Source organism: Falco biarmicus, chromosome 11 (assembly GCF_023638135.1).
Source record: "Falco biarmicus isolate bFalBia1 chromosome 11, bFalBia1.pri, whole genome shotgun sequence".
In the NCBI taxonomy this organism is placed as follows: Eukaryota; Metazoa; Chordata; class Aves; order Falconiformes; family Falconidae; genus Falco; species Falco biarmicus.
In genome coordinates, this window is record NC_079298.1 from 34,250,106 (window position 1) to 34,393,525 (window position 143,420).

Here is a 143,420-nt window from a genome sequence, read left to right on the forward strand (position 1 = left end):
AGAAATGAGAAAGAAATGCTAGCATAAAAATACTGAAGCTGCACAATCATTGGGCCAAGTAAGGAAAACATTCAAGCACACATCTAAATGCACTCCTTTTCAGAGGCGTCTACATTATTTTCCTTAAGAGACTCAAGCTCATTTTACATGCTTTCTGCACTTGGGATCACTGAGTATTTTACTGGTTTTATTTTATTGTTTTGGGATAACAGAATTACGTTGGGATTCAAGTAATATCGTAAGATGTAAGTATCAAAGCTCCCTTTCTTTCAGGATAGTTTCTGAATAAAAAGTCCCTCCCAAAGCCTGAGAGTCAGGACCATTAAAAGTTTCAATGGAAACTTCCTTTAGCTCTGAGAGAGAGTTACAAATAACTATTCCCAGGATTCTGAGTCTGGAATCAATAAACACAAAACCCACTGAAACCATTTAGGTCTCTCTCATTCATTGTTGATGCTTCACATATAATGCATTTTAAAAATTTGAGATTCAACTAAATTCTTTGATTTCTAGCCAATACCTTGGCAAAATTTTCATTCAGTTCAGGGAAAAAGTACTGTATATTCAGTGCAGAACCGGCGAATTACTTACGACTGTATAAATTAGATCTCAAAAGTTTTTGCAGAAGATACACCATCAGTAGCAGATTAATACTGCATAACTTTAAGTGGCTGTCACCTAAGCTACACTTGACAGGAAAGAAAATATACTCAGCATTTGCCTATAATGATTTTGTATTGCTGTGCAATAGTAGCTAATGCCTTCCAGATGCATTCAGGACAATTTGTTCATTTCACTCAGTAATCAAAATGTGTTTTGACTAGTAAGTCCCTATTTAGTTTTTTCTGTAATCATTTTTCTTAATGGGAGTATTTTCCAGATGTTGCGCTAGTCTAGTCATCTGGGACCTCTTCCAACTCATGTGGAAAGTTTGCTGTCATAAGCTGTCATTGGCAGTGTTGTTTAACAAGCTGTCTAATTAGTTAACCCCAGCACAGTTACAAAGCAATATATAAAGCATGTGAAACATCACTGAGAGCAGACATATTCTTTGTTAGGTAAGTGTCACACCTATCTCTACTCAAAGCATTTTGATCGAAGTCCTCTTCTTCAGAAGGAAAATGATGAACGAGACAAGTTTTCCTTTTGAAAGAAGATTTACTTTTATCTAAATTTCCATTTGACATATTTAAACATTAATATTTCAATGACAGATTATGGCTTATAAAATTATGCTGCTTAATAACTAACATTCTGACAGTTTTGTTTTTACTTTATGCTTATATTTATCAGTATTATAACCTTAGAAACTGTTGTACTTAAGTGTATCCATTTTAAAAGGAGAAGACTGTGACGATAGTTTTCATGTAATAGAATTCTACAAAAAATTACTTCCACTGTTTGTTAATAATGAATTTTCCTAGTCTTACTAAAAAATTTAAACACCCAATTGACTAATAACCAAGAGAGAATTTATGGACTAATTCTAAATTAGCAATTTGTCCTTGAATAATTTTAGTATTGATTTTATGTTTTTACTAAACCAGTATTATGTATAAAGATATGCACTGCAATTTTTAAGCCTATGAATGATTAACTGAATTGCATATAGTGATGTCAGATTACTTCTTTTTAGGGACGATGTCGTACCTGAAAGTAATGATCATATGGAACATACTTTGCATATCCCTGGTTATCCTTTCACTGTCCTTGATTCAAGAAGTATCTTCCCAAGGTACTGTAACATACAAAGTTAAAGGGAGGGTGTCTAGGATATCTGATAAATACTAGGAATGCATCTTTATAAAAAAAATAAGTTCTAGAATTTTATATTTATTCAGACGGGCATTGCAATTCAGTTTTATAATCACTGAATATTTTCATAATTATATTTTGGTATAGCATAGTCCTTTTTTTTGAGGAATAACATATAAATATGAATATAATGTGAAATGAGTATGAACGTACCTCTTTTTCTGTAGACTTATTACAGAGATCCTGTTGCCCTCAAACTGACATATTTAGCCTAAGTGATTTGCAGTATGATTCAAGGATGAATCTAAAATGACAATATCCACATAATTTGGTTAGAAATATTTAAATACAATAGGCTCAGGGAAAGGAATGTCTATACCATGCTAAGTGCTTTTCCATTAAATACACTGTTATTACTACCACAGAGGCAAACTCTCACAATTATTTGTCTAATAGTACATATTTTTATTTACTCTCAGATCTTTGTAATTTGTAAGTAAAGTAGCACTGTAATGAAAAAACAGAAGAACTTGCAGCCTGGCAAGTCCTGTGGTGTCATAGTTCTTAAGCAGCTATCAAGTTACAGTGCTAACATTGTTTAATACTTGCTGGTAGAAAATTATTTATTACTACCTGATAGTAGAAGATGTAACATTTGTCTATCCGAGCAGCTCATCAGGTCACAGAGGGTGTCAGATTCGACCTGCAGGACAGAGCAGCCTGATACTGTACCCTCTACCATTGATGGGAGCCTTCCCACTATTTTCAGCAAAAATTAAGACCCTTGGCAACAGCAACTAGAACCATCTAGGCATTTTCCTCACAAGTAACTTCATAGCTTACAAATAAATGAATGAAAGGGTGTTACTTTTTGGATTTATTTTCTCCCCATAAGGGAAGAAGGGTGCAATATTGGGCACATATTCATAAAGGAAGATGTCTAACTTATTTTTTCAATTCCTATATTAAGAGACCATTAACTTCTCTGTTTATTCCCTAGTCCTGCTTCATTATTTAATTGTAATGAAGTGGTAACAAACATTATACGTAACTGCTGAAAATCACAATCTATGTAATTATTTGTTGTCCCATGTCTTCCTTCATACATACACACACTCCGTGTGTGCTGTTAGAAATTGTCTTCGGTGTTGTGTTGTGTTACATGTTACTTCTTGTTATTTTCTTGTTGTTCCTCAATGTTTCAGCTGATTACCTTAACTCTGTTTTAGCTTGCTGATTGTTCAGCTTCTTTGTTTGTATTTAGGGGCGCTTCACTTGTGGTCCTGTATGTATCATTTCCAGAAGAAGCTGTTAGCATGCTACATTAGTAGAGATTTCACATAGAAAGGGAAGTTGTTGCAGGGTGAACTGGCAGTACAAGGTAAAAAAACCTTGGTGAGCTTGAATGGTTAAAGTTTGAAAGCAGATCTCCTGATGTCTCGCTTACCAGCTGTAATCTGCACCATGTATTATTATCTAGCATTTTCCAACACTACAGCAGACTAGCAGTAAAGCCATTGTGGGATGAGCTTTTATGTTACTCTGCTAATAAATAATCTCCCAATTAACAAGGAAAAAGTATAGAAATTTGCAGGACTAGATCCCAAGGGTTCCTAACCTCACAGTTGATAACAAAATCCTCTCTGTCCTCAGGGAAAAAAATTAATGTAGAGGGCACACATTTTGAAAACTTCCAATAAAAACGCCTCTGGGGACCTGTATTTATTATGCCAGTGCTCATCAGTTTCCAAGCTAAACTGATTATATTTGGCTATTATGAGGAATGTTACCAAAAGTAAAAACCAAAAAACTTAATTAATGGGCCTGTCAGGTACAGTTGTGCAGATGCACGTCTATAACCATATGCAGGGTTAATCAAGATGGAGAACTAGTCTGCACAGCAACACAGCACTGGCTGATACACTGCCCAAGATAAATCTGCACAGGCTAGTCTGGATGCCAGAACTTCTGCAGTCATACTACTAAACCAGTTCTCAGGGATTCATTAATCTCCAGGAAGAACAGGATAAGTTAGTCTCAGCAGAACACCCCTCTAACCTGAACATGCGCTGCTGTTGGTCCTCAAGCTGGCTCAGAGCCAATCTCTGATCCACAGGCCTTCAGGAGGGGTTGAACCAAGCCCACAGTTTCTGCAACACTGACTGAAGAAATGGCATTCTGTAGAAAAAAAGATAAATGTTACTGCTTTGCCATTCAGCATTTCCTTACATATCATTCTGGTTTGGCAACGTTTACACCAGTGTTGTGTGATTTTAGATTTATCCAGCTGTACAGGGAGATGTGGGGAAGGGTATTCTAGAGATCATGACTGCCAGTGTGATTTTAGCTGTCAACACTACATGGAATGCTGCCCTGACTTCAAGAAAGTCTGCACGGTTGGTAAGTTCCCAAACATAGCCAGTTTCTATTGGCAAGGCTTCCCCTCCTGTTTGCTCCAACCTCCCACCACACCAGTGTCTCTTCTCTGAATGCCTAAATGTCTCTTTTAGTTCACTGTGTCCTTGTTCTCCTCTTATGTGTGTTTTTTCTCTCCTCCTCAAAAACTCAGTGATAACCTCTTGCAACCCATTCAAAGAAAATTGTGCATCCACAGGTTATTGCAGAGAAAAGGGTTATGCTTTTCAGAAGAGCAGAGCTAGGCAAGAGAGGGGAAACAGTTTACCTGCTGCTTGTTTTCTTCTCCTTAGTGCATTTGTACTACATCTGTTTGTCTCTTATACAAAAAATTGGTATACACCAAGTCAGGATGTTCCAGGAAGAAATGATGGGATATTTGAACTCAAATTTAAGAAGCGTGGGGGCTGTAGAGTCTAATCCAAAGTCAGAGGGTGTCCTTCCATGGACAGGAGTTGACTCTGGATCAGAACCATGTTGAGTCTCGTGGAAAAGACTGTCAGATGAGTATTTATTTTATATGCAAAACTGTATAGTGTAAATAAATACAGGTGTTTCAAACTGTTTTACTGAGAGTTAAAAAATATTTTCTTATGAATCGGAAATGTCAAAAATATCAGCAATTTAAATAACAGCAGTTTGTTACACTACACTGTAGTCCTAGTAATATTAAAGGTATAAGACCTAGACTGAGCAACACAGGCTGCGTGTTGTTAAAAATGCAGATGCAGCACACCCTAAAACGTGAATTCTGCTGCTCTGACACACACACTGGAAACACTCGCACTGCGGCCTTCCCCATCCTAAGTTTGATTTGTGAGAGGACATGAGCATTTTTCATAACTTAAAGTACATACTGAGATATTTTAATTATATAGGCTATTTATTTATTTATTGTGGGCTAGATACTGACGTTACTCTGGCATGAACGTAATATTTAGTAAAACGTTTAAAGATGTCTTCCCTGTTCTGCCCTAAATCACTGAATTCAGGCAAGGATGGTAGGCACCATCCTTAAAGGATGCAGTCTAAGGGCTGTTGCTCAGTTAGTGTGTGATTGATACTGACTAAATTAGAGAAATGCCAGACATCATTTATGAATAAAAACTGCCCTAACATCATATAATAAAAACAATTCTCACCTGTGCATGTGGGATGAATCCACTGGCATCAACAGACTCACTCCACATCTATACTGGTCAAAAGATGTTCAGAATCTGCCTACAAAGTAATCCTAATTTTGCTAGTTAGTGATTTAATTGTAAAATACGACTTTATGCCCTGCATGCCACAAAGACCATGACTTCAGTAGAGACTTATGTACAGAAAAGATACAGGACAAGAATAACAGATCATATGGTAAAATCTGGAAATACCAAGTGATAGCTAATTGTTGGCTCAGTTCTGTGAGATGTTAAGTATCCTCAAAAATATCCACTTCAGGTCTAACATAATCACCTCAATTTAGCAGTTAACTAAGTACCTATTAAAGGTACTACTGATTGTTAATAAATACTACATTGTAATGTGATGTAATTTTTTAGGGTCAAATTTTGTCCTTTAAAAATACAGCAAGTATGCTTTTCTGCAGTCTGTAATAGCTGTGCACACACTTTCCAAAACAATTTGGTCATTATTTGATATGAAACAGCAGTACTGCAGTGACTGACGTTACCAGGAATTAGCTAATAATGAACTATTAAAAGCATGTGGTTATTAATCACATCAAACGTGGCAAATACTCCTTTAGTACTAATAATTTTAGAACTGTATTAATAGACTAGGATAATATTTTAAAAATGGTCACTCTGTGTAACTTCATTAACTCATTCGCACTATTAAGTTGCAGTATTTGCCCAGAGACACCATGTACACTTGGTCATGACCTACTTAGGCAAATTAGTTTTCAGAAATGCTTTGCTAGACACATAATTCTTGATGCAAAGTGGTACCCTGATGAAAAACTTTTTGAAAACCCAACCCAGATTTTAAATACCATTCTTGATGTAACTGCTATTTGATTAGGGAAATCGAAACCTTCTATGATGAGACCTAGCTAAAGTGAATGCTGAGGTCATATTTTATTCCACTATAAATCCTAAATGGTCTCAATATACTGCAATGGCAAAGTGCAGTTCTGGTTGTACGGCCTGATCCAAAACCCACAATTACACAAACAAGTTCTGGATCAGACCAGAATATCCACCTGATTTTACGAAGCTGTTCTTTATATCAGCTTAAGCAAATTACTTCACTGTAGAAAGGTCCCAGCATTAAATCTGAGCTAGCCAAAAATACTAACTCTCTTGTTCTGCCTTATGCAAGCAGTCTCCTGCAAAGGACGTTGCTTTGAAGCCTTTGAAAGAGGAAGAGAGTGTGACTGTGATGCAGACTGTGAAAGATATGGCAAATGTTGCCCAGACTACGTGAAACACTGTAAAGAGGGTAAGAAATTTCTTTGTTACTATACTTTTCCCGGATATATTTAAACAAAGATGGTTTGCATTATCATAGAACATTAACTGTGCAGGCTTCTTAGGACACAAGAAGTTAGCTAGCAGACAAAAACCAAAACAAAAATAACAAAATCTAGTTTCAAAAATAAATTCACCATTTTCTGAAGCATGAACATTCTGTTGATGCATAAAGGTAGATATACTGGAAGGCATCACCAAGCTACAAATTCTGAGGGTAAAGTGGTTTTTTGCATTAGCCTCTTTTGGCACTAGCCACATTCTAATTTACTATCAGAACTGTCACTCAGAATAATACATGTAAGGCCAGGTTTTGCCATGTGCACTTCCACTCATGGTACTTAACGAACATCAATTCAAGATGACAGCTGGGGGGAATGAATAACACGTTGTAATAAAAGCCTAATTCCTCTTACAAAAAAATGTAGTAATGAAGGAAGGTCCAACTCCCTTCAATTTCCCACCCATCCAAAAGTTAAGAATACCTGCTCGACTGCATTGGAATAATACTACTTGAACCTCCAGGCAACTTGCTTTGGGTCACTGCAGTCACTGGCAGCATATAGAGATACATCCTATGTCCTCCTCAACTTGAATCCAAAATGGAAAGTGCAGCCCAACACTCTGGTCATTCTCTGGGGCAAGAGAGAAGAACTGCAGGATCTGCCTGGTCAGAAGCGGCTGCACATTCACACTGCAGCAAGAGGAATGTAAGAAAATACACATTTAACCTTTAGGTTGCAAATTCAGTTCAGGGAAGTACACTGACCACAGTCACTTTTCTTTATTCTGTCCCTCACTGCAGAACCTGATGGGGTTTTGTTAGTTGAGCACAAAGGCCCAGATCTGGAGGTGCAGTTCCAAGTTCATGTAGCCTTAATGACACTAGCAATTGAATTTAGTATAGAAAACACCAGCAGAATATGTTTAATTTCATCACGTCCTTAACATTTCTGCTACTTATAGACCTAAATTCATTTCTGTGAACACACTTGGCAAACATGGCTTGGCACCAGGTTGCTGCATTCACAGACCAGGCAACCTCCAAGGCAGCCAGTTTCCAAAGCGTGCAGTTTAACAAACAAGCAGTGTTACAGATTATCATTTGGTTCACTTCTCCAGCCACCCCCAGTCCCCAGGTGCTGGTTTAACAGCCTGGGTTTGCCACTCAGTTGCACAGTAATTTATACTGAAGTAGACTCTGTATTCAGCATTTTTTGACGGGCTGTCAAGAGGACAACAAAGGTCTTAGAAGTGTCTTGAGGTGAATTTGCTGCCTTTGAGGTCACTTGACACCCTCTTTCTGCTGAGTTTAACAGGCAAGAACATTCACAAAAGACAGTTAGCTGTTTCACTTGTTCTTCAGTTCAAATATATGAAAAGTTAACCAACTGCTCCTAATCTTAGAGGGTTTCTTCTAGTATTTTAGTTACTTAACTTTGCCATTAATTTTTGGCAAAAACCCAACCAAAACCCAGCAACAACAAAAAAAACCAAAACAAAACAAAGCAAACCCAGCCTACCACTGTACTCAGAAGTTTAGTATTTTTGCTATGCGTAACTGAGAAACCTGTTACACCTCTTGGAATAATTTCGCAGTTTCTGCATCTTCTGAACACTTCATTCTGTACAGTGAGGCTAAGTTTACAATGTATATCTAGAGAACATTTTCATCTTGCCTATCCTCCAGAAGCCCTCTATCCCCTTAATACAAAGTCACATGAAGTTAAGGACTAATCAAACCATTTTTCTCTGACTACTGACTCCTCTGAAAGTGAATTCAGCTCCCAAAGTTATTTTATTCAACAATTACAATTTCTCCCTTTCTCAGTAAAACCTTCAGGTCATAGTCCAACACCCAACCTTACTTGCTTTGAGTACTATCTTGCTATGAAAGTAAGTCTTTTGATACCCCAGTCGTCATCTTGTGAGACAAAAATACTGCTCCTTTTGTAAAAAGCTGATTATACGTATCTATGGCAGTTACCAGCTCCTTTAATTGTATCAAAAAAAGCTCTGCAGGTTCCCTGAGCTCCATCACATTTTTTTCACAACTAACAAGATCCTTCTACAAGGCTACACTAGGGGGAAGAGAGGGTCTTGCTTCCAATTTTACAGTTTGACTCAACAATGATTTAAAAAATTATTTAAAAAATATCATCTGGCTCTTACTGTATACAAGTGAAATCCCACGCAATCTTTAGAGCTGGAAAATCTGAACACGACCCTCCAGTTTCTTCTAAAACTCAGGCTATTACAAGTTAGCTTAATACTTAAACTTTGCATTGTTTTTTTGGTCCATGGCTGCTTTGTAGCTCCTGTCTCCTCCAAGGAAATTATTGCCTTTAAGATGTCTCTCCAAAATGATCACTTATGTAGAATTATCATGTTAAAGGAGCTACAACATAACTATATCTTCAGGAGATTATCAAAGTAAATGCTTGGCTAATACAATAGCTCTCAGAGATCCACTATAGTGAGTTAGTCCCAAGTCATCAACATAGAACTCCACTCAGAATTCACCTTTTTCCCCATCTCAAAGTTGCTGTTAGCAAAGAATGCCTCACCTCAGACTTCTGGGAAAAACATTTCACTTGTCTGTGATGAAACACTTAGGGATCCCAAAAGGTATTTTTGTTCTTTTTCCCCTGCATAATACTATAAGAATTCCTATAGATAGGAAGAAACTTACCTTTATATGGAAGACAGTCACTGAAATTTTGTAATCACTTTCTTACAGATGACAGCAAGCACCTAAAAAGAAAAATGCTCCCATTAATAGATTTTTTTTCTTTCAGCACACACACAAAAGCCATCACCGAAGACTCCACCACCAAACAAACCGACATCTAAAAGGTCATCCAAAAATGAGGAAAAGAAGCCAGAGGAAGTAACGCAGCCCCATGAAGTTACGGAAGGTAGGAAAGTATACGAGTGAAACAGGATGGGTGTTACCTGAAGGAAAATTAAAGACCATTTTCCTGCTCTGGAAATAGAAATCCAATGTGAGACATTACCAGACAGTTACCAAGCTTGGAACCACTCAGTTTATAAACTAATTACCTCACCTAGACCTCAGGATAGCGACTTTGGAGAGTTCACTTAGCACAGATGTTGGAGTGTGGTGATGTCTCCTGTGTCTCTATTGGATTTTCACACACATCTTACAAAAATATGTCACACACCATTGTCAGTTTTGGACAAAGTCCATGGCTGGAACAGGAAGGGTGTTGTATTTTGGAACAGTGATGAATTGGCAGGACGAAGAGAGGAAAATCTCCTAGCAGGTTTCTCTATCTTTAATCAAGCCAGGCCTCACACAGCTTCAGAAAACACATAATTTATTTTTTCTCAATGGAAAACATGTTGCTTTCCTGTGTTCTTTGATAGTCTGTTACAGCATTTAAAATGATAACTCAGGAGATCAGTTTGAACTTGAAACCTGAAGTAACAAGAATGAAATGAAACTAGAAATCAATCGTGGCCAGTATTTTAACCTTTTTTTTAAATTTCCTAATTTTAAATTTGAGTACTTACCTTTCTGCTACGGCAACTTCTTGTTACAAAAAACCCCCGTCAGTATAGTGGGTTAAACGTAACAAAATTAAGGAAATTCAAATAATCATTAACAAGACCTCACTTGGCTTATAGTATTTCAGACATACTGGGTGGGAGGAAAACCTGTTCAGTAATGCTCTGCTCATACTACACTGTTTCTACAACACATTTACATACGGATTATTTCTCACACTGGAGTGTGAGTGCATCAGTGCTGCTGCTAACAGTCACCAGGCCATGACCATCAGCAACAGCTCAATTTTTTTTATATTTTTAGATTTGTTCAAAAGTTGAACAACTTGGCCGCAAACCACAAGATGCTGCACTTGTTTTTTTTATATATTCAGGAAACAAATGCCAAATTCAGTTGCAATGGTAGACAGCACCACAGCAGGAATCATAGAAAAAGAAAAAAAGAATCAAACACAGCACAAAACCCATGCAAAGAACAGAACTAAACAGCAAAACTTCAGATAATGCTTAGGGAAAGATTAAAATGCAGAAGCATTTACTGGGGTGTTTTTGCTGAATATAGCTATATTAACAATTTAACTCAACGTAGCTATATATACAAGTAAGGAGAGTCTTAAAGCTGTAAGTCACAGAGATGAAAACCATACAAGATATAAAGATACAGCAGGAGATGCAGTCAGGTGTCTGCACTCAGAAAGTTTATTTTCCTCCCTCTCTCCTCCAAGTCCAAGTCATAGGTGGATGAGTTATATTTAAATATATTATATTATTTATATCTATATAAAAATATATTATAAACATTATAAATATGTATATTTAACATCACAGGAATGTTATACATAATATATATTATATAATAAGCATATTATAAATATGTTATATTTAACATCAGAGGAATAAATCAAAAGAACAGACTGAGAAGGGAAATGTCTAATTAGAAAAATGTATTTTATAGCATGCTTCCTCTTTCATGAAAAAGGATGGAAATACCCAGTGGTCTCACCTACAAACACCGAACTAAACTCTGTCACGCTGCACTTGGAGTTGTGACAGGTTAGCCAAAAGGATTGTTTAAAACTTACCTGCTGCAAAGTCCCACGCAGACAAAAGGAATTCATATTTAACCCAGGCCACCTTAGTTTTGCACTTCTAAATTATTTATCTTCTGACAGTTACCTAAGCCCATAAACTGCCATTTATCCACTTAACTTAAGCTTCCACATATCCTTTTCCTTTTTCCATTTTCATTAAATGTTTACACCACTTTAAAGCTAATTGAATGCAATTTTACACAGAAAGCTTAAAGAGCAAAGACCAGAAAAACAACTACAGCTATTCAATATATAAGCAACTATTCCTGATCAGTATAATAAATTAATATACAATAGGTGCATGAACTGCAATTCCAGTGTCTTAATATATTTGTGTTCTCATAGATACTGACAGTGGACTGGGAAACAAAGTGACGAGTCCTGCTCCAACTACAAAACACCCTGAAACAGCCACAACAATCAAATCAACTACATCTGCTCCAAAAACCAGCTTACCATCTACTACAAGTACTACCACAAAAGCAACAACTACAAAAGAGACTACAACAGCTCAGAAAGACACCCCTGAAACAACAGTGGCACCAACAACCAAGGCTGACACTCCCACAACACCCAAACCTGAAGACACCACCTCAGAGGCACCAACAACCAAGGCAGAATCTCCCACCACACCTAAAGCTGAAGACACAACCTCTGAGGCCACAGAGGCACCAACAACCAAGGCTGACTCTCCCACAACACCCAAACCTGAAGACACAACTCCAGAGGCCACAGAAGCACCAACAACCAAGGCTGACTCTCCCACAACACCCAAACCTGAAGAAACAACCCCAGAGGCCACAGAGGCACCAACAACCAAGGCTGACTCTCCCACAACACCCAAACCTGAAGACACAACCCCAGAGGCCACAGAGGCACCAACAACAAAGGCTGACTCTCCCACCACCGCTAAGGTTGAAGACATGACTCCTGACGACACAGAGGAACCAATGACTGAAGTGGACTCTCCCACCCCTCCCAGTGCAGAAGAGACAACCCCAGAGGCCACAGAGGCACCAACAACCGAGGCTGATTCTCCCACAACACCCAAACCTGAAGACACGGCCACAGAGGCACCGACGACCAAGGCTGACTCTCCCACAACACCCAAACCTGAAGACACAACCCCAGAGGCACCAACAACCAAGGCAGAATCTCCCACCACCCCCAAACCTGAAGACACAACTCCAGAGGCCACAGAGGCACCAACAACCAAGGCTGACTCTCCCACAACACCCAACCCTGAAGAAACAACCCCAGAGGCCACAGAGGCACCAACAACCAAGGCTGACTCTCCCACAACACCCAAACCTGAAGAAACAACCCCAGAGGCCACAGAGGCACCAACAACCGAGGCTGACTCTCCCACAACACCCAAACCTGAAGACACAACCCCAGAGGCCACAGAGGCACCAACAACCGAGGCTGACTCTCCCACCACCCCCAAACCTGAAGACACAACCCCAGAGGCCACAGAGGCACCAACAACCAAGGCTGACTCTCCCACCACCCCCAAACCTGAAGACACAACCCCAGAGGCCACAGAGGCACCAACAACCAAGGCTGACTCTCCCACAACACCCAAACCTGAAGACGCAACCCCAGAGGCTACAGAGGCACCAACAACCGAGGCTGAATCTCCCACCACCCCTAAAACCGAAGACACAACCCCAGAGGCCACAGAGGCACCGACGACCAAGGCTGAATCTCCCACCACCCCCAAACCTGAAGACATAACCCCAGAGGCCACAGAGGCACCGACGACCAAGGCTGACTCTCCCACAACACCCAAACCTGAAGACACAACCCCAGAGGCCACAGAGGCACCGACGACCAAGGCTGACTCTCCCACCACCCCCAAACCTGAAGACACAACCCCAGAGGCCACAGAGGCACCGACGACCAAGGCTGACTCTCCCACCACCCCCAAACCTGAAGACACAACCCCAGAGGCCACAGAGGCACCGACGACCAAGGCTGACTCTCCCACCACCCCCAAACCTGAAGACACAACCCCAGAGGCCACAGAGGCACCGACGACCAAGGCAGAATCTCCCACCACCCCCAAACCTGAAGACACAACCCCAGAGGCCACAGAGGCACCGACGACCAAGGCAGAATCTCCCACAACACCCAAACCTGAAGACACAACTCCAGAGGCCACAGAGGCACCGACGACCAAGGCTGACTCTCCCACCACCCCCAAACCTGAAGAAACAACCCCAGAGGCCACAGAGGCACCAACAACCAAGGCTGACTCTCCCACAACACCCAAACCTGAAGACACAACCCCAGAGGCCACAGAGGCACCGACGACCAAGGCTGACTCTTCCACAACACCCAAACCTAAAGACACAACCCCAGAGGCCACAGAGGCACCGACGACCAAGGCAGAATCTCCCACAACACCCAAACCTGAAGACACAACTCCAGAGGCCACAGAGGCGCCGACGACCAAGGCAGAATCTCCCACAACACCCAAACCTGAAGACACAACCCCAGAGGCCACAGAGGCACCAACAACCAAGGCAGAATCTCCCACCACCCCCAAACCTGAAGACACAACTCCAGAGGCCACAGAGGCACCGACAACCAAGGCTGACTCTCCCACAACACCCAAACCTGAAGAAACCACTCCAGAGGCACCGACAACCAAGGCTGACTCTCCCACCACCCCCAAACCTGAAGAAACCACTCCAGAGGCACCAACATCCAAGGCAGCCTCTCCCACCACCCCCAAACCTAAAGAGACAGCCCCAGAGGCACCGACGACCAAGGCAGCCTCTCCCACCACCCCCAAACCTAAAGAGACAGCCCCAGAGGCACCGACAACCAAGGCAGCCTCTCCCACCACCCCCAAACCTGAAGACACAACCCCAGAGGCACCGACGACCAAGGCAGCCTCTCCCACCACCCCCAAACCTAAAGAGACAACCCCAGAGGCACCGACAACCAAGGCAGCCTCTCCCACCACCCCCAAACCTAAAGAGACAGCCCCAGAGGCACCGACGACCAAGGCAGCCTCTCCCACCACCCCCAAACCTAAAGAGACAACCCCAGAGGCACTGATGACCAAGGCAGCCTCTCCCACCACCCCCAAACCTAAAGAGACAACCCCAGAGGCACCGACGACCAAGGCAGCCTCTCCCACCACCCCCAAACCTAAAGAGACAGCCCCAGAGGCACCGACAACCAAGGCAGCCTCTCCCACCACCCCTAAGGTCAAGGGGACTACCCCTGCAGCCACTGAGCCTGACACCACTGCCATACCCAAAACTGTCCCCAGATTAGCAATATCTGCTAAAAAAGACACAACCTCTCAAAGCAGCGAGACAGTCATGACAACTAGGAAAGCAACACCCATAACTGAAGTAGACCCAGTGGTTTCAGAAACAACAACACAGAAGAAAACTACAGGTCCTGCACCCACACTAGCAACCAGCACAACTGCAAAAGTCACAACCACAGCCCTACAAAGGGTAGTGGTGACTCCAGCTAAGACTACTGAGTTTGTAGTGATAACTGACAAAAAAGAGAAAACAACAGCTAAACCTGTTACGACTCCTATAACCAAAGAGACAACAACTAAAATAGAAACCACCACTGCAAACAAAGAGATAACAACACTCAAGAATGACAAAACTACTCTGCTTAAAGACATCTTAACAAGTACCAAAGACACAACTACTGTGACTACGGTGATAACGGCTAAGCCGGATGACTCTCCTAAAGGTAAGGATGATATTCCAAATACAACTCCTACAGCTAAGCAAGCTGTCACTACAGCAGCTGAATCGGAAGCAACTACTGTGGACAAAAAGACTGCAACAACAGCTGCAGAAAAAGAAGCAACCCCAGCTCCCACACAAAAAGAGACTTTAACAGCTAAACAAGAAGAAAACCCCGTGGGAACAGCGACTGTAACAGCAGCTACGACGCCCTTGACCAAGCCCACTCTGTTGACAACAGCTGCCAAAACAGATTCAACCCCTAAACCCAGGGAGACTGCAACAACAAATAAAAGAGATACAACTATGGAAACTAAGCCGACTGTAACAGCAGCAGCTAAAGAGAGCACAAATAGTATTTGTGTTGTTGTAGAGACAACAACAGCTGGTAGAAAAGAGGTAACAACTGTCAAAGAAACTAGCGTCACACCTGACAAAGAAATGGCAGATGCCACTGAAAAGGACCCTGGTATTGACAAAGTTACCAGAGAGACCCCTACAAGAGATAAAAAAGACACAATAGAAGAAATGTTTATTGTTTCTAAAGGGACATCCAAGCCAACTATACATTTCCAGGAGGTTACCGACACAAGAGATGAGCCTCATCCAGCCGACCCTGAAACTCTGCCAGTAAAAGAAGAACCCGAGATAAACAAGCCTTTGATCCAGACTGCGGACTTGCCAGTTTTACCTGGAGAAACACAAGGTAACTGCATTCCAGTAGGTACAAAGGCACCAGTTACTCCACCAGAGCGCACAACAGAACACGTGAGTAAAGGACATGCAAGATCATTCTATCCAGTGCCACAAGAACATGGCACTCATGTTCCAGTGGTCAACCATAATCACAGTGCTACTGCTACCAGCATCCTGCATATGGGTACCTCAGTTTTCAATTGTATTATTTATTACATTCTCCATATAGTTTACCGCATGATCATGTTTCAGTAATTGTTTTCAGTAACTGGTCCTGCTGAAAAATGTTTGCTGTAAGAACTGCAGAAGATGCAAACAGAACAAAAAAAAAAAAGAAAGTAAAGGAGAAAGAAGGTAAATTTCTAAGTCCCATGAAAACATTGCTAGGGAGTCAGGGTGAATATCTACTGTTACTCAAGGTACCAACCCTGGCATTTTGCAGTCAGATGCAAAAAATGTCACATAGGACAGACACGGAGTCTCTTCTTTGTATTCTCTTTCCTCTGTGCTTTTTGCCACAACATTTTTCATGTCCTCACTATTTATTTTAATCGGATATAGCCTGCATGTTCTTGGGCATTTTTTTCAATCATATTGACAGGTATTTCAGAGAGGAAAAAAAAGTATTTTAGATAAAAAATACTTGAATTTTTGTCCAGAACAGGTTCATCCTTCCTTTATATTTAACTGAAAGTAAACGTAAATGCTTTTTAAATAAGCAAGTAGGGGGAAGGGAACCAACTAGAGCAGCTTGGAGAAACATCAAGCCAACGTCCTGGAGCACAAAGAAATTAAACGGGGGACATAGCATCTGATGCATTTATAGGTCTTTTTCTGAATTATAGGTACTTAGGTAAGCCTAAGCAAAGATATGCATACCTAGTCATGTAAACAGCTGGTCTTGCACTCCTGGGACCAAAAGAGGAGAGCCAAGCTTTCCAGGAACCTATCTCAAACGAATAATTAAGACCTTTGCATGACAAGTGCCAGTCAGATGCCTGGACCAGAGAGCCTGAACATAGCCGACACCAGCCACCACTTCCAGCCTCCGCAGGGCTGCTGGGGTGGGCTGGGGAGGGAATGCCATTTTTGTTAAATGTTTTACAAACCCCAGCCACTGTGTTTCACAGCGATGAAGGACGAGAAGGACCTGTGCAGCGGGAAGCCGGCAGACGGCATGGTGGCCCTGCCGAACGGCACCCTGGCTGTCTTCCGAGGTAGGTCGGCCGGCCCCGGCCCCCGCCGCCCACACCTGCCCCCGCCCAGCCCCAACCCCGGGAGCCGTTTCAGAGCTCCCAGGCCCTCACAGAGCGACGCGCCAGGCCGGCACCCCCCGCGCCTCAGGGGTGCAGCCGGGGCAGCGGTCGCCTCGCCCCCCGCAGCCGCGTACCTGAGGGCGGGAAAGGGGCGGGAAAGGGGCGCCTCCCGCCCGCGGCCCCTCTGCGCCTCAGCACCTTCCTCCCGCCCGCGCGCCGCGCCTCACCCTGCGCCTCAGCGCCTTCATCCCGCCCGCAGGCCGCTACTACTGGCTGCTGAACGGCAGGAGCCCACCAACTACCAGCCCCCGCCTCATCAGGGACGGCTGGGGCATCCCGGGCCCCATCGACGCCGTCTTCTCCAGGTGCAACTGCGATGGCAAGACCTTCTTCATCAAGGTGAAGGGAGCAGGGAGCAGGTGGGGCCCATCAGCTTCAAAACAGCTAGGGGTGTTGAAAAACAGCTGTGAAGAGGAGCCTTGTGTTCCCTCATTTTCTAGAATAAACGGTGTATTCAGCCAGCATGGTGGGTTTGAAACTGGGTGAAGGTAAGGGTCTCATCCCCAGCCCCACCTTGTCTGCCGTGAGATGGCGCTTGTCAGGAAAAAAACCTCATTCAGTGCTTTTCCCCCCTGTACTTAGCTAGGACAGAAAGCATTGACAGAGGAACTGAGAGACAGGTTGTATTTCTATACAAGACACACTTCAGAAAAAAACAACTCTTTTAAAACATAGGTATCTGACCATATCTTTCCCTTGCCCAAACAGCCTGCATTTGTTCCTAATATGTTTCTCTTCCCGCAACAAGATGATCATGAAATGCACACACCTCATTAAAGACATGGTACAGTTATAACCCAATTAATCATTCAGTCTGGTATTCAGGCAGCTTTTCCTGTCTGTGAAGATTTAGATTTAGAAAGCAAACCGCTTTGTTCAGTAACCACTCATTAGCAGTTCATTTCGAAGATAACTCTATCCCTACTCAAAGGTGGTGTTAGAAAACTGCAGCAGGAATTTTAGGAAGTTCTGGTGGTTTTTTCCCTGTTTTTAATGGATGTAGGAGTGGTTCCAGTCAGTTTTACAATGTAGTTAACACTAGCATTGTGGTAAGATTATTTTTTCTGTCAGTGTTGAAGCTCAATTCCAGATAAAGGATTTTCTCTAAAGGTCATTTTTTCCTTATATCATTAGGGGCCCCTGTACTGGCGTTTCACTAATGGTGTTATGGATAAAGGCTATCCCAAACCTCTTGCAAATGGATTTGCAGGGCTAAGTGGGAAAATAATAGCAACCCTCCCTGTGGCAAGATACAACAACAGACCAGAATCAGTTTATTTTATCAAAAAAGGTATGTCTTGTACTTCGGTTGTTCACAGATGATCAAAAGGTGCTTGAATTGCCTTAATCAGGAATAAAAAGCTATTTCTCTTGACTGAAAGACATATTTCTTCTAAAAACAGAAATGTAAGTGATGTCAGAGTGTGCTAAGTGGTCAAAAAACAGCCTGAAGCTTTAAAAAATTGTGTTAGTACTTACAGATCTTTAAATGCATTTTAAAATAGGACTGAGGGACAGAATCCAGCACTGTAGTGGGTAGACATTAAAATAAGTTTTATCTGGTGGTAAAACTATTTTACTCCAGCAGTTAGAGAAGGGAAGGCTTTAATCATACTAGTTCATAACTATGTACAGAAATCTCCCTCCCCATTTCTCATTTCATATTTTAAACTAGTGTATTTCCTTATCTTAGGTGAATGATGTACTGCCAACATGAGAACTCTTACCTGAATTTAAAAAGCAGAGGTTAATGAAATGCAAATCCTTTTCTGGACTCCAGCCCTCCTCCTCTCAGGTGGCCTAAAATGATGGTCTTACCTTCTCCTTTATCTACAGGAATGATGGCAGGAAAACCAGTTCCCCTGGAGTTGTACTTACTACAATAACCATAATGAGCATAGGCAGGAGGTATCACAACATCTACAAGAAAGAATGTGTTTGATTTAGAGACAAAGGCTTTTTTTTTTTAATCTCAAAATGTAGGAACGAATATACAAAGCTGAAGGCTGCCACAGTTGTAGATGTAGTAGAATTATGGTATTGATTTCCTGCTTGTAGTATGAGTATCAATGACCTCTTCCTGTCTGATCTAGCTGGTGGTTTGGTGTTTTTGCTGGTTTTGATTTTTTTAACTAATTTTGTTAAATGTCTATTTTAGATGGCAACATGCAACAGTATGTGTACAGACAAGAACCAGCCAAGAAGTGTCAAAGAAGAACCCAGGTTACCATAAGATACCCAGTTTATGTCCCACGACTTGTAATAAGGAGACGCTTTCAACGTGCAGTAAGAATGCCAACTGTTATTCAGACTGTCAGAATCAACCCACATCCAACTGGTAACTTGTTTATTAAGTTTCTTTTATACAACTGTTTTAATCTTGGTAGTTTCTGAAATACAACATTCTGTTCCATTGGTTTTTTAAATGTAGTACCTTTAAAGTTTTTTAATCCAATAGATCTTGCTTGCTGTAGATTATACAAACAAATGATACCTTACAGCAGCCACACTGTGACACCTAAATTTTCTTTTGCTTGCAGGAATTTTGCATAAGGAAGTCAAAATGACCACCTACTGGAGAGGGCTCCCGAAAGTTATTCATTCAACTATATCAGTACCCAACTACAATAAGCCAGACGGCTATGATTATTATGCCTTCTCTTACAGTAAGTTAAAGCTAACACAAGTTACTATATACCTCAAAAGACTAGGGGATGGGGAAAAAAAAAAGCCCATGTATTTCAGCTTTCTAAAGCGTGAGGTTACTGCTTGTGGTTCTGCAAGATTAATTTTAAGAATTACTAAAAAGTCCCAAGAATTAAGATGTTGCCTGTAATGAAGAGATGTTTCTATCAAAAAAACTAAACGAACAATGGTTACAGGACAACTAGCAGCAACGAGGTACAATGACCTGAACTAGCCAGTTGGAATACATTGCTCTAAAGAGTTCAGGCTTATAAATGACAAAAAACCTGACACTTAAATGCAGAATTATATTGATGATACACTGAAATCCTTGGACCACAATAGTTTTTTCAGTGGCTTCCATGGAACTACGTTTCTGACAAAACAAAAAGGGGAGGAACATGAACCATTTTGCTTCTCAGGAAAAAATTCTTTATGATTCCACATTAGGTAGATCCTTTCCCTCTAGCCAGGCTCATGTAAAACTGTTCCTCAGAATTTTCTGGATTCTTCAGAAAAAAAAAGCTCTAAGAACTAGCCATATCCAAAGACAGGATACTAAAGTAAGTCTCTGCCAGTATGATTTAATTCTGAACCTTAACACAGGCCAATTCATACTTGGAGACCAGTGTTTCCGCTTTTGTAGTCAGTGCAGGATCGTTTTGTTTGATTTCCAAATTCTTAAGGCTATTTCTGTGTTCTAGCAGTGTAAGAGTATTCCTCCCTACTCCTTGGTTCTGGGACATATTTAATTACTAGCAGTGCTGTAAAACTTAGCTAGAAGGACACGGAAAAAATAAGGACACAAACTGTTACAGCCTCTCAATTCCATAAATGTATGTGGAATGAAAAATCCGTTATTCATGCCTAAGTGAAATTAAAAGGAAGGCTTTAACTTCAAGATTCTTTCCACGCACTAAATGTAGTTTCTGGAATCTAATTCTAACATATCTTTATTTCAGATCGGTATTACAGTTTGGATGTTGGCAAAAGAATAGCAAGACCTGTCACTGCTCTCACGGGAAAGACTGTATCCAAAGACTGGTACAACTGTCCTAGCAAGTGATGCACAGCAGAGGATTTTAAGAAAAAAGATGCCATTTGAATGTTGACATTTTTTCTAATTTTATTAATAAAGACATTGAAATGTGTGCACACAAGTCTAAGTATAAAATGCTGCTTTAAGCTCTGGCTTCATTACACTAAAGCAAGCACAGGCAAACTGGCACTTTTGTATACACAGCTGTAATTACTTTACAGATCATTTAACTAATATTTCCTCTGTTCAGGCCGCCTCTGCCTCCCATTGCATGAGTTACACCTGTGTTGGGAAAGAAAACAAATGCATTAACAGAAATCCTTTTCTCCCTTTTAATCAACCATTTGTACATGTGATTCATCATCGTCCTGTAAGGAATTGCTACCGCAGGGGAACACTTCCTTTCTGAAAATTCCAGCTCCCCCTGCCTCCCCTGGAGCCTGGTGATATAGATGTGTCATTCAAATAGGTGGTGTTTACTTGTGATCCTATCTCGGGCTCTGGGCCAAAGAACAGGTATAGCCTTCTTCCCATATTTGAACTCAGTCCCTCACTTCTGTTACTAAAGAAATGGTGAGAGACTAGAAAGAAAAAAACTATCCTATCCTAGGTCCACCTCCTCACCTTTTTTTTCCTTTAAAATACCAGATACCTGTATTTCAGTGCTAGTGTCAAGTCTTCTACAGTGCTGAAATGATGCCAAACTGAACACAAATGCATCTAAGGATTTTTCTTAATAGAGAAGTTGCAAACAATTTGTTGTCATGGTTTAACTCCATATTGCATTACAAAAATCTGTAATACTTCCATAAACAACTTTGTTCATTTATTTTTTTTTTAATCAGTGTAATAATAACTAGAAACCTTAAATGTACCAAATGGGAAACTGATATGTACTTTTAAAAGACTTCTAAACTTATCTCCTAACATTATTTTTAAAAATCTTTTAAAACTTTGCGAGTTTAAGATCTACTGCCATTTACTTTCTCTCCACTGCTCAGAACCAAGTGCCACACATAAGAAGTTTGCCTATCTTAAAAAATACTCAGACTAACACACTGAAATGAAACTACAGAGCTCTTAGGGCAACACTGAAAGCTAGGGCCGGGATGCTGTGTTAGTCAAGGACTTAGAGCAAACACAGGCATGTAGTAGTGTTTCATAGATGGTCTCCACAGTAAGAAAGTACTAAAAACTTGTTTGAAAAAGCCTGAATTTGAGCAACCACAAACACCTACCTCTCTGTCTGTTGAACTGACGACCACGAACACCAGTTCTTAATGTTGGTGGCTGAAGTCTGACACGTCGAAATGGCTTAGGCTGATTACTGCTTGTGTCTGTAAAGAAATAGAAATGGAGGAAAAGAACGTCTGTGTTTAGTACAGTTTCTCACTACTAATGTTTACATGATTTGATACGCATTATGCTCTCAAATTTACTTCAAAATTATGAAAGTGCATCCTTATTGCATTGACATCTCTGATATGAATAAAAGCCTCAAAAGTAGTACATTTGGGACTTCTTTCATTACCTACGCTAGGTGGTAAATTGGTAGCAACAGTGATTTACTTACTGTTCTTTGGCAATTTAACTGAATGAAAAAAATTTAAATCTGACATCAAAACCCCCAGTGGATAGAATCACCAAAGTATCAGTAACTTTTGCTCCCTGAAGCATTATTCTTACTATGGCCTACTCTAGCTACTGCAGTCCAAGTAAAAATTGCTTGCCATTAAGATCATACACATCAAAACACGTTCTTGCTCTAAGAATTCTATCTCGTTTTGCGTACCCTGGCTAGCAGCAGTGCATGATACTGGTCTAAAAAGTTCCCACACTTAACGAAATGGTACGAAACAACTGTTTCCAGCAATCAACCTGTACCTGCAGATGAACTAGAAGGAGGATCTTGACTAGTTGAAGGAAGATCTGACTCATCAGATGCTTGAACAGATTCTTCTTCTTGCTGGCTATCAATCTCTAGGCCTGCCTCTGAAGTAATTCTGGAAGAGGAGGAGTGGGAGGAAAAACATTTAAGTGTATTCTCCGTTTCAAAAAGCTCAAGAAAAAAAAAAAGCATTATCTTGGAGCACAAAGATTCCTATGCAAGTGTCTTACCCCAGAAATTTTTACAGGTTTTATCCTGTTTTGTCCTGTCCCTGCAGCCCCAGTCATGAGAGATTTATCTGGCTTTTAGAAAAACGACACAAGTAATTTCCTTGACATTCCGCCCAACTCCAGAGGCATATCCAACATATCAGAGAAAGACACAGAAGCTATTTAATGGCAGTAACTAAAAAACCTTATGTGATGGCACTGTGGATGTTTAGGCAGGGGAAGAATGAAGTCAAGGGACCGCCACTGACTGGTTAACCCTAAAGATCACTCATTGGTACAGTAACTAAGTATTTCGGACTCTGTCTTCAAAAGACATAATGAAACAGCATTATAGAGCTGGAAAAAATGTAAATATTCAATTTAGTTTAAATGCAGCTCACTTTTTGGTATATATTTTATTTACCTTGATTAGTAAATAAAAGCTATTAGAATACGGTAAAACTCATAAATTGTGGGAACTATCTGTTGTCTACACTAGCAACAGACTGACATGCTCTCCTGGCAAGCTCAAGGCCCATTCCAAACTATGGATAGCTCTGTGAACCATTTAGTTCCTCTGTGGACATACTTCCAATTCTCCAAAGATTAGATGGTTTTGTAAGAAACAAATTTGAGACCTTAACATTAGAATACCCATTCTATGCTCCATCTACTTGGAGACAGATTATTGCAGTCCAAGCTGGTGCTGCATCAAGAAAACTGTGTGGCACATTTAACTTGCAGCAGTAACATTTTCTTATGACCAAACCTCCTACCTCCTGCAGTCAGTAGATAAAAGTTTCGGTAAATTTTGAATGACACATCTTTTATTATTATGCAACCAACAAAAATAAAATGTAACATAAAATTATAACTCATACCCTTTTAGATTTGTAATGTATTTGATTATAATACAAAATGCAGCAATTATTGTAAAAACTGCACTTGCAAAGTGTAAGACAACATCATTTTTCTATCAGATTCTTAAAAACTACTTACTCCTCCCCTCCCTCATGCTACATCTTTTGTACTCCACTGCCTTAACTGAATCACTTCGTGATACATGCTTGCTTTGTAACAAGGAGTGATTTTCTCTATTAGCAAACAGGAATACTTTAGCCTTTATTCTACAAACCCCAGTCCTTCAAACTGGGGCGTCTACTATCAGTATTTGACTACTGCACAGCCCTCTGCATTCTTAAAAAAATAAGGAATTTTTTTTTTCCTGTGACTTTTGTATTAGCTATGTTAAATCAGAAGGAGAAAATCAGGAAGAAAACCTTCGGTTTTAGACGAGAAGGTCAGAATGTACTACTTCACAAAATTATTACATCCTGTTTGAGCTGTCCTTCCTACCAGAACAGGTTAAATTGAAAATGAATCACAGACACACTTGGATGAAAACAAATCATTAAAACTAACATGACATCAAGTCTTAGTGAACCAAACAAGTCATAGTTTACCCTTCAGATTCTGCCTCTGCAAAAACTTCATCTCCATCATCACCCGCTCCAGCCTCTGTAGTGGTGGACAGACTGCCAGTAGATGTCGTAACCATTGGAACGGACTGAGAAGCATGCTCTGAAGCATCTGCTGAGGCACTTTCAGTAAAAACTGTCACTGTACAGGAAAGGTAGTTTAATAAATATCAAGTTCGTTTTTATTTCCTACAGAAAAATCTATGGAAATCTTAGGCAGGTGGGGGAAAGGGCTACTGGAACGCTCCTGACATAGTAATAAGCACTACAATAACAGTAATCCAATTCTTTTCTTGATAGTCAGGGTTTGCAGCCTAAGAATTTCCTGCCACTTACCTGGTGCTGCTACTTGTAATGGTGTTGTGGGAACACTACGACCACCTGATTCTTCCTCATGAGCGAGGAACAGTGGGGTTTCATACATTCCTAAACCTGCGACACAGAAAGTTTTAGTGACAATTAATATAGCCAGCTAAAAAACAGATTAACTGCCATATTCCCTCTGCACACTTGATGAAATCCATCAATTTGTGCTGAAATATGCAGATCTGTTACTTGAAGTCATTTTGACTTACTGTCAGGGCTAATTATGATTTATTGACATGCAAAAAACCTTGATGAAAACATTACTACTTGTTTCACTTTCACCCTTTTCTTATGCCATTATTTTGCAGCGAGTTTCTTCCTAGAACAGCATACCATTCCATGCTGACAGGGATGCAGGGGAAAGGGACTGATTCAGGACGACAAAAACAATATGAATTGACTGGCCATCTCTTTGCAGGTAAGGATATATCCCAAAGATTTCTTTGCATTTGCTGTGTTCCCCTACTGTTCTACTACAGGAAAGCTACAAACAGGAAAACTCAAGTTAAAAAAAACATTCCTTCAGTACTTCATCTCTCCTTATATAGTTTCTGGTGTGCAGCAGGCAACTCATCCTACATAAAATTTCAGCTTCTCTTGTTCACAAGCCTGCTGCTCCTACCCACAGCAGTTTTCTACTTTTTAAACCATTATGACAAGTAGAAAAGTAGCAGCTTAAAGGTGTCCTGGTTTTGGCTGCGATAAAGTTAATTTTCTTCCTAGTAGCTAGTGCAGTGCTGTGTTTTGGCTTTGGTGTGAGAAAAATGTTGATAACACACTGATGCTTTTAGTTGCTTCTAGGTAACGTTTATATTAAGTCAAGGACTTCAGTTTTTCAGGCCCTGTCATCAAGAAGGCTGGAGGAGCACAAGAAAACTGGGAGGGGACACAGCCAGGTCAGTGACCTGAACTGGACAAAGAGGTATTCCATACCATGGGACGTCATGCTTGGCATACAAAGTGGGGGGACTGGCCAGGGACTGCTGATCGTTGCTCTGGGTCTGGCTGGGCATCAGTCAGCAGGTGGTGAGTAACTGTATGGTGCATCACTTGTTTTCTTTCCCCTCTTCCCTTTGGATTTCATTCCTCTCCCTCCTTTTCATTATAACTGTTATTACTATTATTGTTCTTTCATTTTTATTTTATTTCAACTATTAAATTGCTCCTATCTCAATGCTTGAGTTTTACACATTCCTTTCCAATCCTCCTCCCCACTCCTCTGGGTGAGGGGGGAGCGAGCGAGTGGCTTCGGGGCACTTAATTACCTGCCCGGGTTAAACCACGACAGAAGGAGACACCTTTTCACTTTCTGTTAGTCTCTCTCTGCTGACAATTATTTAAGAGTTGCAGGTTTCCACACACGAACGAGTACCTGAAGTAGAATTGCCATTTTATTGACTGCATTATTTGTTTTTCACTCTAATAACCATGGAAAAAAAAAGTAAAGAAATGGTTTACCTCCTTGTGATGCAAGCTGACCAAGATCAGAGTGACTTGAGCTAGTTTGTGGCATATCTTCAGGGGGTCCAAATCTGAATCTAGGAACTCCAGCTACCTGGGGGGAACTATCAAAATAAAGATTTAAGGAATCCTGTGATTCTTCCAATGAGTGGGGCAAGGGGAGACTACCTTCTGACCAAAACAAGAGAACAAATTATGCATGAGACAAAATGAATTAATATTGACCAGAAAAAACAGCTACACTACTGCTAATTCAATAGCAATTACTCCTCAAACTTATTTGGAATGCATCCAAAAATCAGTAAAACAGTTCTGAATAGAATATTCTTCACTCATTCATCCTATGAGTTCTGAGAATTTTAAGTGGATTGTTGAACGTGTTCAGAACCACCCAAAATCCAAAACCAGAGGTAACTTTTCCTACTTTTATTGGTAATATTAGCGGGGAGGGTGGGGGTGAGGTGGAACAGAGAAGAACAACCTATATTTTTGTTTAATGTCTTCTTAAGTCAATAAGTTATAATACATTGGAGATTATCTCTCTCCTAATTTGCTAAGTTTTATGATACACAATTAAAAAAAATATTACTTATTTGTAGATGCAGTCATCTACTGTACTACTTAGCATGTTTTAGCACATTACTCCAATCACAAGTTCATTTCACTTAAACTTATTTTTATTCCACTGAAAAATAGAAACAGAAGCCTTTTTTCTTCTTTACATCTACTTACTGAATGGCTTCTGCAAACCCATCTGTACGATGCGGAACTACAAGGGTCGGTGTGCTTGGAACTGTTCGGTCCTCATCATCAAAGAAGTGTTGCTGCTGGAAAAAGAGAGACTGATATGAGAGCCTACAATGTATTTCCAGTTGCTACCAAATCAAGTTAAAGGCTGGTTTGCTTTTTCCACACAGTTCAGCAAAACAAACACAGATTTAACTCTAACAAAATTCTTCTCTAATTTCAGACATCTAAATCTGAGCTAGTTATACAGATTAAAAAAACAAAACAATGCAAACCAAAATAAACCTCATACACTTGCAGGACACCCATCTTTCAAAGAGTTTTTAGACATCCATTCCACGAGATCATCCTACCGTCAAAGTGCTATATCTCCCCGTTAACTACAAGGGAATCTTCGCGTGAGTCACTCATAAATAGACAGGAATCATCTGTCTTAATACGGACTGCTGTAAGGTACCCATATAACAGGATTTTTCACAATGTGAATCAAGTCATGTATTCCCTATAGACCTGTGTCCTTTGTTCTTGCATTGACTAAAACCCAGAAACCTCAGCCCCCTCTTCCCTCACCTTCTGTAAGACATTCTCTTCACCTCCCTGGCTTCCTCCCGTATCTTTCAAACCCTTCACTCCAAAGTACCCATAAGGACCTTCCCATGTGCTGTCACTGTCCAGGCAAAAGCAGTAGGTACTGAGGCCAATTCCAAGCAAAAACTGAATGACAGGTACATGTAAGCCAAGCAGAATCAAAAAATCTGAGCTGATGCCTTTGATCTCAGAAAAGATACTGTTTTAGTCAGTCAGTCTCTCTCTCTCCTACCTCACTAATTTGCATGTGTTCTGTTAAATACAGTTGAAGTTGAATAAAGTGTTCAAAATTAGAGGAAGGAGACAGACAGAAAGCATAAATTAGCCTTATTCCTTCAGGATGAGGCTGGAAACATTTTTTTTCCCCCAGTAACATATCCTCTTTAAAAGACTGATTCTAAAAACAAGTAATTACAACCACCTTAGAAAAAAACAATTCAACCTCTTTGGAAGACCTTTGGCTTCCTGGCAGCTTTCTAGTATTTGCCTTCCATTAATAAAAAATTTAAAGAGAGGAATTTATTTACTGCAAGACTACAAAAATTATCCCACCTCTGAAGTCAGTAGCTAGGCTTCTTTAAAAAAACAAACTAAACCCCAAGAGTTACGAATGGTTCCTCAATGCAGAGGCTGGAACTAGATGACCTTTAAAGGTCCCTTCCAACCCAAACCATTCTATGATTTTATGATTCATATACTTACCATCCCACCTATACCAGGAGTTAGCTGAAGTCCACGCCCCACCGACTGTCTTCGAGTCATCTGGATTCTCTTTATAATAAAGAAAAAAGAAGTAGTGTGAATGCTTTCCTGGAATTCTAGCAACATACTAGTGTTCAATCAGAGCCATGGATAACGGCTAAATGAGTAACTGTAACAATTACCCATTAGTGTACAACACTGCTCAGTACAGAATCACACCTTCCTAAAGAACAGACCATGGCAGCAGCTACTCCACATCTCATGTCTGCTGCCTGGTCTAACAATGAAAGAGAATCATGTAGGTTTAAATTCTGGGTAAGCGACATCACTATTTTACTTAACTTTCTATTGAGGACAGAAAACTTGATCCCAGAACACAATTAATGGTAAAGGATAATTTCAGTGTATTTTTGCAAAATTCATGTTGTGACATTTTCATTTACAAAAGCTATAGGTCTACATCAAAGCATAATCATGGGTCAGGCATTGACTGTGAAGGGTTTAACTTAGAAAGTGAATGGCAACATTCTTTTGCGCAATCTGCGTTGGGGCAGAGACCAACAGAAACCAATCCGTCTCAGTTACACCCTGTTCAAGAACAGCTTTTGTAGTGGAAATATCAACAATCACTGACTGAAATGGCACTGGTATAGTAATTTCAAGATACAAATCCATCATAAATGCCATACTGCTTTTAATGTTCCCTGCTCAGCCATATCTGCAGGATGAGACATGTTAAGTCAGTGTGCTCAAGTACCATTTTTAGGATGCTAAATGATGTAATCTATTTTTACAATAGACAGAATACTCAGGTTTTATTTAAAAGAAATCATACAGTGATTTTTTTTTTAAAGTGTTCTGAACTGCTGGAGAGAGTTTATACCTGTACTGGGGGACCCAGTTCCTGAGGAGGAGCATGAATAGTTAGTCGTGGGGGCAGTGGATGTGGCGGTCTGCGTGGCGACTGTGGGGGCCGAGGGGCCTGTCTCTCTGAGGCAGACGATGGCTGCTGTTCTCTTGAACTTTCATGAGGAAAAGTGGACTCTGCAGCACTTGTACTCCCTTCTCCTAAAACGTAAAGAAGTATAGAGGGGTAAACCCATGACCTCCAAACTGAGCTGAAAAGATGAAGGCAAATCTTCAAATTCTGCTACCACATTAACACAGAAGTTTTTTACCCTTGCAAAAGGGGGGACAGGTCAGTACTGTTATTCAAAAGTCACTTAAAAAAGGACTGGTGCCAGCTACATCAACACGAGCACCAGAACAGACTATTGACTATTCAAGTACTGATTTAGAGAGAGATTAATTTAGTGAGCGATCAAAAGCAATTTCAACAGCAACCAGAGCTTGCAGGTTTTCAAAGGTACGTAGAATAAATCCAGAAAAGAACATTTCAAAAGAATCTACAACTCCGGTTAAAACAGTCTTTAGTATTCCACCTTATATTCTTAAGTGCATATTTTAACACATGCAAAACAGCTTTTACATTTTCCCCTCTTACAGACACAGGCTTTGAAAAACCATGGAATAACCATACCACTGTTTTGAGAATCTGCTGCCCTCTGGTTGCTTTCACCTCCTCCCATGCTTTCCTCTGTTTCTGTTCCTGGATCTGTACCATCAGCACCCTCAAAAAAGCACAAAACCATAATATGACTTAGCATGAAACAACTTACAGGTTGTAAAGAGAATATAAAAGCAGTAAAAAGGTATTCAGAAAGTAAAAAAAGTGAAATATATGAAAATCTTAAAATATTCCTGTTAATATCTACAAAATCAGGTAAATGTATGCAACTTCATGAAATTTCAGAAGTTTTGCGTATCTGTACATACAAAAACATGAACAACTTAGCCATCACCACTTAATAATAATAGACAACGCGATATCCAGCTTTTGCAGAAACTGCTTTACTAGCTTTGCAACTACAGTATTTGCTGGCTCCTGTACTTTGCATTTTCATTCAGTCCTCTTAAAACATTCAAAGTTGATTTTTCTTGTGAAAACACTAGTTATAACAGAAATTACTATTACCTACTGGCAGCCTCAATTTTCTGGGATGAATTCACACTAAGATCTTCTCTTTCAAGCATTCACATCTGTGCAGATGCATTACACCACCAATTTATTCCAGGAAAACTAACAGGCTATAAATAAAATGTACAAATCTCACCTCAGCATCATCTGCTTCATATCCATCGTTACCATCAGCACTACCAGTTCCTTCATTACTGTCATCACCTTCATCTCCCATACCTGTGTCTTCATCATCATCCTCGTCTTCCTCTTCTTCATCCTCATAGTCCTATGAAAAGACCATAAAAAAGCCTTAAGGAAGTGTGGAAAGGGTAGTGGAACAATTTCAATTCTTGCAGTGGTACACTTTGTGGTACACAGACCACCTCTGTCTGTGGATCTCTTTCTGAAGGTGTACACCATTTATTATCTACAGAGTACAGGTATGTATTTTTCAATTGCTGTGGTAGGTTGACCTTGGCTGGCTGCCAGACACCCACCCAGCCACTCCCCAACTCCCTCTTCAACAGAACAAAGGTAGAAACTAAGATGGAAAAGCTTGAGGGTCAAGATAAAGGCAGGTAGATCATTTACTAATTACCATTACAGGCAAAACAGACTCAACCTGGGGAAAATTAATTTAGTTTGTTGTCTATTTTAAATTGAATTGGATGGTGAGCAACAAAGACAAAAACTGGAAGACCTTCCCCCCGCCAACAACTTCTTCCCAGGGTCAACTTCACTGCCTCATTCGCAACTCCACTTCTTCCCCCATCCCACTCCAAGCAGGGCAGGGGGGACAAAGAACAGGGGGTTGTGGTCAATCCGTAACAGTTCCTCTCAGCTATAATCCTTCCTCCTCACACTTTTTCCCCTGCTCCACCATGGGTCCTCTCCACAGACTGCAGTCCTTCAAGAACTATTCCCAGCAGTAAATCCTTCCCACTGAAGGGCTACCGTCCATCAGGATAAACCTGCTCCTGCACTGGCTCCTCTCCATGGGCCATGGTTCCTGGGAGCACAGCCTATTCCTCCATGGGCTGCAGTTTCCCTCAGGGAATCCTCCTCTCAACAGTCTGCAAGAAAATACCTGCTCCGTCATGGTCTCCTCCATGGACTATGAGGAATATCTGCTCCGATACCTGAAGCACCTCCTTCCCCTCATTCTTTTTTAAGCTTGGTGTTTGCAGGATTGTTTCTCACTTATTTCTCCCCCACTCCACACACTCACTCTGCCATGCAGTGTTTTGTCTTTTCTTATACATGTTTTCACCAGCTGATGGGCTCAGCTGTGTCCTGAAGTGGAGTCACTGCAAAGCCAGCTGGAACTGCCTGTGTCCAGCACGGGGCAGCCCCCACCCCTCCTCACAGAAGACACCCTTCTACGTTAAATAGTCATTGATAATCTAGAGGCACTGGGGAATTTTATGACTTTAAAAAAAATTTAACATCAAGCTGAATTAGTAAGTATCTTTAGAATGCTAGAAGTTCAGGCTACATAAATACAGACTGTTTATACAGTCAAAAAAGTATTTTTTCATTAAATTAGTCCTTCCAGGTAAGCTTTATGTCTGACCAAAGACAAAATCATAAATAAAGTAGTTCATAAAGAAACTAACTCCATGATATACATACTTCCTGCTCGCCTTCATTTTCTTCATCATCATCATCTTCATCATCACTATCAATTACAATGACATCATCTCTCTTGGACTGACCATCTTGAGATGAAGAAGTGTTTTGTTGATCTGACTGAAGAGGTCCAAGATCTATGGGGATAGACTGGGAAGTTTCTTCACTATCCTCCATAGGAGTGTATTCCCCTTGTGTAACACCCTGTAAAAGACAAATTACCAGAAGAAAAAAAAAAAATGAAATGCAGCACATACAATCCTTAAAATGTTCTTCAGAAAAGTGTTCATTGTATTTCTAAGTTTCCTGTTTCCGCTCCTAGCTCTCAACTTTGAGACCTCAAATGGAGGTCTTTACAACAAGTATTTTGTCTTTCACTTTCCAAATCCAATTTGCGATGGGTGCCATCATGCGGGATGCTGTATCACATATGATACATTTGCATGCATATCCATAAAATGCTGCTGTCTAAGTGTTTACCCATCTATTTCAAATAACCAAGGAGCTACCCAGCAACACCCACACAATAAACAAATACAGATACACAGAATATTGTTGACGGCTAAGGAAGCACTCTGCCCTTAGAAGAAGAGAAACGGACTGTGATACTTACAAGAGAAACACTACTTATTGCTGTTTCTTAATAACTAAGATAGGAGAGAACAAAAGAGAATGCTACAGATGACTGTCACCAAGCCACTACAGACAACTAAAAGCCTCCCCAGGATCAAGGAACAACTCTATTTCTTCTAAGCATGAGCTCTGAACTGCTGTTTTAAGAGTTCTTTTGGTCTGGAGGAACAGTAATGCAATTCACATAATAGCCAGACACAGAGCTACAGCAAACAGTTCTCTTTCCATTCAGCACACACGTATAGTCAAAATATTTGAACCAAACCTGTCAAGTATGACTGGAAGTGTTTAAAAAAACCCTCAAAAAACAAATGCATCATGGAAAGTCCCCAACAACCTTTTTAAAAAAATTATTCAGGACTCTACCGTAGACATTTTGTAGCATTCAAGACTTTTGGTTTACATACCATAACTAGGTTGTTATTTTCTGTACATGTCACTTTAATGTTGGAAATGGTTGTGTAGTAGCAGAATTCAAATAATCACATTGAGTACCAGAAGCGTTAATTAAAGAATGTTTAAAGATACTTGTGGAAAAGAAAGCACGCAGCTGGGATTCGATGGGGAGATAAATGTTTGCCATACCTTTTCAACATGTAAAGGAAAAAAATGCCTGACTAAAGACTCAGTAGCCACCGTTGCTTGAAGAAAATAGATTCCATAGGTTTTGCCTAGTTAGGGAATTACCTAACACCTATGCTCATTTCTGAGGTAAAAGGAGATTACATTCATGGTTTTCTCTTATATTTGACTCTCATAACACAGCTACAATGGGCATTTTACAGAACAAAATCAACTTTTTTTTTCCTTTGTTTAATCACATTGTGTCTCATCTAACACCAAGCTTGCTCAAGGATTTGTCAAATCTTTCTGTAAAAGAAAAGCCAGAAAGCAAAGAGAAGTATTCTAAAGGAATAAGCGAGGAACTGAAAACTCCAGTTCCGTTTTAAGACTGTGACTCCTTTAACCTCTGTATCTCAGTTTCACCACATAAAACTGGGCTTAAAGATACTAGGATTTCTAAAACAACGTATCAAACTACAATTCAAAACTGCAAAGCTTCATTAACATTCTGAACGTTACTTATATAGGTACATGAAGAAGTGCAATAAAAATTGAGTATTTATCCTTAAACATTGGAAGTCTAAACTTTAAAAGGTTATAAGTAGTTTCCACCGATTTGAGATTTCACTTCTAAAAATATTGAGAATTTGAAAAAAAAAACACCTAAAAAAATAGCTATTTCTGCTGAAATAGCAGGTGGGGGTTTTTTTTGAATATGCTTACTTCTCCAATTGAGTCTTGTGAGTCTTGATTGTATGTTTGAGCTTCTACCTCACCATCAGTGCTCTCTTCTGCTGTCACTTCCTCCTGAAAGAATATACATTTTTCTTGTTTAAAACACATCATCAGCCCTGAAGTTTGGTTCTTTAATATGTTTGAGATTTATTTTTTTTAATATCTTTTCCACAAAGATTATGGGCAACATTTTGTTCCCCTTCTACTATTATTCCTCAGCTCTGCTTTTATCTAGCACCCCACCTCTCTGCCCCAGAGAAATAAAATTTCCCTGGTGCAGTCCACTGGACCCTAGTGTCTTTAAATCTTTTCAGGACCAAAACCAAACACTCAAGGTTTCCCATTCCACCTCCATTTTCTCAGGTAATTAAGTGATAATGTTCTCACACAATCTTGCTCCTTTCTGTTATGCAACATCCCTTTCATACAGAATTAATAAAATGCCTTTGACTTCCTTAACACTATTCATGAGTTGCCTGCTGTGAGGTTCTGTGAAGTTGATTTATTTTTTGCAGGACATCCCAATTCCCTCACACCAGTTTTTCACATCCACCTCCTCCAAGCTTTTCCGTCAAACTCATCTTTGCTTCCCTGGCATCTCAAGTACACTATATTTTATTACAGAATAACTGTAGATAATGACCTTCCAGGCCACACATGAAAAATTATTTACCTTCCTCCTCCTCAGTGCTAGGATATAGCCCTCTCTCTTCCACCTTAGTTCACCGAGATTCGCATAATTCATTGCAACTGGTAGAACCTCTACCTTTTACAATACTCAAACATAATTGCTTCCTCCCCAGTAGATTATAAAGTCACATTAAAAATTAAGTGACTTGCTTTTGAAGTAATATACTTGTTCTTCCCATTAAAATCTTCCAAAGGGACAGACTAAGTGGTAGCATTTTATGTTCTTGCAAACCTCGGGTCCGACTCTCTGTATGCTTCTCATCTTCTTTGGAAGAGGTACATCCACTGTTTCCTCCGAAATTTGGTCTGAGTTTTCCACAGTGTTATCCTCCTCTTCCTCTCGTGGACGTTTAGACAGTGAAGAACTTGGGGTAGCTGAAACTTAAAGACAGCCTCTCAGTTATTTTCAGAACAATGTACAAAACAGAAAAATCAAAAGGTTTGGTGCTTTTCTCTGGAAGATGGACTCTTTTTCTGCATTGAATGACAACAAACAGAATCGGATAGAATCACCTTGTGCCATTTCCTAGGACACGAAAATATTAGCCCCTTTTGTTACAAGCCTTATGCTCTTGAACCTGTACTCACAACCTAACTGACTTCAAATGTAAGCTTCAGGGTGCAACTAAAATACTTTTTCCAACATCTTTGCTTTTGATAAGTACACCTAAAAGTTTAAGAGTATCAGCCGGGAAACAAACAAACAAAAAAGTAGTTTACAAAAGCATAATTTGGGGAAAAAATGCCCTACACCAAAATCTACATTATGTAGGGAAAAACAGATGTAGAACAGTGTATCACACTGAGTAGCTTTAGAGTTCTTCTCTACATTATATATTGCAGCTTAAGAGCTTACTCATGACTCCTAAAACTAACCTCACTCCAACAGTACCATGGAAAGAGGCAGCAAGGTTTAATGTGTTAAACCCCAATGCTACTTTGAATAGATAAACAAACACGTATTTATTTTCTGCTTTAAGGAATGCAGTGAGAACAGCATTTCAGAGGTACCATTTCTGAAGGTTCAAGAAAAGAGGCAAACCTCAGAAGTTTGTAAAACGTGCAATAAACTAAGGGAGGGAGGGGGGAAGAGCAAATTCTTTCACTGAAGTTAGGCCTGGTTTGACAAGGGTCCAAATGGAGCTACTTAAAAGGAACTATTCAAAAAGGCAGGCCTATAAAATAAAACCAACCTGTGCCAAACACTGCTGTAGAAGTGGAAGGCCTCTCTATTTGAGAGCTCTGTACAACTTCTACAATGGTAGGGGATGGCTCCTGATTAGCAGGCTCAATCTGAGGATGACTTTGCTGAGTGGGCTGCACAAAAGCAGTCGCTTGCGTCTGCTGCTGAACAGTCAAGATGGGCTGAGAGAGAGATGTCTGAACATTAGGACTGGTGGAACGCACAGACCCACTAGTGCTTCCAAAGACTGGAACATGCTCCACAGGTCCTTCTGATTGCATAGCTGAAAGGCAAACAGTAGCACATTCAACTGTCTTCGTATTATCTAGCACAGTTCACATACTCCATTTCAGAGTGCCCTACACAAACAGCTTCAATGTTTTGCACATTGAGTTAACATCACTTATACCCATCTTCAGTTGAGGAATGATGAACTTTGTTGCCACAGAAGTGGTCGTAAAAGTGCCATATTGAAAGAGATGCAGGGACAATAAAACTATCTGAGATGCTTTCAAACTAGTGATCACCAAGGTTTCAAGACAAAAGTAGCACTTATGATTACTGTAGATCCTCACGCTATTCTAAAATGCTTACCTTCCTGAGTCTCCACTTGTGTTGTAGGCATAACTGTGGCTGTTGGAGTAGTGGTAGGATTAGTGACTGTAGCAGGAGTAACCATTGGACGGATACTGGCTCTTGGGGTAGACTTATTCCCAGCTATTGCAGCAGCAGTCACTTTACTTGGAGTTGACACAACAGGAGTTGGTTTAATATTTGCTGTTGGTGGATCTGAAGTGCTAGCACTGAAAAACAGGGTATTGGTTTCACGATGGTAGTGCAGAAAGCAGATTTTAAAAATACCAAATGTAAATATTATCATAGCCAGAAATACTAATTTTTAAAGGTTTAAAATTTAAAAGCTTGACAAGGGCATAATGAATTGTCTTCCAAAATTTGTTTATAGTTAAAAAAGAAAACAGACAGACACACTATGCCATCAGTAGCATTTTGTCCAGCTTACAGGTTTGACAGGTTTCTTCAAAGGTAATCAACTAGAAATCTGTAAGCAGATCAACAGACACAGTGCTTAGCCATGATGGGTCTTTATTGCAGTGATACATCTTGCATTAAAGCTAACTGATTCACTCAATACAGAGAAAGCAACACCATTTCCTGGTTGAGACAAAGATCAGCCAAATTTTAGGAGGCATTTCTGAAAGCCTTGCTTTCAAAAGGATGCTGTCATAAAAACTGAGGGGAATTTCTCACCTGGACTTAGTAATATCTTAATATTTCCCATTTCAGAGCTTAGCCATTTGACTATTTTATCATTATTATGTTAGTTACCACCTATTTAGTCTGTTTCTCATGTTTGAGATTCTTGCCCCCCCATCCAAAAAAGGTTAAAAGTAACAAAAACCTGCACAACTTCAAGAATCTTGAAAGATTTTAAAATGTCTTTTATGTTTCCCAGATACCATGTTCCTGGTGGTTAATATGACAATTTAACAGCTTAAAAGCTTTATTGATTAAATGTAGCTGGGAAAACAGGAGGAACATTATGTCAATCAGTATCTTTAAAGTTGCTTAAGAAAAATTGAGAAAAGTCAGTGGCTTACTAAAAAGCAGCAACTAGATAAAGACAGGAGAAAAAAACACCAACCACAGAAACTGCAGAACTCCCAAACCCTTCAACTCACATTCCTCTTTCACCTGAAGCTGGAGCAGACTTGAGTGAGATTTGCCTCTGCTGTTCTGGGACCTGTTAAGTAAGAAACAGAACCATCATGCCATGGACATACCAAACAACCAGCAGTTTGATGAAACACTTAAGCCAGACAGATATGTTTGCAAAGAAGTCTGTTAGGAAACGACTGTTAGTGTACCTAGTCAGACTCCATGATTATTGCAAATTCTCCAAATCAAATCATACCAGTCATACCAATTATGTAAAGCAATTCAGTAATTTCTCATGTATTTTCTGAAGCTGTTGAGACAATAGCAGCTAGGACCCATTATACTGAATGCATAGATAAAAAGACAATAGAGTGCAAATTGTTCATTGACTGATTCGCAATGAATGATATAACTGCATGCTTCTTAGCACCAGTAATTCTGACTATGGCAGGAAGTAACTTTTAGATTAAGTTCTGAATCCTTACTAAAGCTAACTTGTGTATTTCCAAAATGAGGGGACAGTGGAATTTGAATAGTGCACCGTTTATTGGGCTCACTAGTATTATTTTGGTTTGTTTGTTTTTAAGCGTAGGAGTCCTATGATAAGAATTTTCTTATAGCGTATTAATATGCTATAGGATGTTTAGAGATAACACCTTCAGGTAAAGTAGTTCTGACTATTAACTACTGTATACACAAAACCAAACCAACCAGCCAATGGTGCTTGTACTGACAGCGGTTGTCCTCATTCAGTTACAAGAGTTGCGAGCTGCTTGTTTCCTCTCACACAGCTAGCTAAAAGGATTTTGTACCTTGTTTGTAGACTCTGGTGGCTCATCTCGCTGTTCATGGTGTCGCTCTTGCTGCTCTCTAAGTTCTCTTTCCAGACGGCAGATTCGACCTTCATACTGTGATTTGAGTGCACTCATCCGCACCTCCAGTTCAGTCTTCTGCTCTTCTAATGAACTGCTCTTTTGCTTCCACTCTTCATTTTCTTTTGTTAGCTGTTCTTTTGTACCTAATTGAGTAGGAAAGAGTTCAGTTTTGCCACTGTAAAGCTGCCTAACAAGTTCCTGCATGCTGAATACCTGGCTGTTTTAACAGGTTACTGAAGTACCTTGAATTCTTAAAAATGTTAAGTTATCAAAGGAGCCCTTAGAGGCAATTTTAACTCTCACATGCCATTTTTCTATTTAATTGCAACGAAATAAATAAAAAATAGAAAAATACATAGTACATAAATAAAAAATTAAACAAAGAAGTAATCACAAGAGAACAAGATGTTTTCAGCATGCTCTCACAACCATCATTCCTCTAAACATCAGTTAAAAATAAAGGAGGCATTATGTTTTGCACTTGTGTATTTAGGGAAGGGGAGAATTACCTAAGCTGCTAGTAGTGTCAATCTGCTCTAATCAAGACAAGGATTAAAAAAAAGGGTGTTTATCTTGTTGGCTGGTCAAAACTAAGCAAAACTTTTTTTTACCTCCAGTGTACAGCGAAGTTATATACTTGTATCATCTTTTGAAGAAGTTAAAACTTAATTTATAGAACAATTCCTGTAGCATCTAATCCAGGAAAAACTCTGACGTAAAATATGAAGTAGGCCATATTTACTCAAGCATCCTGTCTAAATGCTTTTCATAGGAATAATCAAAAACTCAAACAGAAGGCAACAAGGAATAATCGAAAACTCAAACAGAAGGCAACACCTTAAGGATAGAGAAAAACATAATATTGTAATACCAGCTAACTGTGCAATTTTCTGCTTGGCTGCAAGCAAGGTCTTCCTAGTTTTCTCTTCCTTCTCGGTGATCTGTTGCCTGAGTTGTTCTTCCTGTGTAGTCTTCTCTTGCAGATCTTGATGAAAACGAGCAAGTTCTGATTGTAGCTGTGTTATCTGCTCCTGAAGATTTCTGACTTCAGTTTCCTTTTCTGCTATAGTCTACGGAGAAAGAGACTTGCAACTATTGGCCACAACCAGCTACTTTGGCAAATACACAGCCTAACAAGCTCACAGAACCTAGTATCGGCTGGCCACTGTACTAAGGTTAAAAGGCGCCTAATAAACAATAGGGGAGTCCAACGCTCTCTGAATGCAACAGCTGAAAGATTAGCATTCTCTTTCCTAATTACGTATTCCAAGAAACAATGTGAGACACACTAGACACAGGGTTTAAAACAGCTTTGATGTCCCTCTTTCCCAAGAAGAGTGAGGCACAAATAGGTCACTTCACATATTCATGTGTGCACACACACACACAGAAAACCACCCTCACATTCTACACGGTTACACCTTTAAGACTGCAGTAGAGTTTAGTTGTCTCAAACTGTTCACTGTTCTTACCTTTTGTAAACTTTCAACCTGAGCCTCCAAAGCCTTTGTCTTCCCTTCAGCTTGACTGAGAGTGTCTTTCAGCTCTTGTACTTCCTGGACAGAAACCTGTTCTTCTTGTTGTTCTACAAAAGACTGAGTTGATGCTTCAGCAACCATCTGAAATATGTTAAGCGGTATCAGGCTGAAGGGTACTACTCGATTAGGATGTAATTTCTTTCACAAGTTGCTTTTGCATGCAAACTGATAGTTTAAAAAAGATCTGGGCAAAACACAGAACTTCTAATGAACACTATAACTCCATTAAGAATACTGCAAAATATTAAGTGATGTGTAGACCATGATTTGTGGCAGTTTGAGCTAACAGCAGAATAAATGATGTAATTTTCTACTTTTCACAGGTAAGTATTCATACAGTACTGTACTAAGGGAATGTGAAGATCATTAGCTAGATTACGCATGACTCTAGATGAAAACACACTCTTTTTTAATAAGCTTGTTTGTTTGTTTGCAAAGAAATTATATCTACCTTATCATGCTGTGCTTTCAGCTCTTCATACTGGGTCTTGTACCGGCGCCCAATTTTCTTGACCTGGGTTATAGTTTTCACTTTTTCTTGTATGTCAGCGACTTTTGCATCTAGTTCTTTCTGCAAAGTATCCTTTTCCGTTCTTATTTTACTTACTTCATCCTTCAGGCTCTGAACAAGATTCTGGCTTGTAGTCAAGGATGCATTAGTTCTAAATCACAACAGATTAGAGGATGATGCAAATGAAATGTTTTGAAATAATCCATACATTTCAAAATTGCTCATTTATGTAATATCACAGGCATTATCTGTAGTGAATTCCATTTTCTAGGATTTTGCAATACAAATAAGTATTTGTAGAACACAAACTTTTCTACAGTACCTTAGTTTAGACTGAGTTTAGCTAAAAAGGTAACTTCCAAAACAATCCTCACTTCACTTTACCTGCATTTTATCAAGCCACTGTAAGAATACCAAAGGTTTCAGTTACATGGAGACAGTTAAGAAATTAAACTTCCAGATACAGCTTTGTTTAAAATACTTTGCTTTGCACAAAGCTTTTTACCAACTGACTTATACCACACCTGGCTATTTCTGCTTTAAGCCTGCCTGTTTCTTCACTCATCTGTTGTATACGCTTGGTGTTTGCCTCCTTCTCTGAAAGCAGCTTCCGATACTCTTCAAGATCAGTGTCCTTCTGTTGACTCAATAAATGCTGAAAGGTTGAGAAAATAGTTTGCATTTTTTTAAGATGATTATGCAGTTATATCCAGAAGATCTCTTTGAATTAGAGCTACTCCTTTTGCATTTTGATTTGGAATGCCTATGAATTAGAATAGCTTATTTTGAAGCTGCATAAACAATGCTTCATAATTCAAATACATTTCTTAGTTTGCTGTGTTTAAGAAAATTTAAACTTTTTTTAGTTTGGTTTTTCCCCTCCCCCAAACCATCTTTGAAAACACGCATTCCCCACCTGAGTCCGGGCTTTCCAACGTTTAACATCTTCTTCCAACAGCTTTTTCTCCGCCTGTAACATTCCGCTTTTCTCACTGAGTTCAGCATTAGACTCTTGTAGAGGTAGAATGTCCGCCTCAAGCTTGCGTACCTGAAAAAACCCACAACTGGGGATTAAACTTTCTGTATCTTATGAGACTGAAAGAAATGGGAGTATGGTAGATCTTGAACAATGATAGTAAAAGGGACAGAGAGAGAAAAATCAACACCCTCAAGAAGTCATGATGTAAATTCTTTTCCAGCTCTCTGCCTTCCAGTGGCCAGCTAGGGGCAGAGAAAAGGATGAGGAGCAAGAGCAGGGGATGATCCTACAGAAAGGAAAAAAAAAAATATGTACAACTTCACAATCTTAGATTCTCATTCTTTGTACGGGAAACAGATTATTAATTACATGTTAGAAGCCAAGCAATGCTGCACTGGATTCCATTAAAATAACTGATGCGTAGAAATGCGAGGAGGCTGTATCTCCCATTTAAACTCTTAATAAAGCTGTGGTCTGCTTTATATGTAATCCTGTTTCATTTTTCATTTATCCGCTGATAATATCCTTGTTCCTAATATACCTCCAGCCAAGGATAAATGCTAGATAAAATGATTTTTAGTTTAATTTAAATGAAAATGAACTTTCAACTTCTCAATGTTCTAGGTGGACTAATGTCTTCTAAAATTCTAAATGGAAAGCCTCCTCATCCGTGTATGACGTAAAGGAATAATCACAATCTAAATCATGTATTTATTGTAATTAGCAATGCTATACCCAAACACTAAGTCATCAGCTTCAATATCTGAAAAATTTACATCAGCCTCAGTACTAACCTTTGCTTGAATTTGTTGTTGCTCTTGTTCTAGCCTCTCCTTCTCTTCTCTTAGCATCTTATTGGTTTCTATCAGTACATTCATGGTCTCAGTTTTTTTCATTAACTCTTCATGCTGTGCAATGGTTTTTGCTGTTACCTTTTGAAAAAGATTTAACTCAGTCATTTCTTTTGCTTGCATATGCATACACATTTACCTGGATCTGGCATTACACCAACCTGGAAATCTATCATAGCATAATTATCATTATCTCACATGTACATTCAAAATAAATACCGCTTAAGAAATAGGAGATGGGGAAAGAATTGAGAAATTATCTGTATTTTCCCTATTTATGTGACTTTGCAATTGCCACACTGCTTCACAGGACTCTGAACAAGATCCCCCATTTGGCTATACAGCAACCCCAGTTTAAAAGCACCTGATTCCTCCAAAACTTCACTTTTGGGCACAGGGAGTAGAACATAGAGAACAGCCTTCTTCACTTACTGAAATCATAAGCAATAATATCGAACCTTACCTGCACCTTCTCTCTCTCAGCATTGAGACTGTCCTGCAGTTCCTGCAGTTCCCTTTCCAGGTGCTCCACTCTCTGACGGTAACGCAAACTCTCCACTTGAGCCACCTCAAATCTAGTTTCTGCAATCTCCTTTTCTCGACGTATAAATCTGCAGTAAGAAAATGAACAACACATCATTGATGCATTAATGAAAATGCAAGGCAAAGCATTTTAAGTCAAAGCATCTTATGTCTAAAGGTCAACTGAGTACAGAAATTGGTTCAGAAAGACCCAAAAAGAAAACGGTAGATAAAAATTCTTGAAAAACTATACAGACCCCCTAAAAACCACGATGAGGAAAAAAAAAAAAAAAATCCATGAAACTTTCTTGCCAATGACAATTGCTAAAATCTCATTTAGCTTCCTGTCATAACCAACTCACATTTTTTTCCTAGGAGTAGAAAGAAATCTCCTATATTAGTTACTGATGTAGTACAACCACCTCCTACCTAGGAAAAAAGCGCTTAAATTTTATAAATTATCCTTCAAATATAAAGTAGTACAGAACTATTTAATTTGGCAACTGATTTATAATCACCAAGAGAAGGAGCGCAGAGCTAAATTTACCTAAGAATTTCTAAGATTTGTTCCTGGGATTTGCCTTCCTCATTGAGAGAAACGTTCACTGCAGCTGGCATGGCTTCTTTCATCGAAGTCACCATCTTATCACTCAGACTTTCCAGCTGTTCATGTAATAATCGATTTTGTTTTTCCAAATCTTCACAGCGGGATGCAAGCTTTGAAGCTTCGTCCTACAACAAAATCATTCAATGGCTGTAAATTCTGTGGCTGAATTTCTGTTAACTGAAAAAAATCCACTGAAACCATAAAAACAATCATACCTTGATCATCCTTTCTCTCTCTTCCCAGGAGGCTTTGCATTCTAACAATTCAGACTCAGCTTTCTGAGCAGCTTCCTCTAGCTGCTGCCTTACTGCTGCATTCTTGGCAACTTGGTCTTTAATAGCCTGTAATGCTTCAACATCAGCAGCATGAAGCATTAATTCCCGTTCATATTTATTTTGTGCTTCGGAAGCCATCTTTGCCTGCAGAAAAATGTTAAAAGTAGACTGTTACCTTTAATGTTATATGTTTGATATGTACAAAGAGATTGTCAAGTTCTAGACAAAATCAGTAACCAGTAATCAATAAGAAAAGCACTGGCCAAAACCTCTGTCATTCTCAAATACAACAACAACAACAAAAGCAGGATAAGCTTAGAATAGTTCCCTTAAAAGAAATTATTATTTTTAAGCAAAACTAAAATTTGGAATAATTTTCCTGGAATGGCTAGCAGGAGGACACACTCTATAGTTACTCTACAATCAAACCTCTTGCTGTAGATGCTGCACAGATTAACAGGCAGGTATTAATCTAAGAACCTCCACTATTTACTTCTGCATGTGAATGGGCAAAGATATTTTACTGCATGACATTAAAAAGCTAAGGAAAGGCTATGGGCATAGTGTTAGCTGGAAAAAATGGAAATGCCCGTCTACTAAATTTTGGGTTGTATTAAACAACAGCCAGTTTTTTTACATCCTCTACACTGGTCAGTGTTGCTGAAATTCTTACCTGCAGAGAAGTAGATTTCCATTAAAAAACAGCTGGTAACAAAACAATCTTACCAGGTGCTGCCAAGTATCATATTGCCCCATAGTTTTAAAAGACAACAATTACATTTGGGTTAGAAAGATATTTTCTCCATTGTCTTATGAGAGTTCAGTTTTCTTTTTTGACACTGCGCACCACCCCCCTCCAGGAGGTAGCAATTAATTAAAAACAGTTAATTACATTCCCCCATCAATTTCTTTACATAATGAAACAGAACTTAGAAACAGTAACACACTGCATCTTCTATTTCTTAACTGTGACACAAACTGTGCTTGCAGCATGACTGTTATATTCAAAGTCAGTTTAGTTGATATTACCACTATGGTTGGTCAGGTAGAAAAATGAAGCATTAAATAAGCAGATGTTCACAAAATAGAGAATGTGCTCTTGCAGCACTTTTCTTGCCTCCACAAGTCTCTGATTAGCAGTACTACCTTCAAAAAACATTTTGAGTTTAACTGAAAAAAAATGAAAAACTAGCATAATATTTGCTACCTCTGGCTAAAGTAGAGAATGCTATCAACATACTTGTTCCTGGCAGTCACGTCTGGCTTGCTGTTCGTTACTTAGAGCTGTGCTGGCTCTCTGAAGGGCTTCCTGAACTTCTGATTGCACGGTTGACAGACTCTTCTTTAGTTCTGATAGCTACAGTGATGGGGGAGGGAGGAAACAACAAGACAAAAGAAGAACAAACCCAAGACTAAATGGCAAAGTATTTTATGGAGTATTGAACACTGCAAGGCTTTGAATGTAGACAGTCATGAATAATGTAGAACCAAAGCATGATTATTTTATTATTTTTAGATTAAAATTAGCATTAAAAAAGATAAATGCTTTCAAGATTTTGACTTACTAACATACAGAGTTCTTTCCTGGTAAAAACATATTACTGTTCTTTCAGAGTTGGGCCTGCAGTAGTTCTAGTTGCAGTCATCTTGTTTCTTGCAACCACAATAAGAGCCCAAATATAAATCAGACAAATAAGGGCACAGACCACTCTGGCTTTAAGAGATGTGCACGCTACAAATCTGATTTTGGCTCATGCTCCAAAAAGGGTTTTCAGAAACTTTTCTCAAAGGCTTTTACTCGTGTTTTTCTGCAAATTGTGCTCAAAGTTCAGGAAGATAGTGACAGCTTTAAATACACAACCCCCCTAACAAAGTGATAAGGTTAATGCACTACTCGTGTTTGGAAACCTCTCACAAATTTAGTCTTTTGTACATCCTAAAAGATTTAGTTTTGGACGCTACTATACTGTGAAAGCAAACTGAAGGTTAGGGAATTATGTAAAAGCACATTCCCGGGGACTCTCTACAAAGGAGTCTCTACAAGGGAGTGGGCATTCAGTGCGTACCTGTTGTTCCATATTCTCCACAGCTTTACGCTTCTCCTCTTGAAGTTCTTGCTTTTCTTTTTCTGACTCCATCAGCTTCTTTTCTAGCTGTGCTTGATACTCAGCAGACTCCTTCAGACGAGCTTCAACTGTCGCACGAACTTCCTCTGTCACCTTCATTAAAATTCATCAGAAGACATTAATTTTGTTTCCTTTAAATACAGTATTCTGATGTGAAACCACTATTTTATTAACAACTTAAAGCCAGAATAGGTATTTTGAGCATCTCATTTAGAACACCACCACTAAAAATGTGGAGAATCACAAATAGCATTGAAATTATGTTTTTTCCTTCAAAGCTGCAATACCTTATATGGTACATCTAAAAGTTTTAGGTGACTGCACTCAAATGTGCAGTAGCCGGCGTATTTTTTTATTACTCACTAGAATCTACAATATTATTAAAGCGTATCGAGCCCCTACAAAGTTTTTATAGCAACAGAAGACAGGCAGAGAACTTGGATACTAAATAAGCAGTGCTCCATTGTACACCGATGCTGTAACTTCAGTTAGAAAATGGGAATTCTGTTTCTCCAATCTATCTTATGTTGATACGCTGAACAGCTTGGAAGAACAAGCTTCATTCACTATTAACACAGTGGAGCGTACATCAGGTCGCTCTTAAGCTTTTCCCACAAACACCACATACAGAGTTTTCTTTGGCATCACTGAAGACCTTACTGAAGCAGGTGTGAAAACTGCTTTTGATTGAGCTAATTAGTATTTTTAATCACTGATCACAGGGTTATAAGGAAGAGTTTTTAAAAGTCAATTCCCCTCTTTCAAAGGAAGACACTGGCAGAATACAGCTTTGAGTCAAACTTATAATACATTTTTAAAATATGCTGCAAAAAGCTTTAATGTTTCCATGGCTAAAAGTGTTTTCAATAAAATTGTCTAAAATAAGGTCTTACTAAATTATATTCTAATACCTTCTGATCTAACTTTAGGTTTTTTGTAATTCCTCCCATAATCCTACAGACTGTACCGTAGAAAAAAAACAACAAATCAAAACCAAAAAAATTAATTTTGTTTCTGTTTTTGCTCTAATAAACAATGGTAACTACTTACTTGTTTTTCCTTATTAAGGGATTCCTCTAGACTAAGAACCATGGCTCTGTATTGTTCCACATTACTAGAACTAGTCTTGAGTCTTTCTCTCAGGTCATTAACTTGTTCATCAGCTTGTCTTAGTCGACTTACAAGATCATCCACATCTTCATTTGTACTAGGCTGACCTATAATATTAGAACAAATTAATTAACCAGTGAAATTTAATTAATTTTTTTTAACCACTGTTCTGTTGAAAACTGAAGTCTTTTTCGGACAATAACATGGAAAAAGCAATTACTGTTACAAAATTTCCCTAAATAGAACTGTCAGCCCTAACCAAAATAGCAGCTTACAATAAACACTGTTGAGTCAGACAAAAAAAAAAAAAAAGGGTATTTAAAAGTAACCTAATAGACTTAAAGCAAAACTTATTAAAGGAGCCCTTTTATTTTTTTTGAAAGAACTTATTTTTCCCCTTTGTAAAAGACTGCTTGGACATTAATTTTACTTTAACAAACCATACGGGTTATCATTCATTTGAATACATGATTGTAATAATGAAGAGGTTTATTATTTAGCTGACTGATCTCCTAATTCTAAACTACTATCAATTATGAATTTTACCATTCTGCAGACAGCAACGTTTAACAGAAGTTCAATGCAGAAAAATGTCTTACCTTTCCCCGGAGCCCTCTGTGATGATTGTGATGTTAGCTGAGCCTCCGTATTGTTAAGCTGCTGTTTCAACATCGCAGTTTCTTTCTGGGCATTCTTTAGAAGTTCCTTTGTGTTAATGTGACGGTTTGTCTCAGTCTCCAGTTGCCTCTTAAGATCCAGGATGTGAACCTGAAAACACAAGGTTCTTAAATTTGTAATTATTCACAAATGGCACAAAGACCAAATATGTTTAGAAATTACTCATACGAAAAAATAGTGCATCGTAAGCTGGCAGAAGCCGTGCAACTGTTACTTTATTTTCACTAAGCAAGTTTAGCATATTCATACTTACCTCTTGATTTTTGGTAAGGGAATGTCTTTGTTCCACCTCACTTTCTAATTTCTTCTTCAGCTGAGATATCTCACGCTCCAGCTTTTCTATCTGATTATTGAGTCTTTGTTTTGTTTCTGTCTCAGACCTCTCCAGTATTCCCTGATAAAAAGAGCATAATGCACTATGCTTACAACACACTTTAATAATTTTCTTTTAAATTACTGCAGCATTTCAAGTTGTCAAAACACTTCTCCCATCCACAAAATAATTACTGCAGGGAGCAAGCAATAATAGTAGATACAGAAAGTTATGAAAATTAGCACTTACAATGTATGACTTTTTGTTAAAAAAAAAAAAAATCTCAAAACTATTGACACAGTAAGTATTATTGGAAGAAAATCTATTATCCATGCAATCTAACCGAAAAGATCTACTACAGAAATAGAATTCAGTCACAAGATAAAATGTGCAACCATAAGTATTTATATGCTAAGAGTCAATATAACTTACAATAGAAGATACAGAACTGTAACAGTAAATATACCTTAAAAGAATAAGAAAATACACTACCAAGGCAGGCACTGGTAAATTTTGCTATCATAAAAATTAACGTAGTGATTTTTTCCTTTCACTTTCTTTAATGTGTTTTGGTTCCATTTTATTGTGAAAACCCTTCCTTGTCAACTCAAAATTCTCAGGACTTTGCCCAGGTAAATAACAGAGTATCATAAATTAGGATAGGAATAACAAACTTGCTTAAACAAGCTGCTCAGGTTGCTTAAATGTTTTATGTTCAGTGTTAATTTCTAACAAAAAATAAAAATAAAAAAATCCACATTAAGACCCAATCCCATAATTGGGATTTTGGTTTTGATGGGCATTTATTGAAAATTCTTAAAGACAGACCAAACTTGGACATAGGAATACCACATACCTGAATAGTTCGCAAATTAGTAAGTAGCAAGTTCTGTCCTCTTTGTTCAACTAATAAAGACTCACGTTGCTGGGTCAAACGCACATCTGACATCTTCAAGATATCCTTCTCTTTTTTTAAGTTTTCTGCTCTCACCTTTAAGACACCAAACAATAACATGAACTTTGTTATCAATCCCAAGTCTGTCCGTTCATTTTAGTATTATTTTTATGAACATTACTATTTAAATACTAAATACTAAATACTATTTAAATAATAAATAAATACTATTTATAAAAAGAGCTTTTAAGATTGTAAGTTAAAATTCATGCAAATTAAGCCAAGAACAGTAAGAACAAAACTGTTTGTCTAACCACATTCTGTTTTCTCTGTGAACTGAAACATGTTCAGAAAGTTCTTACATCTTCACTCAGTACTTGAGGTATTTTTTGGAATGTTACAAGTGTATGTACCAAATATACACGCACGCAACCTTTTACAAATCTAACAGCAGATGCACTCAAAAAGCCACACATTCAAGTTCTGACAGCTTTCATGACAATAATAAGAAAAACTCTTGTGCTAACTTGGAATATCTATATATATATAATAAAAACACTGTATTACTAACCTCTGCCACTGCCAGTTTTTCATTAGCTCCCCTCAGGTCTTGAGTCATAGTGTTAATTATCTGCTCTTGCTTCTGAGTCGTTGCTGTGAGTTTCTGGGTTCTTTCATGCAGAGATGTTATTTCTCGACGATAGCCTTCAACGTTATCCTGCAGCATTTCATAACTTCACAGGGAACAACAAAGTAAAGTATATGTTTGCCACATTAAATTGTTTAATTGCAAGAGGTGTATGTACACAGCTGTATGTTTCATGTTCTTGTGCATCAGTTTTCACGAAGTGGCTCACTCGATTATAAGGTATATTCCTGACCCCACCTTCACTACTTCCTTTGTGCTCTTTAACAGAAAAGACAATACTAATGTTTAACTGGCAACTCTTCCTGAACAAATGATACAAGCAGGCAACGTGATTCTATTGATAAAGAACACATACATACGACAATGGAATTAAATACTTGATTTACCGTTTGGAGGCAAACTCCAGCTGTGTGGAAATCTTTGCATTTTGTGACCTCAAGTCTGTGACCTGCTCCTGAAGCTTTTCATTTTGCTCATTCAGCAACTTATCATTCTCTGCCTTTTCTTTTTTATAGTTCTCAAAAACTTCCTGCAACTGCATCAAAAAACAGACATTAAAGTGCTTACAAGAGTAAAAGGAAATAGTGATAGCTTTCTACAGTATTTATTGAAAAATATACCTGCTTAAGTGCAGCCTTAGCCTCCACAGTCTCCACTGACTCAGCCACTGATACTGGAGCAGGAGTTGACATGGCTTGAGGCAAATTTGGGCGCTTTGGAGTAGATGTAAGAGAAATCTCATCTGGTAACATACCTGAAGCTGAAAAGAAATAAATTAATGAATCCTTGCCAAAGCAGAAGATCATATATCTGCACTGAAATACAGCTAAAACTATTGCTAGGAAAGTCTTGGGCTCTCCTAAGCAACTCATTCTTTGTATCTGCAATATGCTCCCAGAGCACACATAGTCACCACTACACATCAGTCATTACTATAAAATTATGTGCCTAAATCCAAATTCATGGGTTTTCCAGTGAGTAAAGGTAAAAGCTGAATACCAGATTAACAGAAGTGACTAAACTCATAGCAAATGACAATTCCATTTTTTTCCAATGGTGCAGAAACATGAAGCTTACCTTGCAAAGGAATGATAGCTCCTGTGGTCTGTGCCAACAATATGCGGAACATATCACGCTGACGAACTATAGACTCAACAAGCTGCAGCTGATGGTGACGCGATTCACGCAATTTTTCTAGCTCATTGAGAGCCTCCTCAAGCTGGCTTTGAAGCTCAGAAATTCTGAAACCAACAAGTTGTTTTCAGTAACATACACAGTGAGGCATACCAAGATGACACAACCTCTTGTCACAATTTCTTCAGTGTACATTTATTGCCCCTTTGAAAGTTAAGCACTGAGACTTTTGAGGAAACTTAAAGGAAGACTGGCATTTGGCTTGCTATTTTGTAGATGACAAAGAAAGTAGGCCTCTTCCATGAAAAGCAGAATAGAGGCAATTTATTCATGTGAATAACTTCAAAAAACAGTCAGCAGCATGAGCAGAGAATCAAGCTAAGAACCCTTAATACAAAATTACATTATCTGTGGGCTTAACAGCTAGTGAATTAGGTATGCACATATCAAACTTATCTCTTCTAAAAACCAGATCTGTTGTGTGAAAACACATTCACTGAAAGACCAATAAAAAATTATTTTTACTTTGGATTTTGATGAAATATTACAAGATACATAGCTATAAAGCCATTTTAATCTAAAGTCGAAGATAATGTTGTTTAATAACAACTTGCCTTTATGAATTATAGCTGCGCATGAGCATATATGCACTTGCATATGCACACAATTAGTAACAATCAAAAGCAAAAAACCAAAAAGTATTTGAATAAATCCCTGTTACTACTTAGTATAAACATTTACTAGAAGGAATGGAAAACTGACTTAGATGATGTTGTTTCTTGCTCCTCTTTTTCTCTAGCCTCTCCCAGCTCCCGAAGAGCCACCAAGAGACGCTGATTCTGCTGCTGAAGTTCTTCAATATTTCTATAAGAGACTAGATGTTGAGATATCACTTCAGAAGAGCTACTGATGTCAGCAGAGCTCACTTCTTCATCACGAATCACATGATTGCCTCTAGCTTCTTCAAGTTCCATTAAAAGTACACGAATCTGAAAAAGAACGTTATAGTGTAAGACTTGCACACAGACTCAAACATTCACTCTGAAAAACAATATACTGAAGCACTTGGAAATTCAGTATTTTTGTCCTACAATATGCAAACTATTACAATCATTAAATCCTAGTAAGAATTACATTATAGAAAAACAATTTGACAAAAGGAACCCACATCAACATCAGAAGTGGATAGTCTGTGTTCAGTTCTGCGAACAGATCACAGGATATTCCAGTCAATCAAAGTAGCTTGGGGTTTTTTTCCATGTCAGATGTTTAACAATACTATCCTAAAGCAGCATCACTTCTGTCCAGCTAAACTTACTCCCGTTTTGTAAGCAAAAATGTAAATACCATGTTGTCCTAAGGAGAAGCTTTTAACATCACTAAGGCTCTTATGACAACAAAGCCTACATGACTGTGGCTGAACACAACTTCCAAGTAAACTTCACAAATACAGCACCGTATTAACAAATAAACTGTAAATAGTACATTTAACCACAGTGACATTTGTCCTACCTGCTGTGAAAGATCTTTTACTTGTATTTCCAGTCTCTGGTTTTCTCTTTCAAGCAGAGAGGCATGCTTATTGGCTTTATCAGCATCCTCCTGCAATCGCTGGATTTCCTGCAAGCATACAAACATTAAGAAACAGATAGCAATCCAACACAGAAACATTCCTTTCCAAAGGGGTAACGTCATGTAGAGACATGCCTTGTGAATCAAACTGCACTTTACTACTTTAAAGTTACACTCCAAAGGTTAAACTCTAAATATTTAGAAATCAAAAGCCACAGTCTTTCATGCTGTATTAGTGTAGGTATTAAAATTAATGGGAAGTGAGCACTGAAGTCCAATTCTATTTCTTTGGACAGAAAAATACTAATCTTTGTTTATAAAGAATTCTGCTCTCAGAAAATCAGATTGCAAAACAGCACATTTAAGCTTTCATTATATTAAAAATATTTTTAATATATATTTTATTTAAGCTTTAATTAATTATTTTAATTTAAAAATATAAGCTTTTTATTTATTTAAGTAACACATTTAAGCTTTCATTATAAAATATATGAAAATGTTGGTTCTGTAAAATACTTTGTACAGTCCAATAAACTGCAAGCTAGAAAGTTCAACAGATCTTTTCCCACAATAAAGGTTGACTCAAAGATCCATTTTATACGTTTACTAAAAGCTATTAGCAGTAAGGAATTAAAAATCCATTTTTTCCATAATTTTACATGCTCTTTTACTTTATACTGACCTTCATAGCTTGTTCAAGCTTTGCAGACAGACTAGCAACAGCTTTTTGGGAACGTTCAAATTCTTCACGCTGACGTTTTAAGATCGGTGCTTTGGCTTCTACTTCCTGCACTATTTCATCCAAATACTTATTGATTCTCTTATTCTCCAGCTTTTCCAAAAGCAACTGATCCTGAGTTTCTACATATGCATTGTAGAGCTGCAACAAAAGATTGTTTTGCCTTTTTTTGTTTGGTTGGTTTTGATACACCTGCACAGACCTCTTAAAGAAGAAGTAATTCTACAATTCATACCTTAAGGTAGTATAATTTTATACAATTCTAAACTAGTTAATTCAGAGAAACAAGTTAAGAATTTTACAACAATGTGTTTTTAGGATTCATACCATGGCAAAGAGTTATCCCTATGAATTTGAAAACCGCAAACTTTTGTAGTGCAACTATATGCAATAAAAGAGTTCTATGTAAAAGGGACAAAACATGCAAGTTTAAGATAATAGAAATATCAAAGCTAGTGTTACAGAAGAAAGCAGCAAGCACAGAACACAGTAATTTAATGGCTGGCCAGAATGAACAATAAAAAACAAAATGAAAATGCAAATTGCATGAATAGAAGTGTAAAGAAAACCTAGAATATGTATGACCTATCGTTAATTTTTTTCTGCAAGTATAAGCCAAATGAGCAGCAGTACAAATTAAAAGATTATGTAAATAAGCAAAAAAAACCCCTCATGGCAAGAATGCATACAGAAAATAAGTTTATGTGCACAAAATAATTTCTTTCAGAAAAAGAACTTAACCCCATAAATGTTTTGATCCACTAAAGAAAAACTGTAAGGTATGTTAAAAAAAATCCCAATAGCTTAGCTCAAATACATGAAAAGATTTCATCGACTTCAATCACATATTACACCAAATCCAGAACAGCGAATGAAGCCTGCACCTTTATATCATTAGCGTATCTCTGTTAGCATTTCAAGGGCCTTGAAATTGAAGTTTCTGCTCACTTACCTCAGTTAATTTCATTCCAGGCTTGACTACTTTAGCTACTGCTGCAGCAGTGGGAGACATAGCTGCCAGTTCCTCCTCAGACAATATGGCTCCTGAAGACATAATCCCACCAATCACCATTAAAAAGCTGCAATAATTCTCATCATATTCTTCATTAATATAAAGAACGTCTTTGTACACCTCTGTGCTTTATGACTACTGTATTTTAAATGACTATTTTAAACTCTTAAAGTTACTGGTTGAAGAGCTTTCTGTAATCTATATTATAAATATACATGTGCAAGTGACTGGTATGATACACAATTTTCCATGCCATATATTAAACGAGTCAGAGACATTGATAATTTGAAACAATGAAAAGCTTTTGCTATTAAGACTTAAAATGTAGATGAATTCTGAATGTAAGCAATTGAAACAACTGCAGCAAAGCTTAACATCAGATTTCTTAGCAAACTGCTGGAGGTTTAGTGGCAGAGCACTGGTTTACTTTCATTAACTTAACACAGAGGCACACCAAATATACTTCGTGCCTCTCTGTTCCTTCCCGCTGTGCTCTCTTTCCTTTAGAAATTACTTAAATGTAGCAAACAGAAACAGAACAGTGAAAATTGAGAATGAAAAAAACCCCATGGAACTAGAACAGTGAATATTGAGAAAGATTTAATGTTAAACAGAAATTGAAGGACAGAGGTTTGTTTTCCGGTGCCTTTTTTTTTTTTTTTAAGAGGAAAAAAAGAATAGTTGGTCATCCCCACTCCCCTCTCCATTAAAAGCATGATGATTCAGCCTTACAGAAATGCATTTTGATAGAAATGTATTTTTTAGTGGGCAAATCAAAGGTATGTATTTTCATACCTATATATACACACACACAAGCTTCTAAAATTCATGATTAGAAATGACCTAGGATGAATTAATGCACTTACTTCCTACAGAAATTCAGCATAGTATTTCCACGCAAGACAACAGAAATGCCAAGGCTTTATGTATTTTAGTTCCAGTGTTATCCCTACCTTTGCGCTTTGTAGCGGAAAGTAAATCATTAGCATTCTCCAGCTCCTTTTCCAGTTTACTGATCTTCTCTCTCAGTTCTTTCTCCATTACAGCTTTTGACTCTTCCACTTCAACCAAATGCTCCTGGGTTGCTTTATTAGCTAAAATTAAATCAGACAAGTAATTTGCTGTGTTGTAGTTTTTACTTTTTTTCTTTTTAAAAGTTCAAAATCTGCATGTGTACCTTAAATTTTACTTTAATTTTACATGATCTGCAGAAGCTCATGCTGATAAGTAAACTCAGTAGCATGACAGAACCATGAACTGCTGCCTATCACCCTTGCATAGAAGAGGGCTAAAACACGAACTGTCCTTTTATCAGTGAACAGAAATCTAAACCAAGACACTAAACTGAAAACATATGTTGCATAAGTAGACACTGTCATCAAAATCCAAAGTAAATTCCTGGTATATTTGAAAATAGTTCCTCCCGCCCCACTCAGGTGAAGTCAACTAGCCACATGAGATTTTAGTTACCAGCTGACTGACGTTTCCACCAGCCCAAAAGCTGATGAAGTTACATTTGTAAACACTCAATACCTATTTTTCAATGAATCAAGGTAGTTACAAAGCAGTACAACTGTTCTGCTTCATTTGCCAGCTCTCACTCACAGCCTACCTTCACCTGCTTCCTTCAGGAGCTTGTGCAGCTCTTCCACTGCTCCTGTAAGTTCATTGCTCTTTGCCTCCGAGTCATCAGCAGCACTCTACAAAAAAGCATTTTTTAAACCTTTGAGTATATAGCAAATATATTTTTAATAAGAAAGCTCAAACTGACCAAAAATTATGAACATGCACTTTGAGTAAAATGCTAAAGGATTCACCTAAACTGTACAACTCTTCTTCCACCTGGATTAAGTCTCACTTTGATCAAACTGCCCAGCTGAGAGTAAGAAGTGTCCGACATTAATGTGATATGACAAATCCAAATACAGTGCACACCCTTTAGCTCATTATAGCTGGTGCTGTTCCTTTGCTTCACTACAGAAAATCTGGAGAAAAATAGAGTGCTCGATTTTGATCATTCTGTAAAATTTGGTATTTTTAGGGAATCCTATATAAACAGTTTATGTTTCTTTGCTTCCAGTTAGAGATCTCACAACTGCAAGACTGTACAATACTTTAGCAATTCTGAAAGCCCATTAGTGATAACTGAACTAAAGATGACTCAACTTTCGCTAATCAGCGAAGTCTCAGAATAGGCTCCCATGGGAGGGCACTCAATCTCAATGTTTTTAATGCACTCAGTCTCAATGCTTTTAATATCAGGTCAGACAAATATGTCAGCAGTCACAAGTACATAGCAAACTATGTTAAGCAGAAGACAAAACTTTAAGCCCCATCAAATCAATGATTCTTAATAAAAGCATGAATTAATAGGATTAAAAAACCCCAAACAACCAAAACAAAACCATATTAAAAGGTAAATGGTAAAGCATTATGGTCTGGAAAAGTCAGCTACTGACTTGCTGTTCAATGAAGGGGTATCAGTTTACATATGATCAGACAAAGTATTGACACAGAAGTCAGAATTAAGCATGGTAGGACGTTTACGTAGGTATCTAAGCAAGTTAACTCAGGAAACAGAACTCATTAACCCATGAATCCAATATGTGTGAACTGAAGAGCAATCAATTCTCCGCTAGTTGACTTTGTCTTAGTCAATAGGCTACAGGAAATTTTTCATTCTTTGAGCTGACAAAAATAAGCATCATCTCAAGAAGTAATTTTTATTTGACACAATACATTACATCCAGCTGTGTCTTAATCAGATCATTAACACTTGCAGTGTTATTCAAAATGAACTTCTACTAACCAAACTCAGAAAAATCTCGTGTAGTCCTATTTTACATACAAATCATTGCCTCCCAATACGTCATATTATTACAACCCCATGTGGTTGTAAGACATAACAACATTCATACAACATGAAGCCTCAATACAGTGAGCATAAAATTACTATTTTAACCACAGTTTTGCTTAATCTACAAAATGATCCAAACAATGTAAGATTTCAAATGCTGCCTAAGACAGCAGCAAAGGAAAAAATTATTTGGATGTTTGACAGCTTGCTTTGTGGTTAAGATTTTATGATCAACATCATCTAGAGATGAGCTGTGAGCAACATGAAATTTTCCAAACAGGGTGTTTCGCTTATTTGTAATTTTTTTCAGCCTCTTCCTTGGCCACTAGCAGCTGCTTCTCCGCATTCTGTTTCTTGATGTTGTAGTACTGGACCTCCACTTCCATTTGCAACGGAAATTAGCCTTCCCCAAATCCATATTTTTTGGGCTGGGGGTGGGAACCCAAAGTGGCCTGCATTACATTTAATACTAAGATTCAGCCCCAAGTAATACTAATATACGCTTATAACAGAATCAATAAACTCACCTTATACAAATTGGATAATTTTATGTGGGCATTCAGTTCATTGTGGAATCTTTCCTCCATACTAGCTTGCTGTTCTTTTGCCTAGTAAATTAAAGAAGAGACAGGGTAGGACAGCATTCCCACTATTCCTATTTTCCATATTTTGTTTAACTTGTCAAAGCAACTGTAATGCACTTTCACATATACTTCAAGTCATCTTACCTCCTTCAGTTTATTCAAAAGGTCTTCCACATGCTTCTGAAGATTTTCATTTGACTGTTTTAAGCCGTTTACCTGTTCCTCCATTCTGGAAACCTGTTCAAAGAATAAATGAGAACACCACGTATACATTTGTCTTTCCAGTCCAGTTTATTCTGGAAAATACCCAGCTCATTGTCTTTTACTTTTAAAAAAATGAAAGTTCCAGAAAGAGCACAAATGGTTGTATTTTCTAACAATCTTTGCTCCCATGCATTCAGCTAAATTAAAAAGTGAGAGTCCCCAGACTGCTTCAGTTACACATAGCCAAATAAACCCACAAGCCTCAGTGGAGCAATGTGCCACAGAAAACCTGACCAGTTGTCACAGTTTTTAGAGAAACTGCTAAGGTACGCAAACAGAAGTTCACTGGACCCAAGCACTTTTAAAATATGGCTACTGACTGCCACCTATTTTGTTGCAGAAAAACAAAAATATAATCACCCCGCCCTGCACAGAATGTTAAGTCAGATCTTTCTTCCCCTTCCCCTTATTAATAACTGTATTCTGATACATTTTAATAGCATTATACCATTGCATAGCTTTGTTATCAGTGACTCCCAAATTTCTAGCTTATCATTAAAATCTTTGACTATTCTAGGTAATAGTAACTATATGTATTCCTTAAAAGTCACAAGTTAAAAGAACAAACAACTCCTTATTAATTGCAAAACTTTTTTTTACTCAAATACAGTTATTAAAGTACTTCCTTTTGTTTAATAGTTAACCAGGAGGTGTAATTTACAAGACACGTCAAAAGCACTCAGTAATTGCACTACCTCCTCCTTCTTGTTCTCCAGATTACATTTAAGCTCCAAGATTTCATTGCCTTTTTCCCTGGCAGTATGTAGAAGTTCATCAGTTTTGGTTTTCAACTCAGCATTCAGCCACGTGTTCTGATTCTGCAGTAGTTCTTTTTCTTGCTCCAACCTTTTCTCACGGTACTAAAAAGAAAATTGCACAGTGTAATTGTACTGGTTCCACAGAAAACAGAGCAGCTAATCAAAGTACTATCAACAGAGTAGGAGTAGCAAAAATGTACTGTAATCTGGTAAATAGCACCAAATGACAGGCAGTGTTCCTTATTACATTGGTAATACTGTTAGCAGTCTCGAACTAAAAGAACTTCTTGAAACTTGAGTTAGTTTCCTCCAAGCTTCCATTACATAGGAACATTAACTACATTAATATGTAGCTTAAGGAAATAAATTAAGGAAAAAAAAAAAAAGGAAATAAATAAAATAATAAAGGAAATAAATCAAAAGTTTTCTTCCTCATCTCGTTTCCTCCTCTCTTTCAGCTCTTTATGGAGTTTATTCTGCCCTCAGAGAAATGGTGCATGTTCACAAGAAATTATTTTTCTCCTTTCTACCTGCCCTTGTGGACCTGTAGTCCTTCTTCCTAGTGGGTAGGAGCAGCCACCATTGCCACAAACAGAAGCTTGGACACACTTGCCCAACTTGATGTCCCCTTGCCTTCTATAAATGTCTCACTTTCAGTCACAGCCACCAATTTTACAATGAAATAATTTTTGATAAATAACACGAACATATGCGACCTACTTTCAAAGTCAGTAATAACAAAATGATGATTACATCACATGCGAACAACTACTTATTAGAACATTAACACATACTATGCACATAAAGTACTACTCACCTTCATGGAAACATCTGATGTCTGAAGTTCATCCAACTTTAACTGAAGTTTCACCTTTTCTGTGTTTGCTTCTGTAAGTTTTTCATTTAAGCGTTTAACATCCTCTGGAGGAGGGATATCAGTATTAACAAATGCTAATTATTTAGGTTTTAATTATTCAGCTTAACATAATTTTTACAAATGAGAACAGGCAAGACATAACGTATGCAACTGTATATTGTGCAATAAGATACTGTATGTTTTTACATGTGCAAAACTAAGCATCAAAGTGCTGTGTTCTTCCGCAATTAGCATGTAATTTCCTGCCTTCTTTCCTTTTCTCTAAATACTGTTTCCTGCTAATCCGTTACTTGGTACTGCCTATACAAACTGGATATTCCATACCAATTCAATTGTTCAAGCACGCCTTTTATTTAGCAAAATCTTGTGAAGCATTTTTTTATAGTATTCTTGGCTATACCATTTAAATGTTCAACTTCCTGAGATTGTCTTTCACTTGTTCGAACCAAATCTCTCTTTTCAGCTTCCAGTTCTTCTTTTTCTCTACTTAAATGGCTCTGAAAAAAATTGCAAAAGAGCAGTAAAGAAATGTGATCAGCCTTCCGTACCAGTTTATAGTCACTATTTATACTTATCATCACAGAGGCATGCCAAACCACAGTAAGTTACCCTAGCCAACTGAAAACTGGGATAAGAGGCTTTCATGGTGGGCAGCTGAATCAGTCTAAACTAATGGCTACTTTCATTTTTTCTACCATGCTGGGGTATGTAATTTAAACAAATACAGATTAATGTACCTCTTTCTTCTAGTGCCTAATAGCCAACACATTTCAATTAATATTTCTTTCCCCATAAATCACTCTGACACCAACGTCCAGCTGGCCCTTTGTGCTTAAGGGTGAAATGCCACTATCACATAAGATTAGACAGCAACGATGAGAGCAGTATCACACAGCTGTCAGACCAGCACACTGAACAGGTAGTTTTCATGCCTTTGCTTTTCAATTTGCAGAGAGGTCCAGATTGCCAAAAGACTCCCTCTGGTACTAAGCTGTATTTGAATGAAGATCAGAACAAAAATTGTTGAACTTAAGAGCAGATGAAAAACTGAAGGCCTAACAGAAATCTAAAACAAGCAACAGGAACTGTTCAAAACTGCATCTAATTTTAGTATTCACTGAAAGACACCTTTGACTTCACTGCAACAGTTTTGTCTGGTTAAATAAAAGAGCTAACAGAGTAACCAAGTAATGAACACATTCAAAAAATCAGTATCAAAATCAAATCGAAGTCAATAAACTTGGATCATTTATAGGCTATAGTATACTACCTCTGCATTCTAAGGTGTCAATATAAAGCACTTAAGTTAGGCCCAGGTAAGGCCTTCTGGGGAAACAACCAGATTTGTCTTCCCATTGTGGACATGGGAATGTGGACATAATACTAATGTTTTTACTTCCGGCTCCAGGATTAGTGTTCTGTTGGGGCTGTCAACTGAAGTGACTCATTCTGCAACCCCCTAACTTTTGAGCGTAATGCAAGAAAACTGCCAGAGCATGGGAAAGGATGGAGGAAAACCCCGAACTCTTCTTTACACCTTTGTCCAATTTTTGAGGTTCAGCTTAATGTCACTTCACAACAGGTTTCAGCTAGAATGAAACAATCTATCCAAACTGAAATAAAAGCATCTGTTCCAACGTATGGTCACCTGTAATTCAGTTTGCAAAACACCAGCATTTACTTTAAAAACCCACACAACTTTCCTGTACACACAGCCATATGGACATGTAAATACATACAACAGTACATATTTGTACTGATACTGATACAGTCCAGTTTGGAAATTGACTGCACTTTTTGCTGCAATGAGGCAGGTGAACCAAAAAGTCTTTCAACTTATTGTCAAGTTCTTCCAGTACCTGAATGGCTGCATTACGATCCTGAGCAGCTTCAAGTTCTTTATTTTTCTCATTCAGTGATTTCAACTGTTCATCTGTTGGAGAAGAAGAAATAGTGGTGAGGGATTTCCACTGAAACATAATGACAGAATTCACTTACCAAATGCAATTAAGCCAAAATTTCCTTTAACACCATAAATAACCCCATAAATTAAAAAAAAAAAAAAAAAAAAGACACAGAGAGGAATTCAAGGCTTCGCTATTGATGGACTAGGTAGTACTACAACAAACTAATGCACTCAGAGCAAAGGCATTTATTGTGAAGATCAATACATGACCCACTGTAGTACCATCACTGCAAAAATCAGAAAGCAAGGTGTTTTCTTTCATTACAGCAAAAATTTCATTTTAAAAAACAGCTGATGAACACATAAACAAAACCTCTTTCTACATGCAGAAATAACAAATGTAGCTCGTGGATGTATTTTTGACTCCTATGTAAAACTTAAAGTATAACTTCCGTATAACACTGGACTAAAGAATGAACATCCTGTCCAGTCTTAAGAATGTGCAGTTATACTTACAGAGTTTTTTAAGCTCCTCACGGAGAGTTTGACATTCTTGTGTCTCATTTACAAGTCTCTCCTGACTTTGAGCCAGACGCTTTTCTACTTCAAAGTATTGTTGTTCTGCAAAATAACAATGTTATCTCAATTTCACTTTTTTCTTTCTCACTTTTATCAAGGATCCTTAGTTACTAATGGACATCTTTATTAAAGAACAGTATTTATAAAGAAAATATCTAAAAATAATTACAGTAGATTTAAGAAAAAAGAATTTTTGAAAGCAAAACAGTGCATTTCCCTACTGAATTAACACTGTTTAAAATATTTTGTTAGCATGAAAAACGATGTCTTTCCAGAAATGATCCATAAATACAGCCTAATTAATTATAACTGTTCTTTAACATTTTTGATGTAGATAGAGAACACTGTTATCAGCACAATTATGCAGTGTGGTCTTGTCATCTTAAAACTTCTTTTACCTGTAGCGTATTTCTAGACACACACAATAAAATCCACATAACTCTATGCATCAAGGGATTTGATTTAGAAAAATTTTAATTAAGACTTCATAAAATGAACTCTTGTTCTTTACGCTGCATAGCCCACACTGCTGAAAAAAATAATTAGATCTAAATTTTGGTTATCTGAAACATTAACTTTGTCATAGAGAATAACTATAAAATGTTTCATAAAAGCAGAACTAATCTCACTCCCGGGCATAGTGGACTTCTAAGGAAGTACTGAACATTTTTTATTTATCTTATGCTTCTTATCATATTTCATAATTTCAAATACTACTGCCACTCCAGACACGTATAAGAAGAATGCACCTGAAAGAGACTAACCAGCTAAAATCCATGGGTTACTGTAATTTACACCACACTTTATTATTAGTAAAACTTTTATCATTATAGAGGTGGAAAGGTTGAAGGAAAACTAGAAGTTCACACCAGAAGTTGTCATCTCATTACCCAGGAACTAACTCATACTCACAACCTTGCCCAGCCCTTACACTCATCTACACTCTTCTCTCATTTCTGCTCCAGTTCTCTACTGGTATTATTCTGTGATCAAATAACCTGCAAATCAATATAAAAATGTTGATTCTGTCAGAAGTGTTTTACAGAAAGGTTATGGTCTTCAATGTGGAATTTAACAGAAAAAGTATAAACCTAAGAATATTTGAGAGCTTGGTAAATCACTGTTCCTCTTCCACAACGAGGATAGAAGCAAACTGATGTATGTCAGTGTTTATTAAAAATCTGATGAGATGCCATTCTGTAAGACCATTTTGAATACAGTTTTAACCCTAAAAAGTCTTTTGCAAAGGATTTAAAAAAAAAATAATAATCTTGCCAAGTGGAAGTCGGAGACAAAACCCTACCTGGTTTCAGCTGAAGGGCTCCTTCCCAGCCCAGGGACATGCCGTGGGTTTCGATGACAAGGACCTGTCAGGCCCAGCGCTACCCCCCTCACTCCTCTCCTCAGAACGAACCACGACATTGCCACTGGCCAAAAGCGCGTCAAAGGAGCGAGCACACGGCCCGGCCCCAGCCAGGCTGTGGCCCGCCACCTCTGCCCGGGCACCGGGACGAGCGGATAGCGTTCAGGCCTTGGGCAGCACAGCTCCCTCCGCACGGCGCAGCCCAGGGCCTGCTCCGTTCCCGCTGCCCCCTCACCTCCGCTCCCGTTCTCCCAGTCTCCCCCGCCCCGGACTCACCGCTGTCCACCTTGAAGCGCTCATGCCTGGCTCGGAGCCCGTCAATCTCGCTCTGCTGATCAGCCAAGAAGCGTTCCAGCTTCCCCTGCACCGGCTTGGGCAGCTTGGAGAGCTCGGCCCGCTCCAGCAGCTGCTGCAGCACGGCCGCCATCTTGGAAGCCGCCGCTGCGCTTTCCGGCCTAACCCGCCACCCGCCGCCGCGCGCCCAAGGGCGCAGGCGCGGCGATAGCGCCGGCGCAGTGGGCGGGCGGTGCCCCGCGGGACCATGGGAAGGGGAGTTTTCCAGGCCGAAAGCCGCGCGCCCAAAGCACTTCCGGTTCCGGTAGCGTAGCCCTTTCCGCCTCGTTGAATGAGGCTGGCGCTGCTTGTTGGCGTGCGGAAGCCGCTAAAACCGGGGTAGGAGGCCCGAAGGCTTCGTCTCGAAGCTCGATACGAGGCCGCTCCTCCTTCGAAGGCGCGGGAGCCGGCGCCGCCGCCGCTTCCCTCAGGTGCAGCATGGTGGCGCTGCTGCCCAGCTCTCCCCTGCGCGCCCTTTTCCCGCGCTCGGGGCCGGGGCGCGTCATCGCCCTGTGCCGGGGCGCGAGCGGCGCGTGCCGGTGACGCGGAGGTGGCCGCCTCGGGGCTCGGCTGAGGCGGCGGCGGTGCTGAGGTAGCGGTGGCCGAGCTTGGGGAGCCGGCGGCGGCCGCGCCCGGCAGGCTAGTGCGGGGAGCGGTGGGGGCGGCCCGAGCCGCTGGGGCACCTGTGTGGGAGCGAGTGCTGAGCCGCGGCCGGGCCGCAGGGCAGGTGCGCGCGAGTGCAGAGGTGGTTTTGGGCCAGCTCTGGGCTGGTGCGGGGCGTAACAGCCTTCCCCCTCGCCCGGCTCTAGAGCTTCAGCTTTGCCGTCTCTGTGCACTGTCTGCAGCAGACACCTTTGCAAAGGCTCAGGATGCCCTTTGCTTCCTCACCATGTGCTTTGGTTTTTTCATAGTTAATGTTTGTGAAAGACCTGAACGCACGAAGCAATTTTCAAAACAGATCTGCATGGTAGGGAGGAGTGTGTGTGGCTACTGATGGGAGCTGTAAAGATGGCTTTTGGATAGTCCTCAGATGCTGTACTTTTAATGCCTAAGGAAGTGGAATGAAAGTTGTGCATGGTATGTTTAAGTACAAGTGTGAAATTTAGCAAGTCCCTCAAAGAGGAATGTGAATGGAAGAATGCACACTTTACATTTTAGTATCTGATGAAACATGACACAGAAAGAAATTGTTGCTTGGAGACATTCCACACCTTGAATACTGTGTTCAGTTTTTGGGCTCCTCACTACAAGACAGACATTGAGGTGCTGGAGTGTGCCCAGAGAAGGACAATGAAGCTGGTGAAGGGTCTAACAAACAAGCCTTATGAGGGGCGGCTGAGGGAACTGGGGTTGTTTAGCCTGGAGAAAAGGAGGCTGAGGGGAGACCTTACTGCTCTTTACAACTGCCTGAAAGGAGGTTGTAGTGGGATGGGGGTTGGTCTCTTTTTCCCAAGTAACAGGTGATATGATGAGAGGAAATGGTCTCAAGTTGTGCCAGGGGAGGTTTAGGTTGGATATTAGGAAAAAATTCTTCACTGAAAGGGTTGTCAAGCATTCAACCAGGCTGCCTACGGAAGTGGTTGAGTCACCACCCCTGGAGGTATTAAAAAACATGCAGATAATGTGCTTAGGGACGTGGTTTAGTGATAGACTTGGCAGTGCTAGATTAATGGTTGGACTTGATGATCTCAGAGGTCTTTTCCAAGCTAAATGATTTGGTGGTTTTGTTTTGCCTAGCATGTACTTGTGTGACTTGGTATGTCATTTAAGTGGCAGGTATCTAAAATAGTTTTCTTTCACATAAGTCACATACTTCCTCTAGTTTAGCGAGTTATGTTTTTTCAGTTAAAAAGCAAACTTGGAGATCATATAGCTACTTAACTAGCCTTTGTTGACAAAGTATTGATGTATTCAGGATCTTTGTGTGAGACATATTTTTCATGTAACAAGTATATATATTTGCGTTGACTTTATACATTTGTTTCATAGGTTGAAACTACAATACTTAGTCTTAAACCTGGAGCTATGGGTAGAACTTACTTTGTTGAGGAAGCTATCGGGCAATATCTTTCAGACCTTAGCACAAAATTAAAGCCTTATGTCACTGGCCTGTTAATAGGGCAGGTAAGTGTGTAATAATCTGAAGTCTGTTCCATTCATTCATATTAATAGGGGGAAAAATCCCTTGGCCCTAATTACCTGGGATAAGTCTGTTAACATCACTTTGAGCTTGTATAATGCAGAAGGGTGGTAATAACAACAGAAGGGGTTTCTGTAAATGATCTGCAGTGTCAACCAACTGCTTGAGTCTTTTAAAATAGTTTTGTGAAAGATGAGACAGATAAAAAAGAAAATCATAAAAATAACACTTACCACTAAACAAGGCTTTAAGGCAAAGGCAAAAAAAAAATTAATGAAGGAATTATTTTTGTAGTAGGTTGCTATAGAGTTTAACAATACCTAGTATAAAGCAGCCCTTATAGTTAATATGTTATGCAGTATATTCTCAGACTTGATAGCAACATCTATTTGCTTATACTGATGTTTTTGAAAGTGTTCCCTACAAAGAGACTACGTAATTCGGGCTGTTCGAACGCCTCCAAAGGAAGAGCAGAAGGAAGACAACATTGATCTTTCAAAACTGGCATCCATTGATGAAGAATGGATAACTGCACATGCCAGTCAGGTAGAACAATACGAGTTAATGAAGAGGGTGGGAGGAACAGAAGGGAAATAAGATTGACAGAAACTGTCTTCTCACCTGTGTAATCTCAAGCCTTTTTCTCAAAGTGAAAGAACCTTCCTAGGCTAGGCAAGATATTTTAAGCCAAAATACTTGTATTGTTTTCAAAGGTCACAATAGAACAGAGATTTGATAGGACTGATAGCAAGAAAATTTGCAAGATGTGTTCCTATATTTCAGAGGAACCTATAAGTGAAAAACAGGCCTGCGAATTTCATTTCTGCTTTTCATGCATACTGGTCTCATTAGAAGTTCTTGATAAATTACATGGTTGCTAGGTCTTTGATTCCTATTAATATATGTTAAATTTTTATTTTTAAGGTTTCTAGAATGCTTCCTGGAGGCTTATTAGTTCTTGGTGTATTTATTATTGCAACTCCAGAACTATCAAAAGATTGTCAAAATGTTTTGCGCAAGGTAAGTATACTTCCCGGTGGAAAGACAAGAATATCTTTACAGGTGTAGCTGAGTAATTTTCTATCATTGACTTGAGTATATATGGTTGTACTGTTGCTTTATTTCTAAAAGCACAATATTTTGGTTTTATGTGTGGTTTTGAGACTGAAACCTCAGAAATAGCTGTCCTATGGAGCTGTACTACACCTTGTATTTGCTAACTTTGTTTTTTGTGATTTTTTGTTACTGCAGTAGGAAATCTTACTGAATTTTCTGAAAGTGAACATTCTGGCCTAAGGGAAACATCTTCAAGGTTTATATTAAGCTAAATCCTTGTGGCACAAGTGTTAGTAGTGGCAGTACGTTATCTTTTTTTGTCTGAAGTAATTGTTATGATTAGGGATGTTTACAACATTCAAAGACGTATAGCTCAGATTCCTTTAAAAAAAAGAGTATCTTGTATAGAAATAGTGGTATTTAGGTATGTATGGTTATGTTTAAAAACTACTTAGAATGTGCTACTGTCTGACAGACATTAAAATGCATTTTTGTTACAGTATTTGGACCACATTAGTTTGTTCTGTAGAGGTAGGTTCATTTTATTGTTTTCGTAAGGTAAGCATAATAAGTGATTTAAACATGAGTAGGTTTTGAAGTCTAAGGTCCAAAATTCAATTTTGGCAGTGCAGTGCAATTGCATCTCAATTGTGATTACTGAAATGAGTAGCCAAGGAAAAAAAAAAAGTGAACTGTGTCCAGGTGATCAGTGTTGGCTGAATTAAAATTCGGGGTTTTTTAATTAGTAGCTATTTTGCAGAGCTGTCTTTCCTGATCCTTAACTGATAGGCATAAAGCTGTAATATTTTTGTAAGGAGAAAATCATACAAGTTGAATATGTGAATGTGTGTGACTTGGTTCAGTTTATAAGGAAGCTGAATTAAGATTTCACAAGTAACTTTCACTGGCACAGTTGCCTATGAATCTTTGAATGGTCTATTGACGGGACGTTTTGGTGACATGTAAGCTGTGTTTCCCATTTATAAATAGTTATGGTATCACACGGATTTAGAACTTTAGTACAAGACTGTTTTCCAGACATTGTGATTCATTGTTTTTGTGGAAAAATCCATAATACTTTTTTCATCTTTAGCTAATCTTCTCAGTGGAAAAATCGTTGACTAAAAGAAGGCTCTGGAAACCTGCGGAGGAGGAGGTCTCAGACAGAGCAGCTCTTCAAATCTGTTCTGCTACAAAAAAGTATCCTTTATGAACAAGCTTTATTGATTGAGACTCCTACCCCCGACCTCTTTTCTGTAATGATTTCTGAATAAAGGATGTATTGGGAAGAGGAAGTTCTTTGAGTTCAGATAGTTTGAAAGCATGAAGTTTTCTAGTCACCAATGAGTAGACTATTGATCCTCTTACCCTTGCAAAATTTCCGTCATTTCTTACTGTTATGTTTGTCTTTGTGGTTGCATCAAATTAGGCCTTCCCTAGTCGATTTTGATTTGCATAACTGAACAAAACATTTGAAATACTGCATATCATCTTGAGCTTGCTTTTACCAATGATTCTTAAATGGAAGTGGGGAAACAGCAGGCATGTGGGATCCATACTGGTGCTGCAGAAGAATGCTGGGTCTGTTGAGGTAATACAAGGAGAGAAAGCAAGGGTTTTCCTTGGAGATGAGAGAAACAAGGAAAAATTGGAAATTGGTAGATCTCCCTATGAATACATATTGATCTTAGTATATTTGTAAGAGATGGGACAGCCTCACTATGGTAGTTGGAGTTTACAGTCAAATTTTTACACTAAGGAAATGTGAGAACTTTCTTCAGAGCATAAATTAGCTCAATGAAGAAGTGAAGGACAAGGTTAATTGCAAATTGTTTTTACTTGTCTTTTTGCTTTTCACTGGATCTTTTTCTTTAAGTAGCAAAGAGTAGTTTGCCGAACCTATGATGTACAAGATCCAAAGGTAAGCTCATCATCTTGTGAGTCATATACAGCTTTTAATGCGTGACAAGTAAAAATATCTAGTTGACTAATACAGTGTTTTGTATAGATGTTTTATTGCTTTCTTTTTCTGCTCTCAGAGTTCAGCTAAACCAGCAGATTGGAAGTATCAGAGTGCTCTATCTGCTTCCTGGTTAGCTTTGTACTGCACTGTAAATGTTAATATTCACATTCCACTTCTTGCTACTTCACCGAACCATGACTTGGAGAAGAATACAAAGGTAACTAACCAGCTGCACCAATTTTGTAATTGGTCTCTACACTACTCTTTCTGTTGAAATAAGGGAAAGATTTGAGGAGTGTGAGCAGAGGAGTAGGACTAATCAGCAGAGAATGTTTGGCAGATAGCTCTCTCTTAAATGTAATTTGAAGTTACAGTGAAGCATTCACAGTACAAAAAATGTGGATAGCTTTTCTTCTGCTGTGTTTAGTCTTGGCAGTTTCCTTTGCTCAGAATTATTTAGCAATTGTTATGAGTATTCCAACTAAAGTCTATCTGCTTCACATAGTGAAAGGTTACATCCAATTATAACTGGTGTGGGGTGCTTTTAATATGAATTGACTTTAAATAGGCTGCATCCACTCTCTACAAAAATCGAATCCCTGGGGTAGCACTTCAGTAATTCAAAATGTTTGTTTGTTAACGGATATATTCTGAACGCATAGGGTTTAAGATTTAACTTTGGAAAAACATTTAGGCAGTTTTTTTAGAGCCTAAAACTCTCTCGGAGTAACTGTTGAGCATGTATTTCTAGAATTTTCAGCATGATACTGTCCAGCTCTTTTAGTGAAATTCTCTTTCTTCCTCCTTATGGGATTTTTGTCTTTTCACCTTTTTTTAAAGAATGGGTTAAATCGATGGTCAAAACAGATAGAAGACAGTGTTTTTCTGATCAATGGACAAGTCAAAGATGATGATGCAGAATTACTAGAAGGGCAGGTAAGTACCGAACAACAAGGAATTGAACTCTAATAGATGTGTAGTTAGGATGTGCTCCAGCGTGAGCACTGACTGAGATGTCTTCTATACGGTATTTACTGATCTAATTGGCCTAATTTGGGGAGCTAATACACTAGTGTTTCCGTCTTCATTGCTGCAGATTGCCTCTTCTTCCTCTGGCAACGTGAACACAATAATGACATTTGAAGTCTGACTAAATATTTTTCTATACGCTATCTCCTCATTAAAGAAATTGAGTAAGGTGTGAATGTAGGTGGTGATATCTCTGTATGTCTAAATGTTTAACGAAGAGCAGAAACACCTTGTTAAGCTGATGCATTCATCTGTCCCTTTAGTTTTGTAATTATATTCTCATGGCTGTTTTCTATGTGCCATTTTTCTGTTAAAAGCTGTAAACTAGGGCACGTTTTATACCACAGTGAGGAAGCTTTGATTAAGGGAGTTTTATTTTTTCTGTTTCATGACACAATGGGTTTTTTCCCCCTCAGAAAAAGTTAAGGGGAAGTACTCAGTCCAGCTCCCAGTCTTCTGATGTCAAGGTTCTGACACAGCTGGTAAGTATTTAGTGGTTTGTGAAGTATAACCTGGCTGTTATCTTATAAGATAGAACAAAAAGTAAAATAACATTATGAATTATTGTCTAGAAATTCATCTTACTTAATCCTAAGACTTTTTTTTTTCCCCAATAGATATTGAATGTGAAACTAATTGTGGACAGATCTGCATATTTTGTGTCTTTAGAAATTCTTGTGGTGTAATTGTCTAAGAGTTGCACAGTAAAGCTGCAAGGAAAATCTGAACAACTGGTTATAGAAATGAAGTCCTGCAGACTAATTCATTTGACAGCAGGATAGCTGTATGTACATTGATTTCAAAGTGACTTTGCATCATTTTGAATTTCAGAATCTCCCCTGCACTTCAACTTGCCATGGCTAGCTATGGACATTTACTTGAACACTTTTGTCGGATGCTCAGTCACTAGTTTTTAAGTTACGGTACAGATCCTGTGAGTTGAGTCATAGTCTGGAGCTGTCGGGTCTGTGTCAGGAATTTCCCCTCTACCAGAAGTTATGCTGGCCTGAACGCTGAATTAGGTGCCCTAGTCTAGGTTCTAAAGTCCAAATGTGTCCAGGCATTGTTTTGTAGGCTTCTTGCACAGCACAAACCATCCTGTTTTGTCAGGTAGTTTCTGGATTCTCTAAAGTTGTTTAGCAAGACTTTTAGAAATGTATAAAATGGCATTTTAAAACTTGGTGAATGTCTCAGCTTCTTTAGTTGTTACATTGTTCCAATGGGAAATTGCTTCAGAAAAAGGAAAGCTTTTTATTTTGGTGCAAAGTAGTTTATGCAGTTCATGTGGAAGTTACACATACCCATGTTGCCATATCTTTTGGTAGTTAGGGCAAATATATATATATGTTTGATACAGTTCTAAATGTGACCACTTTTATAATTTAGTACTGAGGGAATGAGTCTCAGGATGCCCTAGGTTATGCTGACTATATAGTAAACATAACAAACTTCATTGTTCAAAAAAGATTTCTAGATTGCAATACTAATATTAGCCACAAGCCACTTGCCTGGGAAGTGTTTGAAGTCTTATGGACACAAATATTTAAATTGCAAGAATGGAATGTCTGGAAAAGTAAACACTTTCCATAATGGAAAAGGAGAGAGATTGTTAGTCTTAACTAACAAAACTTAAAAAATAAAATCAGTTAGGAACTATGAGGGGAAACGCGTCATATGTAAACACTTAAGGTATGCTATTAATTTCCTAGTTCTGTTTTTTGTTACTCATGCTGTAGGTGCCTTGGTAACAAGATAAAACTGAAACATGTTTATTTTTCAGTCCCAGGGTTCAAGTCATAGATCGACAGCTACAGTCCAGGTCTGCAGTGGTTCCATAAATCTCAAAGGGGCTGTGAAATGCAGAGCCTACATACATAACAACAAGCCAAAAGTTAAAGAAGCTATTCAGGTAGCAAAAAGGTTGTTAGTTCATCAGAAACAGTTTTCTGAAATACATGAAACTTGTCATACTGGTTTTCCTTTGCCAAAATGACGTGGTCTAAACTGGTGTCAAAATGTTCATCCCCTTGAAACATTTGGATTGTTTTAGAAACCATCTCTGTGTGTGGTGGATTCAGTCCCTTTTTCACTACTAACAGGTCCCCTTGCTGAGGCTGTTCTCTGGTGAATTTTTGCATAACTTGTCAAAGTGATTAGGGTTTGAAGAATTTTCTTAATTTTTAAGAGAAGGTTACAGGCTATATTTTTTTCATGTGTAGAGGGAAAATACACATTTATTCAGTGATGTATTTTTTTCCCTTGTATTGAGTCAATGCCTTGTGATTATTTTTATTTGTTTTTAATGGTGATGTCTAGAAGTTGTCAGTTCTTATCCTGAGAATACTAAAATTTTCCACAGCTTTTCATTTTTCTTTTGTTGCTTTATTTCTTGGTTTTAGTTTGTTTGATGTTAGCTTCTCTTTATTGGACTTTTAAAAATTCTCTTTAGAGTTTTTATTTTCTGGGAAAAACTGTTCTTTCGACATAGGTTAAACCCATGAGGGACTTCTTTTGTTCTTAGTCAAAATCTTTGCAAATACTGATTATATTACTGATGTTTTCACTTTGTCCTTGCAGGCTTTGAAAAGAGACATAATAAATACCTTGAGTGATCGGTGTGAAATACTATTTGAAGATCTAATTATAAATGAAGGACATCACAAAAAAAGTAGGAATTAAAAACATAAAACCACTCACATTTGCATTGAATTTTGGTGTTTGTAGAATATTCTGCTGGTGTTATGAAGTTTCAGTATGGTTAGAGCAGGATGCAAAGCAAATGGCACAATTTCTGTTTGGCAGCCTTGACTTTGTCTTAAATCTGGATAATTTTTGTCAGGTTCAGATACATTTTTTTAAATTTTTTTTTTTTTTTGGTATCGCAGCTTTCACACCAAGTTTGTATTCAGTTCTCATGACCACAAAATGCAATTTTAGCTGCTTTCTCATTGATCAGAAATTTTGCAATTTTTAAAAATTGTGTAGTGGAAAGTCTTGTCACTGAAGTTCTAATGTAACTTGCACTTTCCTTCAGGATAATGCGGCCAACTTCATCCAACCGTGATTTAAACTTGTTTTCAGTTTCGTCTTTAGGTGGCACCCGTACTTTGTGGCTTTAAGTATGGCATAAAGCAGCCAAGTGTTTGCAGTCCTTGATGGTGTTGAAACCATATGCTGCTCTGCGTATGCTCTTATCTGCAGTCTTTTGCTAGTAATTCTAAACATGAAAAAAGGTCTGTTTAACATTTTATGGTCTGTTTTGGAGGTGTCTCAGATATTTCTGGAGAGACTAATCTAGGAACATTAATCAATCTAATAGCAGCCAAAACTCATAAAACAGTATCAGCAAGTCATGCCTGAAAACAGCTTTTTTACATGGCAACCTTGAGCAGTTCTTTTGCAATAGCTTTATCTTATGGTTGGAGATAAATGACGAATCTTATCATAATTAGCAAGGCCTTTATTTGGATGGTATTTTTTCCCTTTTTTCTTTTAGATTTTGAGAGGGAATATCATGTCTTACCTCAAAGACTGTTCGTCCCTGTTGCTGGATCCACTGTGATGCTCAGTGATTATAAGTTTGGTGATGAGGCCACTGGAGAAATTCAGGAACGTTTTGTTGAGATGTTGGATCAGTCTGTGCAAGCTGAAAATATCCATATAGCAGAGGAAATGAGCACAGGTAAATAGAGTATCTGAGAACCAGGATAGAGTGCATCATGGATTACAAAAATGTTGACCAATGGCTTAAGCCAGTTTTATCTAGATACAGATACACATAAAGTTGGCTTACTTCATATCAACCTCTAAGGGTTTGTATCAGTCTAATTACAGTTTAAATATACTTGTGAAAAATGGTAAGGATTTTTGCAGTTTGTGGAGTTCTGTGTCAGTTTCTTTGATTTCAGTGTAGGAGTCAAATATGTAGTTGAAATGCATCTAATAATACTTCCTGTGACCTTATGGAAGAGATTTCTCCCCTTTCCCCCCACCCCCACCTATCAACATGAATGCAAGTTAGTTTTATAATTAATTTTCTTTTTAAATAACACCAAATCTCAGATAAGAACTGTGAACACTTTTTCATGTTTGTAATTTGGGACAAAAACTGGGAAATGCAGCCATGAGCTTGCTGTGTATGTAGGTTGAACTGTGATTACTGATATTCTGCTTGACCTACTTACTTCCTTGGAGAGTTTCTTAATTTCAGAGCTAGCCATAAATTCTTATGTCTTTCTAAATTAGTCAGCTTCCCCCAGGCTTTAACTAAACCTGTTAGCTCTGAATCTGACTCAATAATCTTGAGAAGTTAAAGATGTACATAGCTCAAGAACTTTCAGAAAAACAGGAAAGCCAATAAAAATCTCTCTTGCATTATAAAAGCCACTTTAATAATCTCAAAGCTAATTATTACTGAGCTTTAAGGAATTACTGTAACTTAGGGAAGCAAATTAATATTGTAGTAGCAGGTGAGATAGGCGTGGGAGGGAGAGAGATGATTCAATTTGGCTTTATTGGTTATGTAAAGATACATGATCTGGAGGTAGGAAGAATGCACAATTAGACTAACAGCAATGTATCACGAAGATTGATGCCAATAATAAATGTAAAATGATGTCCAAGTAGCTCACAAAATGAGTTTGTGTCGTCTCATAGCTTGCTGGTTACAGAGTTGGTTGTATGGGATTTATTTTCTTTTTTTTTAAAAAAAAGGCAAATTAGAGTGAGTGCATAGCAGAGGAGAGGGGAAAACGTACAAAGAGACTTTCAGAAAAAAATGAGACTAGTCTTGTCCCAGTGAATACCATAAAGTTTGCCGGTAGAATGGGTTCTGTTAATATAGTGATAGTAGTAGTAATGCTATCAGCACAATGCTGTTCAATTCTGACAGGTATTGTTACGACATTGTTAACCTGTAGCTTATTAAAATCATAAGTTAGTTAATGCTTTTATGAATGCCAGGAAGGCTGTTTTGGAAATTAGACCTGTTAACTGTGTAAGAGAAGTGTTCTGTGTTGTAAAGAAAAGCATTAATTTTGGAACTTGATTTTTATTGGTACTTTGGTATGAAATGTCTTAAGTATTGCTGCAAATGTGTTTTTGTGGCATAATGAGAATTTGGGGTTTCCCTTGTGTAAAGGCATTTTCAATACGTCATTCCAGTTTGGGTAGCATTGGTTGTTTCTGAAAGCTTAGTACTATATTGATAATAGTCAATATTGAGTAATGGTGTAAAAATTAGTTTGTAGTGAATTTTGACATCAGCCTTCCTGTGTGTATCGTGATTCCTCTGGTCTTAAGCACCAACCTTGAATTAACTGGAAACGCTATCCATAATGAAGTTGTGGGGAAAGTCTGCCAATAAAAAGAATTGTTTAAAATTCAAGAACACGACCAGGCTTTTGAAATAATTTCTTTTTTTGTTGCTCTTTGAAATATGCACTGAAGAAGAAGAGGACCTAATCAGTATAGCTAAAAAAATTATTTTTTTAGTCAGGCTTTAGTCAAAATATTTGAAGTAAAGGTATTTTGGGAAGGTCAGTTCTATGTGCTTGCTTAGTATGGTCTCTGCTGCTGTCTCCTTGTTTTATTCTCACGATTCCTTGTACGACTCTCCAGTGGGGTCACTACTGGATCATGCTTTAAAATTGTTGCATGAAAAGTAGAAAGTAAAAACTGACCTGTTTATAATTGAAAGATATAAATAGATCTAACATTGTAGGTTCAAGGTATTTGGTGCTTTAATACAAGCAATTGAAAGCTCTGCATTCATGATTGGCTTTACTAAATCCCTGTTCCTCCCTGATGCAGTGAGTGGGGGTGATGTGTTAAATACCCTGAGTGGATAAACATAAACAAGACGTCAGTAGTGGTAATCACTTCTTCATCTTTGTTAGCAAATTGAAGAATTAATGAAGTATTAAGGATTCATATAATTGGTACTAGAAAGCATCTGCTTTTCTGTGGTGTTTATACTACAGCTGCTTCTCGTACAAGTCTTCCATAACTTAATGGCATAAATGCCTTTGGTAACTAAATAGCTTGAGGGTGTTTCTTTTCTTTTTTCCTCTTTCTTCTGGCCTCCCTCAGCCCCCAAGTGAACATTTCTGCCTTGATGTGCAGCTTCAAAAGTTGCATTCAGAAAAGAGCAACAGTTTTTATGAAAGTGCAAGGAAACTTAAGTCACAAACTGTCCTCCTTGCTCATCAGAACTGAAGAGAAAGACACCTGCTGAATCTAGACTTTAAAGGTGACCCAGGAAATGTGGTCAGCCTCTCTAAACGTGGGATGATATTTTAGGGAATTGAGAACTGTTGTAGTTTGGAGAGAATGCAGTGCACTTACTGTGCTAGTTAAGGTACTTATTAATTTTTGAAAAATAGCTTTTTAATTCCTTGACTCTAGTTGAAGATTTCTGCTCATATTTTAGCCAGATGAGGGTGTGTTTTCCCTTGCACAGAAAAAATAACGATGAAACTACAACCTCATTGCAGACGATTGGGCTTAAGACATACTTGATAATTTCTCTTCAAAAAAGCACCCCTTGCATTGAAATGTTGTGTCCTTATTTTTATTACAGGTATGTGCAGCTTGCAGAGAGATCTCAAAACAATATTTATGCTTAATGTATGCATCTGTATGTGTGTGTATATCTATATATCTTGCTATCCTATTAAGTTTCCTATCAGACAGTCGTTAATTGCTCTGCTGTTAGTACATCCTATGCAAAGTCAGTGGGTTCAGGGATAAAAATTGCTAAAGACACCTAAAATTGCTAGGTCCTAAATATCTAGTTTGAGTGCTTTTGTGTAACAACAGATCTTATGCAAGTTTGACTTAGGAAGATTTTGAAGACAATCATGTACAACTCAGCTGACAGAAGCAACCTTTTGATCACATATCTAGATTATATGTTTCCAGCATAGCTAATGATATAAGAAAGTACTTTTCCATGAGTCATTGTCATGCGAATCGTACAAGGGGTGTGCCTTATTACTCAATTATAGAATTTGTAATTTTTAGGCGATTGACAACCTCACTCTGGAGATGGGAGATCTGTTTTAATTTAGATCCATATTCCATGGACTGCTAAATCTTGGTATCTGGTACTGCAGTGGGCTCTCCTTCATCTTCTGAAGGAGAACAATTTGTTAGCCTTTTCATATCTCAGCTTGGCCATTCTGTTCTTTCTGAAGACAGACAGGTCTCACTGCAATAGCACAAACACTTCCTGTTACTGTTTATTTGTCCAGAAGATGTCTGCAATAGTAGCTACTGGATTGTAATCGGAACTTTTGACAAGTGATGCCTTAGCAAACTATCCTGGAAACAGGAATGCAAATGGATGGCCTTTGGCCCACCACCATCAAGTAGCCTTATCAATGAACTGCGCAGTCCAAAGCATGCTTGCTCTGTGTGGAACAAATGAATAAGTTCAACTGGAGGACTTGAGATTAATCCTGTTCTTTGTCCTCCCCCTCCCTAACAAGCTGGATATAGCCAAGTGATTAGGGAAATCTTTGGAAAGGAAATAGATACGAGTCTGAATCCCATCAGTCTGGAAATAGTCAAGCTCTCTCAGATCCTGGATGAGCAGTCTAAGGATTTAGTAATAGTTCCAAAGGGGAGTGTGTCCTCTATGCCTTCTCTGAAAGTGTACTTCAGGGGATCTTCAAAAAGGAATTTCTGTGCTTTGAAAAAAAACATTTATGGCTGTTGGATAGGGAAGTGATGCTGGGCGCACTCTTTCAATGACTGTGCATTTTGCTTGTAGCCTGAACTCTGGACAGAAGGATTTGAAGGGAAAACTTTGATCTTGGAAAGTTCATTTTGGTGGTTCCCTGAGTAGTCAGATTCTCCCCTGTTTTTGTAAAGGGGGTTGGGTATGTTATTCAGGAAGCAAGGTGTGGAAAACGAGTTTTGGAAGAGGAACTCCTTCCAAAATGTGTTTTTTATCTTTATTTTTACCCTTCCAGCCACATAGAATAATTTAGTACTATGCTGTTGATACTGTACCATTTCTACTGCAATAAACAGGTGTTGATATGAAGTTCTTGAGCTTTTGCATTAATTCAGCTATAAACACAACTTAACTTTTCACCTGATGTTTACTTCCTCATTTGATTTCCATGCAGTTGATATTTGTCCCATCACAGACCGCACGGATGACACGCAACAGAAACAACTGACAAAAGCAACATTGCTGTTGAAACTTCAACAAAATATGGGTATGTTGCTTTTCTGATCTTTGCTGTGGCAATCCAGAAACTATAATGGACCCTTTTCAGTACTGTTAATACAGTGTTTTTCCAAAATGAGTCCCTATTTCATTATTGTAGGTACAGAGTGTTTCTGGGGGAGAAAGAACTATAGCCTGCTGTTGGAACAAAACCAGTGTTTGCATTCATTCAGCCTACAAGTCAATACGAAAGGCTCATGTAACTTTATTTCTTTTTTGGAGAGCCACTGCTTCTATAATTCCACGCTTGAAAAAAAAACTCCACAGTTGAATGGCTTTGTCAAGTAGGCATCCATAATTTAGCTAGTGACTCACTAATCTTCTTCTGAACCTGACAAATACATATGGGCTTGGGTGCAAATTGTCAGCTTCAGTAATTCAGGGAACACAAGCCACAGAACTCTCTTAAATACAGCTTCTCATGATACTCCTTTGTCTAGCTCTCCTGTATCTGTCTGCGCTTAGTACAGTTTTCTTTGCTGTGAGTTTTACTCTGTCTTTTTGTATTAAAATACAGTTACATTTCAGTCAACAAAACAGTAACTTGTTTTCTATTAATTCTTAGAAGTGGAATATAGCAACTGGAAGATTAAAGAGTACTAGCAACAAATGCGTGTTTGCTTTGGATGTGAAAATGTTTTCCCTTGAATCATCACTCAGGTGTTTTGGGGTTTTTGTGTGTTGTCTTCTCAACTGCATCAGTAACAAGTGTGTTAATAGGAAAATTACTGTTGTGCTACACAGACTGACAGGGCAGACGTAGTGCCACACAGAAAAGAAAAACAATAGCTTTCGTTTCTTCGTGCTTACAGTTTGTTATTTTTCCTACTCTGATTCCTAGAATTAAACAGTAGTGCAGAATCAGTGCATTATTTTATGGGCCAGGACACGGCCAAGGATTGTAGCTTTAGATTTAAGCTTAGCAGTGGCAAATAGTTATTGGGGTGGCTCTTACTGTTTCTCCTCCTGTGTGTTGTTCACCTTGACCCTGCCTTCCACACCCTAGCTGCTGGTGACTGTGCTGCCCTTGCCACTCACTGAATGTATTTCCTTTGTTATTTTAGGTGTGGTAATAGCAGCTGCTGTTGCAGTCTTTGCATCAATCTTCTCTTTCAATTACTTCAGTGATTAAACTCAAGCAACTGGACTTTCATGGAAGTATTGGCCAGTTACAAGGTGGAAAGAAACATCTGAGTTCAGTATATTCGTAATTGGGAATTGTTGCCTATATATCACCAGTTAATGTGCAATATAAATTGTAATGGTAGGTTCAGTTACCTTGTTCCAGCATGCACTTACTATATCAAGTAGAGTCATGTGATTAGAGTATCAAGTAGAAGGGGAGTCAGGTTTACAAGAAACTAATCCTGTTGCTCTGTATAAATGAATGATAGGAGTATTTTCTAGAAAGATCTCTTAAGCAAATGTAGAACCTTCATTTTCTTCCTACTTCTTCTTCCAATGCAAAATATTGGTTAATTGGCATAATAGCTGTACAAATAGTTTCTAGTATTTCAAGACGAGACCAATTCAGCTTGTGAATACCTTCGTTCAAGACCTGGAGAACTCAACCAATAAAATGCATAGAACTTCTGAGATGTGTGTATGCCACCTTTTACTTGGTGACTCTTGATGAGGATTTCTCTGTCCAGCTCCAGTTGATCATACGCAGGGAATATTAACTGTTACAGCAACAGCTACATCTAGGCAGCCCTTGTGGATTATCTTGCAGTTACGTGCAAGTTGTCAAAATTGTTTGCTGGTCAGGATTTTTAGGCTATAGCTTTCCATTATGAGAGACACTCTTGGGTATGTTAGGAGATGATATCATTGTTTACTTGCCATGGGGAGAGCAGGAGGAGGGAGGAATTCTAGTAAGGCTGATGAAGATAAGTCATGTCAAATGTGATGTTTACTTGGATCTGAACTACAATAGAAAAGAATTCCAGAATTCAGGGCATTTTAATACTGCAAATTTCTTTTTTGTATAAAGCCATTGGAACACTAAGAACAAATATAAGAATATGGTTCTAAAGCATAATCAAGGATGTACTGTGATACTTTTAATAAAAGGTAACTATGAGAGATATGTCTTAAATACTGTTGCCTTCTCTGTATATCCTGTTTTTACATGTTTGGAAAAACAGCTGCTTTTAGCATTGTAACTATATTTTGGACAGTGTTATCTTTTGTGCTCAGTATTGCTCAAGTAGGGCCTCTCAGAGGAAAATGAATGTTGTAATGGGGGCAGTGTTTTCAGCTGCTGCACGTTTTATTGCTGCATGTTATTCTGTGCCAGTGGGTGGAATCAATAGATAAGGTGGCATTATGCAGAAGCAGTTGATTCCAGGGGACTCAGAGTGCTATCCAGAAAATGGCATGAATTTTGTACCATGTAAACCAGATGTGTTTCATTTAAGAATTGCCCTGCTAAAGTCTTTTAGAAGGAGCAGCAGAGGAGTAATGAGAAGAAAGAAGTTTGTCTCTTTTTTTTTTTTCTTTTTTTTTTCCTGTGGGGGTGTGGGTATGCTTTTAGGGGTGCCTGTTACTCAAAATTCAGCCATAGAAGTGAAGTACAACATTTGAGATGCTAAATATCTTACACCAGAGAAGAAAATTGTCATGAAACACACTTCTAATAGTTCTTGTTTAGCATCTATGGTGTAAGAAGTGAGCTTGTTTGGAGGTATTATTCCATGGATTCCCTAACAAAGAATTCTGTTTTTCTTCCCTGCCTCTGCAAACTTATTCAGTGTTTAGTAAATTATACTTTTCTTTATGGTGTTATTACAGACTGTCAAAATAATCCTTCAGTTTATAACTAACTAGGTATCGAGGATCTGTGGAAGTCTTAATTTTCCCGTCTGAGGTTGGAAGAACACAAAGAAGTTGCTTTGGATGAGATTTCTGCTTTAATACATTGAACTACCATCTGTGCAATAAGAAAATAATTTAGCCCTGTAAAAAAAAATAAAAAATAAAATGAGTAATGTGACTTGTATCTACAGATTGAGCCTTCCAGTCATCCTGCTGTGAGGAAATAATGGATGTAGAAGCAAGCAGGTTCTTGTTTGTTTAAAAAAAGAATTAACAGAACTAACCAAGAGGGGATTTCATTGTTGTTTTGCTTCCCATCCTTTTTGCACTGTTAGCCAGTGATAACGTAAGAAGATGAGTTCTTCAAGACAAACAAAAGGTGTGTGTAAGGAAAAGGGAAATCAACCTTTTAAAAGTAATGTCTTGACTACAGCTTAGTTTTTGCTCAGGTTTCATACAGATTTATCCTTTTCCTGTTACCTGTATGATCTGAATCTTTCAGTTTGTGAAAAGTCCATCATGACAGAAACTGAGCTTGGTTAATTTGTATCCAGAACTGCAGATGTATTTTTATTTTCATATGTAAGAGTCTAGAGGAATGGTTGGGACTACCACATTTGAAAATCTGAGTGTTTAAGTGTAGTTCTAATACTGATGTTATGAAATAACTTTACAGAAACCTTATTGTCAGTGCTGTGTAGTTTTAGAAAGCCTCGGTGGTCTTGTGAGGAATTACAAGCCTCATTGTACATCTGAGGGGTAGCATTTGGCATGCTGTTAACAGCCATGCATCTGCCAGAGTTTCTGGTTTTAGTTTGAGCAGTGACACCACTGATAATTGGTTTCTACCTCCTCCATTTCTGTCTGCATCAGGATATCTAAGGATGCTTGGTCCCTGTGACTGAGTCAAAAAGAAGAGTTAACTATAGCAGAGGGTAGCAGGGAGGCTGCTCCCGTGTGCTTATTGAAGCATTTACTACTTGTTATTCGAGAATCTTTGTATAGTAGTACAATGTTTGAGCCAAGTCTTGCTTTTTGTTTTTAAGGTGTTTTTTTTAATTCTGCAGAAATACGGTTGTGATCAGAGCTTTATTTGCCGCTTCATTAGTCATGAGCTTCTGTTGAGGCTTGGCATCAACTGTGTGCTTTCATTTTCTTGTTTTTCTTTAAATTACAGGTTGAAGGAAATCCTGCTTAAGCATGCTTAATCTGACTTAAATTGGAGTGTCATCTTACTTCTTACAACTAGCTATAAATGTAGTTTCTGTGGTGGTTATTGTTTGTTAGGGTATTTTTGCTTTCAGCCTGGTTCCTCAAAGAAATGAAGCATATGTGATCAGGCTACTGACGTGCAGCTTAGTAACTTTTGCACCAAGTTTAATAAAGAGGGAAGGTTCTTAAGAATGTTAGCTTCCCAGCAGTTACGTGGAGATTTTCTGGTGTGTAGAGGACAGAAATCTGTCATGCCTCTTCTTTAAAACATGTCATCAAAAAATACAAGACAAATACTGTCCTGGTATTAGTAAATGGTTAATTTTGTGATAGAAGATAATGCATTATTTTCTACATAACCTGTTATAAGATCATCAGATTGTCATAATGTTAGGTATATCTGCAAGCGGTAGCTTTCTGGGGATTTGACCTGCTGATCCAAATGAAATGTTAAGGTGAGGGTGAATTTAGCTGAGGGGTAAACAATCATGCTTGAGTAAGGGGAAAAAGGACTGCTCTAAAGGAAAAGCTTTATTCCACCTGGAGTTCCATCAGAAAAATGACAATCTTGCATTCAGAAATTTGCATCATAGAAATTATAAAATTTTGGGAAGATGCTGTTTGATATTTTGGTGGAATGAAATCAGGAATTGTCTTACAGGTTAAAGAAGATTGTACATTGTTAAGAGGCAATAAAGAACTTCTTTGGTATTGCTTAGTGTACGTGAGGTGAGGTTTCTAGTGCTCTGTTAAAACATTAATCCATGGCAAAACAATATTAAAAGTAGAAATTCAGTAGCATTTTGATAGTCCCTAAAATTGGACAGTCAAAAAAGATACTTTTTTAACATTATTTAAAACAAGGCATAAATTGTGTTTAACTTGAAAGTGTATCTCATTAATTTTTCAGTAATGTTTTGCAGGGTTATATTTGCCAAATATTTTTGAGTAGAATTACTTTGTTGTGCAAATCTGTTGAAAAATATTGTCACTTTCAGCTGCTCTGGTGAATTTTTCCATGTGAATGAAAAGTGGAGAAAAAAATGTGTTTAAGAGTGGTAAGAGCCTGCTTTTAACGTGTGGGTTATATCACTGCAGCAATGTCTCCTTGTTCCTGGCCACTCAATTTGGAATTCTTACTGATACATGTGCAGAATTTTGCAGGTGGCATCCTGACCTGAAGCAAAACTGAAAGTTCCCACTCCAAACTGAGCAAAACATGAAACTATCAAATCAAATAAAAACTGGTGAGTCGTATGAGTACTAAAAATCATCTTTAACATTTTGATAATCTCAAATGTTATCAGCAAAATGGTCTGCAGTTGATATTGGTGTTTCTGTCCTCAGAGTAAGAGAGAGAGATTTCTAACCTCACAGTAAAATTCAGCCTTCAGCTTTGCTAGTACATAAAAGAAGTAATTGAAATGTTTCTAATGTTTTATTGTCTTGTATCAGAATTTGAGGAGGTAGGTTGTTTTTTTTTTGAACTACAGAAAGAGGAAGGTTTATAGTGAGTTTAACCTGTGTCTGCCTCTCAAATGGATAGCTAAATTGTAGTTTTCAACAGCATCCCTTTAGTAAATCTTAAAACTTTGAGTTTGGGGAATGTCTAATGAATGCTTACAAATATTTCATATTTTTAAGTTTAAGGTTATGTGCTACCAATATATTTCACACTTCCAATGGCAGGTTTTGAGAGCTGTTAAGCTTTATTCAGTTATACAGAACTACAGTATACTTTTTCAGTAACTTGCAGATATTTTAAATGTTATGTTCAAAATATGGAGCAACAATGAACTGAAATTAGCTGATGATGTTAGCTGTTTGAATGGCAAACTTAGAGAAGTCCTGGTCTAACTTCTGTAGTCTCACGAATGTTGACAGATAAATGCAGAAGCGTAATATAATGTGCTAGATACCTAAGCCATTTAGGGATGCAAGGGCTTTGGGCTATTTGTTTGTCCTTAAAACTGCTGTGTGAGATCTCATTCCTACTGAAATTGGTAACAGTGAATCTGAGGAGTCAGGACACAATAAATCCAGAGCCCAAGAGACAGCTTTTTGTGTGTGTAGAGGGATGGTTCAGTTCTGTTACTGTTGAAATGAAATTATTCTTGTGCTTCATGGAGGCAGGCATTGGGCCTCAGTTTTTAATTATTTTTTTCCCCTTAATTTCCTAGAGATCACAAGTATCATCTCCAGTTCTTCCTATTACTTGTGGCTGGCACAGGAATAATTATGTATAGGACTGCCAGTCGTATGTGTTATAAGTAAAATTCACATGCTAACAGTTAAACAATTTTTGTATGTGTGTATCTTACAAATAAGTTAGCACAGACAGTCTTCTCTAAATGAGATGGGTGTTACTGAGATTGATTTATAACATACTGAAAAGGAAAGGGAGAGAGTGGGGACTAATTATTCAACATCTTGCTCATCTGTGTTGCCATTTCCCAGTGCTGGAAGCTCCCTTTCAGGTAGCAGCCCATACTCATTTAGGAAAGACTCCACATCCACAGCAAAAAACTCCTCATTGAATTGTTCAGAAATGCTGATGAAATTGCTCAGAAGCTCCCCACCCTTATAGACCAGTAGAGTGGGAAGCACGTCGCTTGAGAAGCGATCTCCGGCCCCCGTGTCGGAGGCCTTGATCTTGCAGAACTTCACGGTGGCATACTCAGCTGCCAGGCAGGTCAAGCTGTTGTTGAGAGCATCGCAGCCCTTGGTGCCATCTTCATAAATGTGGACAATGACAGTGGTGTTTTTATGCTCTTTCTCAATGGCTTCCAGGAACTGTTCCCCATTCTGCAGCTCACACACGTAACCATATTTTGGCCCAAAACTCAGCCTCTGGTGCATATCCTGCATGCAGCGTTTGCGGTATTTTTGTAGGCAACTTTCATCTTCTTGCTCATCGTGAATTAACTCATACTCCTGCATGCTCATCTGTGAATATTGAGAGAATGTTGTATTAGTAAGTGGTAATCTGTTGGTGCAGAAACAGGACGGGGCTAAGCTGTTCTCTGAAGAACGCTGTATTGAAAGCTTGGCCAGAGGAGAAGTTGCTTCCTACAATGATTGTGGACGGTCTTGTCAAGAGACAGGTGAACATCCTGTCTCAACACTTGCATGTCAGCTCAATGGTACTGAAGACAGTTTGGCAAAAACTTCTGGATCTTCCAGAGTTGGTGGGAATTTTGCCAGTGACTGTATAGTGGGGTCAAAGTATAATTCCTGTGGTTTGGGGGGGGTTGGGTCCTCCCCGTTTCAGAACTGGTAATGAGCGACATTCAGGCTCAGAGCTCTATCCTGTCTAGTAGGTTTTTAAACATGTTAAAAGTTTTCCATTGCCTGAACCAAGGTTATGGAGCATTGAGGCAAGGAAGGGAGGAAAAAAAGGTTGAACTCTGTGATCTGTTGTTGTGAGATACACTGCTTATTTTACTGGTTAGCCTTCATTTGAGGATGAGGTAGATGGTTGCAGGTGTGTTTGTCCTGTCTGTATTGTGTGAGCTCTGCTAAGCTGCAAAGGAACAGAGTCTGGCAAATTCAAGATTTTCCAGCTTATGACTGGTATGTTTTATATAGAATGAAAATTAATTTATTTTGCTTTTCTCTTACCTTACGGCAGAATCTCTCTCTGGTCTGTTTATCATCTTTACTGAAAGATCTGTGTGGTGAAGACATTTGTCTAAGAATTTCTTTCTTGCTCAAGGATAAGGAGTCTCTGTCTTCACTTTCTAATTTAAACTTCCTCCAGTCATTGATCACGCCTTTGGGCCCTAAGAGAGATGAAGTTAGAAAAGAAACTGGCTGCAGCAAGAAGCTGTTTTAAGGAGTTACTGCTCTTTGCTGGTTTGAAAGTGTAACCTCTAAGGAGAATGCTGTGGTAGTTCTGATTGTAATGCAGGTCATGGTCTTTGGAGCTGGTTAATTAGAGCAGTTAAATTGAAATGGGGGGTGTGCGGGAAATAATTTCAAAATTCCCATGGTGCTTTTCAAAACGAAACATTTTAATATGCACCTTAGATTATAAAGCATAACAAAGGAATATTTTGGTGTTTTCAGAGGTGACGTTTATTTCTGTGGAAACTTTAGAAGGGGCTAGGCAAGCAGCTTTTCCTTTTGTGATAGAGATGTGGTTGCCGGGACTTTGGTTTGGATTAAATTTCAGTGTCTTGAGGTGGTGGCTAAAGGTACTACACCCCATGGTGGAAAGGGGAGGTGACCTGTTCTTTTGCAAACAAGATTTCAAAGCAGGAATTAGCCTGAACCTCTTGGCATAGCAATAACAGTACAGTAGCCCAATTTCCAAAACTACCTTGAAGCTTAGGTGTGGATGTAGTGAGTCCCTAAATATATATATATATAAATCTTAGCCAACAGCAGCAAGGTTGGGAAAGAACCCCAGAAAGAGTTATTACAAGATTTACATTTATTATAGCATACAGAAAAAGAAGCCCTCAGAGCACAGGGAGGGAATGATTGCCATATAGTTACCTGTTGGTGGGGTGGGATAGTGGTACCTGCCTGTAGAGCTGAATACAATGTCTGTACTCATAAAAATCATGGTGATTGAGTGCTGGATTAAAAAGAATTGTGATTCCAAGCAACGATGCTTTTAAATGCTATGCTGTGTTGGCCAAAAGGATTTATAGGTTCACTTTTAGCACTGAATGTTCCTTCTAGAAGAAGGAAAAAGTAATTCAGCCTTTCTATTGAAACCTTATAAGCTAAATCTAACGTGTGTGTGGGTTTTGTTGCTGTTTTTTCTTCTTTATTTTCCCAGAGGAAGAAAGGCCATTGCTTATGACTGAAGCAATAAACCAACAAGAGCTGCACTGTGGCTTCTTCATGTGTCTTCTGTGTTTGCCATTTGCTTCAGGTATGAGGAGGATTGGCACAAAGATCAGTTTGGTGTCACCTGCCCTTCTCTGAGGGGTGTCACTCTGCTCCAAACTACATTCTTATTGACTTTGGAGCCTATGTTGCTGTGCAAGGGATTTGGCAAACCAATTGGATTTACCCGAATTCTGGGCATCCCGGCTGAACAGGGTCACTTTAGCTTATTTTTAGAAAAAAGGAATACAGTTAGTTTCCTTGCCTGTGTGTGTCGCCTGTCCTTCAAAATCTTCTTCAAAGCTGGTGTTGGCATTTTCTTCCATCTTGGTGGCTGGAGTAGGAGATGCTGCAAATTAAAAAAGGAGAGCAGTTAAGAACAGGATAGAAAATGGATAAGCTTACAGTGGGTACAGCGTGGTGTGTAATTTCCTGCAGCTGCTAGGTGTCAGTGAAGATCAAAATACACATGATAATTGTAGTCCTTCTCATAAGTCTCATAAAAAGCAATTAGGACGTATGTCAATCTCTTTAAAAAGATGTCTGGCCTGATTCTTACTGGAAGTGCTGAGGTGAGGTTTTCTTCATTATACTGTTCCTTCTCAGTCATCAGAGAATATTGGGGAACATGGGTGAAATAGTAGTTGTAAAACTTTCTGCAATGGGAAAGTGTAGTGAGGATTTTCTTTTTCTTTCTTTTTTTTTTAATACACCTGGGAATCAGGAACCTATTAATTTTCCAAGTGCTGTAAGTATTTATTTTTAGGAGTTGTCTGAACTGTTAATACCTTATACAGAAGATGGAGCCAAGTATTTGAACCTGTTGGGCAAGAGACCTCTGAACACCCTGCGGCTAGATTGCTTGTACTGGTTGGGCCATGTTTATTACAAAACAGAAAAATTGATGTGTGTTATAAATGAAAATCGCTTTCTTGTTCCACCCATTCTATAAGGCAACCCAAGCAGTCAGGTGGCAATTACAGGGCACTGCGATACAGCGGTACTCACGCAACACCCTTTTTAACTTTTACAGTGGCATTTTTGAGGGGTGAAGTTGTTCTTTGAGGAAGGAGTAGAGTTTCTCTTGGTGTGCTCCCACCAGCAAGATGAGCACAGCTGGGTGGCATCAGAGCATTATAGAGCAGCAGGGTTTGGCCAAAGCGTCAAGTTCTCAAGGTCAGGCTGATGTTCTGCTGGTTCCTGAAAGTCACAGTAAATGTTCTTGGGCTCCTGCAGCTGTCTTGAGATCAATTACTTGTTTCAGGAGCATATACTAGGGGAGAAAATACTGATTCTTCACATGCATTTTTACTGCATTGCTGATAGACGTTACATAGCCAACTGCATGAGCTCTGCTCTGAGTCTTTTCTCATGTTGCACATCAGTCACGGGTTTTCTTTTTAGTCAAAAACTGTGATTCTAATGTGGTAAAGTGTCGCTGTCCGTGTGAGTCTTAAGGCAGATGATTTGAGTGCTCCCATTTAGTCTAGGCCAGTTATAGCTGTTTGGATGTTTAAGGTAAACTTTATTTGACTTCACAGTAAGTGCTGTCTTGAAGCAAACACTGAGGTGTTACCACGCCATGAATGCCATATTTAAAAGCTGCTGGTGTATTAGACTACAGTGATGTTAGTGTTGTAGCATGTATGAACAGGAGGAAATGCACCTTCATTTTTACATGCCAGCATCAAGGGATGAAGTGAAATAGCAGCTGAGCAAGAAACAAGGAATCCAATTCTTACGTGTATTGGCACTAAAGCTGATTAGTAAATGTGCAGATTTTGCATTCGTGTACTCATGGCAATTAATCAAAACTTGTGGGAAGCACTGCAAAACTGCATTATAATTTAATATATACTAATAAAGTGTATACAATTCTTTCTGTAGATAGGTCTGTAGATAGATTGTTGTCAGTGCACAGATCCAAATTACTGGATAAATTGCTATTCAGTCAATTCTGAAATAGAAGTATAAAAGTAATCCCTTCTCACGTAGGCAAAACTGACATTCCTGGTCACTCCTGTGACTTACATGGACATCTTCAAAAAGCTTTTCTATCTGCTGATGCTGAGGATTTTCTTTGTTCCATGAGGAAAGAGGGTTTGAGTCTCTGTATGCTTTCTTGTTTCATAGCCATTTCAGTGCCTCTTAGGGCTAAACACAGGCTATGAAACAGGCATTCTGCAGGCTCAGACCAGAAAACTGACCATGCTTTTGGTGAAGCATTAGAGATGAGAAACAACTGCTTAACAAATGAAAGCTTTCCATAAAGTTTTTGTTACTGATCTGTTGTACCTAATAAATCTGAAAAGCTTAGGTGAATCATAACAGCATGGAAAGCTGTGTTTCACCATTCTTTTGCAGTGTGGCGTGAGGCAAGAGCCCTGACAATGCACAGGCTGGTAAGCTGACCACGGAACTGGGGGCGGGGAACTCCTAAAACTTAATCCTGGCTCTGTGACTGAGTCAGCCTGTGCGCCTGGAGCAAGTAGTTCAAACTGTTCTCCTTTCCGCTTAGTGGAATTACAAATATTTATAGTTCTTATCTTGGTGCTAGGAGAATTAGGATCTCCAAGCCAGGTGTTTCCCAATTAGGCACCTGAGGACAATGGCATATGGACGTGTAGCTGCAAGGTGATCCATGGGAAGTTCAGTTATAGGATGAGCTGGCTCTTCTGTGATACATACTCTTCCTTTCAAAAAAGTGCAATGGAAAAAGTTGTAAGCTATTGCATTTAGTGCGTGAGCAAAAATGGGTAATGACTAGGGTAGGAAATCCACCCACATCCTTGTGAAGGGTTTAGATGGAGTTCTTTTGTTGCTGGTTGTTGGATTTTTTTTTTGGGGGGGTGATGTTCTTTTATATGCTGGGCTAGCAGCATTTCCCAAAGAAAAAAGTAGGTTCTCAATATCTGCAGATATTTGGGTGCTACCAGTTCTGGAGCATGTTGTGCAAGTGCAATGTCAATGTGTAATATCTGAGACAGTAAAGCAGATAGTGTCACAGAGCAGTTTGTAGTGACCCGTCACAAGGTGTCTTAGATCTAAAGTTGCCACCTCCCTGGCTTTACAGGCGTGCTGAAATCCAGCGTGCCCAGTGGTTGGGGACAGCCAGAGCTGTCCTCTGTGCCAGGCAGCAGCTCTTGCGAGAGCAGCTGCACTTTGCAACTCCACAGACAGACCACAGTGCTTGTGTTGGCGCACCCAGCTGCAAGTGGGTCCTAATTAGCTGACTGACAGTGCTGTCTTCTAGAAATTCATTAAGGGAATCTGTTAATACAACCCCCTTAAACCTGTCAGCCTGAGAGCATCATGAAGCACAGAGGTCAGAGGCAGCACTTAACTGCATGGGGATGGTTGCATTTGACGGGAGCAGGATGCATGCTGGAGAACATACATCCCTGACCATTGCAACCATCTCTTAGCGATTTCTTACTCTTTTAAATCTGATTTTTTTTCTTTTTTTTTTTCACGTGAATGTGCAGTCTCACAATCCTGCTAAGTATTTGCTTGGGATGAGAGCAGAATATCCTGAGAGCGTAGTCAAGTCGAACAGCAATGCAGGGTGATGGGCAGTGATGGTGAAGTGACAATAAATGTCGTCACTGAAGCTGTTTGTGCCTTTAGTTCTAAGGAAGTACCGACAAACCTTTTAGGACACTAGCTGCATTGCTACTGACCTCAAGTTTTCACTTGCACCGTTTTAACAGCATGTGACATGCCAGATGAGCAGCAGTCTTTGGAGGGGGAGGGGTATTGCTGAGTTAGAAGATATATTGCTTTTGCCATCAGTTTTGACAACTGAAAGCGATTCCTAATGTTTTTGTTTGAAAAGTGCTAATGGAGAGAAAATTTTTTCCTTAGATGGTCTGCAGATCATCAACATATTAGACCGTAGTTTGTTACGCATATGGTGACTTCACATACATATTTTAAGAGTCTGATCATTTTGAAACTTATTTACTTTCCTGTCTTTGTTAGACTTTCTGAGTGAAGAAAGCAAAAATGACAGTTTCTACATAGATGAGGTTTGAGACCTTTCTGTGTCCCAAAAGTCACTTCAGCAAGAAAAAAGTCTAAACCTCAAGTATATGCCTGAAGCTGTCATTTAATTTCTATGAGCTTTGGATCTGTTTAGCTCATGAATAGCAGTTCCTATTGCTGATGCTCACCCCTCTGTTGTCATTAGGCCAGATGGGTCAGCCTTACTACAGGGTGGAAATGACCATTTAGTAAAGTGTTTCTTTTTATCCAATATGAAAGAATACTTTCTGCTTAGTAACAAATATTTTGTGCCTTTGGCCTTTACAGAGAGTTATCTGTTTACCCAAAATGACTTTTTTAATTTGTTATTACTGTTTTCTCTTATGCGTATTAAATTTCTAAGGTAGCTTGGGAAGAAAGCACTGTACCTGTGTATTTGTAATGAAGGCTTATTTAGTCCTTGTAATATATTGCAGCTGTAAATAGTGGAAAGATATAGCTAAAGAAGAGAGGGAAATTAAAAAAAAAAAATCTCTAAACAAACTGTAGAAGGCAAGATGCATTCTGTAAAGGAGAAAGCCAATAAATGAAACTCTTAACTTTGAGGTTTTGCTGCTAGTCCAATAAGTAAACATGAGAAATATTTTTTTCACAAAATATAAACATGCTGTAAGCACAAGTTTGCTGTTCTGTGTATGTGAAATCCTGCTGAAAATTATGTTCTGTGTCTGGCTTTAAGATGATAAATGAGCAGCATGCTGTGAATCCCCTGCAATTGGTGGGACATTGCTAATGAGCTGGGAAGTATGAAAATTTGGAGACTTACGGAAGTGGAATAATGAAAAGCAAAGGGTCTTTGCCAGCAAGATGTGATTGCACATGTATGTTTTGAGCTATGTATGGGTGGTTGGTCACTGGTACATGTGCCCAGAGTGTCCCCTTGCCTCTTGGAAGAAGTGTCTGGATTTTAACAGCATTTTCCTCTACCCAAGTGCTAACTTGAACTTTGCTTCTCTGCCTGTTTTTCCTGGTATCCATATGTGGAATACCTTCTCTGTTTATTCTTGTCCCCTCCATCAAATGATAATGTCCACCAAACTTACCCAGCAGATGGGCAGTTGCTTAAGCAAGCCAAGAGAAGGAGCAGCTGTGGCTTTAAATGATCAGGTTGCTAGAAATTGGGGGAATCAGGTAAAATAACATGGAAATGGAATAAGGCATTGTTCACCCCCACCTAGGCAGTGGAAATGTCCCAGTGTGGCAGAATCGAGTGGGTCCTCTGTGTGTGAAGCTTTGCACGTACTCTTGGGAGAGTAGGCATCCTCTTCTGCTAGCAATTGTGACGAATTTCCAAGGGCCCTAGTCCAGAGCTCACTGATAACACTTGAAGCCTTCTCAGTAATTTTGGTGTACTGCAGGCTGTGACTGCAGCACCAGCAGAAAGGGTTGAATGCCTGTTTGCATGGTTAGGACGTGTGTTCTTCAGCCGTGGCTCTTTGGTAGCTGCTATACGAAGCACTGTGCTTCCAACAGACTGTTCATTCCTCATGCTATATTCTGTACGTTGTGTAGTTCCTGCTGTCTGTCAAAATGCACGTTTTCTGAAGAAGAGACTGGGCAGGGGGTTGGAGCACATTAGTGAATGAACCAAGTGCTTTGCAGCTAGTCCCTTTAAAAAAAAAAAGGGGGGGGGGGGGGCGGGGCAAGAGCGCCATGCATCCTTGGAGGAGTATGCATTTAGATCTGCAAGCAGCATCATTATGTAAGCAAAATCGATGTCAAGGTCGGAGGCCAGAATTTCAGACCTGTTGCCAGAGCATTGCAGAGGGAGCTGAAAGCCATAAGCATCTTTAGTCGTCCTTGGGAGCAGATCACTGCCAGGCACCGAGCCAGAGAGCTGCTAATCACAAACGGGGTCCCTGCAGCTCCCTTCACACCCAGAGACCCAGGTCCCTTACGCTGAGGGGGGTAAATACAGACCCAAGGGCTCCGCGCTGCCTACTTTGAGCGCTTGCACCGGCGTTGTGTTACCCAGATCCATGATGTCAGGCTTATTACATGGGTAAATGGAAATGTCCTGGGCTTACCTAAAGGAAAACCGTAGTGTATCATGTAGTGATTAGATCACTGCGTTTGGGGGAGGAAACATAATTTCAGAACACTGGAATGGGACTTTATTTGCTTGAAGAAGGGCTCATACGATAGGAAGAAAATACAAACCAGGATGGGCTGACGTAGAAAGCTGTCGGCTCACAGGTCACTCTGACAGATGGGATTGGATTATTCACTCTATCTGCTTTACTGTTCTTTATTTGTGAGAAGGAAACATTTTAAATAGATGCGGTCCAAGATTCATTTATCCTCAAGGCTTTGCCAGTTAGAAAATTCCCTGTGTGACTACCCCAGGCTTCAGCATTGTGTTAGGTTAAAAATCATAGGAATTAAAAAAAAAAAAAAAAAATCCCTTTCCCTTCCTCTTTTTCCCCCCCCCCCCCAGTCTTTCAAAATTTATGCTGTACTTATGCACCAGAAATTATTAATCTTTTATGGATTGCACATTTATTTCTGTATTTCATTCTGAAATGGGAAATTAGCTCAACATTTTACATGAATCAGCTTCACTTCTACCACAGGACCACTATGTTTTGTATGGAAAAGCAGAATGTAGGTATTTTAAAACAGGACTTGTTTTATTACTTAAAAAAAAAAATTAGTTGATGTTAATAAGGTCAAACTTCAATTCTCATTAACCAGCATGTTTTATTTGAAAAAGCTTAATTTTCTATATTACATGGTGAATGTCTTTTGAAAAATCAGGATTTGAATTTTTGGAGCAGTTACATAGTTCTTACCATTGTGATGAATGAATTTTTTCTTTTTTTCTTTTTCATTTTTATTCTGTCAGGAAACCTATTTATTTAGCTTCTTTTTTTAAAAAAACTTGGATATATCAAGCGGGACAGAAGAGGAGGAGGATGGTTGGACGCTAAGAAAATGTTTATTTGAAGCAAAAACAGAACAGCCAACGTTTCAAATGCAGATATTTAAGGGCATGAAGCTCAATCCATGTTTAACCTCAATGGCTGGCCCAATTTCTCAGTTGGATTGAGCATTTCACCACGGTACTCTGAAAGTCAGGACAGTTTTCAGTTAATGTTTGAATACACATTTAATTTCTGTACCCCAAGTAAACATCTGTATGCCTGCTAGAATTAACATGTCTTTCAGAATTTGGCTGGGGTTTATTGGTGGCATTAGCAAAGGCGTGATGAATGGCAGAACCCTGGGGGAGAGTTGGTGGGGTTTTTTTTCCCCAAGCTCAACAGATGTTTGGCAGCACATATAATCCCTATAATTTGTCAAAAATCACTTATGTCAGAGATGTAACTCTAGCAGTGACTGGAGACAGGCATTTAGAGAGGTTGATGGCCAGCGTTTTATGGAAAAAGGAAGCAGCCTAAATTTGTTGTGATGTTAATTAAAGATCTAGAAGTAGTGCCGTGTATGGACTTTGAGCAGGCTCCTGCTGCTGCTTTCTATCCAAAAAAAACCCAAAACAACAAGAGGTGCCTGCAGGGGAGGGCTGGGAGGAATCAAAACTTGTGAATTTGGGAGAAAATCCAGTGTTTGAGGTAGGTTTTGACCAAGAATGCCTCCTAAGGCTCTGGATATGCAAAAAAAAAAAAAAAAAATGCCTACAGAAAACAGTAAAATAATTTGGCTCAAAAATGATATTTAACTCTGATGTGGGTTGGTTCATTTATTTTCTTGGCTTGGTTGAAGGTTTTCTTTTGGTTTTGTTTTTTTTTTCAAATGTGTATTTGTAACTGTAAAATCAGTAGGAATTTTTGCTTTTGCTTTCTTTGTATCTACCCTTCGTTATCATTATTAGCAAAAAGCAGGCTTGACCTTGGCTGACAGGGTCCCTATAAATGCAGGCTCTACCTAAACAGTCTTTCTCTCAAATGTTGAGAGAATTAAGGAATTAATAATAAAAGTTGTTCATGACAGCTTTCAAATGAATGTACTCTTCATTCCTGGCTTTCTCTGAGCATGCATCTTCCGAGATGTGTGAAGATCTTGTTTGCCCATGATTTGAAAAGTTATATTACCTTTCAATTCTGACACTGAATTCTACCTTTCTCTGCAGCTGGACCTACTCACGCTGGTTGGACATCCCTGTGCAAAAGGAAAAGAGCGCAGCATCTAAATGCTTTGGGCAAGCTAGGGCAGTAGTTCTTGATGGGGAGTATTTAAGTTCTTGGTAGCTTAATTAGATTTACATACATCTTGTGGTGATGATTTGGGCATAAAGTCTGAGCAGACCAAGTAACACTGTGCTATGGTAAGGAAAGGAACATCAATGAAGGAGCTATCTTCAGCCTGTGCTCTCAAGGATTTCTTGTGTCTTTGTTCCTGCTGCCTTGGAACTAACTGGTCCTGTAGGACTGGCAGAGCCAAGCAGATCGGGCTTGCTTGTGACTGCCCGGTGCTTGCTGTGCTTCCGTTCCCTTTTTTTATCCTTCTGGTAAAGTGTCCTGAGGCTCCACCAAGCACATCTCCATGTTCTAGAAAAGTTGACTGATTCAGTGGTTCGCATCATCTAGTTACGAGCATTTAACTTAAGGCACTGCAATGGGAAGCTGGTTTTTCTTAGTTTATCGAGCCAATGGCGGGGAGCAAGTCCTCAATGTGGCTTTACGGAAAATGAGTCTGTTGCTTTTTTCAGGTGTCTTTCATTGTCTCGGGCTGGAGAGACTAGCTGTGTAACGTAGATGATTGGGTTAGGCTGGTGTCTCGCCCATTCTCCTGTCTGTTATTTTTATCAAGCAGATATTCATTCTGTATTAAAAGCTTTCAGCCACTCTATTAATGTGGGAAGAGCCACTGCCTAAAGATGGGATGGGTCTATGGTTCTGTGATCTCTCTTCCCAACCATCCACAAATGTTTCTTATGCGTGTAGAGATATAAATTTAAAAGGTTTTTCTTTCTTAACACTTAGACTAACACAATAGCTATGATCTGCAGGTACTGGATGCCAAATTGTTTTCTCCTTACAGAGCAGAAAGTGAAACTTGCTAGTCTGGGGGGTTGATTTCCATATTTATCTTGAACGGGAAGATCCACATGTAGAAGTGGTGTACCTGTGTTTGCCAAAAGGCAGCAAAAACACTGTCAGGAGGATGATGACAATCTTGGATTGGGTTCGCTATATTCAAAAGAGATGAAAAAAAACCCAAACTCCTGTATTGAACTGTAAAGCTGTTGCCAGCTGGATGTTACAATAGAATTTTTATTTTTTTTTTTTACTTGATCATTTACCAAAACATGTAGTAACTGTTTATAAAATAATTAAATGACAGGCATCTCAGTCCTGTTGCAGTCAGCTGCAGCTTCACAGAGTGTGCTCCAGGATCGCCTGCCCCCCTTGCTTGCGGTATCAGAAATAACGTTGTCTCCTGTGTATCATCCTGACATCCCTTTGGCAACTACAATGGCATGAATTAAAAGCAATAGTAGGAATGTATTCTTTGTGTTACCTTTATTAATCAGATGAAAGCCAATGTGGACAATGTTGTGTGGCCACAGAAACCCCTGGAGAGCTGTAGCTCCTGCAGCGGTTACGTCAGGTCCATGGTTTCAGGGCTTATCCCTTTCCTGCACAGATCTTTTATGCCACTGGTGTCATTCCAGAGACTGTGTTTTTCTCTGGACCCTGTGATTGACTCTTAGTAATAAATGGTGAACTTGCACCAGCTAAATTTTAAACATGTTTACATGTGGCTTTTAAAACTGCATAAAATTAGAATTAATGGTTTTGCTTCCTTTGTAGACCAAAATTAAGCAAACTCAGGTTGCAGTTGTGCAGCATTTACACAAGGTTTTCTGAATGTGTAAACAAGTGTCATAATTTGGAGAAAGGGCCAATGGCTTAAAACAGATCCTTTCCCTGGAACTTGCTTTTTTTTTTTTTTTAATGTAGAAACTGGAGTGCAAATTCTGGCCCGGTTTTCCTGTGTGCAGTTAGTTGTTTCTAAGACTCCTTCACAGGGACTGCCATGGCTCTATCCTGAAACTGATCCCAAATATTTTAGCCTTCCCCGTGGTCAGGCTACGGTTGTATCACCTCGTAAGAAGCCAGCCTGGCTGCAGCCATCTCACAGTGTATTTTTCTTGAAGGTGTCAAACATTCATCTGAGCAGGAGAAAAGAGCATCAGCAGAAGAGGGCTTGTTGTAACAAGCAGCAGGAGGTAGCAGGCAGCTTGTTTGCTTCGGGAAGAGCTGGGGGGAAGGGAAAGGGAGGAAAGAAAATGAAGGGAACTAAATTGTCTTATCAGAAGAGATCTTACTGTAAATGCCTCTGATTCATTTAATCTGCTTTGTATGTGCACACCAGCAGGATTTGCACACCAGCACGGGGCTCCAATGCCAATTTACCTCCTAGGGACAGAATTTGGAACAAAGCCCAGGTGAAGAATTACTATTGCCTGTGTGATATGAAAATGCGTACACAAACCTCAAGAAATAACTATTGCAGATGCTGCAGTCCTACCTATGGGCTGAGATGTCTGAATTCCTTTGGTTCCTCAGTGCTAATCTTAAGGGTTAGTGGAAAATATACTCAACAGCGTGAGTTTCTAGTGAATACCATAGGAAATGAGCGGTAAGTGTCTGAACGCCATGTGTCTTGTCTCGTAGGAGGTTGCTGCAGGATTTAGGTACCTTCTGCAAAGCATCGGAGCGGTCCTGGCTCGTTGCTATCGTGGCTGACGTGCTAAGCTAAGCCAGGTCCTGACCTCTCCTCTTTGCAGCAGCTGGCTATAGGATCAAAAGAAGTAAGAACGAGGTACTGTTCCGTGTTCTGACGGTGGGTTTTCTTCCTCCCTCCAGATTTGTGTATGCAGCAGACTGTAACGTTTGGTTAAACCTGAGCCGCTGCAGGAACTTGACTGCAGCTGGGGCATTAGCTGCAGCCGGCATGGGAAGTGGATGGAGCAGCATCCATATGCACTGTGCTGTATTTAGGAAAGGAGAGGGATTCTGTGAGCATTAGAAGTAATGAAATCTGATTTTTCTAGGATTTTTTTTTTCTAATTATTTTGGTGTCTAAAAGCTTTTTGGTGTGGCTTCAGCACTTAAAAGGGCTCTATGGATTCTCCACTGTTAAAGAGTAAGATGTGAATGCATGTGAAAGCACTCAGTCTCCCTTTGGGAGAATTAAACTCAGATACAAAACCAGAGAGTATCATAAATCAAAGAAGAAAAAATGCCGTTTCAGATTACCACGATGTCAGGAGGTTTGGGATTTACATGATAAATGACTGTTACAGCAATAACTATCCCAATAGAACAGTTCAAATGTGAATCAGTTTGCACGAACCTCATCTATTGATGTGTTTCAACAAGCTCTCTAAAAAAATCAAATTATAATTCAGTTAAATATTCAACAGTCAATAAGGACTAGGTTGGTCTGTATAACAGCAAGTTTATACTGATGCCAACTGTATTGTAGGAGAGTCTTGGATGATGCGTCAACAGACTAAACAGAAGAGTATAATAAAATTCTAAAGTCCTAAAATGATTGCTACTGTATTTTAAATAAATAGCCACTTTCTAAAATGATTTATTAAGTCATCTAAGTAAGATCTGAATAAAGCCACTTCAGCGCATTGTTTACCGCAGGCTGTGGATTACTGACGTCTCCAAGACAACTTTGGCTCAGTGGCCTGAAACCCTTTTTGGATGAACTACTGAACTTAACTAATCTTGAGAGGGTACAGGCATGATAATGGGAACAAAAATTTGCATTCATTGAGAGAGACGGTCTCCTGAACAGCAAAGGGTGCTTGGAGGTGGCTGTAGCATGGGCGCTGAGGAAGTCCCCCAGGTCTAAAGCTTTGCATTATATTTAGGTCGTTGGTGGTCAATGGCTGTCATGTTTCCTCATCTGATGGAGCCTGACTTTTCCTAACTCTTTCTGAGCGTTTACTTCATCCTCTTTGTCTGAAGGCTTAGCAAGGTTAATTTTAGTTAGGCTGTATTTTCAAATGTGCCTCTTGCCTGTGACCAAATGTGATATGTAACAAAAACTAGGACAGCATCCAGCATGCAAGAAAACGAAGGTGAGCAGCTGCCAAATGCTGCCTTCTGGATCCCTTCTCAAGAAAGAATTAAGGTCTTCTCAGAACCAGTTTTGCATGTCATTGAGGGTTCAAAGGACAACACCACTGAACTTAATGGTCAACAGCGTTGGTATGCTTGGATTTAACTTAAAATTGTCAGTGGAGGCATTTTATCATTCTTTGCTTTCGAAGAGGTGAGATGCAAGGCTTTATCTCATAATTTCATTCAAAACAGTCTGTTTGCTTTATTTAAAAATAACAAATGCCTGCCTTAAGGGATGTGTGAGAAAAGGAACGGTTGCTATCTTTACTGCTTTAAGCCTAGGCGGTATCCCTGCTAAAAGGAGAAATGGGACTGCACGGTTATCTTTGGGTCCCGCTGGAGGCAAGTGTTTTAATAGGATTCCAGCAATTATGAAGGACAGGACTCAGCACCAAAATTACTCCATGTGATACTTTGTGTCAAAATGACAAAACATTATTATACTGTGCTTTCATCTCAAATTAAGTTAAAATATTTAATTCCGTGCAAAGCAACTCTCCTTAAGATATTGCATAAATAGCATAATTTAAGAATATTATAATTATGATGTCATATTATACATGACTGTTATATTACTGAAACGGCAAGGCTATGTAAATACGAACAAATTTAATTTCAAGATGCCATTTGAATGTATTACTTTAATGTTTTCAAACCAAAGCATTGCATTTGTGGAAGTTCTTGTCAAGACAATTACAATTAAAAAAAAAAGAATTGGTGAAATAGGTTTTTGTTAAGAACAACTTTGATAACACATTTTCACCTGGCTCTGTGCAAGACCTGTTGGCCAGCAGTTTTACTGGGCTTGGAGCAGCTGAGGTGGCTCATTAAAGTCCAGCTTAGGGCTCTCTGCAGGAACCACAGATCCTGCAATGTTGCAATCCCTTCCTCTGAACGCTGTGAGGAAAACTATACGGCATTTGCCCACTACAGTTTCTTGTGTTTTCCTTCATTCTCTTTGTTACCTGTGGCTGATACAGTGGAAAGGATTCTGGGGCATCAAAAACAGTTCCTTGTTTTAGCAGGTAAATGTATGGAGATATCTTTCAGGCTTATTATCATACTTGTTTTACTTGTTTCCCTCATCTTGCATATCTGTCCAAAATGAAAATGCTGATGAAAAATTGAAATGTTTCATTTCAGCTTAAAAAAAGAATTAATGCAAGAGGTGACATGAATTCACAAAGTCTTTCAGTTTAAATAGTTGGAAGGGATTTTTTTGTTTTGTTTTCATTTTTGTTCTTTTACCCAGAAAGTGCTATTCCCCTAATTACAGCCAACTCTTCTTATACCTGATATTGGGTAGACCCCATTTCTCTCTTTTTATGCTATTCTACTTGTAGTTCTTTGATATGAACTTCCAATAAGCGGCAGAATCGGAATTGCTCTGTTCTTGGATACAGATTGTGAAAATTGCTCTGCTGCTTTCTCTTGAACTCCGTAGGCATTGAACATTAAAGGCAAAAACTGTGGTGTGCATTCAACGCAATAAAACAGTTCTGTGTTGATTTATAGCGTGTTGCAGTTTACATTCAAATCAGTAAGAAAATATCACTATATTGGGAATTAAGGCTGTAGTTCCATCTAACTATGGTTAGCCATGTGCCTTAAAATGAAACCTATTATGTAATTTAAGCTGGGATAGCACTGAAAGCTAGTTACCAGGCTCTCCGGCTGAGTTCCCTGCATCTTTTTGCCATGTTAAACATACCAAATCGTGGCGGCAGTCTGGTTTTTCTTTCCTCTCCTTGCTCACCAGTATCTAACTATAGTGCTCTACAGTCTCTGGAGGGTTTTCTGTCCACAGGTGGCTTGTGGAATATGGGTTTGTGTTATTCTGGTTTTATACCACTGGCTATCTGAAAGTGGTCTAGGAAGACTAGGTCTAAAAGATGGGGTGGAAATTTAAGGGTGATGCAGATTTTTTTAATAAGTTCTTGCATCTCCTGCATTTAAGACTATTCTGAAATTGCACAGCTTTTGCGTGTAGTGAGAACTGCAGCCTCTTATAATTGCAGTTAGTTGCACAACTGACCTGACTAATCCCTGTAATCCAGTCTAGTGTAATATTTATTGAAAATACTTCCCCACTGAGATATCACAGACCCTTTTTTCTGAACTAGTGCACTTTTTTTTTATTTTTTTGGAGACAGGGGAGGGGCGGGGGTGTCCTTTAATAGTGTAATTCGCCTAGGACAAAACTTTGCATTTGAGAGGAAGATATGTACAAATGGCATCATGAGTGTTTTGGAGGTGTAAAATACCTGTCGAGTTTTTGCACTTTGTAAATTAGGAATAAGGGAACCCTGTGATGACTTCAAGATCCATTGCTGCTAGTGATGAATTCCCTTTATTACTGGAAACCAATAGTTGATTATACTGGTGTATAGCAATCATCTTTAGCTATGCCATTTGCTCTCAAGTTGTATTATTTTGATTATTATCTTTCATTCCCTAATGCATTTCCCCATGATTTTAGCCATGCTGTAATTAAATTGCTAGGATTAGACATTAATATTTATAATGGAGATCAGCTTAAAATCCCGTTCTGAATTAGAATGAAGTATTTGTATATAATTCTAGCAATCTGATCTATCTCAGCTGCAGAAGAGTGACTTTATGTTCAAACTGTTCCCTCCTGTCAAAAAAATTTCAAGTACTGGCAGAAAACTTGTAAGCTGTGGATTGTAAAGATCATGGTGTTTGTGTAAGCAGGTTGGAAGCAAGAATCCAAAAATGTAGTTTTGATCCAAGGTTTCTCGACCACTTAGACCTACACAATTCACAGCGTGCTCACCTTCTGGGGATCTCAGCTGTGGAAAGCAATCGCTCAGTATCAGAAAATGGGGTTTTAGTGGACTGTTATGAGCAAACAAAGAAAACTTAGTATATATGTTATGGTTATTTCCTAAAGATTGACATATATAGCTGTTCTTATGCCCAAATCCAAATCTGAGTACAAATGATGAAGACATGCCACCAAGAACAGCAGAATACTGATGGGTAAGTACAGCAATCTCTGCATCTCTACTGAACTGTGGTCCTGATGATTTTTTTTTCCATTGCTGCCAATGGTACGTTGTCCTCAAAGCTGGCTCCCAGCTAGGCAGGGGGCACTTTCTTCATCTTTCACGTAACACATCATTTATACCTTTAGTTACATACTTGCAGCCTGCCTAACATTGATGCTGTTGCACCACCTTCATAGCAAAATTTTTGTCCAGTACATTTAGTTTATTCTTTCACAGCAGTATTTATACTTACCAAAATATTCTTCTGCAAGAAAACAATTCTGAGCCTGAAATTAGGTACCTGGGTAAGAAGTATTTATTCTAAAGTTAGGATTTAGAGTTTCCTGGAGGTTCTGAAAACAACGGACCCAGACATGGAAATTTTCTGGGGATTATCCCAGACATTGGAACGCTCCACTCACTCACCCCTCACCAGAGCACAGAACTCTACCCCAGTGCAGACAGAAGAAATGGCATGGTTATATTCTCTTGCAGATTCTTATATACAGGCTAACGTTCAAAGATAGGACAAAAGAGCAGAAATCCCATTTTGTTAAATCAACAACAAAATCAAATAGAGAGAGGCCTCCATGCAAGAAAAATAAAAGCTCTGTTAAATTAGACATAGGTATCACTTCTGATAGCCTGAGCACACGCTGTCAGCAGCTCTGGGGTCTGATTTCTAATAAGTTTCCTCTTCCCCAGAGTGACTCCATCTGGAGTGAAGCACCACTTACTCCCATGCTAGAGCGAAACCTCTATTTATTTAAAGCATTAGCAATGACAGCTCTTACAACTTGTTATTCTCAGCTCAATCCAAACAGCCTGCCAGGTTCATAGCTGGAAACCCGGTGTTAGGTTTTGTCCCAACAGCTACTTTTCAGCCAGATGCCAAAGGTAAGGTGGTTCTGAGAGACTGTATCAGGTACGTGTACATTTAATACACTGCTAATAAATTTTAGCAGCTGTGGCCATTTTTGGAACACCATATTTTATTCCTCTATTAAAATAAAACTTGAAAGGCAATCGACACACGAATCACTCTACCTGAGAGGCTCAGTTGCTCGGCTCCGCTTTTTTTCAGGCGTTGACCAACGTCCTTGGTGGCTTGCAGGAGAGCAGCTGGATTACAACTGACCACAGATAGACCTGGTCTCAGATTTACATTTCTGTGTAATGATGACCCTTGCAGAAATAGCTTTGGACAGGTAATAGGATTACCGTAAGGGAATTAGAAAATTCTGCTCATTAGTTTGAGCCAATGAAGTTGCAGACTGGATAGAGGTTTAAAGGATTTAGTGCATAGTTATAATTGGGAAGGGAGAAAAACAACTGAGCCTGAGGAAGAGATACAGATGGCACGTTGGCATTGCAGAACAAGGTGTATTAAAAATGCTGAAGATATACAGGTGGATTATAAGCATGGTATAAGAACACGTTGCTGTACTCAGGAAAGCTACCCTTACAACCCTGATGGCCTTTTAAATATTTCTGAATTGTGATAGGACTCCTGTTTATAAAAAGGTTAAAACTATTCATGGAAATGATGCTAATACTTAAATAATTCACCCAGTCATACCTAGCTACTCTTTAATTTAAAAATTTAAGTACTTACAACACTGCATGTGAAAAAAGGAGAGAGAATTTTATTCTCTCTCTCTCTATATATCTATCTATCTATATAAATATGTGGCATTGAGAAACATTACATCCAGGGCAGCTTTAAATGGCAGGCTTTTATTTAAACACCTGCGGCTGTGCTCTTCACAGTTGGATGTTTTGCAGCCAAGAAGGGTCCCATCTCTCACCTGTGCTGTTGCTCAGATGAGCTGAAGGAGGGTGGCTCTGTGGAAACGCTGACACATAATGAACACCAGCAGAGGTGGGGAAGGGATGGGGCCCTGGCTTCCGTGTCCATGCTACCTCCTGGTGAGGCAGTGTGGAAATGACCCGAGTGCAGTGAGGTACCTTAACTGAGAGTCTTCCTTCCCTTGAGCCTGTGTCTCATTTTGGTTGTGCAGTCAAGGAGAGCTGGGAAATGCTGCCACCAACACCCCATAGGCTGGTGGAAACTCCTGTGCTTGAAGCTGTTTGCTTTCTCTGGTGGCATGTTTCTTTTCAAGTTCTTGCTCTCCTCTCAGACCCAGAATTAGCTGGTGGGTTTATCCCACTATAAGTTTCATAATGCATGCTGGGATAAAGCTAATCCAAAAGATTAGTGTGAACAGCATTCTTTTTATGCTCCACATAGGTTCAGTCCATCATTAGCTCTCAGTTCATTCAAAGTGCTTATGCAGCGGTAATGAAGAGTTTATTGCTGCACCAAAATCAGCAAATTTGACCCAGTTAAAACCCCCGTATATAGAGACAATGTGCTGCATAGGTGCAATGTAAGGGTTACTGCCCCATGCATATAGTGAGCAAGACTTGCAGGGTACCAAGAGCTTTTGGAAACCTAGCTCTGAAGGGCTTGCTGCAGTGGCCATCTAGTAGCTTGGGTTAACCAAGGTCTTGTGTAATTTGTGGCTAATATTAGTGATAATGACCAGCTCTTAGTCAACAACCAGTCCTGCTTTTATCTGCCCAGCAGTAACCCTTGAGAAGACTGAAAGCTCACCAGAGGTCTAAGTCCTCGTTAAGACCAGCCTTTATTAAGCCACATCCTCCTGAGCCCAGAAACTCTGGCTCATGGAAGGCTCCTCTTCCTTGTGGTGGAGGAGGATCAAGTTAGGGGACATTTAAACAAATTGGGTGTAATCAAGTCCATGGGACATGGGGTGTACTCACAAGTGCTGATGGAGCTGGCCCATGTCATTGTGAGGCCGCTGTTGCATGTATTGGTGCTGGAGGGGCACATCTGGAGTGCTGTGTCCAGTGGGTTCACCAGTACAGGAGAGATGTGGGCTTACTGGATTGAACCCAATGAAGGGCCACAAAGGTGACAAAGCGATTGGAGCATCTGTTGTATGACGAGAGGCCAAAAGAGTTGTGCGTGCTTAGCTGGGAAAGGAGAAGGCTCGAGGCGGATCTTACCAATGTTTGTGAATATCTGATGGGTGGGTATAAAGGGACAGACTCTGGGCTGTGGTGCCTGGTGACAGGACAAGAGGCAATGGACACAAATTGAAACACAGGAAATTCCTATGAACATAAGAAAATACTTTTTTTACCATGAAGGTGGTTGAACACTAGTGAAGAAGAACTTGCAGAGCTTCCATTCTTGGAGATGCTCAAATCCAGCTGCTCAGTCCTGGGCACCCTGCTGTAGCTGACCCTGCTTGACCAGGGCCGTTAGACTTGTACCATCTCCAGAGGTGCCTCCAGTTTCAGCTGTTCTGTGATTTGAGTTGTTAATAGTATAACAGTTGTTTAAGGATTGGCTGAAAATTATTGGAAAGAAGGGCTCACTGTTTCCTTAGAAATAAGTTTGCCCCTGTATCGGTAAACTCAATTTCTTATTAAAGGCTGGTTCATCCTTAGAAATAACATTGTAAACGTGTTGAGGACCTGCAAAAGTTCTTCACTGAGATTATTGCTGCAGAAGACAGAGATACACATTATTATAGGTTCTCCTGTGTCTTAAAATGTAAGTTGCAGATGTTGCCCACGAGGAAATATCCTCATGCTGGGACTGCTAACCTAGGTTTGATGGGATATTATCCTCATAACAGCAACACTGGGAATAAAGAGGCACAGCTGTCAAGCACTGTGCTCCAATTAAAACAAATTCACAATTTTGAGAAGCAGAAATGACACTATTTCCTTTTAAAATTAGACATTCCTGTTCAGTGATATTTCCCCCCAACTTCTAGCCTTTATGTAGAAGTTTATTTCTTTGTTCACGTGTTTTTGTTTCCTGCTTGATTATGCCTCTATTTGCTATGCTTGCCCTGAGCTGTTTCGTACCTGACGTGCACTAGCTGTCAGAGATTTGAGGTGCTTCATTTCTTTCACTTCCATACGTGATACTTAAATGTCTTTTATGAGATAGTTGTTAACTTTTAATGGAAGATCCCATTAAATTGGGAAGCTCACTTAGCTCTGTTCCAAAGGGCAAAAGAAGTTTCATACCCTATTAAAACATATAATATCACTGTTTTCAGGCAGCATCATGTAGACAGAATTCAATTCAGCAATGCAGTTGCTGATGGAGCTTTTCCAGGGCCTACCAGGAGGAGGACATACATATAGGTACATATAGGAAAGAGGGCAAGCGGCGGATTTCTAAATATAAACTTGTCAACTTTGAAGATAGAGGGTCACATTAGATTTGAGACCACTTAGTACTCGGGTACGGTGTTGAATATAATTTTTTCTAAATGTTTAACATTCTACTTTTATCTGTTTCATCCATTTTCACAACTTGAGACTGTGGGCATTAACTTCCTTCTCCATGACAGCATTATTTGAGTGCAAGGCCTGGATATGACTTAACTCCATTACGACTTAACTCCATCACCCTCTAGCTTCTCCCTACTGCAAGTCACAGGAACGTAAAAAGCATGTAAAAATTCCCAGTACGCCTTGTGGAGGTAGCCTTTAAAATTAGCATGGCTGAAAAGCTTTTTAAGGCCTAAAAATGCCATTTTGAAACAAATTACAATATTCTACAACTGGCAAATTTTCTTAAATTTTTAGGTTTTCTCTTTTTTCTTCCCTCCTTACTTTTGATGAGATATCACTTCAATGCCCTTAATGTCTTTAATTTAAAATTTTCTCTGCTAGCAAGCTGTAATGCATGTGCCACAATTTCAGAAAAATATCTATTTAAGAAATCGATTACTAGTGTTATTTCATGATAGTTTTATATTTAATGATGAAGAATTTGTACTTGCAAGAATATTTACAAAATTACAGTTGTTCATCATTGACTTAAAAAGCCCTTTGTTGCAAAAAGATGGATTAAATCCTGGCACGGACACTGATCCTAAACCAATTAGGAAAACTCCGTTTGTTTGCGTCCTTGTCATTAACTTAAGGAAGATTAAGAGCAGGAAGAGGAGCAATATGTTTCCTGTGTCCTGCTTGTCACAGACCTGCAGTGTCTTTCCTGTTGCAGTTCTGAGGTGTAGCAAACTTTCAAATTTTTGGTTCATTTATTTTTCTGCTGAAGAGGCCAGAACAGGCTCCTGCAGCTGGGCAGTAGCACTGCAGGTGCGGGGGGCAGCCCCGACCTGGCTTTCCTCACGCTGCTGCGGGAGGCTCGTGCCATCTCCCCACTACCCAGCCATGCGCTGCCATTTCATGGCTTTGCAGTTTGTGTCTTGGTTTTTTTCCAGGTGTGGTGGTTCTGCACCTGCTGGCAGTGCCCTGTCTTTGAAGAGAGATGAGGAGAAGCCGTATTCCCGACCGGCCATCCTCCGGCACTGTGACATCAGTTCCTTCCTCCCGGTCGCCCACTCTTAATACTTCATGCAGCCCCAGGGCCAGGGACTTGGACCATCGTCATAACCTTGGCGAGGAGGATCCCAAATGCTGGCATGCAGTTGAGCCACCCATGTTTCCTTGTCCGGGGGGCTCAGGACCACCTGCAGTGTGCAAGGTTGCAATACAAATTGGTTCAAGCGCTGGGGGGTTCTGTTGAGTGCTGTTCTCTTGGTATTAGTAGTGCTTTGTATGTCGAATTAAGCCTGTTTGTAGGCAAAATCTGTTCCGCTGAAGGACAATGGAAAACTGATGAAAGCCATTTTGGTGTGGGGTGTAATTGTTTCTGAAGTTCATCATTGCCTCCAGAGAAAGGGTCCTTATAGTTATCCATGTCCTGCTCCAGTGTAATGACTTTGTCTTACAGAAGTGTACAAAGCTTTTTGAATGTTGTTTTTTGTGGTGGTGGTTTTTTTTTTGGGGGTGGGGGGTGGGGGGTGTTTGGGTTTTTTGTGTGTCTGTGCACGTTTGGCCTTTCTTCAGTACTCTGTTTTGCACCATTTCATGTTGCCCATAGAGGTCGGTGTCTGCCTTTGCAAAGCAGAGCTGTAGGTTTCACATCACAAGCAGCTGGCTTACCTAACTGCTTCTACCCGTTTCCCCAGGTTAATAACGTTACATTGATCCCTTCTGAGCTTCTAAAGATGTGACTGAGAAGGAAAATGTTCGTATGTATTTTGATACATCGTTATGCTTTGCTATCATTAACATATTTTAAAAGATCAAACATGGTATTGAAAAAAAATCCAATAAATTAACATTTCATAACATATTTACATATCTAAAAGAGGAATAGAGGATGATTTAGAGTGAGAACCGTATCTGTAGTTATCATCTTACATATATTTAATGCAGTCACTCACTGGTTTGTGATGTGCTTGTAGAACAAAACTCTCCCTGTTTACCCGAGACCTGTCTACCATGATTAGTCAATGGCAGAAATGGCTGTGGCTGTATAAGAGTTACTACATGAACTAGTTGCCTGAGATTATGGAAGATAACTTGAGAAATAAAGTCTGTAGAGTGGGTCTGAGCGAGTGCTAGGTGAGGAACATATAAAAGCAGTCACTCAACAAACAACAAATGCAGGTTGTATTTTGTAAAGGCTGTTTTCTCAAATGTTCTTTACATGAGCCATAGCTAATGTTACCTAGGCATGTTTAAAAAATACTACTTTGAGTTAGTTTCTGTATGCTTTCACACAGAAAGTGAGGTAAGAATTGTGTGGATCGCACCACACTTAGTTATAGTCTCAACTGCGTTTGTAAGCTGCCCCTAGGTTGTGTGCATTGCAGTTTACCTAACTAAATGCTTTTTAAGCAGAGCTGTTAAATTAATTTACTGGTCGGATAGAAATCTTAGATTATCATATCAAGACAGGGGAGCTTTGTTTGCTAAAATAAGCATTCCTTAGCTTCATCAAGTGTGATGGCTGGAAATGATGTGAGCAGCATGCTTGGCAGCAAAACAATCTGAATTTCTGTGTTTCATGCTTGTTGATAAAACTAATTAAGTTGGCCTAATCCCTCTTTGAAGAGTGACCATTTTTCTACGAAAATCAAACCAATTGACTTAATTCGGTAGTACTTAGTATTGCATTGATTGTGAAGTTTATGTGAACAATAGATTAATAATGAAATGCTTGCGGAATGTGCTAGTGCTTTTGGAAATATATTAGTGGAAATATTCAGCTGAAAGTGCTTATACATCTGTTCTGATATTTGTTTTCCCTCCTTAAAAAGTGTTTTTCCTCCTTAAGTGTCTTGGCAGTGGGGTGAAGAGTTCTGATAGTGTTGAAACACTGTTTGCACCCAGCGTGTATGTCCTAAATATTATTATCTTTTTTAATTAAGTGCATAGGACAATCTGATGCATGACTTTCTCAGACTAGGTCTAGGCAAATTAAGATCACTTCTCTTCCCATTTTCTTCTTTCAGCCCCGTAGCCAGAAGGGAGCACTCTTACCTAAGGCACAGTAGCGTTCCCCTCACCCCTCGCTTTCTGCTGGCTGGGTGTGTGGGCACCAGAACAATGGGTGAAGGGTGAGGCTGGGAGCAGTTCAACAACGCACTTGCAGTCTCTATACTAATTTGTTGCTACATAATAAGACTTTTCTGTCTCTTTCATTACTGGTGGTAGCCTTGCTTGTTCGAATTGAATAGCAACTGACAGGGTAAGTGAAGCAATTCTCCTGTTATATAGCTAATCCTTACAAGATCATATGTTTTTCCTAAAACTGATGTATGTCCCTCATATTGCCACTCCTCAATATGATCGGAGTGGTTTGGGTTTGGAGGGGCCTTAAAGATCATCTGGTTCCCCCCTTCCTGCCCTGGGCAGGGACACCTTCCACCAGACCAGGTTGCTCCCAGCCCCGTCCAGCCTGGCCTTGAGCACTGCCAGGGATGGGGCATCCACAGCTGCTCTGGGCAACCTCTGCCACTGTCTCACCACCTTCACAGTGAAGAATTTCTTCCTAACAACTCATCTAAATCTACCCTCTTTTGGCTTAAAACCATTGCCCCTTATTCTGTCACTACAGGCCCTGGTAAAAATCTCTCTCCATATTTCTTCTAAGCCACCTTTAATTATTGAAAAGCTGTGATAAGGTCTCCCCAGAACCTTCTCTTCTCCAGGCTTAATAACCCCAACTGTCTCAACCTTTCTTTATGGGGGAGGTGTTCCAGCCCTCTGACTATTTTCATGGTCTCCTCTGGACTGGTTGTAACAGGTCCATGTCCTTCTAGTGCTGGGGACTCCAGAGCTGGATGCAGTACTCCAGGTGGGGTCTCACCAGACTGGGGTAAAGAAGGAGGATCACCTGCCTTACCCTGCTGGCCATGCTTCTTTTGATGCAGGCCAGGACACGGTTGTTTCTGGGCTGTGAGTGCACGTTGCCAGCTCATCTCCAATTTGACACCCCACCAGTATCCCAGAGTCCTCCATAGGGCTGCTCTCCATCCCTTCTTCCTCAGCCTGCATTGATATTGAGGATTTCCCCAACCCATGAGCAGGACCTTGCAATGGGCCTTACTGAACTTCATGAGGTCCTCATGGGCCCACTTCTCGAGCCTGTGAAGGTCCCTCTGGATAGCTTCCCTTCCCTCGAGTGAGTCAACTGCACCACTCAGTTTGGTGTCACCCACAAACTTGTTGAGGGTGCACTCGATGCCACTGTTTATGTTGTTGATGAAGCCTTGAGGGCCGCCACTTTTTACTGGTTTCCATTTGGACTTTGAGCCATTGGAACTCTTTGGATGCGGCCATCCAGCCAATTTGCTATCCACCAAACAGTCCATCCATCAAACCTATATCTCTTCAGTTTGGAGAGAGGGATGTTGTGTGGACCCATGTCAAAGGCCCTGTAGAAGTCAAGATAGATGGTATCACTTCCTCTTCTCTTATCCAGCAGCGCTGTCACTCCATCATAAAAGACCATCAGATTAGTCGGGCAAGATTTGCCCTTGATGAAGCCATATTGGCTGTATCTAATCATGTCCCTGCCTTCCATATGCCTTGGCATAGCTTCCAGGAGGATCAGTTCCATGATCTCACCAGGCACAGAGGTGAGGCTGAGTGGTCGGTAGTCCCCGGAGTTCACCTTTTTACCCTTTTTTAAAATGGGTGTGATGTTTCTCTTTTGCCAGTCACTGGGAACTTCACCTGACTGCCATGACTTTCAAATATGATGGAGAGTGACTTAGCAACTACATCTGTCAGGTCCCTCAGGACCTGGGTACATCTGGGAGAACCAGATCCCTCAAGATCCCTCAGGATGGGATGTATCTCATTGGGTCGCATGGACTTGTGTATGTTCAGATTCCTCAGATGGTCTCAAACTGATCAATATGGTATCCCCTAGGATGTCACCAACTTGGGAGTCCCGTGGCATTTGCCATGGGCTGGGTGGGAAGGATGCATTACAGAAATCTGTTGTGAACATATGAACCAAAATATTTTGGTGGAGAAAAGGGTCAAGCTCAAAGGGGAATCGAGTAAACTGACCTGTCCGTCAGCCTGTTATTCAGAAGCCTTCAGCAGTCAGTTGTGGTCAGCTTGCATGTCTTTGTTTCCCTTCCCAGGGATTAACCAGCGCTCAACACATGGTTCAGTGAAAAAGCAAAATAGGAGGTTTTTCCCTCACAGAGTCCAGGCAGCACAAGTAATCTCGTGTAGCTATTGATTTCCCACGCAGGCGACTGTTAAGCCGACAGCTGGCTGCAGGCCGTCAGTGTGTGAGCCCAGGATGTCACAGTTCCTGGTCCAAAGCGTTTGCAACTGAGACAGCTCTTTCCTGGTGCCAGGCTGTCTGGTTCCCCTTGCGTTGGGTGATGTCCCCAAGGGTCACGGGACATCTGCATCATGTGGTAGAGCGCCACGCTGGCTGGCTGGTAAGCCACCCTCTGAGCAACGTCACTGGGACCCCAGGCCTTGCAGACCTCTCTCCTATTTGCCTGTTTTGAAGAAAACCCAAACAAAGAGTTTCTAACAGCAGGGGAGGTGCAGTGCTTGCTGCTCTCCTTAAACTCCTTCTCAGATTTCGCTACAATGGCCAGCTGCTCCTCCAAAGTTTATTTAAAGTTGAATTTCAGGGGCAGCAGTGAAACTCTAATTGCCTGTGACAATGTTGGGGTGGGGGAGGGGTTGCTGTTTATCAAGGGCATCTTTTTGGCAGATCTTTGGAGCATATACCACAGGAACGTCAGACAGCTCGTGCTGGCTTCTTGCGTGCAGGGGCTGGGTGGGAGGTCTGTGTGCAAGAGCTATGATTATAACATGGAGAGAGTAAATTCTTATGACACCAGGGGAAAGGGGTGGGGGAAAAAAAGTGGAAGTGACTTGGGCAGACACACAAAGGAGACGGGTAGTTATTCATAGGTCCTGATATAGGGCTGTATCATAAAGTGATGCAGATCCAAGCCTGCCCAGTGAATCTGGAGCAAAATGGGGAAATACGCTGGTGATACACACAGGTATTTAATCAGCGTGTAATCACAGAAAGAAATTTGGAAGGAACCCTCTGTTGGTCATCAGGTCTCCTCCCCTGCGTCATGGAAGAGTTTAATTATGCTAAGCCGCTCCTCCTCAGATGGAGGTCAAGTGGTCGTTATGTCCAGGAAGATGTTTCTTGGCAGCTTGCTGCACTGTCCATGTCTTGGAAGCAAAAGCGCTGCAGCGTAATGTTGTTAAACTCTGGAAAGTGACAGTAAAAAATGGCATAATTTGGGCTCCGTGGTTACTGTGTCTCAGTAACTTCCACCCAAGTATTTTCAGTGGATAAGTAATCCTGTAATTTTGTTTCCCGAACACCAGTCCTGGAAAATGTACTCCGGGAGTTGAAATTCTGTGCTTTTTCTGTCCTAGATTTTTACCGACAGATCTCTGGTATGGCAGAATGTGAGTTCCTGAGTTGTTTCTGCTTCCTTGGAGGATCTGAAAAATTACAGAAGTAGTTTAATTTATTGAAAATTACTTTCCCAGTCAATATTTGCGCTTTTGGTGCGGTGAGTTATCTGAAGACACTGTGCCTTCTTCATGTGTGGTCCTAGATAAAATGTTGCAAAGAATTATTGAGACTTTAGATCCTTTGTGCATGCTTTGTTTTGGGTATTTGAGATTCAAATTTCTTTTTTGTGCATGTGATTGAGTAAGCAAATCTGTTTCCTCTTTGGCTGGGTGAGTAAATTCCCCATCAGAAAGACACAGCACCGGGTACATTCACTGGCTGATGCCAGCAGCCTTTTGGCAACCGTGAGCACAGTGAGGCATCACCTGTGCCCAGCATTGTGATGCTGATGTACGACTCTTTTTTCTATTAAAAGAAACAGAAAAAAGACACACAAAACTTTTCCAACAGAGTATGTTCCCCGAGGCTCTGTGGTGAAGGACATGGAGAATAACCATGTACAAACTGTTCATTTTCCTTTAAATAACTGTTACCACTCTCCTGGATTTTTAAATCTGTTATGGCAAATGCCAGGTATTTTTCTGTGTGCTTAGATTCTTTGTTTCTGGACTATGGAATTAGTGCAGGTGGCAGGAATGTCAAAGATAAACTCTGGCTCAGAGTCATACTTTTCTAATGATGCTTTTCTATGTTTTTTCAAGATCATTCTGATCAATTCATCTATCGCATTCAATAGAAGTCAGTGTTGTAAGCATTTTTTCCCAACGCTATGATCAAAACCAAAACCCTAAAGACCTTAAAAATGAAAGCAAAGTGTGTTGGTTTTTCAATTAATTTTTCATTGTCTCAACAGAGGAGAACTTCAAAACAAAACATCTTAAGAAAGGAAATTAAAAAACCCCAACAACTCTGTCTTTTTTGATACACCATGTTCTCATGAAAAGACAGGGATTTCCTCAAAATGCTTTTATACTTGATTGTGTCCTCTAAGCTTTCTTAGCAGTGACAGCAACATTTCGTGATGCTTCTGGGCTAGTGATGGCCACCTGATTGATTTACAGCATTTCTTGGACATTTGTGAAAAGTCATTAGAATAAAATCAACGCTTTCACCTGCAAAATCTATTATTGGCTCTTGGCCTCTAGGTCTCATTTTTCTATTTAGAGGGTTTTAAAAAGCAGTAGTAGGATGCTGTCCCTGCCAGCTGGAGAGCAGAAAATAAAGGTTTATATACACAGGCAATAATGTCTAGATTTGCTCAGAATGGGTAAGTTTGAACCTGCTCAGATTAACTTGGGCACAAGGTTATACTCGAGTCCTGTATATCATATAGTCGAAGAAAGGCGTTTACATCTATCTGTATCTGTCAGCCATCCTTGAGTGGGGTTCAGGGATCACTCCTGTTGGAGTCTGTCGGAGCAAGCAGAGTCCATCTGAGTTTGAACAGACCAGGGGAGGTCTGTCCCCCAGGGGAGCGTGTTGCACACAGGACACAAGGCTTGTGCTAGTGCTTTATTATATATACCTTTTACAAATACTTGGGTGGCTTCAGGCTCATTATAATGTCCTCCAAATTATGCTTCTCTCATGTTGGTGAAGTGGTAGGACTTGGGATGATGAAACCATCAAGATATATAGATGAGAAGCATTATGTGCTGCTTGCTTACGAGATGTTTTTGAAAAGCATTGTTCAGTCATGACGGGGTCTAACTTAGTCTGGATTGTCACTTACACCCGCTCATGATCCGATCCAATGTTGCCTGTTACCAAGGATGTCACCCGTGGCTGGTGACATCCATCCTGCTAAGAAGCAATCTGTGACACTAGAAAATCAGAATTCAGTCTCAGGTTGTGCAAGTACTTTCCTACCTGAGTTGTGAGAAAACAATATAAAATGTATTATATAAAATAGAAAAAATATGTAATGAAAGATGTAGTAATATCTTTTTAAAAATAAAAAATATTTTTATAATAATTTAAAAAAATATTTTTTTCGTCATAAAAGCTGAGGAAGAAGAGAGATTTTCACAGATATGTTATTGAACCTAAGCACTGTTGTAAAATAAGAATTGCTAGGCCTGACATAAACTGAATTTAAGTCTTCCACCTTGAAGCTCTGAGCAGATTCATGCTGTGCTGTGGTTTTATGGGGTGTCTACAGTGCTCTCAACTGCAGACCATCACGAAAGGCTCAACTACCGTGAGGATGGTGCAAGTCATTAATTGTAATCTTGGTAATGTGTTAATGGTAATCTTCTGCTTACATCAATAAGCTCTGATCTTGTTTTGCTTAAGTAACTCTTCCCTCCTTGCAAAAATAAAATATTTTTTTTTTAGATTCTTAGTTATTATCTCTTGCTTAAGTCCTTCTGTAGGTGTTGAGGTCAACTACAGCAGATTCTTCTGCAGGACTGAGGTTTAAAAGTAGTTGTGGCTCAAGACATGACAGTACAAAGAGAGTCTGGAGTAAGACGATGTGCTAATTTTGCTTTCTAAGGGTAAAGGGCGGATCATGAGGTTTCATGCTGTAAACTTAAGCTTCAAGCATGTTTCCTTTGTTTATGTTCCAGTTTTCCTTCCTGTAGCAGATTGTACAAACTCCCATTCTTGTGCGATCCAAGGGAGCTCTTGGCATCCATTAAGTTTTGGTATGTATAAGTTTTGGTATATAAGCTCTTGGCATATATAAGTGTTGGTGTAATGACAGAGGTGGAGATGGAGGAGGGACATGGCTGATGATAGCCTTCACATCAGCACCCAGGCATCTGTAGTCTTTTTTGAGGACTTGGTTTGATGTTATGATGATGTTCTTGATCTGTCCCATTGTCTGCCTGGGTCAGTACCCTGTCAACCCTCCTACCGCTACTCTAGCAGAACTGAGTCGTCTCCGTTTTGTGCTATCTTTGTTGCAGTAGACAAAATTATGTTCATTTTCTGGTTCCTGCATTGTGGCTCAGCTCTTTGAGTGAAAACTTCTTACAGACTTTCTTGGGGTGAATTGTTTCTCATCAGAGCGACTGTCTTTTGGGGAGCTTTCCTCCCCTTCACAAGGGTCTTGAATATTCCTTTCACTAATCCCTTTTCCTGGATATGCAGCATTTGCTTTTTTGTAACAGCAAAAAATATAGGGCAGATTTGTGTTGGGAGAAGACAGGTTTGGGAATTTATTCATTAAACATTGGAGCACAAGAGGTTATTTCAATTAGAATGAGAAACTGGCTCAACCATCAGATGTGCTGGATGTTATCTTGTGTAAATGTATTGCTTTTAATCTAAGAGAAAAGGAGGCAAGATATAATTAAGTTTTGCTTTGGGAATTCAGAGTGTGTGGTTCTTGGTAGAGAGCACAATAATTGATCAAGAGCTAACGCTAAGATTTTGATCAGCCCAGCAGCCCTAATCTGGCACATTCCAAATTTTAAGGGAAAGAGATTGCTTTCTTTGTGTCCTGGGGCTTTCACTTTCTCTGTTATTTGAACTAATGCATTGCTTAAATCATACTTGCATTGGCTCCCATTCTTGCCTGATTTATGTGATGTTAACATGTCTGTGCTGAGGGCTCTCTCCTTTTCCATAAGCCTCTAAGGGTTTGGTTTGGAACTTCTCTGTTCCAGTGCTGCAGCCTCATCAAAATTGTCTTACAACATTGCAGTTCTAAAAAATCTCATATAAAATAATACAAAACCAACTACTTTATTTTCACTGGTAGTGGGAGGACACTTACAGGAGCTAGCTTTTCTATGTGAGAATTTAGTGTTTGTGAATGTTTCTCACAAAGTCTTCTTTCCTGAACAGTGGAAATGGTGGGAGTGGCGTGTTCCCCCGCTCAGAAATCCTCCCCTGAGCCACTGCAGCAAGCTGCCTTCAGCTGTAGAATGTATCAAGATGTTTTATTTAGCTGAGCTGTTACATGCTGGAGCCGAGGAAAGAAAACAATTTAAAGTAAGTTTCTGAACATATCCTTGGTTACCTAACTTATTTAAAAATCTACGGTCCTGAATGTCAAGAATATTTTATAGAATTTTATAAATGGTCCTGTTGATACCTGACAGGGGTCCTTCTAATGCAGCTTTCTGAAAAGGTTATAAAAATGCATACTGGAATCAGTCCTGGCACTATTTCTTCCATTGTCAATTGCATTACAATGCATCCAGGGAAATGGTGAGAAATATTGCTGTGGTCATTGTCACTTTATCAATAATGATTGCTTGGCTAATCAGCCTGAGTGTTTCAATCTTGGTTTCTCTTCCACAGAGAAAGATGCTTGCTATCCAGGAGGAGGGGAAAGGGTTTGGAGGGCTTTAGTTTTCATATGTACCTATATACATTTTGCTTATGTTTCTGTGCATCCAGTCTTGCTGGGTTGGATCAGATCTCCAGATATTTTGCCCAAAGAGCTTAAAATCAAAATAGACAAGACAGAAGGACATACATGGTCAAGACTCTTGTGTAGCTTGGAGTAGGATCCCCAAGTGCGATGGCATTGTCTGTTTTGGTAGCCTTTCATCTGACACTGTCTTGGTTAGGAAAAGTTGGGCCCCTGGCCACCTTGAGATTTAGATATTAGGAGGAGCTGCCTTTTTAAACTTCTGTGCTCTGTATGATCTATGTAGCTGTCATGTGAAGCCTATGACATAAGCGATAGGAATTTGTTTGTAAAATGTCTGGTTAGGGCATACCAAAGAGTATGTGTGTGTATTATTGGTGCTGAGTCTCTTATCAAAATCCACTGATCTCACCACCTAACTCCCTTAGCCTCCTCTGAGAAATCCCGGTGTACGTAATCAAATGGATGAATTAAAAGTTCGTTGTCATCAGCTGCTAGATGAGAGAGTAACATGCTTAATGCTATACATCATCGATCTCGTATAATAAATAGTGATTCACGAGGTACATCTGAACTCCAGAGTATCCTAAATAAAGTAAATACGTTCAGAGATGTCTCGCCAGGATATGCATGGGTATTTGTGTGTGTGAAGGAGAAGCTGGATATGTAAAATATTATATAGCCATGCTGGGGTGCTCTGAATGGAGAAGACCAGGGAGGTGGGGGTTTAATGTCATACTGTTCCTTTACTGCACTTCTAACAGGAGCAAGAGGAAAGTCAGGGTTCAGCTACTTTCACAGTTATGCTCAAAGGACTAGTGAAGAGTGTATCAGCTGAACAGGAGCTATCAGCATCACACTGGATCGGGTGTGCTGAGAGCCTGCAAACGATGTGCTGAAGGAACTACATGGAGACAGAAAACTGTAAACTTTTGGTTTAGATGAAAAAGTGATAATTTTTTTATCTCAAGACAAATATCAATGACTTTATGCTGCAGAGAGATAATCCTTAGAAGCAATAGGACTTCTAGGTAGCCAGTGAAAGGTAGCTAATAAGGAAATACTGTGCAGATGATGCAAGTACCTCAAAGGAGGTTGAAAGGGAAATGAAGGCTTAAGGTGAAATGAATGTAGCTTGCTCTTTCCAGATGTAATAAAAATATCAGTTTTATGAGCAACTGAAAGCAGAGCAAACACTAAAAAGACATCATCTTCCTCCTCCATTCTCTTTCCATCTTGGCAACAGGTAGGGAGAGTGATGCTGCAAGGGAACACTGGCTGCTCGCGGTGATCTCTGGCAGCCCCCGGCATCGCTGGTAACTGGCTTAAGTTATAGCACGATGCGGTGAGTTGTGTTACGTGACTGAACAGGCACATCTGGTTAACCTGTGAGCACCACCTGTCCCTGCGCTGCATGCGTCTGGTTGCAGGTCCAGTTCAGCCCAAAATAGATGGAGTTTTGATGAGATCAGTGAAACTCTGCAGATTTGCAGGAGATGTGGCTGTCGTCTGTAGACTGAGACACTGTCTCATAAGCAAACTAATTCATGACAGTCGTCAGCCCACGCTACCACCAACCATGAACTTGTTTATATGGAGCCAGTGATTGATGCAATTACCTCGGATGTTTTGGCAGGCGGATGTTTGCAAGACCTGATTGCTGACTGTCGTTGTATTATGTCGTGTGGTAAAGGTGTGATCTGTATTTTCATGTCATGATACAAAACAACCAGGCTCTGTTGCAATAGTAAGCACTTTAGAATATGTGGGTTCAAAATGGTACAAGCAAAGCACATTTAGAATGATTACTTGTCTCTGACAAAAGTGATTCTCTGAATTCTCCTTCCCTAGTACAATATCATTGGTATTGTTAGGGAAAATGGTAAATCCTTTTGCTTTGGACGTTGATGCCGTTAGGTAGCCATGCCGTCCCTACTGACAGCATGCCTCTTCGCTTCCTTGTGTCTTGCTGGCCAGCACAAGGTTTCTCCACGGTGATAAGTTAATGTCTACCTGTACTCTGTTCCAGGCTTGAAATGAAAGATTTTGCCATATTAAGTGCCAAATGGGGGCTTGCAAAAACTCTAGACGCGGTTATTCACCATGTTTAAAATTTAACATCATCCTGAGGAGTAAAACATATTGGCTAATGCCTAGGAAGAGATTCCTGTGGTGAAAAGATTACTTCTTCAGATATTCTTTTTTTCCTTTGTCCCCTTATTTTCCTACTGTACTCATCACCATGTTGTCAAAGCACCACTTCAACGATGGAGCTCTGAAGCCCAGTGGATGTGTCACACGTTTGCTGATGCATATGCTAGTTGAGGGTTCTTGCCCTTGCTAGCTGCAGTGTTCTTTTTCCCAGTGGGTCCTTCAGCATGTTATGAATGCACGTAGCCACTGAACGGTAAAAAAATGAATCACCACCTATTGTAGTTTTTTTTTACTCATTTTGGGTTTTTTCCAGGTTACTGATTCATTCAAGCAGAACAAATTTCCATGGTGAAATTTAAGGTGTCAAAATACCCACCCCGAGAGCTCCATGCTTGATTACCTTGGCTGCTGTAATTTCCTTCTGAAATGTTTTGACTGGAAACAACGATGATGGACCAAAACCCGATGACTCATTTTTAGAGTCTTCTCTAAAAGTCTTCATTTGACTTCTTGGAATTAGTAGGGTGATATGATGTAAAGTATCTTTCAAAATTTTCTAGAGTCTAGTGTGAGCCAGCCAGGTGGTGACCATTAGCAGGTTTTAAAGAGGATAGCTTTGAACTCCTTAACAGCCAGAGACAGAAAAGAACATAACGAGGGGGTGGATTTTACTGTAGTAGTGATTAATAAAATAGAGTTAATGTGATCTTTGGTGTTCATGTATGGACCGCTCCGTCCAACTCAGCTGTCTTACTGTGGCACAGTAGATAGTCTGTTCCCTGTTCAGCATAGTTCTAATAAATGTTTTACTGTTGCTCATTTTGCTCTATAACTTATCTGACAAGTGATGTTATTAGAAAAAGGTATCTCTAAATATGTGATAGCTGAAGGGTTACTGATGGAGAGGCAGGGGGAAATCTCTTTTAAAATGTTTGATGCAACTGATTTTAATTCGTGTGTGCCTTAACGTTTCCATGATCAAATTTCTGACTGCCTGGAGAGATGTGTTGCAGTTCCAAGTCCTACTCTTGTTAGTCCCACAGGGATGTAACTGGGCAACCTCCGACGCTTCCTAGTTGTCTCCTGTGGCTTGTCACTTTCTGGCTTTTGCAAAGTGAGCCTTAATGGCTAATAGAAGTCCCTTAGGACTTCCAGGTCTGACTTTTGTCCTAGCTTTAAACATAGCTAGGTGAGCTATACCTTAATAAAATTTAAGTTATTAATAACATTTATTTATTCCTTTTGACGTTGAACCTCTTTTTTGTTTTGGGGGGGGGGGGGGGTAGCCAAGGCAGGCTGAGCAAAGTCCATCAATCATCACAGCTGTCATCAGAAGAATCATCGGCGTGATGCGGGTGCTTCTGTTCTCTTCACCGTGTTCCTAACCTGAGACACAACCTCCATCACAGCTTATAGTAACGCCTTCAGCAAACGACATTTTAAGCTCAAGGTGCTGGGTTCCCTTTTGTTACCTTTTTGTTCTGTTTTCATGTATTTTATACATTATGAGTGTAACCTATTCTAAACGACTCTCACTAATGGAACACTTCCAAACAAATACCGAACTGCCAGGGCTCACGTTTAATTACCTTATCGAGGGCTAAAGCGTCATGTCTGAAACCAAACGGAACGGTCATTCTTCATTGCTGCTGGGGTGTCTGTACCTGATTCAGAAAACATGGCACAGGCATAGCTGTAGCCCTCTTCTAGCTCCCAGCTTTCAGCTCTGAGGCTGAAAGATCCCCAGTTACACGAACTGGCGGTTTGCCTGGGTACTGGTGTGTGGGTGATGCGCAGTGGCCCTGGAGGTGTGCTGCTGCCCCTTCCTGCGTGCCAGGCAAGGGAAACCGACAGCATGGTGGCATCTTCACGGGATCTTGTAGGTGTACAGCTCTGCATCGGCTGTCCAGACCATATTGCCCCCTGATGTTTTACCCAAGGTGAGTAAGCCATCGAGGCAGTGTTTCTGAGCTGAGTGGCCCATGCCTGGAAATTGTGGCGCTGCAGTCCTGATTGAATGGATCCCACTCGCACGGGAAACCTGGGTTTAATCACTCTTTGTTTCCTAAAGTATGTCTCCAAGTCGAAGGAATTTGAGACTATGGACTGAATCTTCTGAAATGTCAGCCAGAGGGCTGTTTGCTATTATGGAAATAAGTTGGACATAAATCTGTTTCTCCTAATAATTTCAGTCTGCCTCAGATGTCATGTCTTGGAATTCTTTTAATCTCCACTCAACTTTGCACAAGAGAACTAGTACAATGGCCACCTTGCTGGTTTTAAGATTGGTTCTGTCTAAACTTCAGCCAGTTTAACAAATTTAAATTGTTCTTAAAATCCTAACACAGCTTTGGTAACTGTGATGAGTTTTCTGGCTGTCCGTACAGACACCTTGAAAAACACCAGTAAAAAGGAGAATTCCTGTTCTGACTAGCCTGTTGCAGCTGAATAGTAACAAAGAGAAATAATCCAAGATTATAGGAATTTGCACTAATTGCTTGCATAAGTTTATTTGATTTTGAATGATCCTTCTCTTTTTCACCCTTGTTTAAAGACAGAACACGCCCTCACCCTGTGATTGTATTGTTCCATAATTGCAGTTATTTGAATGTGAAACTTAAATTGGAAGAACTAGAAAGAGAGGGAATGTGGGAGAAGACATGAATAAAGCAGTGTGATGAATTCCATGTCCATCTCCTGTGTAACTATAAAGGACTTATACTCTAATTCTTTCCCTGAAACGTAGCAAATCCCATTTTAGTACGAGACCAAATTACTCCAGTTATATTTTTCAGCGAGGAAAGGTTGAAAAGGGCATTTATGCTACTCTGGTTGTAAACGTGTTTCCCCAAATACTTACTTTAATGCCTATCTTGTTATAGATACTTTTTTCAGGTGTTAAGAGAGCCACTGTGCACAATGGATGTTGCTCTGCTACTGTTTGTGGTAGGTATTTTGCTTGTAGGTGTTTGGGACACCTATACCTGGTGGATTCCCCTTGTAGAGCCAGTAAATCTTCCACATCCTTAAGATCTGGTGACCCGCAGGTACCAGCTTGCCTGAGCAGAAGCCTCCTCCTGGCATAATCCATCCATATATAATCTTGTCTCAGTTTCCTGACGCTGTATCTCAAAATTAACCTCGCTGCTCTGTATTTCACCCGCTGTTGCTCCTCTCCCTTCCTTATGGCCTCTGTGTGTATATGGTAAAGACCTCATAGCCGAGAAGCAGCCGCTAATGCGGCCAGCTCGAGCATCTTTACTTTGTCTAGAAACACCACTGAGAGGACAACGTTAGAAGCATCCCTATTTTTTTGATAAGTTTTCAGCAGTAGGTTATTCACGTGCTCCCTACAGACAGGCGGAAACTGATTTTGATGGAAGTTTAGAGAGAAACGAGGAGATGGTGTGCTTCTCAGAACTCTGACCCCAGACTGTCCCAGGGCATCACAGAGCACGTCCATTTCATTACAGCTGCCTTTATTCCTCTTTTGGTTTCATGGTGAATCTTTAACACCAAATGCCATTCATATTTGTAAAGCGTAGAAAACCGGCATCAAATTTTGATTCACCTACTGCTGTTTTTTTCAGGTATGAACTGAAAAAAAGTTTTTCAGTTGAACCACAACTATTTGTGGTTGTGTTAAATTATAGAACATTTTTAACAGTAGAATAATTTTTTACATATGTTTCTGCCATTGCTATATGATGTGTATACGTAGTTTATCGATAGCATCTTGAGCATGCTGCAAGTAAAGTTTTCGAATTTTCTTCTTTGGTAGCACATTTCTTGTCTGCTTCATTGAAATGGATGGAAATGTGTTGGGTAGTACTTACCTGAAGGCTGGATAGTTACTAACAGCCTCACTATTAGACTGAGAGCGGAAGTCTTTAATAGAAGAAATTAAGAATCAACTTCCTTTACCACTAATCACCCTAAAATTGTCTGAAGGACTATCGATATGATTTGATAGGGCGTTTCCTAACACAATCTGCTGAAACAGGTCCTTTGTTTCATTGTTTTACCTGGTAGGAGCAGAGAATGATATTTTCTTCTTTAACTCTCCTGAGCTAAAATCTCTTTCTTGAGTCAACCTTCTGGCAGGTTTTCCAAGGTAGGGATCCCACTGGGCTGAGTATGTGTAAATTCACACACTGAGTATGCGTTCACGCACTGAGTATGAATTATACATAACAGTCAGCAGAAGTGAATATAGTCTCTTGATTTTTATTTTATATTTTGCCTTTGATTGCTTAAGCGTTTTGGACGGACTGACTCTGACCTTATTCATCAGAGGAAGTTAATCCTGACCAAGTGCGCTGTGCTGTGGTCGCGCTGATTTCGCTCCATAGTTAAGGCAGTTCTTTGTGGGAAACAGGGATGAGAAAACCTCATTTTCTTTAAGTGAGATAGTGTATTGTGATCAAAATTGCAGCGTTTCATCTTTCGGAGTTTACTCAGTTTCCCACATGTTCATAGCAAAACCCATTTTTCTTTGTTCAGACATTGAAAAGCAAGTCCTTTGTGGAATTCTGTTCCTGGTATCAGGCCAATTTTTTTTCGTGGAATAATGAAGATACCGTTCAAGTTCCCTGTTCAATTTATGACAATCTTTTGCCTAACTTAAGTTTTAAAACATTTTAAAAATTGTTATTTTCTAGCCATAATTCCTTATGAACCAAAATACTTTTCTGTGATCTGTAAAATTCTCAGAGAAATTTTCATCCTTATGTCTTGTTCCCAGGAAGGGTGAAGTCTGTACACCAAAACAACACAAAGCTGCCCTGGAAGGATACCGTAAGAGGGGAAAATGTGGAAAAAGACTTCATATATGTCTGTGAGGTTTGGGACTGAGGCTTTGTGCCTCAAACACAGGCATAAGTAGAATTGCTGGGTAGATATATTCTTTTTCTATGTCTTACTGTATGTGAATTTCATGTTAAAATGGACTTAAAATGTCTTTATTTCCTTGTAATAAATTTTATTTAATTTATTTTTTAAATTTTTACTTTGCTTACTTTTGGGGTAACATCTTTCACACAAAGCTCTAGTTTTGGAATAGCAGCCTTAACTTCACTTCAACTTAATTTTTATCTGATATGTAAAGTTTTATATTTTATTACTTTGTCTTTTCATTTGTGCAGTTACGTTTCTGTTATGCATTTCTAGCTAGTATTTGCAGCTGGAAAAAGATTCGACTTTGCTAACAATATATGGGTATATTGAATCCAAATTGGTTGGAAATCTATTAATAGAAAGGAAAAGAAAAATAAAGTCTTTATCGGAAAAGGCTGTAATTTTTAGAAGTATCCCAAGAAAAGTAAAATAATAAACTGCATAAGCAATTGTGTAATTGCCACACATAAAATAAGTGAATTAGGAAAGAAACTCTTCAGAAGTATGGGGGGAAAAAAAAGACTCTTTGAGGCGAAATATTTGTGTGGGCACCTTAATGCTTCACTAATAAAACAATTCTCACTAGCTTATAAATTTGGAAATGGTTGGAAGAGCCAAATGCAAACAGAAGAATTAAAAGATACGGTGATAAAGCTTGAACAGTGGTATCCTTGTGCTAACTCAACGTCTAAAAATGATTATATTAATAAATAGCTTGCCAGCATGAATTCCAAGGATTTTAATTACAATTTTATTTTCTATTGGCTCCTTGCTTATAAACAGAAGGGGTTAGAACAGAGCAATTTTGCGTGCTGACTAAAAATCTGAAGCTGTTTATACTTCAGAGGCAATACTTGCCCCAAAGGTTTTTCATTTTGCTATTTTTAGTTGCTTGCAGTTCATTTCAGGAGATAGACTTTGCATTACAAAAGCAGTATTAATAGAAATATTCCTTCATTCCTTAATTAATGTGTGGTTTGAGCTAGCATCAATTATAACAATTTTATGAGGTTTTTCTCATGAAACAGAAGTAATTGTAATAGAGGAAGATTAAATCTTGGGCAGGTCATTTTGCAAAGAAGTTACTTTCAGTAGTTTCCCCTGAAGAACTTTTAAGTTCCATTGGGGTGAACTTCTGCTTTGAATATGCAAAATCAGAGTTGTTGGATAGTGATGAAATCAAGTCAGTAAGTCAAGGGCAGAATGCTGCTTCCAGGTGGGTATTTGGAGGATAAATGCAACATAAGACCTTTCAGAGGACAAAATTATTTGAGTGGCAATGGGAGCTGGTACTCTTGAAGTCTGTGCAGGGAGAAAGAGCCAGAAATGCTACAAGACTGTATCGGGACATGGGTGTGTGTCAGCTCTGACATTCTCTCTGTGGTGTGGCCTCTGCTGTCCTCTGCGATAATGGATCGCTGTGACCAGAGAGCAGCGAAGAGTCTGGTGCTCTCCCAGACACCTCAGGAGCGAGATAGAAGTGTCAGGTGTGGAAATGGGTATTCTAGAAAAGGAATAAGAAAATCTATAGAATCATCATAGAATCATAAAATCACAGAACCATAGAATGATCTGGGTTGGAAGGGACCTTTAAAGGTTTCCCATGGGCAGGGACATCTTCAACTAGACCAGGTGGCTCAGAGCCCCGTCCAACCTGACCTCGAACGTTTCCAGGGATGGGGTATCTAAAACCTCCGTACCAAGCCTAATCTGTTTTGCCAGGCGCTCCAAACTGACTGCTGGCAGGCCTTCCTTTTTTCTTCAAGCAGTTTAGTTTATCTGGCATGAGAACTAGGCAATCTCTAGACTATCGGTTTATAAGGTACCTGATTTTATAATTAGAACTCTAAATCACACTGAAAATGAATTTGGTCAGCACCATCACAGAGTGCTGGATGTCACAGCTGAGGTGCAGTTGGTATGCAGCCTGACTTTGATCTTTTTTCAGTACTAATAAATAATAAATGCACCTTTAATCTATAAAATACAATCTTGGTGGAATAGTTCTTTTTAAAACAGCCTGTCACAACTAGTCTGTGGCTATGTCAGTCTGTATGTCTCTCTTGCTCCCCTAAGACCACTGTCTGCTGTGTTCCTAGGGAAGCCCAGGGAAACGACCTGCTGGTTTTCTGTGGGACTTGGTTTTGTTCACATCTGCTGCTCCATCCTTGGGTGAACCCCTCATTGTCTTTGAAAAATGTTTCTCAGCAGTTTTCCAAAGCTTAATACAAGTACTTTGTGGTCACTGAACAGCTTGGACTGCTGAAAATGTTCAGATCATTGAATGTGCCATCACAACGGTGGCACTGGATTTTTAGGGTCTCTGCCTAGCTGTATTAACTCTTTCGTTTTGTCACTTTGGGACTTTGTGAAAATTTTTTAAAGAGCTCTTATGCTTCTGTTCCGTCTTCCACCTTTATAAAATAGGAGTAACATATTGGCTAATGAGAAACTTTGAATTTTCAGTTATCAGATGTTGGAGCAAACCTTTCCCAAAGGTTTCTTTTTCTTAGATTCATTACAGTTTCTGTTTCAGATGGGGAAAAAAAAAAATCCAAGTAAAACAAAAAACACTTGAAGCTAATCCAGTGTTCCATTTAGCTTCTTGCAAATACCTCAAATGACCCTGCTTCCTAATTACACCAGGTGAAGAACCAGAAAGAAAGTCTATATTTTTCCCTAGTTTCCTCCAGGAGCCCCTCCTGCTCAGCACAGTAGCTACCTTTTGCTTTCTCTGCCCTGATAAATGTCTCTGTTCCACTCATCGGCGTACCCTTTACATGTAAAATCTGGAGATGTATAACTTCAGACAAATGTTTGCTTGGTCTTAAATACCCAACCAAGAACCATCCTTTCCTCTCCTTTCTCCCTCAAACCAAACCACAATTCTCATGATTTTTTTTTGATTATAAGAGTTTTGATCAATTTGAAGAATTACAGAGCTATTTGCTGAGATGATCTCGTATTCCTTCGCTATGCGTTCTGCCCTTCTGGGCATTTATGACAGCTCTTAAATTTCACTTAAATAATTTTTCTTAAACCAATAGATGGAGGTGGAAGCTCATTGCATTTCACCAGCAACAAACAGTTGCATGCCTATTAAGTACAGCCCAATTTGCAATCAGTAGCATATGGAATCATAGAATGGCTTGGGTTGGAAGAGAGCTTGAAAATCATCTTGTTCCAACCCCCCGCCATGGGCAGGGACACCATCCACTAGACCAGACTGCTCAAAGCCCCTTGGACACTTCCAGGGATGGGGCATCCACAGCTTCTCTGGGCAACCTGCTCCAGTGTCTCACCACCGTCCATGCCAATACACAACTAAAGACAGCAGATCTTCCATGGTGAAATAAGGACCATAAAGACACTGTCGATTATATGGGATAATGAATCACATAGGAAAGGCTGCAATGTGGCAGAGTCCCTGGGTGCAAGCATGGTGTTAATTAACGACTGAGATACAACCTGAGGGTAGAAAGTTTTTGTTCTCTCAGGCTTGTTGTTTGTGTATGTTGTATTTCAGATGGAGGATGCAACTGAATCTTTATAGTTGTCTGTATCTGGTCATAAAGATTCAGAAGAGTGGTATCCATTTTCCCACCCCTTGCAAGTGTCTGCATTCGAAAAATTTCATCTTCCATCTAGGGATGCAGCAAACATTGTTGGAGTTTTCCTGTATTATGTAGACATGGACTTGAATGTCACATCTCTGTATTCTAAACATATGCTCTACCTTTTGGGTCATTTGTGCTTCTAATGTGACACTGTGATGAAGTGGCTGGAGTAAAGAAAAGCCAAGTGCACAGTCCATGGGTTACATACCTTACATGGAATATGGAAAGTATAAATTCATGGTATAAAAGGTATACAAATTCTTGCTTCACAGAATGCTTAGTTATAGAAACATTTTGAACAGTTTCTATAGAAAGCTTGGGCTAGACTGACAGGAGAATGCCTAAGAGCTGGCTGCTGCTCCGAGTGATAACGCTGGTGGGGAAGCTATTTTGAGCATAAATGCTAACTCAGAACTGATTTCCCTGCCCCAAGATTTGCACATTTTGGTGAAAAGACTGCTTTTGCTGAGTTGCATTTCTGTTGGAACTGCTGGGAAATTTGAGGCATGTTCCAATTATTTGTATGTTCATATTAACAAAGTTTTGTTGGACCTTCCATCAAATTCATACAAAGATTACGGTTGAAGATTAAGTTGTGTATGATAGCAAGGGTGTCAGAGGCTGCAGGCAGTCATCTTTACAGTTGTGCACCAAATCTGGGAAATGTGAAAGTGGTGTGGTGCTTTAGCACTGTCCAGCCTTCCTGCTGTGCTTCCTGGCTTGAGGTCAGTATGTTGAAATAAAGAGTGAACTTGGCATGAACTTGAATTTTCAGGCTGAGGAAAGGAACTTCAAAAGGCAGAAGAGAAACCAGAGACGGGATGTATTTCTGAGAGCTCTTCAAAATATCACAGGAATTCTTCTTGTTGCTGCTGAGGAGCTGGTGACAGCCTGGCTTTCTGTGCTGCTCTGTTGTGGGTCCTGTGAGATGAAAGAGGGTTGAGGCAAGCGGGAGTGCAAAGTCCTGGGCTGCTTCAGGTGGACTGTTGTCTTCAAAAGCCACCACGTGTGAAGAACAATTGCTCCCAGCATCCATGAATAAGGCAAGCCCTCCTCCACGTTTTCTTTTCCAAAGGTTTGGGAACCCATTCCCAGTTGCTGAGAAAAAGCTCTGGAAATGCCTCCAAAGTGAGAACATTAAAAAAAAAAAAAAACCCAACCAACAAACAAACCAAAACCAGCAAAGAAAGCAGAAAGCAAGCCCCCTCCCTCAGCCACTTTTTCCAGCATAATTGCCTCAATAAATGTGATGTCAGCCAGCCAAGAGGCAGCAAGTTAAGGTTGTGTCTTCTGTGTTACAACAGCTATATCTATTTAATCTCAATTAATATCTACTTAATCTTCTGTGATACTTTTCCCTCCAAAAACACCATTGAGACACAAGCTGTTCACTGGAGCGAAGCACAAAAATTATTCCTCTAGCTGCATGTTGAATGTCTGGGGACTACAGTAATATTTTTTTCCTAAAAAGCTCTTTTTTTTTTGTCTTTAAAAGAAACAGAAGTGTTGGAAAATTCCAAGGCTTTTTATGTTGTGACTTTGGTGCTTTGTCAAAAGTGAGAGAAAGAAGCTGGTGAAGACTCCCACCTCCAGTGTGAGGAAAGGTTTCCTCATCAAACTGCTAACACTTAATTACACTGATTTTCTGCCAGAGGAACCGAAGAACCCCCAAAGCAGTCAACAGTTGTCGGAAACGATGAGCTGTGGCTGGGAGCCCTTCCCTCCTGGCTTTGTTTCACAAAGTGAAAGGGCCTGATTGATGCTAAGATTGAAAAAAAAAAAAAAAAATTACATTTAGTGGAAAAGGGACTCTCCAAGCAAGGTGAAATGGGAAATGACCGTGCATCCTGGGGGCTGGCTGTAAGGCCCAGCATGGTGGCGGGCAAGGGTCTACAGGAACTGAGGAATATTTGGGAAACTTCAGCATAGACAGACTGTGCCATTTCTGTCCCCAGAAGAGTGTGGGAATGTGAGGATAAGCTCTGTCATGATCCAAACAAAACACAGATGCCGTAGGAAGCGTGGTGGGGTCTTACCACTGTTTCTGTTATCTAGTCCAAGGCCAGGTTTCATTTGATCTGTGGACGATCTAAGGTAGATCTTCACCTTCAAGCATTTTAGTGCCCTGGACCAAAGCTTTTGGTGGCGAAGCGTTTTCTGGGCTCGCTGGCTGGGATGACTGCACGTCTCAACTTGCTACAGGGAAAAAGTGAGGATGATGATGTGCAGTGAATCTTTTGCACAGTGATGAGAGCCTTGTGGAGACGTATATCCAAATTTATTATTTTATTTTTTTTTTAGTCACAGTGAAAGGCAAATTGCATTTTCCAAATTGAAATTTTGAACTGTTCTAGCAAATTACTGTTGCCGTTTTCACCCCTTTAAATTCAAGATTGTAAAGTTTTTACTATTAAACATAATTTTTTTTTTCAGCTAGCCGGTGAGGCCATGCACACAGCCTGTGATCCATCCGTTTCTAGCCATGGTTGTACAGGAAGGCTGTTTTGCTCTTCAAGTGGTGCTAGAAAATTTGCTCCTCAATGCAGCTTTTCAAGATGGTTACATCACAAGGGCTTTGTTTGCCTTGGTTATGAGTTGCAGGCTTCAGCAGGGTGTGCAGCTTGTAGAGGATGTCACGGGAGATCTAGAGGACTTCTCCTGTCATTGCTTAACGCCAGAAGGAGGAAATCCATAGCTTTGAGGCAGATTTTATGAGTTACAGTATTATGGTTCTTCTGTGTAGAAATTGGTTCCCGTTTTAGTGAGTTTTTTGACATCCCCGGTGGACAGCCAGCCCCACGCTGCGCAGTGCTGCAGAGTACTCGCTGACCTTTTTTGAGGGAAACTATAAACACTAGCTTTGGCATAACAGATGAGTGGGCTGTATTTCAAGGGTGGAATGCCAGACTGTATTTTTCCTTTCTCAAATTAGAGGCTAAGCACGCTGCTGGAAGCTCAGCAGAGACAGGGAGATGTTCCATCCCCAACAGGTGAGATGCTTCCAGGCACTCCACACGTAGCACCTGGCTTTGGAGCAGAACAGTATCTCCCCAGCCCTGCTTCTCACAGATCCTGTAGTTAGAGGAAAACCTCACTGCTCCTGATTTTAACCCAGCTCTGCCATGCGACACTCAAAATGTGTTTGCAGTCTATTTTTGGCAGTCTGCACTGGGGGTGCCTGCAGGCGTGTGCATGCCTGCGAGAAGGCCAGTGTACAGATGTAGACTGAATGGCTTTGAAAAGAGACTTTCACGCCTCACACTTGACGCAGTGATGCAAGCTAGGTAAGTGGATTTGCTCTAATGGCTTGCTGAGGTGTGTGCAAGCAATGTACCCCACTTGGGGGGGGGGGGGGGGCGGGGGAGAAAAAAAAAATGGAGTTACTCAGTTTTCTGGTAGGAGAGAAGAAAAGGGTGTTAAAATGGTGACACAATTAAATCGCTGTTGATATGGCTGTATGCAAATAAGCGCTGTACATGCACGAGGTGCCTCCCTGTGCGATGTGAAGCAGCCACGGCCAAGCGTTAGCACTGCTTTGCAAGCCAGAGTGGTCTGCGTTGATGCTCAGCCGCACACAGCCCTTGTGTGGCTGGACAGAGTAAACGTTCAACAGGAAATAAGATCATTCTGCCATTTTAGCTTCGGTTCTTAAGGTTTTCTTAAAAAGTTAGGCAAGATGGGCTGAATAATAAGGAAGTTTACTTTCTACTCACGCTAGCTTCCCTCTGGACTTTCTTACTTTATGTAAGACATTGTTTATTTGCCTCAACTCCAGCATGATTCAGGAGTGGCATTTTCATGTTTAACAGTTAAATTGTTGGAAGGCTATAAGAATAAAACATTCCCCTAGGGGACGGATACCAGATTCTGCCACAGTAATACTAAAATATATCTGATTTAATAGGTTCTTGCTCATATTGGGGGCAGAAATACGCCATTCTTAGTTGCTCAGAAACAGTGAAATCAAGGAGCTCCTCACGCCTCTCATTGTACACATCAACATAAAGCGTAAAGAAATACGGAAGGTGGGCAAGAAGCCAAGAGCCTTGTTTGAGGAAGGAGGGAAAGCAGAGACACAACTTGCCTAACTTACTGTGTCCCCAAATAAACAGCGTTCATATATGCTTGCCTGTTTATTTGGGAACAGGAACAGTTGTGTAGGGAGGAGTGCGCTGGGGTCTGAGACACATACACCTTCTACATACGCCTATGAGACACAAGGGGCTTCTTTCATCCATGTTCCTTGCCCAGGTGGACCTCTGGTATCTACCTGAAGCTGGTCCTGGAAATCTGTACCATGTTCCATAGGCACAAGAGGAGCAAATGCAGAATTAGGTCATTATGGCAACAAGTTTGCTCTTTTGCTACAGATTCTTGACTGATCATCTAGGAACAGGGATTTCTGAAACTTCTTAGTCTGCTCCAGGGCTAGTTTAAGTTTTAAGTTGACTTAATGGATGTGCATGCAGGCTGCGCTGGGGAAAGGCACCAGGAGGTGAGACGGTTCAAGAGCCGGTGTGTCCCAAGTGAGAGAAAGACGGGGGATGAGGTAGAGACAAGGATTGCTGAAGTATGGAAGGGAAGGGAGAAGAGGGGGCAGGTGGAACACCACAGCCAGAATTACTGGTGTCTGTGGAAAAATACACCTTCCCAACGAGTATGGTGCTGCCCCTGTAGCACAGTCTATCCAAAACCTTATGAGGCTTGTGTAGTCCGAGGCATTTCTTTCCCTAAAACGTTGTCCAGACAACTTCTCTTCTGTGGCCAGTATATAAAAAGGGAAATACTCATTCAACTGTTTTCTAGGAAACTGGCTTTTTGGTATCCTGAGGTTTCTGTCTTCTCTGATCATTTTGTGCTACTTGCTAGAGTGTGAATGGTCCCCCAGAGAAGTTAACAGAAAAAACAACAACAACAAAAAAAGAAAACTTCTGGTCTCGTTATCAGCCTTTTCAGCTCTCTAGACTGGTTAATGCATGGCAGCTGCTAGTTTGTGTGCTTGGGTTGGTCCTCCAGGATGCCTGTGTCCTGCAGGCAACCTGACCGGCAAAAACGGGATGAATGGGATGAGGGGAACCGTCATGGGAGTTACTCAGTCTGAGCCTTGACTGCTAGGGGCAGAAGGCTGCTCTGAAAACACAGCCTGCCTGCTAGGAATGATAAAATGTTATTGCTGATTTTTTTTTCATCACTCGCTTTGAATTCCGTAATGCGAGCTATTCCCAGCCTGGGGCAGAGCTGGGGATGACAAAACGTTTTCACAATTGTCCCCTTGGACTCCAGCCTGTGGTTTGAGGGAAATGCCGGTGCCCCATGCTGAGAAGCCCATGTGCAGCCAGCCTAGAGGCAGCGCAGCGTGCCTGGCTGTCACACATGCCTTTCCAAACAGCGTGGTGTGGCCACAAGGATACAGGGAAAAGTACCTTCATGGTGGGATGATGATGATGATGTGCTGACTACATGGTGTGTGTACAAGTGGTTGCAGACCGCATGGTGCGGAGGGGGAGAGCATTTGCAGCGGAGTCTTTATTTCTTGTGTTGAATTGCCCAGTTACCTCTACCCCCTCAGACCACTGATATTTAGACTGTATCAATCTAGAAATTAATTACTGAGATGGATTTCTTACTTTCCTGCCTCTGTTTCACTGAAGTTACTAAAAAGCACTGCCTTTACGTGTGATATTTATCTCCCTTAGAAATGATTGCACATTATGATTCCCGAATTTCAGCAGGGTAGCATGTAAAAGAGGAAGAAATTGCATAGATTTAAACAGCAAACTTCACGCAAAACATGAACTGAAAACAAACTCTCTTTCCTGATGGCCTTATTTGCATTTTTACAGGCTTCTCCTTGTTGCTGGGGCCATGAAGGGGGATGGTGTGAGAAGCACCAGGATGCGATGATGTTTGTCCAGCATAACATGGGAAACAAGGACTTTGAGGGAACAAGTATTTTTCAACAAGATTTCCTGGTTGATTCAGGTTGGCCAAGATGAACTGTGCGCGCTCCCAGAACACCTAGAAATGGGCCAAAATAGGGCAATGCGTAACATTTCTTTGGGGTGTGGAAGAAAGTGAAGAAACCGATACATGGGCTGGTTTTCATGAACCTGTTTCACTCCTCTGCCATCCCTCTCCAGAAAAGAGCCATTTATGAGCAAAACGTGATGACAGACACCTTTTTTTCCCCTGTTAGTATTTCGGGTAAACATCAGAAATGCTAAAACCCAGCTCTGATGTCTATTTATATTCCCCTTCCTTCTGCTGTGCATACAGAGAGCTGCATCTACCTGCCCCTCTGATCCAAGATGTGTGAAAGAACCAGAGAGCCGCAAGGAACACAAACATAAATTTAAGAAACGTTAATTACAATTGTGAGTGGCCTCGCACATCAAACTGTTCTGAGGCATGTCCTGGGCTAAACTGGGTTGCTTGAAAACCATACGCCTTGTTCCCTGACAGACTCACACTCTCTGTTTGAGGAGAAAAAAACCCACCCTAAAATAATAAGATAAATAAATAAAATAACACACACCCCCAGCGCTGCTCTGACTTCACAGTCTTGGCAGCCCATAATGACAGTGGTTTGCTGAAGGGCTGTGTACGTCAGCGGGGCTCACTGCCGCGCAGCCTGGTCCCTCTCCGAGGCACCATCAGAAATACCCGTCTGCCTCTAGCCGCTCCACACTGGAGGGCCTGTGGCGGTGTTCTTGTCGGACATGCTTGGAGAGTGGTGTCACGGAGCTCTGAAGTTTAATTATAGCCTCTGATGCTAAACCTGCCCTCCCGCAGCTTTCTGGCAGGGCTTGCAGCCCAGGCAGGGACATGGTCAGCAGCGGGAGAGAGGCCGTGAAGGGGGTGGATGGGTGGGAAGGAAGATGCCTGGGATCAGGCTGGTCTGCAATTTGCCTCTGCCCTGCGCTCTGCCAGCACTGTCCTGCCGGCCATGGTCACCACCGGCGAGACTGATGAGCCAGGGCTGGCGTGTTGGCCGTGGCACAGGGCGTCACGGGGCAGGACGTGGGGCAGCCACACAAAGCATCGGGGTGCACCTGCCAGCTGGGCAATGCAAGGGCTGCTAACAATCCCACCTCAAAACCCAGCCAGGAATTTCTTACTGAAATAATCGGTTTGCTAAAACCTGTCTTGATCAATTTTTCCTTTTTTTTTTTTTTTTTTTTTTCCCCTCTGTGAAATCACAATATTTTTGCATTTTTCCTCTGCAGAAAATATTTACAAAGGAAGAAAAAAGTTTTAGGTAACTCATGTAAGACTGAAAAGGTGGAGTTCAATGTATTCATTCTTCACGTTCATATTTTTTATTTTCTGTGTGATGTGTTGGTGGCAGCAATGAAATGTTGTTTTTCTCATTATTATGATCATGTGTTTTAAGACTGTCCGTTCTCATCTAGTTAGGTTTTACAAAGGAAGGCAGCCAATAGTACAGGCTGGAGCGTCTTTGCTATCTGAAGAGCTTCTCTTGGTGTCTTTGGCTGATCTGGGCCATCACACGCTACTCAGCATGCATCATTAAGTTAAAAATAATAAAATCTTAAAACAGAAAACCCAACCAACCACATAATGCCTGTATTTAATGGGTCTCTTTGTTATTGTGAATTAGAAAGAGCAAAACAACGTGTTTTCTCTGAAACAGCAATTCTTAGAACCTCTGTTGATTGCAGATGGAGCCTAACAGGGACAGCCTCAGCCCCTTTTCCCTCTGGCCTTTACAGCCCTGTGTAATGAGTCAGTAAGAGAATTTTTAACAGGGAATTTCCTGCATAGACCTTTCTGTTCCTGTGAGCTCTCATAGCCCAGTTCAACGTGCAGTTGCCTCTGCTGGTAACGGGCATCGTGCTAAGCACTGGCCGACCTCTCCGTCTCATCCAGGTCCACCACGTCCCACCCAGAGCTTGCTTTCAGCTTGCTCTGTTACAGAAGCATTTTTCCATAGACCAGGTGACCACTCTTGGCTTTGTGGTAGCTTTTGCTTGGCTTCACAATGCAGCAGTGTCACACGGCCGTATTTCTCAGCCGACAGCTAGTAGCAGCAAGGGGTTATTGGGCTATTTGGTGACCCCGGCAGAGGAGAGCCAGCACAGGACAAGGGATGCTATGTTGGCATCATTGTAACAGGACAAACAGGAACGCTGCAATTTGACTTTCAGAATTTTAGTTAGGCTAATGAAAAATCCTTTTTATATCAGGTGTGTTCCTCTGGGCAACACAAACCGCACAAGTTGTAGTGCTGCAGTGATGGGGAGTTTGGGCAATGTCATAACTTGGAGGCAATGACTGGGAACGATGGATGAGCGATACAGGAGGGTTTGTATTCCTTGCGCTATATAAATGAAACACCAGCCTTCGGCTTTTGGACCGTTGCTTTTACAATTCTTACATCAAGTGCAAACCCTTGTTTTCACCATGATGTGGTAACATCACCAGCAAGGTCAGGTAGAGCTACAGTTAAAAACAGACATAAGTTAAATAAATCCGTTAAATAACTAGCCAGAAGGCTGAAAGTAGAAGTGAAAGATATACTTTCAGTGATGACCTCCAGAGGCTCATACCAAGTGGAATGGATTTAATCAGAGCAATATCCTGCGCTGTTCACTCTGGGAGAAGAGGCTGACAAAGCAGGATAAAGCAATTGCAGATCATCTGCACTTCAGATGGAGGATTTTGAGGGAAAACCACAAAAAATAATTAAACTCTTCTGAAACAGCCCTGGCTGTGGAGCTTGTGTTGGGTTCCCCTTGTTTAACCTGTTCACCCCTGGCATTTTGAACAGTCCGCAACACAAGGTGAACGACTCCAAAGGAGTTTTTGTGTGGAAAACCAATCTTTTGCATTTTATCTCCTCGCTAAAATCTTCTGAATGTTGGATTGTCATCATGGCCTACAGAAAATGCAAGAGCTGTTTCCATCCATGCAGCCTGGTGCAGTGGCACCGGGGTACCACTGTGTAGGTCCCCATGGGGTCACAAGGAAGTCTGGTGTTGCTCCATGCTGCAACTTTGAAGCTGAGGAATGAAGAGGAAGTGATTTTGGGGGGTTTGCACTGCACAGCAGCATTAAGGCCAGGAAAGCAATCCTGGCTTTCAGGGTCTTAGGGAGGTTGTGTAGCACAAAACTTTTACATGCCTCTGAACTTCACCGTCACTTCTCCAGAATGCAGTGCTGCTCTGGAAATCTTTCTGAGGAAGGTTTTCTTCATAACCAATTCTCAGAACATAGGCATGGGAAGCTTTGTTGTCATTCAGGAAATTAACTTTTTTCACAGTGATCACTGCGCTCAACTCAAGCAACCTGGAGAAGTTCCTCGTTCTCTCTTTTGCCTATTAGTCCACATGTTGGTGGGCAGATATTTGTGGAGTGCAGCTAAGCAGGCAGCACATTGCTTTTGGAGAAAAAAAAATGGGGGATATTTTTTTCAATGGTGCTCAATTCTTGTAAATGGATCCTTTGCAGCTTCCTCAGGAAGTGCCTCAAAAATGGGATGAGCCCTGTGGTCACACCACGCGGTGGCCATAACTCTGCGTGCTCTCTGTGGGGCAGGTGGGATCCAGCCCCACTCCCCAAATGTGTGCAGGGGCTGGACCAGATTTTTGGGACTGTGCACCATCTTTCTCCATGAACAGATGGGGAGGAATGGGAAAACCTTCCTCCAAAAGGAAATATGTGCATGGGTGGGGAGGAGCCAGTGTGGTTCCTGATGGACCCTCTGGGCTGGAGGATCTGGCAAGTTCATGTAGAAATAGAAAAAAAAAAATTCAATAACATACAATTCCCAGCAACTGGAAGATGCATTTGGCTCCCTTGCTGTGTAAAAGAGAAGAGAAGGAGGTTCATATCCCCAGTCCCAGTGGGAAGGAAGAGCAACTTCCCAACAACCCAGTGGAGCATCTCAACTGGGAGGTGCCCACAGCTGTGGGTGCATTGCCTTTTCGGGGGGCAGTGACGCGGCACACGTGCAAACCAAGCTGGACATGCACACGTACACGTGTAGACACGTTCACAAAGAATGTCAAAACCTCATATTATTTTCATGAGACAAAATCCCCGTTCTTCGGCCAGCTTTACTTCTAATCTAGCAGCTATTTCACTGGGGGCAATCCAGACGCTGTGCCTGGTCTCTGAGCTTGCTCTCTTTTGCATGCCTTGCAGCATACAGCGTTGTTTTAGTTTCAGGACTGACATCAACTAATTTACATGTAGATTTAATTGTAGGGAGTATTTTCCCTTTCCTTTCTGAAGCCTACCTAGTCCAAATGTTGGATCACGCTGTTCACAAGACTTTTTTTGGGGCTAGCGTCTTGGCCCCCAGGCTTTCTGTACACAGCTAGATGATACCTGTCTTTTCCCAGCATCCTGTTGATTTTCTCGACTGATTTCCAGGGTCATCATGACGTTTGTCTTGAATTTAGGTAAATCTAACACTGAAGTAAAGACAAGTGAAATATTTATTAAATTGCTAAAGAATCATTTGATATTCCATCTTGAACCCTCTGCTTCTCCTTATGAAGCGTAATTTTAATCCCTTTTTAAAGTAATTCAAGTGTTTATCTAATTAAGTCTTCAAATATTTGAAGATGAGTATTCTGCCCAGCCCTGCTTTGCAGCTTTAATGATGAATTTGTTTCCTTAGTTGTTTCATCAAGCTAAACAAAACCTGAGTTTCAAGGAGTTTATTGTCTTTGATTTTAAAAATGAGAGGGGAAAACTGGTGCTGAACTAGTGCAAGAATGAGCGAAAGACTTATCTCTTTGGTTTATGTGTGCAAAAGAGGTTTTTATTTTCCTGCTGTCTTTTTTTTTTTTTTTTTTTTTTCCTAGAAATGGATCTCTAAAGAAGACAAACACAGCCATTCAGTGGATTCAAGCCCAAACACTGTTGGGCAGGTGCTGCACTGAGCAGTCACCAGACAGCATATTTTTTAGCAGGGTCATTGGAAGCACCATTTTATCGGGGCCTATCTGAGCTTTGTTAATAGAAGTTGAGAAACTGCCCAGAAGTTGCATTTCCATACGTGCACATGAACTCCCCTTGACTCATCGGTTTCCAGAAAGTCCCTCTTATACCTGTGGCATTGTTTAGCTTGTGTGGGACTACCTCAACAAATGGTTCAGACACATGCAGTCAGCCTCATATACAGAGCTCTGGATAAAACAGGCACATTGGATGGACAATATTAAGAGTTACAAATAGTTGCAAGAGGATTGAACTGTACCAAGGGTGACCCAATACTCTTGGGAAGTATTAGCTCCTCCACTGCTTGGTTCCAGATATAGGATGCAGCCACCTTTTTTGTCTGCTAAAGACTAATTTCCTTTTGCATTTCAGTAAAACTGCTTTTAAAGCAGGTTTAAACACACCTTGAAAACACCAGGCGATTTGTAACAAAAAATGTAGGTTCTAAGACTATACAAGACTCTGTACCAACTATTCTTGTTGCTGGTGTCCAGTTGGATGTAGGTAACTGGTCTGGACTCTACTGCCAATCCAGTCTACCCAGGCCTGTTCACTCTGCAGGGTACATAAGATACATTAAAAACTTGTCGGCAGTATAAGTCAAAGGCTGGATTCAGGTGGGAGACAGACTTTTTGAGTAAGTCTGGAGCCTTTCTTTGTGGTTGTGCCCTGCAGTGAGGGCACACCTGTGGACCCACATTTGTTAGCACGCTTCTTGATGCTTCAGAGAAATTTCCTGGGTGAAGCCAGAGAAAGCTCAGGAAAATAAAAAAAAGGTATAAAGGGCAGAGGAAGACATGGTTAGAGTAAGCCATGTGGCAGAGCGTGACTGGAGACACCAACTTTGTAGGTGGTTCAGAAAAGTAGGAAAATGCCCTGGCTGTCTTGGAGGGAAAGATGACACACAGAGAAAAAATTTGGAAAATATTTCTTCGTTGTCTTGGCATGGTAATAGCTGCCAGTGTCTCTTCCAGTGCAGCTCAGCACATTCCTCTTGTCCCGTTCATTTCACTCCCAGATCTTTGCTGTGGCTGGAGCCCTCGTCCATCAGGGAGCAGAAGGCATCTCGGAAGGGTGCCAGCTGCTCACGGTGGGTGCAGAGGGCCACAGAGAGGACATATGGAAGAACTCCTTGCTGTCCTCAGGGCTGTAGAGCATGATGGCAAAAGGCAACAGGCACACACAGCAACAGGGAAAATCTGGGCATAAGGGAAAAGTTTTTCACAGAGAAAATAGTTCAGCACTGGACACCAATGCAGTCTCCATCCGTGGAGATGTTAAAACCTTCACCTGGGAAGGCTCACCACAACCTGACCTAGCTTTGAGGCTATGTTCAGAGAAGTCCCACTGGGGCCTCCCAAGGTCTCCTTCTCCTAAGGGTCTCCCCCAGACCACCAGCTTCGACATTTCCGTTGGTGCCACTACGTGCCTCTGCAGTTGTGGAAAACAGAGCTGATCACTGCTTTGGAGTATTTCCTCCAAGGAAAGCCACTGCATGCAGGTGATTTATTGTGGGTCTCACTAGAGCTGCAGACCTCCACTCATCAAAAGGAGCTTTTAAAGTACCTGTTCAAACAAGATGATCAGGATGGATGCTGCCAGCCAGGGACACGAGCACAGGTGAAGGATAAAGAAGACGACGTGCTCCTACAGTGCTTCAAAGGCAGATTGATTTTTATGGAATATGAACCTGCTGGCTTGAAGTTTTATGAGCCCATTAGAAGTGAGGGGTCACTTCAGACTAGCTCAGACTTTGAAGACAAGTCAGCCAGTAAAGCTGCCTGTGAGACTCAAGCACAGTAAATAACAGTGCAGCAAAGCATGTTATTAAGTTTTCTGTTCCCAGTGCTCTTTTTTTAAACATTTCTTAAATGGAAACTGTTTCCTGAAAGCTTCATTTCAACTTAAGGATAGCTCTTCATCTGTGACTATTGTTTTATGATTGAAGCATAACATTGATGAATTTTAATAGACAAATCAAATAAAATTAAAAGTAGGTTTGTGGGTGCAGCAAATGTTTTCAAGAAAAGAAAGATTTTATAGGGTATTTAACGGCTAACACAGATGGGACATTTAAGTTAAGAAAACTCAGATATTGAGAAGGATGGAAACACCTGTAAGAGCTGAGTTTAACAGCTAATAAGTATGTTCACAGGTGACATGTGTCGTGGTGCTGGGTGGCCTCAGCTGGGGCCTCCCTCACCCCTGCCCGCGACCCCAGCCCATTTAAGCTCAGCCCTGGAGCTTCAGCCCTGGTTTGTGTTTGATCCTAGGTGTGCCAGTTGGTTGAGATCTGCAATGTAACGTGTTTCTGGGATAAAGATTAAAGAAGAAGACAGGATTATGAAGCCCTGAGTAGAGGGGTAAGTCCATGGCTCTGGTGGTGCTGTCAGACCCCTTCCCTGGCACTGCTGGCCCCTTTCCTGAGCTGTCTCCCAAAGTGGCTTCTTGGCTGTTGCCTAGTGCTGTGTTAGGTGTTGACTGGTGGATAGGGCCCTTTGGGGTGCTTAAGATGTTTTGTCTGAGTGATCCTGAGAAGGTCTGGCTCAGTTAAAGTGGAGAGGTTGTTGGCAGGAATGAGCAATGTCTGGAGACCTTTGATCACCAAAGAAAAATGGAAAAAGGCTTAGTTAACACCCTGCTTTGGAAATTTTTGAACCAAGAACTTTTTTCAATGGAAATGGGAGATCCTGATTTCTGTTACTATAGTCCTGCTTTCCTAAGCTATGTTTTACGGACTCTGTTCCATACACTTCGTTTAAAGTTGTGTTTTATGGGGGACAGGCTTCTGCAGTCTGGACGAAAGATGTCCTCTAGTCTGAAAAATTCTCTTGCAGGATTAAGGGAATGAGCTGTTTTTTCCTGGCCACAGGCAATAGAGCAAGAAGTTGAGGGTTTAATTTCCAACAGGAGACTCCAGTGCCTTTCTCGGAGGAAAGCAAAGCATGGGTCTAAGGATGTGGCATCTCTATTGCTGAGGTTTTTAAGAATAGGTTGGACTGGCATCTGTCAAATTATTTGGATCAAATTGATCATAGCTTGGGGCAGTGGGAGCATAAAATTTTGGCAGATCCTGTCTGTTTTGGATTCTGTGCTGATTTTTGTATTTCATCTGTGCTTGCCCCTCATCAGAAACTGGTTTATTAGCAACCACAGGACCTATGATAGGAAATTTCTGTATGATTATGGTTGCAATTAGAATAATACCCCTGGCCTCTAAGTGCTGTTCACAATGTGCAATGACTTTTTTTGAACACTTGAACCAAATCATGGGACTTCTTCATGTCTGTGGTTGTGTCCAGAAGGAGGGGATCTGTTTCTTTGCTAGGAGCATTCATAGTCGCTATGTTTGAAGCCTGTAAAAGGCTGTAGGTGAAGTTATTGCTAGTTAGTGGACTGTAATCAACTGCAGGCATTAATATCGTTATAGCAATTAAGTGATTTGTAGACTTAGGGCTGAGGATGCTGGCAGTTTTGGTAGCTTGGAGGATACATTCAGAGGTAGGGAAGAACTTGCCATTCACCGGTTTTTCCTGAATCTCTCACAGGAGATGGGATGAGATCCACCAGACTTCTCATATGTCCAAAGAGGTGCTTTTCAGCCTCCACTTGATCAGGCAAGTTCTGCGGTGCCTGCTCTTTTAGGGCCTCAAAACTAAGCATATATTGATGCATAGTGTGAGGGTATTTTTGTTTACAGTGAAATGAAGCGCTTCTTCTGCTAGATGTGTTTGTATGTTAACTGCTCAAAAACAGCTGCTTGCTTTTACATTCACTCAAGAGAACACGATGAGTGCTCTTACTGTGCATGGAGGTCACCCATCAGTACGTGAACCTGTTCACTGCTTTTCCAAGAAGCCTGTCCTCGCCACAGTACATGTGATATAAGTAAACTCATGCTAAGGTAATAAAAGAAATTAAAAAAAAAAAAAACCAACACAAACCAAAACCAAACACCCAACACCTAAACAGAAAACCTGTTGTGGTTTGACATGAAGCAAACCCTCCCTTCCCTGCCCCTTGGGTGTGTTGTAAGGAGTCACAGTGGGAGCAGAAAAGGCAGTGAACTGCAGAGCTCCCACCCTGGGCTCGGCACCTCTGTTGGGGGAATAAACAAATACCTGGATGTGCGTGTGGGCTGTATAGTTCTGAGCACCTTTAGCTTAGCAGGAAACTGTTTCCTTAAGGGGATATTTACCTAAGAGAATATTGGCATCCCTTTGCCTCTTTTTTTTTTTTTTTTTTTTCTCCCCCCCCCCCCTCCCCTCGTCTTTTCTTGCTGTGGTCCCCTGATTGTAAATTTTTACCCCAGAAAGCCCCCACATGGCATGTGAATTTAGGGAGGGGGTTATGTTTATGTGATCCTGGCAATGGGGAGGGTGCTATGGAGAACAGCAGCATGTGCTGCAGGGGGAACCTGGGGCTTCCCGAGTTAGTTGCTCACACGGGCAACGCGAGAGCATCCGCACACAGCGGGCGTGATGTGGTTGTGGAAGGCAGGGCAGCAGGCATACTGTACGTGCGCTGCTGTCTGTGCAGGAGCCCTATGACTGCAACAGCGCCGGCCTCACGGGGGAAGCAAACTGGGTCCAGCCAGTTTAAACCTACAGCTCACTGGTGTGTGTGTTTGAACAGGGGATGTGATAAAACAGGGGCTCTCCCGCTGATTCCTCCAGCAACGGGTGCTTCGGTCACCGAGTTACTGGTGGACCAGCTGAAAATGAGTAGGAGAAAATTCCGCTTAAGCCGGCAGCAGCCAGCCCCTGGCGGAGAGGCTGAACTCTAAAACTTGAACAAGAAAGTCTCTCAGCCTGCACGCTTCCTTTTAAGAGGAAGGAAATGTAAAAAGAAAGTCGTTGGGGGGGAAAAACCAAAATAAACAGCACATTGCTTGGAGCTCAAGGCCGTGGAAAGATGGAGGGAAGGGCAGAAGGGGAAAAAAAGAATATTTTGAAGAGT

General features: G+C 40.1%; 4 protein-coding genes across 9 annotated transcripts; 2 read left to right on the forward strand and 2 right to left on the reverse strand.

Moving 5' to 3' along the window:
- The first annotated feature begins 1,309 nt into the window (after positions 1 to 1,309).
- On the forward strand, positions 1,310 to 20,790 carry PRG4 (proteoglycan 4). The gene is made up of 10 exons (XM_056356214.1): positions 1,310 to 1,735; positions 6,499 to 6,615; positions 9,443 to 9,562; positions 11,612 to 15,700; positions 16,821 to 16,907; positions 17,206 to 17,345; positions 18,141 to 18,297; positions 19,165 to 19,344; positions 19,547 to 19,672; positions 20,654 to 20,790. Exons 1-10 carry the CDS (start codon positions 1,615 to 1,617, stop codon positions 20,755 to 20,757), a joined length of 5,241 nt encoding a protein of 1,746 aa, XP_056212189.1. The 5' UTR covers positions 1,310 to 1,614; the 3' UTR covers positions 20,758 to 20,790.
- A 9-nt stretch (positions 20,791 to 20,799) lies between these two features.
- Positions 20,800 to 63,345, reverse strand: TPR (translocated promoter region, nuclear basket protein). 3 transcript variants are annotated; one of them, XM_056356630.1, is made up of 51 exons: positions 63,151 to 63,345; positions 61,449 to 61,553; positions 60,886 to 60,959; positions 59,427 to 59,523; positions 58,967 to 59,070; positions 58,087 to 58,251; positions 57,272 to 57,364; positions 57,071 to 57,151; positions 55,299 to 55,386; positions 54,640 to 54,780; positions 53,627 to 53,718; positions 52,618 to 52,815; positions 51,876 to 51,983; positions 51,126 to 51,352; positions 50,307 to 50,470; positions 49,850 to 49,989; positions 49,616 to 49,764; positions 49,152 to 49,314; positions 48,542 to 48,676; positions 47,626 to 47,766; positions 47,294 to 47,462; positions 46,635 to 46,801; positions 45,525 to 45,677; positions 44,699 to 44,815; positions 43,399 to 43,602; positions 43,124 to 43,308; positions 42,518 to 42,665; positions 41,998 to 42,135; positions 41,141 to 41,272; positions 40,749 to 40,879; positions 40,165 to 40,375; positions 39,648 to 39,794; positions 39,047 to 39,245; positions 38,113 to 38,318; positions 37,324 to 37,385; positions 36,218 to 36,426; positions 35,634 to 35,906; positions 34,673 to 34,821; positions 33,739 to 33,822; positions 31,822 to 32,022; positions 30,344 to 30,475; positions 29,710 to 29,800; positions 29,053 to 29,237; positions 28,170 to 28,238; positions 26,865 to 26,956; positions 26,130 to 26,236; positions 24,642 to 24,737; positions 24,291 to 24,447; positions 22,615 to 22,733; positions 21,969 to 22,067; positions 20,800 to 21,012 (listed from the first exon to the last, which is right to left on the reverse strand). In XM_056356630.1, exons 1-51 carry the CDS (start codon positions 63,299 to 63,301, stop codon positions 20,957 to 20,959), a joined length of 7,104 nt encoding a protein of 2,367 aa, XP_056212605.1. In that variant the 5' UTR covers positions 63,302 to 63,345; the 3' UTR covers positions 20,800 to 20,956. The 3 variants fall into 3 exon arrangements, with proteins under 3 accessions (XP_056212605.1, XP_056212604.1, XP_056212603.1); XM_056356629.1 differs by having other exon boundaries at positions 26,865 to 26,959; XM_056356628.1 differs by having other exon boundaries at positions 26,865 to 26,974.
- Positions 63,346 to 63,417: 72 nt separating this feature from the next.
- ODR4 (odr-4 GPCR localization factor homolog) lies at positions 63,418 to 79,723 on the forward strand. Of its 4 annotated transcripts, none has more exons than XM_056356634.1 (14): positions 63,418 to 63,546; positions 65,197 to 65,331; positions 65,762 to 65,893; positions 66,272 to 66,367; positions 67,497 to 67,603; positions 68,288 to 68,324; positions 68,443 to 68,583; positions 69,207 to 69,302; positions 69,812 to 69,877; positions 71,176 to 71,304; positions 71,973 to 72,063; positions 72,892 to 73,077; positions 77,531 to 77,623; positions 78,699 to 79,723. In XM_056356634.1, the coding sequence occupies exons 2-14, from the start codon at positions 65,233 to 65,235 to the stop codon at positions 78,764 to 78,766; spliced, it is 1,341 nt and encodes a 446-aa protein (XP_056212609.1). In that variant the 5' UTR covers positions 63,418 to 63,546; positions 65,197 to 65,232; the 3' UTR covers positions 78,767 to 79,723. The 4 variants fall into 4 exon arrangements, with proteins under 4 accessions (XP_056212609.1, XP_056212608.1, XP_056212606.1 ...); XM_056356633.1 differs by lacking the exon at positions 63,418 to 63,546 and adding an exon at positions 63,589 to 63,846; XM_056356631.1 differs by lacking the exon at positions 63,418 to 63,546 and adding an exon at positions 63,972 to 64,174.
- A 3,630-nt stretch (positions 79,724 to 83,353) lies between these two features.
- PDC (phosducin) lies at positions 83,354 to 102,847 on the reverse strand. The gene is made up of 4 exons (XM_056356635.1): positions 102,713 to 102,847; positions 86,768 to 86,851; positions 85,285 to 85,445; positions 83,354 to 84,609 (listed from the first exon to the last, which is right to left on the reverse strand). Exons 2-4 carry the CDS (start codon positions 86,826 to 86,828, stop codon positions 84,082 to 84,084), a joined length of 750 nt encoding a protein of 249 aa, XP_056212610.1. The 5' UTR covers positions 86,829 to 86,851; positions 102,713 to 102,847; the 3' UTR covers positions 83,354 to 84,081.
- Between the last annotated feature and the right edge of the window lie 40,573 nt (positions 102,848 to 143,420).

What these genes read in the sequence shown, in the direction of transcription:
- PRG4 (XM_056356214.1), top strand. Translation starts at nt 1,615, where the DNA reads ATGTCAGATTACTTCTTTTTAGGGACGATGTCGTACCTGAAAGTAATG. An exon ending in TCAAGAAGTATCTTCCCAAG is followed by an intron (nt 1,736 to 6,498) that starts GTACTGTAACAT and finishes TTATGCAAGCAG; the next exon opens with TCTCCTGCAAAGGACGTTGC. An exon ending in GCAAGACCTTCTTCATCAAG is followed by an intron (nt 17,346 to 18,140) that starts GTGAAGGGAGCA and finishes TTATATCATTAG; the next exon opens with GGGCCCCTGTACTGGCGTTT.
- TPR (XM_056356628.1), bottom strand. Translation starts at nt 63,301, where the DNA reads ATGGCGGCCGTGCTGCAGCAGCTGCTGGAGCGGGCCGAGCTCTCCAAG. An exon ending in TGAGGAGCTTAAAAAACTCT is followed by an intron (nt 60,960 to 61,448) that starts GTAAGTATAACT and finishes CTTCTCCAACAG; the next exon opens with ATGAACAGTTGAAATCACTG. An exon ending in TTCCGCTACAAAGCGCAAAG is followed by an intron (nt 53,719 to 54,639) that starts GTAGGGATAACA and finishes TTATGTCTTCAG; the next exon opens with GAGCCATATTGTCTGAGGAG.
- ODR4 (XM_056356631.1), top strand. Translation starts at nt 64,097, where the DNA reads ATGTGCTTTGGTTTTTTCATAGTTAATGTTTGTGAAAGACCTGAACGC. An exon ending in GTCAAAATGTTTTGCGCAAG is followed by an intron (nt 66,368 to 67,496) that starts GTAAGTATACTT and finishes TTTCATCTTTAG; the next exon opens with CTAATCTTCTCAGTGGAAAA. An exon ending in GAAACTTCAACAAAATATGG is followed by an intron (nt 77,624 to 78,698) that starts GTATGTTGCTTT and finishes TTGTTATTTTAG; the next exon opens with GTGTGGTAATAGCAGCTGCT.
- PDC (XM_056356635.1), bottom strand. Translation starts at nt 86,828, where the DNA reads ATGGAAGAAAATGCCAACACCAGCTTTGAAGAAGATTTTGAAGGACAG. An exon ending in AGGACAGGCGACACACACAG is followed by an intron (nt 85,446 to 86,767) that starts GCAAGGAAACTA and finishes CATCTCTCTTAG; the next exon opens with GGCCCAAAGGCGTGATCAAT. An exon ending in GAGAGAGATTCTGCCGTAAG is followed by an intron (nt 84,610 to 85,284) that starts GTAAGAGAAAAG and finishes CAATATTCACAG; the next exon opens with ATGAGCATGCAGGAGTATGA.